This window comes from Epargyreus clarus, unplaced genomic scaffold (genome assembly GCF_041222505.1).
Source record: "Epargyreus clarus isolate Ecla_fem2 unplaced genomic scaffold, WU_Ecla_fem_2.2 ptg000006l, whole genome shotgun sequence".
Lineage (NCBI taxonomy): Eukaryota > Metazoa > Arthropoda > Insecta > Lepidoptera > Hesperiidae > Epargyreus > Epargyreus clarus.
In genome coordinates, this window is record NW_027332214.1 from 4,112,724 (window position 1) to 4,229,806 (window position 117,083).

At 35.2% G+C, this 117,083-nt stretch overlaps 15 protein-coding genes across 19 annotated transcripts in view; 8 read left to right on the forward strand and 7 right to left on the reverse strand.

Annotated features, from left to right (window-relative positions):
- Positions 1 to 1,510, forward strand: part of LOC140742548 (uncharacterized) — a 5,517-nt gene extending 4,007 nt beyond the window's left edge. Inside the window, exons 4-5 of the mRNA XM_073073450.1 lie at positions 1 to 435; positions 514 to 1,510. The exon at positions 1 to 435 is cut by the window's left edge and continues 1,768 nt beyond it. Coding sequence (XP_072929551.1) covers positions 1 to 435; positions 514 to 1,510 — 1,432 coding nt within the window. The remainder of the gene's footprint in view (positions 436 to 513) is intronic.
- An 8,738-nt stretch (positions 1,511 to 10,248) lies between these two features.
- LOC140742493 (uncharacterized) lies at positions 10,249 to 11,848 on the reverse strand. The gene is made up of 2 exons (XM_073073391.1): positions 11,598 to 11,848; positions 10,249 to 11,332 (listed from the first exon to the last, which is right to left on the reverse strand). Coding segments are annotated over exons 1-2 (960 nt in total). The 5' UTR covers positions 11,599 to 11,848; the 3' UTR covers positions 10,249 to 10,373.
- A 581-nt stretch (positions 11,849 to 12,429) lies between these two features.
- mRpL40 (mitochondrial ribosomal protein L40) lies at positions 12,430 to 15,246 on the reverse strand. Its single transcript, XM_073073671.1, has 5 exons — positions 15,079 to 15,246; positions 14,919 to 15,008; positions 14,445 to 14,615; positions 13,563 to 13,761; positions 12,430 to 12,616 (listed from the first exon to the last, which is right to left on the reverse strand). The coding sequence occupies exons 1-5, from the start codon at positions 15,111 to 15,113 to the stop codon at positions 12,500 to 12,502; spliced, it is 612 nt and encodes a 203-aa protein (XP_072929772.1). The 5' UTR covers positions 15,114 to 15,246; the 3' UTR covers positions 12,430 to 12,499.
- Positions 15,247 to 16,767: 1,521 nt separating this feature from the next.
- LOC140742704 (carboxypeptidase B) lies at positions 16,768 to 26,342 on the forward strand. The gene is made up of 10 exons (XM_073073672.1): positions 16,768 to 17,335; positions 18,501 to 18,635; positions 19,046 to 19,195; positions 19,717 to 20,212; positions 21,308 to 21,313; positions 24,406 to 24,615; positions 24,736 to 24,835; positions 25,012 to 25,323; positions 25,420 to 25,690; positions 25,982 to 26,342. Exons 1-10 carry the CDS (start codon positions 17,092 to 17,094, stop codon positions 26,290 to 26,292), a joined length of 2,235 nt encoding a protein of 744 aa, XP_072929773.1. The 5' UTR covers positions 16,768 to 17,091; the 3' UTR covers positions 26,293 to 26,342.
- A 316-nt stretch (positions 26,343 to 26,658) lies between these two features.
- Positions 26,659 to 27,654, forward strand: LOC140742549 (uncharacterized). The gene is made up of 3 exons (XM_073073451.1): positions 26,659 to 26,857; positions 27,228 to 27,311; positions 27,398 to 27,654. Exons 1-3 carry the CDS (start codon positions 26,716 to 26,718, stop codon positions 27,652 to 27,654), a joined length of 483 nt encoding a protein of 160 aa, XP_072929552.1. The 5' UTR covers positions 26,659 to 26,715.
- Positions 27,655 to 27,857: 203 nt separating this feature from the next.
- LOC140742705 (autophagy-related protein 2 homolog A) lies at positions 27,858 to 50,204 on the forward strand. The gene is made up of 38 exons (XM_073073674.1): positions 27,858 to 28,148; positions 29,148 to 29,316; positions 29,654 to 29,794; positions 29,985 to 30,087; positions 30,321 to 30,908; positions 31,197 to 31,348; positions 31,714 to 31,869; positions 32,060 to 32,145; positions 32,490 to 32,662; positions 33,138 to 33,310; positions 33,603 to 33,726; positions 34,068 to 34,235; positions 34,826 to 35,000; positions 35,480 to 35,583; positions 36,121 to 36,326; positions 36,716 to 36,839; positions 37,211 to 37,356; positions 37,625 to 37,809; positions 38,096 to 38,246; positions 38,670 to 38,854; positions 39,203 to 39,387; positions 39,689 to 39,953; positions 40,356 to 40,545; positions 40,879 to 40,986; positions 41,215 to 41,483; positions 41,774 to 41,982; positions 42,250 to 42,390; positions 42,910 to 43,093; positions 43,646 to 43,813; positions 44,233 to 44,392; positions 44,737 to 44,904; positions 45,252 to 45,420; positions 45,911 to 46,057; positions 46,317 to 46,444; positions 46,748 to 46,902; positions 47,232 to 47,396; positions 47,979 to 48,186; positions 49,134 to 50,204. Exons 1-38 carry the CDS (start codon positions 27,981 to 27,983, stop codon positions 49,145 to 49,147), a joined length of 6,510 nt encoding a protein of 2,169 aa, XP_072929775.1. The 5' UTR covers positions 27,858 to 27,980; the 3' UTR covers positions 49,148 to 50,204.
- Positions 50,200 to 54,139, reverse strand: mRpS5 (mitochondrial ribosomal protein S5). Its single transcript, XM_073073675.1, has 7 exons — positions 53,890 to 54,139; positions 53,244 to 53,463; positions 52,692 to 52,825; positions 51,775 to 51,869; positions 51,486 to 51,621; positions 50,877 to 51,076; positions 50,200 to 50,610 (listed from the first exon to the last, which is right to left on the reverse strand). The coding sequence occupies exons 1-7, from the start codon at positions 54,038 to 54,040 to the stop codon at positions 50,254 to 50,256; spliced, it is 1,293 nt and encodes a 430-aa protein (XP_072929776.1). The 5' UTR covers positions 54,041 to 54,139; the 3' UTR covers positions 50,200 to 50,253.
- Positions 54,140 to 55,743: 1,604 nt separating this feature from the next.
- On the forward strand, positions 55,744 to 58,028 carry LOC140742709 (zinc finger protein-like 1 homolog). The gene is made up of 6 exons (XM_073073680.1): positions 55,744 to 55,982; positions 56,055 to 56,166; positions 56,382 to 56,575; positions 56,832 to 57,063; positions 57,359 to 57,482; positions 57,689 to 58,028. The coding sequence occupies exons 1-6, from the start codon at positions 55,881 to 55,883 to the stop codon at positions 57,867 to 57,869; spliced, it is 945 nt and encodes a 314-aa protein (XP_072929781.1). The 5' UTR covers positions 55,744 to 55,880; the 3' UTR covers positions 57,870 to 58,028.
- On the reverse strand, positions 57,874 to 60,136 carry TTLL12 (Tubulin tyrosine ligase-like 12). The gene has a single exon (XM_073073679.1). The coding sequence runs from the start codon at positions 59,956 to 59,958 to the stop codon at positions 58,126 to 58,128; it is 1,833 nt and encodes a 610-aa protein (XP_072929780.1). The 5' UTR covers positions 59,959 to 60,136; the 3' UTR covers positions 57,874 to 58,125.
- A 507-nt stretch (positions 60,137 to 60,643) lies between these two features.
- On the reverse strand, positions 60,644 to 72,956 carry LOC140742707 (uncharacterized). Of its 2 annotated transcripts, none has more exons than XM_073073677.1 (13): positions 72,693 to 72,956; positions 70,332 to 70,489; positions 69,781 to 69,940; positions 69,200 to 69,329; positions 68,227 to 68,513; positions 67,661 to 67,779; positions 66,772 to 66,897; positions 66,130 to 66,313; positions 63,479 to 63,584; positions 62,963 to 63,191; positions 62,519 to 62,615; positions 62,245 to 62,337; positions 60,644 to 62,138 (listed from the first exon to the last, which is right to left on the reverse strand). In XM_073073677.1, the coding sequence occupies exons 1-13, from the start codon at positions 72,880 to 72,882 to the stop codon at positions 61,480 to 61,482; spliced, it is 2,538 nt and encodes an 845-aa protein (XP_072929778.1). In that variant the 5' UTR covers positions 72,883 to 72,956; the 3' UTR covers positions 60,644 to 61,479. The 2 variants fall into 2 exon arrangements, with proteins under 2 accessions (XP_072929778.1, XP_072929777.1); XM_073073676.1 differs by having other exon boundaries at positions 66,130 to 66,340; positions 72,693 to 72,955.
- Positions 72,957 to 73,713: 757 nt separating this feature from the next.
- On the forward strand, positions 73,714 to 76,690 carry LOC140742710 (RRP15-like protein). 2 transcript variants are annotated; one of them, XM_073073682.1, is made up of 4 exons: positions 73,714 to 73,914; positions 75,442 to 75,896; positions 76,000 to 76,313; positions 76,592 to 76,690. In XM_073073682.1, exons 1-4 carry the CDS (start codon positions 73,872 to 73,874, stop codon positions 76,650 to 76,652), a joined length of 873 nt encoding a protein of 290 aa, XP_072929783.1. In that variant the 5' UTR covers positions 73,714 to 73,871; the 3' UTR covers positions 76,653 to 76,690. The 2 variants fall into 2 exon arrangements, with proteins under 2 accessions (XP_072929783.1, XP_072929782.1); XM_073073681.1 differs by lacking the exon at positions 73,714 to 73,914 and adding an exon at positions 73,922 to 74,132.
- Positions 76,691 to 76,866: 176 nt separating this feature from the next.
- Positions 76,867 to 80,714, reverse strand: LOC140742711 (RAB6A-GEF complex partner protein 2). Its single transcript, XM_073073684.1, has 7 exons — positions 80,453 to 80,714; positions 80,099 to 80,304; positions 79,517 to 79,797; positions 79,183 to 79,335; positions 78,790 to 78,976; positions 78,207 to 78,444; positions 76,867 to 77,015 (listed from the first exon to the last, which is right to left on the reverse strand). Exons 1-6 carry the CDS (start codon positions 80,572 to 80,574, stop codon positions 78,236 to 78,238), a joined length of 1,158 nt encoding a protein of 385 aa, XP_072929785.1. The 5' UTR covers positions 80,575 to 80,714; the 3' UTR covers positions 76,867 to 77,015; positions 78,207 to 78,235.
- A 401-nt stretch (positions 80,715 to 81,115) lies between these two features.
- Positions 81,116 to 83,406, forward strand: LOC140742712 (uncharacterized). Its single transcript, XM_073073685.1, has 3 exons — positions 81,116 to 81,543; positions 81,928 to 82,170; positions 82,499 to 83,406. The coding sequence occupies exons 1-3, from the start codon at positions 81,424 to 81,426 to the stop codon at positions 83,048 to 83,050; spliced, it is 915 nt and encodes a 304-aa protein (XP_072929786.1). The 5' UTR covers positions 81,116 to 81,423; the 3' UTR covers positions 83,051 to 83,406.
- Positions 83,407 to 84,173: 767 nt separating this feature from the next.
- On the forward strand, positions 84,174 to 89,004 carry LOC140742713 (uncharacterized). Of its 2 annotated transcripts, none has more exons than XM_073073686.1 (8): positions 84,174 to 84,394; positions 84,478 to 84,660; positions 84,982 to 85,212; positions 85,567 to 85,707; positions 86,593 to 86,713; positions 86,948 to 87,092; positions 87,190 to 87,246; positions 87,344 to 89,004. In XM_073073686.1, the coding sequence occupies exons 1-8, from the start codon at positions 84,281 to 84,283 to the stop codon at positions 88,899 to 88,901; spliced, it is 2,550 nt and encodes an 849-aa protein (XP_072929787.1). In that variant the 5' UTR covers positions 84,174 to 84,280; the 3' UTR covers positions 88,902 to 89,004. The 2 variants fall into 2 exon arrangements, with proteins under 2 accessions (XP_072929787.1, XP_072929788.1); XM_073073687.1 differs by having other exon boundaries at positions 86,593 to 86,698.
- A 970-nt stretch (positions 89,005 to 89,974) lies between these two features.
- FBXO11 (F-box protein 11) lies at positions 89,975 to 107,158 on the reverse strand. Of its 2 annotated transcripts, none has more exons than XM_073073689.1 (14): positions 106,752 to 107,158; positions 102,624 to 102,867; positions 100,604 to 100,771; positions 98,879 to 99,083; positions 97,742 to 98,015; positions 96,527 to 96,751; positions 95,926 to 96,170; positions 94,870 to 95,196; positions 94,244 to 94,438; positions 93,375 to 93,680; positions 92,740 to 92,920; positions 92,241 to 92,388; positions 92,026 to 92,124; positions 89,975 to 91,910 (listed from the first exon to the last, which is right to left on the reverse strand). In XM_073073689.1, the coding sequence occupies exons 1-14, from the start codon at positions 106,846 to 106,848 to the stop codon at positions 91,781 to 91,783; spliced, it is 2,844 nt and encodes a 947-aa protein (XP_072929790.1). In that variant the 5' UTR covers positions 106,849 to 107,158; the 3' UTR covers positions 89,975 to 91,780. The 2 variants fall into 2 exon arrangements, with proteins under 2 accessions (XP_072929790.1, XP_072929789.1); XM_073073688.1 differs by having other exon boundaries at positions 100,604 to 100,774.
- Between the last annotated feature and the right edge of the window lie 9,925 nt (positions 107,159 to 117,083).

The window sequence follows — 117,083 nt, forward strand, 5'->3', positions numbered from 1 at the left end:
CACGGACCGCATGGGCTGCCTGCCGGACATAACGAGGTTCTCCGCCTACAGACGACTCATAAGGGCCACAGCGCTAGTTCAACTCTACGTACAGAAGCTAAGAACAAAGAACAGAAGCCTGCTGTTAGAAGTCTCCCACATACAAGACGCCGAGCTGCGGTGGATACGACAAGCACAACAGGACTCCTTCGGCGAAGATCTACGTAGACTGCGGGCTGGACAGCACTTACACCGGCATAGTAAACTAGCGAAGTTGGACCCCGTCATCGAAGAAGGAACACTGAAGGCCCGAGGCAGAATAGGAGCCTCTAAGACGTCGACGCACTCGAACCGACCTGTAATATTGGATGGTGGTCACCCCTTCACACGCTTACTAGTGATGGACTACCATCGAAACGCCGGACACGCTAACAACGAGAGGGTCGTAAACGAGCTGCGACAAAAATACGTTATATTTCGACTACGACCGACAGTAAGAAAAATGGCTAAGGAATGTCAATTTTGCAAAATAAGGAAAGCAACGCCGCAAACACCGCCACGAGGGGACTTACCAGAAGAGAGGACAAGTCCAGGGCATCGACCGTTCAACTACTGCGGCGTGGATTACTTCGGCCCCCTAACAGTCACTATTGGGCGCCGACATGAGAAGAGATGGTGCGCACTGTTTACCTGCTTAACTACACGAGCAGTGCATTTGGAATTGGTGTCATCGCTGTCGACCGACTCGGCAATTATGGCACTCCGAAGGATGGCCGCCAGAAGAGGATGGCCACAGGTGATCTTCTCAGACAACGCAACGAACTTCAGAGGTGCTGACGTCGAGCTAAGAAACGCGTACCGGGCATGGGGTCCGGAGCTACATAACTTCTGTCTACAGTATGGAACCAGCTGGCGTTTCATCCCACCGGGGGCTCCGCACATGGGCGGGGCATGGGAGCGGCTCGTGCGGTCAGTCAAGACCGCGCTGAGCACCACACTGAACGAGAAGTCACCCAAAGAAGAAGTCCTTCAAACGCTACTAGTGGAGGCCGAGTACTGTGTCAACGCTCGGCCACTCACGCACGTCTCCGTGGATCCCGCCGACTCAGAAGCATTAACCCCCAACCACTTCCTGATTGGGTCGTCGACCGGGCTGCCGCTGACGGGACCCTGCGAGGAAGCCGACCGCAGCGTGTGGAGAAAAGCACAGGCGCTGGCGGACCAGTTCTGGGGGCGGTGGGTCAAGGAGTACCTGCCGACGCTGATACCTCGAGGACAAGAGACAAGGGCATCACGACAACTACGGGTCGGCGACCTGGTCATCGTGGTCGACAACACGCTACCCCGCAACACATGGCCACGCGGCATCGTCGAGCGAGTGCACGAGGGACCCGACGGCATCGTTCGCTCAGCAGACGTGAGGACCAGGGGAGGAGTCTTCAGGAGGCCCGTGGTGAAGCTCGCCGTCCTCCAGATAGGGAGGGCTACGACGGAGCTGCGCCGGGGGGAGGATGTTGCGGACGGCGAATAAATTTAAGAATAGTTGATATATTGTAATTCATATTATTGTTTTTTAGTACGTAAGATTGTTGATTTTATAAGAATATTTAATGTGTATGAAAAATAATGTACAACTATGTTTAAAATAAGGTATTTAATGTAAATAAATAAAGAGAAATAAAAATAAAGTAAAATTAGAAAGAGAGGGACACGAGTGAGCGAGATGCATGATAGAAAGAGAGGGCTATAGGAAGTGAGCGAAACGGGACTGCTGCGTTAGCCCCCCGTCGGTTGTAACACTCACTTTGCCACTTAAGGTGGCTAAAAATAGGGTCCGACACGCTCCGGAAAAAAGAAGAATATTGTGAATAAATGGTCAAGAAAAGAAAATACAGGAAGAAAAATTCAATTGGAGTTTTTATTGCAAACCCGTACTCAACACAAACGTTCCTAAAATCTATGAGTACCTATCTTTAGTTCCGTAATCTATCAACTTACTCTGTTCAAGACTTCCATTTTTAAAGTCCCATCATGATAAATAATATATCTGTCTTGAAATATTAAAAAGTCCATAACTACATAAACCACTCTGGTGTGAACACCGGGCGAAAAACAAACTTGTTCGAACTGCTGAATTGGAACTGTCGGAGCTAACCACTGGCACACAAAGTTAATAATTTTCAAGCTCGAACATTACTCTCCATGTGGGTGTTAACTAGTCCGTATCTGTACGACGTCCACGTAACTGGAATTATCTGGTTTAACGTTTAACTTGGCTGTTAATAGTTATTTTCAAATGGACTTCCACAACGTTGCATGTATGTCGTTTGAGTACAGCTGCAGTTATGTTTAATTGTTCCTATCAAATCATCTTTTTGTTCTATTTAGGGCTAATATAGATTTCTATACAGACTGTCTATGTGTTGTACTATTACCGTTGTAACAAGAAAAAGTACAAATAAAAAATGCGGGCGTCATTCAAAAAGCGTTTTTCATTAAAAAAATAAAGGAGGGTCCCCATACAAGTAACAGGAGAATTCAAATTCGGAACTCTCTGTGTTCGAATGTCACTTGGCCAATTATTTCCTTTACAATTATACAAATAGTATAGAGTCTATTAACGCAAAACGTGAACGTATTTTTGTGGCAAATGAAATAACATCAACCCTTTAAGCCGACGTTAGATTACGTTACCTCCAAAAACATTTTTAATGAAAAAATCGAATTGCCATCCAAATCGCGAGAAGAGCTTTTACACGCGTAACGTTTTTTTTTCAATTCAATGGCCTTATTAATGTCCTTAGCCGGAATAGCGTTACAGTAAATGAAATCATTTTTAGAAAATTCCCAGTATTTGCCACAATTTCCTTATTGCTCGAAGAAAATTGAATTTGTGCTTCTCAGGAATGAAGCGTAAAATTAAGGATTTATTTGCCACTTTCTTGTACAGCTTGTAAATGAATGGTTTGTTTTAATTTACGTTACCGTTAAATATTCTTCTTCGTCTTCATTATACATAATTCTAATAAAGAGAATTTAAAATAAGTCGGTCGAATTTGTCCCTTCTGTAACTACATAAATGTCGTGATTGCTACTTAGCTTTTACATTTAAATGAATTATGTTACTATATTTTAATGTACAGAAAATCTAATAAGTAGTATCTACATATTCATTTGTAATGAAATCCAGTAGCAAAAGTATTAATGTTGCTATATCTAGGTAATCACGCGAACTTGTAATCTATCCGAAATAATTTCTGCTACATAAGCAAAAGTCGCCGATATACTTATATGGACAAAGCAGCCATGAATGTAGAGAAATTTTCCATAGGAAACAACATTTAAGAAGTTAACCATTTTATTGGATCATATGTTTCCAACCCTTCAGGTACTATCCCACTGCTGGACAAGTCTACTGACAAGGACTTTAAGCCATAATCTACTGTGCTGGTCAAGTGCGTATGGCAAAACTTCACACACCCTTGAAAAGTTTTTCAGGAACTCTGATTTTCCTTTTTGACATAACTTGGAAAAATCAGAGGTGCTTGCCTTGGATTCGAACCTCGGACCCCCCGATGCAGGAGCGTAGTTTTTAACCTGTAGGTTAGTAATAATTTTAACCCCAGGTAACTGGTTACTAATTATGTAATTAATAAGTGACTGCTTTCCATCAGGTAGCCCGTCTGCCTTATCGTTAGGTTATAAAAAAAATGTAGGTCTTAACTGAAACTATGTATTACAAACATAGTAAAATAATCAAATTACCCGTTATACAACAACTTAATCAACATCAGAGTTGTCAAAGAATATCAAAAACTTCAGTAACCTGAATCTCTTTATTTATTCCAGTGTCATTCAAGTTTCGCCGGTGAGGTACCATTACCTATTCCAAAGACATTTTGCGGGTAGCTTGGTCGTGTCGACGCCATCAATAGCTCTCTTGACCCGGTAAACCACGGACATTCACATCTCTCCCTGCTTACCGGGATCAACTCAAAGGAAGGTACAAAAAATCAAAAATGGATGAAGGCTACTACTGACATATCTTTTAACCAGTTTTATAAATGAAATTTGCAGTTTGAGACGTTTTTGAGTGTTATTAGAATATTTTTTTTTTGTATATATAATTGACGTAGCAAATGCACATGCAATCCACTTATTGAAAGTGATAATTAGCCGTGGACATCTGTAACCAACTCCATATAGAACAAGGCTTATACCTGAAACCTTATATAGATGTATAGTCACTCCTGTCGACTACAGAATTAAACGGACTGTAATCGATAACTTTTTCCAGTTTATTAACAAATCTTATATTGCAATATTTGCATAGCACCACTCCTCAATCCTCAATATGTCCAAAATCTCGACGTTAAAAACACAAAACTCCACCATAAAGATTTGCGTTGAAATAAAAATCCAGCAGCGGCATTAAAATTAAGAATTTCGTAATTTTCAGATGCAAAATTAAAGCGCTGTGGACATTCAACGCTCTTTTGACGAAAGTCGTGATGCAATCATTTCCAGCAGGATAATTGCAGATGGATCCAGGTTCCGGCGTCCGGGAAACTTACTTGTTCAAATGTAATTATAACAGCGTTTCATTCGCCGAAGCACTCTCGGGAAATTTGCATGGTTGTTTTTAATGAATTGTACAGAAGTGTTTCATTCGGAAGTAAATAAGGTAAAGTCACCTATTTCCGCGGTATTTTCACCAAAACTAGAAAGAAAGATATTAAGCATTTACTACGGCTTAATAATGAATTAGATAATTTTATCAGAAGCTTTATTATCTGTACTCTTGAAATAGACTCGACATTTTACAATTAAATATTGATTTAAATGTGTATTTAAAATAAATATGAACCAAGTCAGAAAACCCTAATTCCGATGTAAAAATCCTAATTCCGATGTATTTGGTTCCTAATTCCGAGTACGCAAAATAAGGGAGTGAAAGAGATAGAACGACAACTACATGGTGTATAAAAATAAAAGTTATTTATTGAATTTAGTTTCAATTTTGATTTAATTTTCTTTTTTTATTATTTAAAGAGTAGCTTTATCAAAAGTATTCTTAGCTATGATTAAGGAAGCTGCCGAAATAAAACTTAGTTACAGTATAGGTTCTTGACTGGTTAATTTTACTAATGTATATCATGTATTTTTTTTTAAATGCAGTAGATTCGTGTATCTGCAATACAATTTTGGACATTCTTCTTCGTGTACTTTATACTAGGGTTTATTATCGTACACCAGAAATAATAATAATATGGAATATCGTCATCAGGTTTATAGAATTATTTTGTTTTGAGTAATTTAATCAAATGAAAATGTTGTAAAATGTTCTAGTTATTATTTAAATAGCTATTATCGTAAATCGTATAACAATGTTAATTCTTCATTAATTAGGATTAAGTGAATTACTGATACAAACGATAGATGTGTTCTTAAAAACCGATGAAAACTTTAAACACCCTGTATAGTATTTTGCGATTATGCCGCGGATTAATGTGCCCATATAACCTAATTCCGATTTATATACATCGGAATCGCGTTTCATAACTAAAAATCACGTTTCCAAATTCCGATTATTAAACAATAACAGACTTTTACACAATTTAGAGGCAGAAAGATGCTTTATTGAAATATGTACATAATAAGATAAAATACTTGTTCAATATTCCATTGATATCTGGATGAACTACATTTTCTCTCCTTAGTTGTTCCATAGAAGAAATTAGGAAAGTACATAAATAGGTCATCTTTGATATTATATAATTAGGCAACGCAGTACAATGCAGTACCTCGGAAAATGATTTCGATATTAATTGAGTATTAAATTTATGAAATTCGAAGCACGACATGCTTATTCATAAAAACAACTACAAAAATTGAAATTAAAAACAAGTCTATGAAATTGCTATTCCGTGGTATACCTCGCTTTAAGGGACAGCCCAAAATATTTGGCACCTAATGCCGCTGTATTTTTAAACTTATTTTTACTATTATCTGTTAAGAAATAAGCACAATATTTAAATGTTATTGATTCCATATATAATCAATATAATGTTTTCATCGAAACATTATCCCACACATGCATATTAATTGAAAAAATCACTATTTGAGAAATCGTATCATTCACGTGCATGAAGCCCAAAATGTATGAAGCATGCGTTTGTTGGAGGCACTAAAGCAAAACTATGCGATTATTTAAAAAACCATACACATAATACTATTACGATAGCCGTATGACAATAGAGTGATAAATTATCTATCAAATAACATACCTTTCAGTAAAAATGAGTTCGTAAATAGTTTATAAAAGCCGTTTTTGTAAATACCACGGAATTTGGTGCCAATTTCAGAACCCCTCGGCATTAGGTGACTTTACCTTACTAATAAGTTCTGATTTCACTAAAAAATATTCTCTGTAAGAACTCTGATTTATTTTAAATAGATATGACCATCTATCGCATTCAAGGTAAAAAGACTAAGTGCTTACTTAAAAGTGTATGTACACGTAAGTGTACACTTAAGAACCTCCACACGTAAGAAGCTCCTTTGACGTAATTATTAAAAAATGTCGTATCGTATTTTATCATATATATAGATATAATATGTATTTATCCATAATAATTAAATATGATAATCATGACGTAACTTTCCAACCGTAAGCGTAAATGTTACAAAAATCTTTACAATACTTTTCCCTCTCATGGCGCGTCCAAAGCAGAAGGTATAACTTCAATAGACAGAAATTCATCTAAAAATTCTAAACTGGAAATATTTTGTACTTGACTACATATTAAAAAATATATAATAACAGAAATTTAGAAAATAATCTTATGTATAAAATTCTCGTGTCACAATATTAGTTACCGTACTCCTCCAAAACGGCTTTACCGATTTTCACCAAATTTTACATGCATATTCAATAGGTCTGAGAATCGGCTACTATTTATTTTTCATACCCCTAAGTGATAAGGGTTGTTGATCCTTATTAATTTATATTTATGTGGCAACACAACGTTTGCCGGGGCAGCTAGTAGGTATATAAATAAAATAAGCCATCTAAAATTGCCGTGTGAAATTGATTATTCATGTAACATAAAACATCGCAATAGATTAAAATAAACAAACGTAAAGAACATCTGTACAGTAAGCACCTTTTTAGAACCAGTGAAGTGACAATCACGACACATCAGCCTTATAGGTATTTATTCAGGGGTGCTATTGGTAAATGTTTTGTTCACGAATTGGCAAGGATTTCGGTACATACTAAGGAAGGCAGGAATCTATTGTTAAATTGGAATCGAGAATCATTTTCTTTCAAATTATCCGACAATTGTACAATGTCAAAAATAATTATAAACACAAATGCTTCCGGTCATAATTGCGCTAAGCAAGTGTTTTATGCAAATGCCCTAATGGAGTTATAATAACTTAATTGCTATCTGTGTCTTGTTTAGTTGTTTACTTCCTGCACTATCTACTACTTGCAACACGGATTATGTAAGGTGGAAGATTAGTACGACTAATTGGTAACACACATTTGTGTTATTGATGACCCTGTAGATCTACACTGTTGATTTATTTTAGTTCTTGAAATTACGAGTGCAACGCTTTCCACGTCCATAGTCCCTAGATATCTGGAATAACGAAGGTTCGACTCCGGCACCACTGGCACACCTATTTCTGCCTAACAACAGTTTTAAGCGCTGCTGTGTTCTGGTTTGAAGGGTGTGGTAAGGGAGACATAATTTTCAAGGCGTTCCAGCCTAGTCCTCAGGAGTAGCGGCGCATCTGTGGCCGACCTCAGGTAGAAATATATAATCCTATCTGGGGTCGATTACAGATGTCCCTAGGCGGCGCCAGCCACTTACCATCCGGTGGACTGCATGCTCATCTACATCTCCTATATTATAAAAAAACAATAGATATACGTGATGTAGGAATCAGTAAAAATAGAATCCCTTAAACCACATACAAAATACGCGATAACTCCACGTCTATAGTCAAATGTCATCGCAACTCAATGATCGGAACACATGGAAATCAACCAACATCGTTACCGTAAACACTTTCGCGTCAGTTAGTGACATGACAACGTCGCATCGTAACGTAACAACGCCATCAATGTTTGTCATGTGCCGATAAATAAACGCTAAGTGCTTACCTATCGTTCCCGAATAACGAATTTCTTCCATTCGATCACGCGCAAACAATCGAATCGTTAAGGAACACGTCGTTTCTTTTTCGTAGATGGATGATATCAATCGCCGATAGATGTATCAGTTCATTATAGCGCTGAAATTGCGCAAGGTATTTTTACACCTAGCAGAATGTGTGTATCGAGAATATGTCTTAATACTATCTTATATTTAGGGACATTGATTTCATATATATTTTCTATTTACCTAGTACCTCTACATACATACATTTTTATTGAAGTTAACATGGGCGTAATTTGGTATTTCAGATTTATCTATATTCCTGTAATATTTTTACATTTTTCTCAGGTAAGGTTTCTAAGGTTAGGTCTCACTTTTATATAAGAATACAAACATTTAAAAACATTTTCAAATAAAAGACAGTTTATACCTTTCACAAGATAAACATGTCCAGAAGCGTTTTCTATGGCACCTGTCATATTCGTACAATATGGCAAAAGCGATTAACTCCTATAGCGACAGGCTGTCATTCTTTAATATGCAATCGCTAGCGGACCGAAGACGCATGCTTGATATCATGTTTCTCGCCAAACTTACAAATGGTTCACTAGATGCAAGCGAATTATTGTCAACATTGACTTTTCCCGCTCCTTCTAAGCTGCCTAGATACTCTAGATTTAACATTTTACATAACCCGATGTGCTACTCTAACTTAGGTCGTAAGTAACGCTCCGATAAATAGATTTATAAGAGAATACAATTCGCTAGAGAAAAGCAAAAATTTAGACCTTTTCTCCGATAGTAGTGAGAAGTTGAAGAAAAAGATCTTAATTAGAAAATTATTTAATTAATTCATTTTGTCTGTTTTGTAATCTCATCATTTTTTTTCTTAATTAAAATATTGTCTTATTTTAATATTATTGAATTATGATTGTAGATTTATTATCATATTTTTACTTACGATGTTTGGCATGATGTCGTCACTAATAATTGTACTGCCACTTAGCAAGTAGAGATTATTCGATAATGTATATAATTATGTAAAAGTGATAATGTGTATGTTAGTGACCATTAAATAATAAATAAATAAATAAATAACAAGCGCGATAAGATGAACCTGCTTAAAACTCTTATGCATTTAAGGGTAAAAACTTAGGGTACATATTAGTAAAACCCCAGCACCGCTTATAGGAATATGTTGAAATCCAGTGAGAGTTCCTACTCTCATTGAAATCAATTGAATTTTTAAGCAATACGGTACGAAACCTAAACTATGTTACTCTCAGAACGTAGAAATAGATTCACGAATACAGTTTGCTCAGTACACAAAATCGAATGAAATTAGGTATTTATTTGCTAGCAATTTCGCTCAACGTTTACATTGACCTGAATACGAATAGAAATTCGCAATATGAGTGTTCTGTTAATATTAAACGAAGAATTGAGCTTCATACTAAAATTCCCTGTCATGGGTATACCACTACCACATACACACGAAAGCTGTGTGCATTATTTCGGCAGAAGAACAATATCTAAACTAGTTTTTTTTATTTTTTATATTATTTATTTCTCTTTCTCCTTTACATAGTTTGACTGATTATTATTAGAATTTATACTTATCAGTTAAAGTTAGGTAGGTACATCAAATTCCAAATTATGCAAGCTACACTGTAACTAAGAATAAAAATACATAAAGAATCGTACAGGGCCTTATGAGTGTGAAGGTGGTAGAACCCTTTGTGTTCTGGTTTGAAGGGTGTGGTAAGGGAGACATACTTTTCTGAGCCGTTCCAGCTTAGTCCTCAAGGGTAACGGCGCATCTGTGGCCGACCTCAGGTAGGAATATCTAATCCTATCTGGGTTTGATTACAGATGTACATGGGCGGCAGTAGGCTAGGTGGACTGCTTGCTCGTCTGCTACTATTATAAATAAAAAAATATAGTTTAAAAACTAAAAACCACGCTAAACAAAGAAATTCGTTAATCTTGATTCCTGACGATCCTGATGAGAATGGGATAAATTTATTAAAATGGTGAATTGTCATCGGTTCTTGATAATTGTTCAAAACTAATTAATCGGACCGTTCAAAGTGGGTAAAAATCGAGTTCAAAAATTCCGTTACATACATCCATACATAGATACAACCCAAGCTAATAAAAGCGTGGTAAAAATGCAAACTTCGTGAATTAAAAATATCTAAATTTATTCGCTCTGAGTGATGTTTAATAAAATGGATTTCCAGTATCCGTTGTTGTTATTGTTGTTGAATCAGTAGTTGAAGTAACAGTTACAGTTGTAGTGAGTAAAGGTGTTGTTGTTGGAATTATTAATTTTGTTGTCATAGTAGTTGGAGATGTTGTTGTAGAAGTAGATGTTAAAGGTGTTGTAGAAGTAACTGTTGTTGGTGTAGGCGTAGCAGTTGTCGTAGATGTGGAAGTCACAGGTGTAGGTGTAGTTGATGGAGAAGTCAAAAGCGATGTTGTTATACTTGAAGGTTCTGTTAACGGAATGGTTTTTGCGGAACTAATATACGTTGTAGGTGTGTCTATTGTAGACATTGTTGTCGTCATTTCCAGAGGTGTTGTTATTGTTGTCGGCATAAATGTAGGTGAAGTTGTCGATATAGTAGTTGTTGATAGTGATGGTGACTCCGCAGTGGTTGTCGAATCCGCAATGATAGATAAGGCTGTAGTGTCCTTTGTTATAGTAGTTTCTGTATGATCCCAATTAACTTTACTTGATGCATCAGAATGTTTATTAATCTCATGTACATCTGGCACTGAACTTTTCTGTTCTTCCCTCGCAGTTTCTTCTTCTTCAGTATAACCAGTTGTTTTTATTACATTTTTAGTTGTTTGTGTATTTATACTGGATGTCATCTTTTTAGTAGTTGACTCTCGATTTGTATGTTTACCTTGTGACAAAGTTAACTTCAGTTTTTTAGTTCCATCTTTTGTTTTCTTTGGAAATATGTCGTTGTAATTCTTCTGTGGTTGTGGTGTTGATATAGTCTGTACCCTCATCTCCACTATGCGTTTAACAATACTAACTGGGATCCAGTGGCTGGGTAGTCCTGCTTCTATAGGATTATTTATAAATGCCACTTCGTCTTTTAAAACATCTGACCATTTAGAACATGAGACAAATTTACTTAAAACCATCATGCCTAATAATAAGATCACTGAAACAATAAATATTTTCATACATAGTATTATGATAATGAATCCTTTCTTAACTCAGTTCTACTCTACTGTTCTCGTGTTTTAGATGTCGTGACACCGAAAACCGAAAATTTCCAAATATCTTATTTAGGTGTGTTCGGGGTCGTGGATCAAATCCAGTACCCCTTAACAGATTATCATGATGACAGCCATTTGATTCCTCAAATATCAGATATGAATTAAAAAAAGGTTTATAATTCTGAATTAAACAACTTTGGAACTCACTTTCAAGTAATTATTGGCGTATTTTTCATTGTAATCAATCTTCATTTCACCGTCACATAATGACTACGACTTTCCCATAAAGTAAAAATTCCATAAGAAGAAAAACAACAAAATTGCATCGTGTTAGTAAAAAAGTAATAAAACGAGATATTTGATGAAGTATTTTTTGAGTAGATCACGCATGAAATTGAATTTTACTCTCGATTGACTTTATGTCTAGGTTTATAAAGCTTATCGTCATTATAAGCTCTTTATTATCTACACAGATTCAGATGTCTACTAAAATAACTCGAATAAAATCAAAATACCTTTTTATGTTTTAACATTTCAGAGATAGGATAACTGTTAATTGATTTTATAATATGGGTGCAGCCATGGGATGCAGCCCTTGTTATGGCCCATTAATAAGCAAGGGTTTCTACCACAAGTGAGGAAGGCTAGAGCAGACTTTACTATTTACATACTTTATTATTTTACTCTCATTCTCCAATGTGCTAGCAACAAAGGATTATTGGTTAAAAAAGGACGATGGGGTTCAGAGTTAACTACTGTAAAAAATGCATGTCATATCTCATAATTTTTCATCTTATTTCATTTCAATCGATTATCCATGTTACCGAGCAAGCGATTGCCGTGCCCTCCGAAGTAGAAAACGAGCATGAGATTCAGGCGCTAATGATCTTTGAACTCATTATTTAACTTTTAAAATAAAACACTGCTAGCGGATTTCGTTGCTGCAACTTTTGGAGAAATGACACAAGTTACTTTTACCCTGAAAAAATTTAGTTTAGTTAGAAAGTTTTTACTGAGATCACTAAAAATAAAACTACAATTGCTTTAAAACTGACTTTTAATAAAACTAACAACACATACTCAAATCTCTTAAATATTAACTAATGTTTCTAGTTCTGCCATTTCTTGGAAATATCAATGTATTCTCCATCTGGTGAGTCGTAGTTCTTGATGGGTGGTGTCGCTACTGGTCCCGTGATCGTGTAAGGTATCAACTGCAAATCCGGCTGTGAACAAACAAAATTCAATTACTAAAATTATAAATATGGAAAATAATCATAAAATATAATTTTGGGATCACAATTTTTTGGAAGAAAATTGTATCATATCTATTTAAAAAATCTCTATGAATGAAAAACAGCACGCTGTTACGTAGTAACTATTTATTAATCTGTGACACTGTTCAATTGATATGTTTATAACAATGGTTCTTAACTTATTCATTAAAATATTCAATACATTTTGTATCCTGCCAAGGTTATTTACTATTTGATGGTATACTTAAAAAATCTATTATTAATATTTTACCAACCATGGGTCCCTGTTCTACATAAATGTGATTTTGTACACAAATTCCTTTTACAACATATGCAAATAATAGTATATTTCAAATTCAGTGCATTAAGAGAACTAAATGATGTCTTTAGATTTCCAGAGTCCAGAGTCCAGTCCAACGATTTCCATGGTCGTTTGTCTACCGCACCGTCACCGAGCTGATACCGAGAACGAGATTATTTTGGGGCCGATTTTAATATGTCGTGACGGCGATAGTTTGTCCACCGCGACCAATATCAACCGTTTATTTTGTTCCTGCTGTCACGCATGTGACGGAAGTGTATGGATAAGTTCAAATGTGTTTTATATTGCCGGTACATTGGCCCGTCAAAATCTCTGTGCCGATCTAGCGGTCACGCCGATCTACGCGAAATATCGGCGGCCGGGATGACGGTGCTTGAGTGACGGACGTGCGGTGGACACGCGGCTATAGTAAATGTATGTACGCTACTTCGCCGCCATCATTAATTATCGGTATCGGCTCGGTGACGGTGGCGGTGCACAAACAGCATATGGATGTATAAACATATATAAATTCTGTCGGTGAAAATTCATGGGATCTATGACACAGGCAATTCTAGTATGTGGCTATGAATGTTAATTATATTTATAACTCACCATAACAGCTTCATCATATAGCTCTTCAGACTCTTCATACAGCTGATCCAGAGCCCGCTTCTGTGCTGACATTATTCTATCTATCTGAGCTATATTGGCCATAAACTCCTTCCTCTTGTACCTAGCCCAGTCCTTTTCTAAAAGGGCCCGTGCTTCCACTTGCTCTGCTGTTAATTGTACTGGAGGCCTCTTACGTTTGCTGGTATAACATTAATAATTAAGTTAATAAATATTAGTCATAGTATATAGTATTGATAGCCTAGTGGTTAAGAAACGTGGCCTCTTGATCGAGAAGCATGTTCAAATCCCAGGCACACACCTCTGATTCTTCAAAGTTATGTACGTATTAGAAGTTAATTATCACTTGCTTAAATGGTGAAGGAAAGCATCGTGAGGAAACCTGCATACCTGAGAATTCTTAAAAAAGTTTTCAAAGGTATGTGAAGTCTACCAATTCGCACTTGGCCAGCGTGTTGGACTAAGGCCTAATCCTTCTCATTCTAAGAGGAGACCCTTATAGGTGCCCAGCAGTGGGACAGTAAAGGGTTGATGATGATGAGCCATCGTATAGAAATGAGCTGATCTTAAGACACCTAATCACATCTTAAGTATATTTTGTGCAATCTATTAAGAAATTAACAAATATCAATATTGAGCCAACCCCTCCCTACCCTGATGACATCTACAAGTTGGACAAGTACCAAAAGCCTGTAGAACTTTTGAGTTTTAATTGATAGCTACCTTTTTATGATTCATTGTTGAACATTAAATATTCCATACATACTTAGGAGACCTGCGAAATCCCCATAGTGTTTCAGTGTCTGTGGGTTTATAAAGAACAGAGAATAAAACACAAAGCTTAAATAAACAATTAATATAAACCTCATTTGATCTATCAGATGCAATGGAACTTCCAACTCATCAATAGGTTTTAACTGCTGCGCATTCTTCTCTAGTCTTCTGATTTGCTTCTCCAACTTCTTACGTCTGCGATCCTCTCGGGCCTTGATGATGGCAGGATCAATCTTCTTCTTTTTCTTCAAAGGCTCAGCCCTGGAAATACAAAGGATGGGTGATTAGTGAAAAGTATCAAAATTATCAATATTACAATATCACTTATCTTACTAGTTGCTTTCAAAATGATTTGTTACATTATAATGTCAGTAGTTCTTCTCAAATCATATATCTAGAGAGTAATTCAATTAGTTTCTTAAAGTTAAAAAGAAGAAAAGGAAAAGTGTTACACTTAATTTACATGTTTAACGGCCTCTAAAATTATTTTGACAAGGATTTCTATCGTACTAAAGGAGTACTAACTCTATATTAATTGAACAATTATTAAATATGTTTTCTTACCATAGTTGGTCTGTTATCCTAAATTGTAACGCTGCAGACGTGCATATATTTCGTGTACTCAAGACTGAAGATGCTGCACTTATCGACAGTCTGTAAAAAAGTATTTTGTATAATTATTACACACTTTTGAGGTTACATCAATAACTAGTGATTTACTTACTTTGAGAACTGCCTAAGAACTGAAACATTCAACATTATAGAAATATGTTGCGTATTATTTGATGTTCTTGTAATAATGTTATGATAATTATAAGTTTTATTTATGAAACGACATTAAATAACATCTTATATCTAAACTCTATTCGATGTTGACATGAGTGAATGACTGTTGACTGACAGTCTGGTATCAAAGTCAGTGTCAGTGGACAACTGGACAGTGTCTTGCGTGACAATGAAGACGTTCTTTTCCACTCAAAATGTTTTCTTTTATTGGTGTCAAAGTTTAAAATATGGAATGATTAAGTTTCTTCCATTACAATTTATTGAAAGTTAGTTAAAATACCATAATATTAAAAACCTCCTGATAGTACCTTATTAGCTGTTATTATTTTAAGAATTATTTATCTAAACTTTTTTGCTTTAACCAAATGCAAAGACTTCAAACGGGACGTTAAGATATAACGTTCCTTTACAAGTTGCAACACACACACCTTTAATAAATAATAATAATATTTTATTCAAACGCCAAGAAAAATATTCTTAAGGTCGTTCAATGTAAAAAAAAATATAATATTAGTAACTTTGGCAAAGTTAATAATAGTCTCCACATCTTTTCTAAAACTCAATTTACAAAAATATATACCGGTACCGTACCGGTACTTTATATCAAGACATAACGATGTGGCTCCTCTGACCAAAAAAAAAACATTAATAACCTACATAATAAAATGACGACTGACGAGTATGACATATTATCTGCTTAAGAAGCTTCTCACACCAATTGATCGATCGTCGACCAAGATGTGGCTACAGATCGACGATCAATCAATAGGACAGACGGGCTACCGGGATGGAGAGTTGTCATCGTCGCCTATGGACATTTGAAACACTAGAGAAGTCGCTAATGCATCGCTGGCTTTAAATTTTGGCATTTTCTTGAAAATGCAAAAGGTGTTCTTCTTCAAATCTCTACTATTTCTACGCCCACCTCTGAATACGAACTGAATTCAGAGGTGGACGTAGACAGGGACAACCGTTGCCGACTCATCCGTATTTGTCGTCGATTTATTGTCGATTGGTGTGGCAACAACGATTGACGTTGAATTATCGATTATACGATATATTAATGGCATCAATCGTGATCCATCGATTGATGGCCTTGTGATGTGGGCACCCTAATTGTCCCTGTCTGATTCGTTATATACCTACCACAGACCTGTATTTATTTCTGTGATACCTACCAAACTGCAGGCGCTATCTACTTACAGGTACCCTGATTTACTGCTGCCTACTCTATTCACTTCTTAGATCTTTCGGTTTTATGAGTCAAAGATGAACCGGATATCGTAAAAATTTAACTTTAACTTAACTTTAACAATAACCACTTTAATTTTTATTCAAGAAATACCTAAAAACTGAACATTTATCTGATGTGTCATTAAGTAGGTTCTTTACCATATACGTGTACTATATAAGAGTAGTTGTATTCATATGCGAAGGGACATTCATATTCTAAGCACAATCACGACCAATCGGTCTAATAAATTATTTATAGTATAAACACAGAAAACCCATTTTTGTTTGGCGATCTTAGTCATTTAAAACGAAGAAAAAATGAACCGATTATGTCAGAACTTTACAAAACGGTAGAGGAGCTCACGAGGAGCAACTTGACTACTTTCTACACTTGAAAGATCTCACGCCTGCGTTTTGATTGAAAAACTGTACAAACCTGTACGACCATCTAAAGCCCAATGGGAAGACTTAAATGACTAAGAATGTGCTGTCTTTTTTTATTGTACACCGACATCCATAAAAATGTAAAGCATCTCATTATAGTAAACAAAACTCGCCGCTTCACATTATCCTCAAGATGCGCGTGTTTAACTTTATCTCATTCTTTGTTAAGGATCCATGGTATTGACATGTGCTGATATTAACGTACACAACATACAAACTTATTTTTTACTTTAAACTACTAATTGAGTATGTGTCACTTTGTTTAACATCGATCATGGATTTCGACGCTTATGCTCAATCTAATCAAACATTGCCAAAAGTGACCAGTGATTTATATATCTCAAATCTGACATCCAAAAGTGTGGTGACCGAAGTGTTTAATGATTTTTACGAAATGTACAAAAGTGCGGAATCGTCACAACTTATGGCATACAAAACGGTTTCTTATATCTTCGGAATAGTAATTTTCTTGAGTAACCTAACTGTTGTTATATCTAGTGGGCTCATATTAACAAAAGGTACGTACTTGTCTCTTTTTAAAGGGTTTTATTAAATTAAATCGTATTAAACGGACTTCACTTATTAAATTGCAAAAGACTAAAATTTTAACAGAAATAAAATAAATGAATACACACACTACAAATCACTTAAATAATTAAATTTGTCGACTAATATTTACATTTAGTAAATAGATACTACTTATTTCATTCGAATTACTGCTGTAAATAAAGACTATCCATAAAATTATGTTACTCCATAAAATATCAAAAAGTACTGTACCCGACTGTACTTCACTTGCGTCCATAATTTTTGTGCAATTCAAATATTATCCAAGAACAAATGCTCCAAAAAATATTCACATCGAATAAATAACCTCTTTCCTTTCGGAATCAGTTATAATGCTTAATACATCACTTAGCCTTGACCTCTCTTTTTTACAATGTATCGTCAACTTAAATAACGAATACGAAAGATTTAAGTTCGTAGGTAATACCTTTCACAATTTAAAAAGAATATTCTGCAATCCAACAACAAAATTTCTGTGCGGAATTTCCACTGACACAAATACTTGGGACTACTTAGAAGAAGCTAATTTGAAAGCAAACATTTCATCACTGTGTAGTATGAGAGTTCATTTGATTCTGATGTGTGATATAATCAATATACCATATGTTACTTAAGTAATGTAAGACTGAGGAATTTATGGCAACTTTTATATACACTTATAATATTGTTAAGTAGGTACATTTGTCTATACCGGTTCGCAGTTCAGGTGACCAGGATGTATTATTGAAAATTATCTTATTTTCTTAGAAAACAAGTAATTATACAGTTGTGAGGTGGTGATTGCAGCACGTTAACAATTCCAAACCGGAAACAATAACTTTAAAACGATTACACATGCATTACACCCGAGGACAAAATTAACTATAGGTACTAGAAAAAAATCTCGGTGTGTCCGATGACACAAATTTAAGCCAAAAGCCTATCACACCTACAAATTTATTTAAAATGGTTTACCATAGCATTCCACACTCGATCTCAGACAGATATTTTTGGGACAAAGTTGCGCACGCCAATGTACAAGTTCATTATTTTTAATTATGTAAAATATTCTAACCTCTTACAGACATACGTAAGTAAACAACATTATGAATAATTATTTACTTAATTTACCCGCAGGTCAACAACCGAAAAGCACATACCTTTTACTTGGCAATGTGTCCTTGGCTGATATGATAGCTGGAGTCTCTATCATCTTTAACGTCAGCATGGAGAACCCGATGAGTTCGAATCTACTGTGTATATTTCAAATTGGTAAGTATATTTCACAACAAGACCCACAACAAACATTCAAATTCAAGTCTCAAACCAACTCCAGCACGTGTTGAGTGAGTCCTACATTCAAATTGAAATTGAATACTTTTGAAGGTGGTAGGACCCTTTGTAGTTCGACTCCGGCGGCACTACCGCCACACCTATTTCTGCCTAATAACAACAGTGTTCTAAAGAGTGTATTGAAGAGTTTTGTAACGGAGACATTCTTTTCCGAGACGCTCCAGCTTAGTCCTCAGGGGTAGCGGCGCATCTGTGGCCAATCTCAGGTAGGAATGTCTAAACCTATCTGGGGTTGATTACATATGTCCATGGGTGGCTGTAGCCACTTACCATCAGGTGGACTGCATGCTCGTCTGCTATCCTATATTATACACCTTTTTTATATACAGGGATGTTGGTGTGTCCAGCCATGGTGTCCATATTCAGCGTCGGACTGATCGCAGTGGACCGGTACATCTACATTCTTCACGGGATTTATTACCAACGCTGGTTCAACACCACCAAAGTCAGGATCAGCATTTTATTTATATGGATGATCAGTAAGACAATTTCCATTATTTTTTAACATTATCTAAATCGTTTCTGAAGGTGAAAAACCCTTAATGCATTGTTTTTAATATAATTGCCGACATCGCATTTCCAAAAATAATATCCAAGTAAGTAACTTTGCTTTCTAAAATATATAATATCTTATATGTTAAGGACACCCATCGACATTGTACAACGTTAATGTGAAATACCTATAGTAAGCCTGTGAATTTAATATAACTTATTTCGTAAATAAAAATCATCTAGAATGTCCTAAATATAGATTTTATCAGATTAAATATTTTTTGCATAAAAATACGATAAATACACCAACAACAATTTGTAAATTCTATAGAAATGGTTGTTAAAACTGTTAACGTGTTAAAATGTGTTGTTACACTGTTCTTTCAATCTTTGTCCTAATACTTGATTACCTACTTTACTTACACTGAGTAATTACATAGTCATAAAATGAAAAATGCTAAGTCATTTAGCAAGATTTAATGACTTATGATTTAATGCTTTGTTACAGGTATAGTCTTAGGTTTTCTACCCGCAAGTGGATGGGTTAACAAAGAGCTAATGTTCAGTCGGTGCTACTACGTATCCCTATTTCCTGGTGGACTAATTTTACTGAACTCCCTGCTAAGTATTGTACCAATAATTGTCGTGGCTGTACTGTATTCTATCATCTTACTACGAGCTCTTAGAAATGTTGAAGAAATAAAAGCCTCAATAAAAACAGTCAGCGCGAAAACGCCCGAAAAACCTGAAATGAGAATTTATCGGGGTAATGGTAATTTAGCAAAGAATGCTCAATCAGTCAAGTCGCCCCAGAAAAGCACCCCCATTAAAATTAAAAGGAGTTTCTCGTTCAACGCCGGCTACGATAATAAAGACGTAACACCAAATTGTGCGAAATTTACCCAAAAATCCAAAAGTAATGACGACTTCATTAATACTAATGAGCTTGAATCTCGTCTTGATTATAATGGAATTGAAAAGGTTAAAAGTAAAAATGGCGTTCAGTTTGACTCAAAAATCAGTGTCTCGACACTGAGTACAACTTTCTCCGATCAGACCATTTCTGTTGTAGATCTAAACGAAAGTGACGTGAAAAGAAAGATGAGTTTAAAAGCCATAAAAAATAATTCAAAGAATAAACCGAAAGAACCTAATAAGTGGAGAGCGATAATAATAGTAATGCTTACATCTGGTAGTTTCATAGTAACCTGGATGCCCTTCTTTATAACTGTGATTTTCTATGTATTTTGCGAGGAAAAGATAACAAACCCAAAATGTATGCAAATTCGTATGTTATTGGGTGGACCTTTAGCTGTATTAGCCTTTTTGAATAGTATCTTGAATCCTTTAATTTACGCTTGGTGGCATAAAGGTTTTAAAAGAAGCCTCAAGTTATATATTCGACGACACATATGTAGGTACTTCTTAAAAAATACAAACAGATGAGTTTAAGAATATTCGGTAACCACAATGTGATTTATTAAATTGTAGTATATAAAGCAATGTAGATATGTCTTCCTATATATCGTTGCTTATGCTAAAAGCTGCATGCTAGGGTCATTAATGTAAAATTTATGAAATACATAATAAAATTATTTTGTCTTCGGCTGTCTTTTTAAAAGCTGGTGATTAAGATTAATGCTACATGGCTCTCTATACTAAATAATAGTGCTGTTTTTCAATTCCTTCCTAGTCATACTTTCATAGTTCTTTATGACTGAACTAATCATAATATTTCAGAAATAAATAGTTTGATCTCTTATTTCGTGTTTATTTTTTATATTACCACCAAAATTGGATGTTTCCTATTAAATAGATAGTACCCGTTGGTAACATAGATTAGTAAAGATACTTCGCCGCCTTGAAATTGAATGAAGCCACAAACGGCTTATTATAGTAAGTTCTTTTTTTGAATTCTTGACAAATAAAAACATTTTTAGAGAAAATTTACGAATAAATAACTAATACTGCGTAATTTACAATTACAATGTATAATTTACATAAATAAATAATTATTTCAAATATTTTAGGGACATTTTAGCACGGAGACGTGGCAAAACTTATTTCAATTCTCAAAACTGGGTACATTTTCTTGTTAGGAGTGAGTAATCTTTACTAATCTATGGTTGGTAATAAGCAATCTTAACCAATTTATGCCGTCCACGACTCGAAATGTGACAATTTAAGTACCAAAAACTGTCAAACTTTGAACTAGGGTGTGCAAAAATTGATTAAGCCTGATTATGATTTACGGGCGTAGATATTGTTAAACCATTTTCATTTCGCCTTAACACTTAAACCATAAAAGTGCATTTACAAAGGCGTAAGAAACCATCGAATAGAATCGTAAATATACTCGTAGTTGTAGTTAAGTACTTAACGAGATTTTCTTTAACATGTAAGTACTTAGGTCATAGATCAACAATATTATGATCTAAGTCAGTAAACATTGACTAAGGTAGATAAAATTTACCAGGAACTGCATACAAAGTAAATATAGGTACATTTCTAGATGAATATTTACTAAAATATGCAACTTGATGTAGATAATGGTTGATCAGTACTCCCCATAAATACATATATAACATTATGTAGAGATCGTTAAGAATTCTAATACGAAAGCAATTACTGTGAAAAAAACGTGCGAAAATAAAATTCCACCTTTTTTGCGTTTACTTTTACACTTTTTGGGTTCGACTTCGGAGGCCTCCGAATTGCCGAATTGCCGAATTGCCGACACTCCGAATTACCACATTATTATGCAGAACTAGGGTTCTGCCTAATAATAGCGGTATGCTGTGTTCTGATTTTAAGGGCGTGGTAAGGGGGGCATACTTTTTCTAGGCATTCCAGTTTATTATTCAGGGGTAGCGATGCATATGTGGCCTATCTCAGGGAGGAATCTAATCTTTCCTGGTATTAATTATATATGTCCATGCGCGGCGTTTCTATATGATACTCTCAGCACCTCATTTAGTTATCAATTAGTAAACTGAAACGTAATATAATAATAGTAGTAAATATGCGAAATGGCAAAGTTGCGAAACTTATCATTACCAAATTACATTTTATGATTCTATGCATACATTTTACGGCCCTTTCGTATCTATCTATCATACCAACGGAAATTGGTAGATATACCTAATAGATAAATATTATATGATCTGGATAAAGATATCTTAATGATAATAAAAACATAAAGTATATAGCGAATCTATCGTCGGCAGCGCAATAATATCTAAAAATCCATTTTTTTATGACACACACCACAAACTGAATATCTTAGTTAAGAATTAGGAAAATAAGTTGTAGAATTCTTATATCAAAAAGGATAGTGCCCAGCCCTTCTGTACCTTGAAAAAACAGTAAACAATGGATGAGTTAACAAATTGCCGTCCTTTACTCCTAACAAGATCAAATGTTATCGTTTAGATCAGCAATTACGTAGATCTGTTAGTATCGTAACATACCAACCTCGGATATTTAGGTAAGGACTTAGTTTCCATGGCCTGAAATATGAGTTTATTGAGCGCAAAATAACATTTGACCTTCACAATATAGCACAGGTATCCATATCCGACGAAGACATTGTAAATTCGCATTCAGCTTCTATTCTCCGTTATGACTTTTAAATGATGATGATGGGCATCAGTAATTATAGCATCAGATTTAAAGATCCTGAAATGTTTCAAGAATACTCGTCTCTTATTAATATATATGTATTTAATTGAGGAAAATGTCGAGTTTTTTAAACATCAAAACATTCTCGTTACTCAGGAACTTTACCTGTTTATCCAATTACCAAGTTCACTTCAACGAAATTATTGAAGATCTAATCTAAGTCATCGCACAGGATATATGTGTATTTAAGGAAAAAATCTGATAAATATTTCTGGGATTTCAAGATAACTTTTGTGCTTTGTCTCCACAAATTACCTTTTTGCTACGTGCGTGCACGCATTGCACGTAATAGGTGCTTTACCCACCGATGTCATAAAATGTTATTTACTGGGCGCCATGACAATGCATTATTCAGTTTTGTTCTGTTTGTTCTTTTTTATAATATAAGGGTAGCAGACGAGCATGCAGTCCACCTGATGGTAAGTGGCTACTGTCGCCCATGGACATCTGTAATCAACCCCAGATAGGATTAGATAGTGCTACCTGAGGTCGGCCACAGATGCGCCGCTACCACTGAGGACTAAGCTGGTACGCCTCGGAAAAGTCTGTCTCCCTTACCACACCCTTCGAACCGGAACTCAGCATCGCCTAACATTGCTGTTATTAGGTAGACATAGGTGTGGCGGTGGTTTCGCCAGAGTCGAACCACAAAGGGTTCTACTACCTTCTAAAAATCGTATTGTTATTACTGTATCTACCCGATACTCGCTATTAATTTAACGCTTCTTACTATAGACCTGTATTGTATTGTACCTATGGTCTATATTTCCACCGCCCACCTGGGATTCACCTAGTATTACGTGAGTAGATACCTGAGCACCCAACTTCAAAATATAAATCTAACTACATCATTTACTTATATCTCAAGTAGTACCTGCCCGGGTATCGCTTTACACAATCGCACATTATACCTGCCGTCCAGCACTTACGCGCTATTGTGTTCTGTGTCAAAGGATTATGGTAAACCACACATATATAATTACTTAAGTACTTGACACATTCTATCATATTATACTAATTAACACAAAATCAATTTATTTGCATCGAATTGATAATTACCAGAAACATTCCATGGATGTCTATACTTTAAACATATCAATATCATAATAAACGCTACTGATTACAGCAACCATAAAGATATAGGGATTACAATTTGATGAGGATAAAGTCTAAAACAGTAGCGCGAAGAGTTGCTGGTTTATTACGCAAAATGGCTTGGTTGGGGATATGTCTTCTTCTCGTGGTCTCTGTGGTTCAGGGACACCATGAGAAATATGAAGGGTAATTTGCACACTATTACGTTTTTCATCCAAATCTATTTATTGACTTACTCCACGCATCAATCGGCGATTATAAGCAAATTTGTCCACAAATTCGAAATTTGTCATTTTTTGCCAAACATGATTGTCAAATTTTCAATTGAGAATTGGTTAAAACTGATTATTTATAACTGTGGTGGTGTTAGCCGTCTACTTATTTTTAAGTGTGCTCTTTAATTCTTAACTTTGTTTTATAGACATCAACTATATCGTGTGGCGGGTTCATCCCTAGACATTCAGGAGTTGGAAGCGAGCTTGGATATCCTATCAGCAAAGCCACTAACGAAATCTGATTCTCGCCAGCTCGAAGCTTTAATCAGATTATCTCCAGAAGTTAAAGCAAAATGGCTGCAATATTTCGATGAAAAAAATATGGCATATACAAAAATTGCTGACAATCTTGCAGAGTAAGTACTCGTGAATAAACCTACACCTAAATTATTATTATTATTTAAATTTTACTGAAATAGCCTTTAAATTTTGATTTATGTATAATCAGTGTAATCAGATACCATATTAAAATTTAGCATACTTCGAGATGAAGAGGCCAAAAGCGAAGCGTCTAAAATGGCTGCCTCAAGAAGTGGTCGTTCCATGACCTGGAGCACGTATTACAGACATCAAGAGGTAATATTGTGTTAAAAGTATATTATTCGCTGTTGAAATTATTATTGTTGCCTTTACACCTTAGCAGTTTTCGAGGTAAATCCGCTCATACAAATAGGCAGACATATTTTTTTCTTCAATTTATTTTAATAATTTAATTTACTAGTAGTACTTAATTAATACAAAATATTTCACAGATGAACGACTATTTGGACGAACTAGGTGAAAAATATCCAGATCTGGTAACAGTTATAAACGCAGGAATGAGTTATGAGGGCCGTCAAATCAAATACGTGAGGATATCTACCACCCGTTTCGAGGACCTGCGTAAACCTGTTATCATCATGGATGCCGCAGTACACGCCAGAGAATGGGTCACGCCACCAGTAGCGTTCTACATCATCAACAACTTAGTGGTTGATATCGTTGACCGAAAATTGACTGAAAGCCTCGACTGGATCATCATTCCTATGGCCAATCCTGATGGTTACGAATACTCTATGGATGAGGTAAGAATGTAATTAGCTAGGAATGTCCTACGGGACAAACACCAATTTATCTAATTTATAAATTCAGCAACGATATTATACAAAATAATTTTGCAGGACCGTCTGTGGCGAAAGACACGTTCAAAGTCGCATGAAGGTGCTGAGGAGTGTCCTGGTGTAGACGGCAATCGAAACTTTGACCACTACTGGGGTACACGGGAAGCAAGCGCGAACCCATGTTCTATTATTTACGAAGGTCCTTCTCCCTTCTCTGAACCTGAGATCCGGATCATTAGGGATGCTGTATTGCAAAATCTCGATAGAACTTCCCTTTACATATCCATACACAGCTATGGCAACATGTTCCTGTATGCTTGGGGTCACAATGGTACGTATAGCAATACGTTTTGGAATATAAATATCCTTTACAGGTCATTTTTCAAACGTTTAATACATTAAAAAATCGGTAAAATTGAGTTTAAATTTTGTCAACGGCAAAAACGCCGGCGATATAAATTGTGCTAATTTCTGTGATAAAATGTTGTGATTTTTCTTTTTTTCGTCTATGCAAAGGCGGAACGCTTAACCTCATGTCATATTTTAGGTTGTAACGTATTAAATTAATATAGATGTAGTGTGGTGTAAAGTGGTTTTGTCTAATAAACGTTGTTTGTTTAAGCTACGCTTCCACCGAACGGTCTTTCGTTGCACCTTGCTGGTGTGAGAATGGCGACAGAAATCGATAAGCTGAAACTCGATAAAGCACCGAATTATATCGTTGGTAACGCAGCCCTCGTGTTATACTTTACTAGTGGCACGTCAAGAGACTGGACCCGAGCTGTAGGTATACCTCTAACGTATACCTTGGAGCTCCCCGGATATGAATACGAGTTCGTTGTACCCCCAGAGTATATTGAGCAAATTGTTACGGAAACGTGGGCGGGCATTGCTGCGGGCGCTCATTATGTACTTTCTATGTATAACTACTAACTGATATCAAGTAGATAATAAAATTATATTATGTGCAGAAGCAATAATAAAACATGCAAGTTATTGTTTGTTTAATTTACGCATAAAATAACAACTCTATAATTTACTTCACTACACACCAATTTCAAGTGTTATTTTTTTTGTTATTTATTCTGATATTTTCACAATAGATTCATTGAAAATATTTGTTGTTAAATTGGTAAATGCGATAAACATAAAGGGACAGGTAATGTTGCCAATATTATGATATTATGGCAAATTTTCCCCGTATTACAAGTTGTTTAGGCTATCGGCATAGATTCTATCGGCTATAAACTAAACGTACCTGGACTATTGTCTCGTTGAATTTATTTCTTGTTCAGTCTTATACAGCCACACACTTAAAACGTGATTTTATTAGTGAAGTATATTACGATAGTTCAAATGGCTTATCATCTTTTGTACATTCAAGTTATTGTTTACTGTATATTTGTCCAAAACTCAGAGCATGTTACATTTGAGCGAACTATACAAGCAACATCGCTTCCATATTACAAAATATTGATGACATTGGGATATTGTAAAGGTATTAATTATAAAAATATGTATTTCCTTGCCTATATATCTGTTACGCTACCATAGATTTTTTTAAGCTATTTTTACTGTAAACCTATACGATACCTTATTTAAGATTGCATAACGTGAGCACATTTATGAACCGCTGTGCATTCATAGTTACACTCCACGTCACTTTCTATAATATTAGATTATTACAAAGTAAGAACCTACTTAAGTACCTATAATTTACAGATTTTACACGAAAGAAAATAAACATTTAAATTCAATGTTTTGGAGAGTATTATATATGAAGAACTTGTTGAAATAATTTTATTTTTATAACTGCTATAGATATTTTAGGTACACTTATATAGATCCTGTATTGTTTATTTCTACAGAAAATGTTATTTTCAAGGAATATAAAAGATGGCCAACCACGAAGTTAAACAGAATAATGGACATATACTATAATAGTAATAATGGTAAATAATTGTGCCAATATTCACTAGAAATCATAGCTAAATTAAATGATTATCATAGTTTTTTTTTAATATTATGCTTGTTTTAGATCAGATAAGGGTTTCAAGAGTAGAAGTTGTTATAATAATAAATAATACAAATTGTTTGGCATTGTCTGCTTTTGGAGTTGGTCGAAGAGATTTTGCGGCAACAATATATTTCGCTACAAATATGGTTTTAATATCTTATGTTCTGACTATTTACTCTTGCGATAAAATTAATGAAGACATAATTTCAAATTCAACAGAAGATAAGTCTAAAATACCTTTTTACATATACAAAGTATTTAATGATACAGTGTTTTAATTAATTTGATACTATAATTTACCCTATTTAATGTATTGCCATAATGCCTCGGTGTAATAATATATTTTGAAATATATAGTTATTAAAAAAAACATTATATATTTATGTTGTAAATGTGTTTTAACCTTTACAAAACTATAGACGTATTATAGATTACAGATTAAAAATTATATGTCAAAAAATATCATCTGTGACCGAAGACACAGCAAACGTAATACGGAACGTTATGTTTATTTACGTGCATAAGTCAATCACACGCAAATCACAATAGTCATTACGCACAAAAGTAAAAATTCAAGTGTGATGAACTTTCAACATTTCTGAAGATGTTGTGGTATCTGCCATGGTCTGAGAGCATCAAAAAGAGAGCTTGTAGGTACCTTCTCCAGCGTTACTTGGGCAACTTTCTCGAGGAGAAGCTAACACTTAATCAGCTGAGTGTTGATCTGTACAATGGAACAGGGACGGTATCAGATGTTAGCCTTGACTGCGAGGTAAATATTTATTTAATTATTATTCCCGGAGCTTATCAGTTACATTTTTTCGTCCGAAACTTTAATTTCAATGCCATTCGTACGTCCTTGCCAATTTTAAATGCGCATAATATTTATTCAAAGCAACACGTGTTTCTAATACAATCCGGAACAAAGAAATCTTCGATTACAATGTCTTTACTTATGATTTCATTTGCCGAGATATATCTTGAGTAATAAATTACGTCAAATAACAGGTAACTGGTTACTTAAGAAATCTGTCTCAGTTAACAATATAACAATGATATCTATTGTTATAGGGGGCGAGGTCAATTAGATAATGTAGACATATGGATTTGATCCAAATTGATACTATTTTTATACTACAGTATAATATTTATAACAAACGACATGTTAGTAACTTACAATACTGTAAAAAAAATATTAATATAAAAAAATATTGTTTACTTTAGAGGGACCTAGCAATAAGACCCGCATGTAACCTTGAAATAATTGAATAAATTATCTCTCTTCCTGGTTTTATAACTATGATTTATGTTACAATATTGAGTACTCATGAGTACTCAAGATTACTAATGAGTACTGACTTACATACGTGACATACCCTAGTTTTTAGTCTTTTTGTGTGAATGGTAGCAAAAAGGGTCCCTACTAATGTGCATCAATCAACTTGAATAACAACATAGTTGCAAGATCATGTCAAATAAAGAAAAGTAAAATACAGAATTATTATAAAAATAACTAATCTGTGGTCTGTGGACCACCAGTGCTCCGCATGGGCAAAAATGTGGTCCACAACTCAGTAAAGGCCAAGGTAGCTCAAAATGCATATGATGTTAACAGTCTTGTATTGAATGATAAGAGAACAAAGGGAATGTCTAGGATTGATTAATACACAAAAATCTATCGAGAGAACAGATGCCAAATTTTGCACTTAAAGTCATCAATGTATTATTATATTTTCATAATTCCCTCTTATGTTTTACCAAAATATTTTAGGCACTCAATGAACTCGGCGATGCGCAAAGCTGGCCACTGGAGATAGTGGATGGTCACATGCAAGAGATCACAGTCACCATACCCTGGTCTACATTATTCAAAGATGATTCGAAGGTGGAAATCAATGGGCTATCCCTTACAGTGCAGCCTAAGGTGCGGGTTGAACAAGGTGTGTAAAGAATAAAATATTTAATTCCAATGAAAAAGGAAATTAAATTTACTATATTTTAAACCCAATATAAAATTTACTTCAGAAAATGGCTTTACTGCTTTTTAAAAAGAGAAGATGTTTTTATAGCATATTCAATAATCTACAACTTATAGAATCTACAAGACAATCTTACTACATAATGTATTTATTTAATTCCTAACAAAGACATACTTTAACATTGTAACAAGTACATTTCAAATAAAAAATATAATTGATTACATGTTGTACTTGTCTAGAGTGTTTTACTCTTATTTACAATAGTAAGTTATAAATGATATATTGAGTAAATTTCTAGTTTCTTCAATGTTGGAATCGATGTGGTCTTCAATGTCTTCATCAATGCAGCTAGCAGCAGAATGCCTCCGTGAAGAGGCTGGCCCTCAAGAGTCCAATCCTGTGGAGGGTATTGAGATGTTTGCCCATGCAATTGATTCAAGTAGGTAGCATTCATATTTTCTATGTAGTATCCTCTTAAAATATTTAAAGAAGTTTTTTTAGTTGATAATAATTTTATTATGTTATGACAAAAAATAAACCAAGAACACTATAAGTAATTTAATGAAATTTATTTCCAAAATAGGCAATAGCATGTAATGCAATTTCCTAATGTTCTTGTGTTTTTTCAGTTCTAAGCAGAGTAAAAGTAAAATTTGTGAACACAAAAATAAGAATAGAACATGTTCCTAAAAATGGAGATAGAGGTATCGCCTTAGAAATTCACATTCAAAAGTAAGTCTTAATCTAAGTCACTTAAAATTGCAAAAAGAGAAAGGTTGGTGTATTATATTGGTATTGTATTTAATAAAAACTTTAAAAGACAATCAGAAGTATGGCTGGCTACAAAATAATTCGCTTTTTAGTGTTACTACAAATATTATTTTTTTATTTTACTTAATAAATGATTTATATCAATATAGTGTAACTATTTCACAATATTTTTATTGATTAACTTTTCATTTTAGCATTGATTACTTTGATGAGGCTGGCTCAGAGCCAATGCCAGAAACAACAGATCCAGAAAAGTCCAAAACCTACATAGTTGCTACATACACAAACAAGAAAATCAAATTTACGGGTGTAACCCTATATGTAGATGAATTCCCGTCAAAATTGCGTACGATGGCACCTAGTCTTGCGATGGAGAAGTCAGTTTCTTCCCAAGCAGACAAGTCAGACGGTACCTCAGTTGAGACTCCAGATGCCAACTACCAAAGTACTCTATCAGATGTGTTTTATGAAACTAGAAGTGTTATCTCAACTATAGAATCAGATCCAATAAAGGATATAATAGAAGAAAGGAGTCAGTCTGAACAACCACGGGAAGCGACACCCGAAGAGAAGGCGAATCAACCAGATCCCATACTATTTGCTAAGCTAACAGGCCAACAGGAATTGTCCTTGAAACTGAAACACTCGGAAGAAGTGGAGGGACCGAAAGTGGAAGTGAAAATCTTACTAGGATCATTTGTGTTGTTGTTAACGCCGAGACAATTGCACACGTTGATTGAATTAGTAAATGCGTTGAACCAACCTGATTTAGAAGATACCAGGTCAGTATTAATAAAAATCATACAACATTTTGTAAGTTTTTCTATAAATACCTTCACTCCACTTTAGAACAATTTAGTACGGCTTTAATCTGTATTACTGGATACAATCATCTTGTGAATATCTGGCTTTAGAAAAATCCAAAAGCTAGGTGAGTATTCGGGGAATCAGAAATATAACCTGGGTGATGTCATTTCTGACTTCCGTTTTCATGAGTAAGTTGGCATAGTGATGGATTCCCTGGTGTAACTAATAACACGCAGATGATCAATGTTCAATTTATTTTTCAGTAACATTCCTCTCAGATCAAGTGGTATAAATATGCAGTGCAAACCAATGAAGCAGGCTGACTTCCAACTAATAGAGGCTCAGCTTCTTGGCAACTTGGAACAACAGAGCACCAAACTAACTGGAATGTATGGCTGGTCTGGACCTAGTCTTGGTATGTTATAGCAGTTTTTTTATACAACTAAGTTACATATGTGGTTATCATAATAATCATTGACAGCAAGATGTTTCCAATGTCTTATACTACTTAATGATTATTTAATACAAAAATGCAACACTATTAATGCAATTTTAACATGAATACTAGAAATGTGTCATTAATCGTTCAATAATGACGCCAGTCTACATAACTGGAAAACTAGCATGGAGTCCAGTTCTTATAAAGTAGTAATAACAGCCCATGGATATTTATAACTAACTTTATTGTATGTATTTGTAATACTGCAAGAGTTTGAAGTAGATGAAAGATTACATTGCTGTTGATACTTTGTACCAATCATTTGAAAATAAATCTTGCAGAAGACAGTGAGATGGAAAGCGAAAAGTTCCACCCAATGACGTCAGGTAGTCAAATGGCTGAAAGCTTCACTTCATCCGTTAGCTCGATGAGCACCAGCATGACTTCCAGTATGAACATACCGACGGCGCAGCCACGCATCAAGAGAAACAAGAAAGGTATTAATATATAGTTTTTGCTAAAATGAAGTACTAAATAAAACAAAAGTCCTTTTTCAGAAATTCGTTTCAAAATTTGTTCAGATATCAAAAACACTTCTCTAAAAATATTGTTATATAAGCAAAATGTTCGTATAGTACATAGATTACTTAGTTAAAGGTATCTCTTTATTTTTGTTATATTTTCCAGTTCCCCATATTGATGGAGACCCTACAGCTGAAGTTTCTCATGTGAGCCTCAGAATAGCCTCATTTTCTTGTGTGCTTCTTCATAAGGTGAGAAAAATATTGTCAGTTTATTCATTATTTAGTTGTCATACATCGATAACAGTTAATTTACTAAATAAGATGATGGAGCCAGTGTGATTCGACCAGGGAGGTACCAAAGCGACAGCAATCTCTAGCGTGAAGCTATTCTGAGTTTCGATGCAGGGTGTGAATGCCAGCTAACTTACAATGATGCAACCATCTTAATCTCTCAGGAGTGACAACGTATTTGTGATCGGCTCCACATCAATCACATATTTCTATAGGCGACAGCGCGCTCCTTCTTCAAGTCGTCTGAAAACTTGTTTGCTCCTTAAGTCTTATAAGAAACAAGGAAATACTTTTTTTTTTAGGATATCCTGGTTACTTCCCCAATAAACGCTGATACGATACTGCCGACATCAGCGATCAAAATGCAGGAAGTGTCCCACGATTTCTTTGAGCACATATCGCCTGCTATTCGATTGGACGACATTCCTGCTGTGAACGCTATGTTAGACACGGCCACAGAGAGGAATCATTTGAGGTTTGTGAACAGACATTCGTTGGAATATTTGCCAAATATTTGGCATTAGTGTCATACTTTAGTATAAGTAATATATGCTATTTATTGTTACACGCACATACAATCCCATACTCACAACCACATACATATAAAAAAAAGTAAGTAAGTGTAGTAAAATTAAATCCATCTTTCACTAAGTTGGAGTTAATTTTCGTTGGCATAACCCACTTAATATTAATGTGACATTCATTTCAGTACACTAATACCCCTAAAATTCGTACTTTTACTATAAAAAATAACTGTTTAAAGTTCCATTAAAATATCCCTTTCACGAAATCACGATTTGAAATTACGAATTTTTAAATTACCATGACCAGATAATTTATTTTTATTTTTTAGTTTTATATCAGTAAAGACTGGAATGTACGACCTGACGTCTAATAAAACAAATGATTTTTGTATGTATTTGTTAAAGATATTTAAATATTGTTTGTAGAGTATTAACATCAGATATGAGTCTCGACGGTAGTGAGAAAGTGACGTCACACGGCAGTCAGACCATGTGTGAAGCAGCCATCCGCCATCTATTGGTGCGAGAATGTTTGTACCACCAAGGCGAGGACTCGAGCAATCCACAACATTTCGACTTGATACGTTTTGAGAGTAGAGGTAATATGTAATACAATGAAATTGGAAGAGGTGTTAAACATTTGGTAATGTAAAACTATAAGTAACGTGCCCCGCGGCATATTTTAATCGTAAACTTTTTACAAAGATAAACATCATCTAACACAGCTAAGAGTCAAATGAATTAATAATTGGTTTGACATTGTCAATTGAGGTGTAATTTCATTCACTGGATAATCAAGAAATATGTTTTTTTAACTTAATATTTATTACCTAACTACAAAACAAAATGAACATATCTTTTTTTTTTAAATAAAAATACATTTTTCTACAGAAGATGATGATGCTGCGAGCGGAGGATCATCAAGGTCAAACATAAGAGTGAATTTCAAACAAACATCGAAGTACATGAGAGTATCTGGAGAAAAGAAGCTCGTATACCCTACAACTGACATTGTGTAAGTCAAATTTTACTTAAATATAGACCCGACCCAAGGGGTTATATTACGATAGAGAAATTTTCTAGTTAAAAAAGTTGAAAAAAAAAGATAGTAAATTTACACAATTTAAAAATATGTTTGATGGTGTTTATTCATGTTATTCAGATTTTTCTGACAAAGGGAGAAAGATCATTTTTATATTTATTTATTTTAAAATGTGATTTACTATATTGTTTGTAACGAAACCTGTTTAATACCTGTTAATTAATAAACATGTTCGGTTATTCTTCAACAAAACGTTATAGTAGCAAATGCAAATATAACAATAAAATAAAATAGCAAAAATGTTTTCTTTTTAGACTAAAATGCACACCGTTCTATGTGGATATAGAACTGACAGTACTGGAACGTATGTCGGCAACGTTCTTCGGCGGTCCATCAGCCCCGTCCACGCCCACGTCACCGTCAACGCCCCAAAACCAAGTCAACTTCTCCTTACAGTGCCCAAATCTGAACGCTATTCTCAGGTACCCCTTCCATTATTTTTATGTCATTGTAATGTCTGTCATATATTGAATTGCTTCATTATTACATCTTGTTTCTATTTCACAATGTTATATTTATAATTTTTGCACAACTGTTTCCGTCTTGGCTTATCACACGTTTAGCGCGTAATTTATTATTTATTATAGCACGCGAATTAATGCAATTTTTACCCAATATTTTATAGCCTATATAGAGTTAGCCAATATTTCGTAAAGCCGTTAATACACACACACATATATTGCTAAATTTAAATTAACAGTACGTTTAACATGTATTTGTATTGTACTTAAAACATAGATTTCATAAATATATATTTTTAAAATTAGTAAGGTTTTTTGTAGTACACTGACTTAGGATTTATTTAAACTATGTTTGTACATATTTTAAGTTAACATTTGAGAAATGTAAAACGCTTAGAAAATAACTTATAGAATGACGTTAAAAATAAAACCGATAGGTGGCGCTTTAATAGCAACAAATATATTAAATAAAATTTGACCCACTAAATTCAGAAGTTACATACAATGATAATAATCTATTATTAATGACAATGTTATCAAAAATCTCACAGGTTCCCAATAGCAGACTTGCGGCCGGGTATCAACCGTGAGTTGCGTCGCGTGAGACCGGATTACCTGATGTTCAAGTTCCAGAACGCGACGCTGAGCTGCCAGCAGATACCGAGTGTAAGGCCCCTGCCCACTACCGTCGCGGTGAAGTCCACCACGTTAGACCTTTATTATCATGTGAGTAATCTCAAAGACAATGATTTTTAATTGTATGTCGTTGTCCCCTTAGGGGCTTCACTCTGTTAAATTTGTATGACTTTATTAGGGGGCTACTGAATAGTCATTTTTACAAATAAAAATTTCTGTAATATTTGTAGCTAATTAATTATGTATTTAACCGTTAATTAGTTATAAAAATAAGGAATATTTAAAATTAAATAACATAATAAAATACAGCTTACAAATAACGGAGGTTAGAGATTTGGGAAGTATTTTTAAACACCAAGGGGTCGTGCCACGAATAAGCATGACAACCACTGCTCTAATTATTATAAGTATTATTTCTGCAAAAGCGATTTATTTAGATATTTAATAAAAAACAGACTAGACTAAACAGGTCTTAGGTTTCATTGCTTTGTTTGATGAACACGTAGCCTTGCACTTTTACTTTTATGTTAAACGCCGTACAGTAAATATTTTTCATTATATATTCTCAGGAAAATGACACGTTACCCGGAACACATATCGCTCAAACAACGATGGACGACACGTCGTTTGAGGGTAATATTCTACGCGGAAACACAACCACACCCCTACCAATGTTAGTATGTAGACAAATATTGCTTTCGATTTTGGTTATTTCTTTGTTTGTTATCTATATGATAATTCTCCTTACATAATTGTGCAATGACGATCCGCGTGGCGGAGCGGTCACCATGCCGGTCTGACGCGCAGAGGGTCCCGGGTTCGATCCCCGGCCAGACAGATTTCTAAATGATGAATTTAGATTTCTGTGTCTGGGTCTGGGTGTTTGTGTATTTGTCTCTTTGTGTGTCCATAGCACCCACGATACAGGGAATCCTAGTGTGGGGCTGTGAGTGTAGAAAGCGCTTTTTTTTTAAATTTTTATATATATTTGCCACATTCTACAAATACATATTTATAATGAAGAAAATATTTCTCTTTTGCATAATATTCACATAATAATCTGTGCATTTATAGAACTACATATAAGGAAAGATAGAATTAACATTGTATTGTTCATTTACTTTAATTTAAAGGCTTTAAGAACTTTAACGCTCATTATTCCATCTCCACGGTAACAATGAATAGAATATGACGAAATTTATTGTGTCAGGATATCGGTAACATTCAAACCTAAAGAGAATAACAAGGGCCCATTCGACTCGCTCACCGACGATATGAATTTCGAGCCCAAGAATATGAACCCGATGACAACTTCCATGTACATCATGAACAACTTGAAGAGCACGCTGCCGAGCCCCTTCAGCGGCAAGAAGATGGCTCATCAGAGTATAACCAAACATGAAACTGATACGCAGGGTGAGATCTACATGTGGTTTAATTTAATTAAATTGTGGTTCAACTTAAGTCAACATATCCTAATAAGGCACCTAAGAACCAAATTTAATTTAGTATTGTTAGTATAACATTTATAAATTATACTTTTCGAAATTTCTAATGAATAATCTACTCTAAGCTTCCTCAGATTAAAAATAATTTACCTAGAGATGTTCTGTTTATGTTATTAATATTTATGTCCCACATATGATAAAGACTTTTTGATGTCATACAAAGACTACAGTTCAAACGTTCCCAGTAATTTCGGCATAGGAAAGAGGTTGAAAGACATGCTCGGAAAAGTTAAAACACAGAAATAATTAATATCAATATGCATGTTGTCATTCATATAACGTGTAACTTTATTTCAGGTCAAGAAGAAGAGCTAGTAGTGCCGGGTACGGATGAAGAGATGGCGGAGTTTTCCAGCAGCTCCGTAGAACATGCCGCCATTCATCTGGACTTTAACCTGCCCATACTTAGCTTGCAACTCGAGTATGTAAAATTTTCTGTGATATATTGTGCTCGAAGCAAAATTATAAATAAATTGCTATATAGGGTGTCCCGTAATGCGTATATGTTACAATATGGCCTATCAGAATATTGGCTTTAACAGAAAGTCATTTTTCGGAATCACTTGCATTATTGCATAATTAGACAACTTTCACATCTATGTTCGAAAATGCTTCGCAATTTTTTCAGTTATACCCACACATGATTAAATAGTTTACCATTTCTTTAGGACAACCAGTATACTAATAATATGTAGGGTAGAATATTTTTGACATGAAACATTTTCATCAAGTTGACTAAGAACAAAGCTCGTTCCCAATAAAACCAATAATTTTATAGCGACAATATTCCAGATCTAAGCAGCTGTACGAGATCATATACAACCGCATCAACTCCGACCTCCTGCTGTGGGAGCCTCAGATCGCGGACCAGTACGAGATATCGCCGCCGTGTGGCACCATATACCCCGCCTTTGGCATGTGCAAAGGCACGGGCTATGGTAAGGAAATTTTGAATATGGTTTCGTCTTCAAAACCAATTATTGGGATATTTACGCAGGGCATTTAAATACAGAATATACACAATATTATCATGTTTTTAGTAACTATAAATATTATTAATTTTTTCAATATGGTTAAGAATGACATTCATTAATTCTATTGCATATAATTATTCAAATTGATTATCAGTGTTACCGCTTATCACTTATGAGTTAGGTTTAAAAGGTAAATAGGTCTTACAATTAAATTTAAGAAAAATGTCTACAGATTCTGACTCGGACAGTTCATCTTCGGAAGAAGAAAATCTCTACTACTCTACGTACGACAGTAAATTAAAGAAAGGTCTAAACGCGTCTAAATCCCTGCCCGAAAACAAAGAGAGCGAAACTCATAATTTCTGCCTGACTCTCAAAGTCAATAAAGGCCTACTTACAATCTATGCTCCAGTGAGGGTAAGTCCATAATTATAATAGTAATTATAGAAAAAAGGGTATTTCACAAACTTCATGAATGAATTTTGTGGATAGTTAACTGACACTTGTCTAAAAAAATGGAGTAGACTTTTACGTCGCTACTTTCTATTGACTTCTAATTAATCCGTTACCTAATTCTAAATATTACAGGAGTTCTAATAAGTCAACTCTGAATTTTAAATCAGAATGATGTTAGCTTCCAAATATTAATTTAAATTCATTCACGCCAATCCTTCAACAAATAATTAATGTTATGTACTTTCAGGATAGCAACAAACGCGTGGTGCCAGGTCAAATGGGCGAATTAGTGTTGGAAGCGCACAAGCTGTCCATGTGCCAAGTGAGTGGCCTCAACGGACGTGCTAAGACCGCGCAACTGTGCTTGCGAGCGGGGAAGACTACACTATATCATGAACGTGAGTTGATATGTCCTTATAATATGATAATTAATTAATGTTATATTATGACTAATGTTATTGATAACCAAGAAGAAAAAACAAAAGGTTTTAATATAACTAAGATTAGCTTATTTGGCTTTGTTTTAACGCTAACCATAAAGAAGGGGAAAATATTTGTAAAAATATTTTGTTACAAAAACAAAGCAACAAATAGGAGTGACCCTAATTTATTAAAATGTTGCAGTAATAATAATCGTAATCAAATAACAATAATTAGTTAAATTGATTAAAACAATGATTATTTATTCTCGAAGTTAAGTAATACATTAATATTAATCAACATACGTTATTTAAAGTAGATTCTTTATAGGATCATTTTTAATACATTTTTCAAAAACATTTATAATATGCGTTTAAAAATATAAAAATGTATATCTTTAGCACTACTTACAATCCCTACGGAAAAACCGAACTTGCGTCTGTACGGAATGTCGTTACCATCTCACTTGAAGAGCACCATCTACCCATCCAACAAAGGAGTTATAATAAAGGAAAACTTGCAGCCCAAAGACATGTTCTCTCTCGCACTCAAGACTGAACCAGACAACGAAACTCCATCTTTGAAGGTACGTATATAGTAGGAATAAAAAGTAAAAATAAGAATAAATAATACTTTCGATAAATCATAGTTTCTATAAGAGTTCCAGCTCCAAGAATTATAACAGACTTTAGATAGAGATTGCTATTTGCGGTGTAATTTTGTACTATATTATGCTACATAAAATATATATCTTATATTTTTTTATGAATATATTCAACAGAAACAAAAAAAAGTCCATTTGTATGTGTAAATAAAATTGTTCGCCATACGGCACAAAGAACGATTTTTATTTGCCATAAGACATTCTATAGAGTAGCTTCAAACAATAATTAAGTAAATCTATGTGAAATGAAACATCATTGACCTTATGCAGACAATCTGCATAGCTCTGGGCATAGAGCAGGCCACGCTGCGGCACCGCGGCGACAAGGGCATCGCGTGGCTGACGCAGCTGATGGACGTGCTGGACGTGCTGGACTACCCCGTGCCCGGCTACGCGCCCTCCACCGTACTCTCCGAGCTGCACGTGCACGTGTGGGACTGCGCCGTGGACTACAGGTAGGCCGGCGCTGGGCACCGCGGCGACAAGGGCATAATACCCACTATAACTGATCGCAAAACAGAGAAGCCCGGAAATTACTCCAGGAAATGCAGATTAGTGGAAGAAGGTTCGGGTGGCTATCCTGTATGGGATATTTGCAAAATACCCATGGGGCAACCTAGGAAAGTCGGATATATAATAGTCTATGACAGCTACTATGTGCCTGCAGAGGCGCATTTTCTACTCCTTTATACAATAATACATGATAATAAATGGACACAATATAACATAAAGTCAACTTTTACATATCTTTTCCAGACCTCTATACCTGCCAATCCGAACAGTCTTGACTCTCGGCAACTTCAGTGTATCGAGCAACTTAATACCCGAGACCAACACCTCGTACCTCCGCTTCCTAGCTCAAGAGTGCACGCTACTCCTATCGTACATAACGGGTACCAAGTCGAGCGTGCCCGTGCCGCAAGACGACGAGAAGCCGCCCGACGTGCACAAGGATTATGTGTGTGTTGTGGAGTTGGGACTCTTTGAGCTTTCGCTGCGGATGGAGGATAAGGGGACAGGGGTATGTTAAATATTTTAAGATTAATGCAAACTTTTTCTTTTATTTACATTTTTATAGACGATAGCCCATGCGTGCCGAAACATGTCTGCTTATTTTTATTTATAGTGGTTATTATGGCTATATGCAGTAATATTAAAGATCATATTTATGACGCTAAAACAAATCAGTTCTTTTTTTTATGGCAATCGTTTCCAACTTTTTTACTTAGTTTGGTAGCTATTGATGAGCGTAAAACTTTAGCTACTTTCTGAGCAACTTAATAAAGATGAAGTCATATTTTTAGTCACAATGATTATGATCGAATTATACAATTTTATAAGTAGGGCGATTACTTTGTTTAAAATAAAAAATTAGCTCTTTCCAATGCGAATTATATCTAATTTGCAATACAATTTTTCGCAGTCAAACGACCAGCCGCAAGTGGATCTGAGCGCGTCGAACAACATGGTCAATTTATACACCTGCTGGGACTCCGCGTCGGCGCTGTGCCGCCTGCTCACGTACGCCGCGTCCGACGGCGACTCGCAGCCGCCCTTCGACCGCTCGCGGCACACCAGCATCTGCTCGGACCAGCCGCTGGAGCAGCTCGTGGGTACGGATACTATAGGAGTTTTAGAAGAAATGACCTATTAAAATGTATTTTATATTAAAACATTTCGGTGCTATTCAAGTAAGATTGGTGACGTCTGTTTTCATATACATGTCGGAATCTCGATATGTGCAAAAGTTTTAATTGCAAATAAAATTTGACACAAAAGTAAGAATGTGTAATTTAATTATCCCTGTTGAACACTAAGGCGCCCAATGCCCATATATCTCCAATATTTCCTTACTACGATACGTTACGTTACGTTTTAGGCAATTTTACATGAGAGTTGTAAAGAACAATGAAATAAGTGTACATATACATACATTACCATTTCAGGTCTTGAAGACAGGCCAATAGAAGAAATCAGAGAATTGTCGCCAAGTGAAAAACAACAACTTAACGATCTCATGGCTGAGGCTATGAAAGAAAGCCCCAATACTACAAGTAAGTTATTTTTACTTGCGTCTAATTAATTTCTACACCCATTTCACAAGTATACCAGTATTATTTTTTTCTAATAAATATTCTTATAATTAATCTGACGCATGTATTTCAATTTGTTTAAACCAGTCAATGAACTATAACATAGTAGTAACTTTATACCGATGGGCATTATGCTCCTCTCTTCTTTTTTTTAACTCCCTTCTAACGACACTCGTTGTTCTTCAACAGTGGAAGAAGACGAGTTGCACAGCTCAACAGAGAAGGAAGGCGTTGAAGTATTCTTCTTCCCCGATGAGACCATGAAACAGAGGCTGCCGTCATCGGAAACCATAGACGTGGATACCGGCCCCAAGAGTACAGAGTATGAAGACTTCCAACCAAACACGACGTTAGAAGACAGTCAGGAATCAAAGCCGCCCATAGCTCAAGTTGCGAAGGATCTTGGCGACCCGACGTCCACGCCAAAATCTACGCCTCGGAAGAGTAAACGTAAAAAGGTAAGCCTCTTTACTTAAGAACATGAAATCGAGACTCGACATTCAATTTCAATTTTAGAAGCCTCGTGTTATATCTTTGTCACCATAATAATATAGGTATGCCGAACTTCAATCCGCAACCCCGCATCCTTTGTTCACCCTCAAACAAAATAATGGGTGTATAATATTATAATTTTACAAGGACGAAATTAAAGTAAGTTGAAGGTAAAGTCAAGCGGCAAAAAAAGCTACATTAGATTATAATCTCAACTTTTTTTAAGCAGTTTTTATTGGCATTGTGTAAATTTCAGGTAAAGTCAGGAGGCGATGGCAGTAATACAGACGACGAGTACTGTATAGTGGAACAAACGCCTTACGGGCAGGACAATGAGATGGACGAGCCCGTGGTGAACTGGATCGGGCCCGGCCCAGTCTTCATGACTGACAACCACTTCACTGTGCCTGCAGCAAGGACTGATGTATTGAAGGCACCGAAGAGTTTCCCCATGCCGGTTCTAAGGTGAGTTGATGTCGAGCCTACATATTACGGACAGAACAACGAGATTGTCCAGTTTGATTGTTAAAATAAATAAATGTTTAAATTAAAAAGAAACAGTAATTAGGAATTTATTATAACTTATTTTAACACTGAATAAATCTCCAAGCTTGAGAGTTCTAAACCAAGAAGGATGTAGTTAGCTTTCTACTCTCAGAGGAGACCCGTGGTCAAAATTGGGACAATGACGGATCGATGATGATATCAATTAATTATGTTATTCTGTTTCAGATATACATTATGTGAAATGAGTCTCACATGGCATATGTATGGCGGGACCGACTTTCGACCGGCGGGTGAAGTGGTGCCACCCAAGAAAACCGTAACTATAGAAGAGGACCCGAGGAAGCAAGGTTCACCAACAGCTATCAAGTAAGTAGGAACAGAATATATGTAACTAATCATACAGACATGTGAAATAGAATTTTCTAAGTTTTATTTCATTGGGTACCTATTTTTCTTCCAATCTTTTTAATGTTTTGCAAATTACAATATTGTACATATATATAGGTATTCTATAATCACTACTATATCAGTTCCCATTTCAGAGAGTAAAAATATTGTATGTATGACACATATGTATTTTGAAACCAACATATTTTAATAACAGTCCTTTAATATTAATAACCATAATGTGGCTTATTTTGTACACCTTGAGTACGGATCACTCTTAACTCAATCATATAGTTCCAATGCGGATTTGTAAATCGCATGGGTGCTTCCTATACTATTCAGACATAAAGCGGTCAAATGTGGAAGGCTTTCGAATATTCCACTATATTCCGCATAGTCCTAACACCATGACCGACGTAAATCAGCGGTGGAGTTAAGGCTACAATACGCCCAAATGTATGTGTCAAATAAACAACTAAAGTTGCACCAACTCCCCAGCCGCAGCAAGGAGTACGAGCCGTACGAGGCGGGTCGCGCGGCGGCCGCTGCGTACCGACGCTCGGGCGTGTCCTGGGCGCCCGGCGCCGACCGCGTGCGGCCCCGCGCTCCCCCGCCGCGCTCGCGACCCCGGGGCGGAGCGCTGCGGGACCACCACACCTGTGTCAAGCTGTGCCTCACTAAGGTAATCTTACTAAATGTATAGTACTAATCCCAGCCGCAGCGTGGAGTACTCCCTCATTAGTGAAATTAAGGGACAAGTGGCCTAATTGTCCTGCGATGCTGTCATCAATACTTCCTATGCGCTGTGTACAAACTGTGGGAATTGACTGGGTAAGGAAATCCTCGAAGACTATACTTACACCAAGCGATGAGGTCCCGCTGAGACTGAGGACGCCCTATATTGACTTAAGAGAAGTACTAAGCGGGTGGCGCGGCGGCCGCGGCGTACCGCGCGCTGCGGGACCATCACAGCTGTGTCAAGCTGTGTCTCACTAAGGTAATCCTTCTAAATGTTTACCACCAACCCCAACCGCAGCGTGAGGTACCACCTCTTTAGTCAAATTAAGGGACGAGTGTCCTCATTGTCCTGCGACGCTGTCATCAATAACTAGTGAACTGTGTACCAAATGTGGGAATTGACTGACAAAACACACGGTGGCGTATCGGCACTCGGATCTATCCCAGACAGATATTTTATTAAAGAAGTATATCTAAATATTTTTTTCACTCCCAGGTAAAATTCCAACACGAAGTGTACCCACCCGGCGGTACTCAGGCCTCCCGGCAAACCCTGGCGATCACGAAGATAGAGGTGTTGGACCGCCTGGTCTGCAGCGACATCAACAAACTGCTCAGCCAGTACAAGCTCAAGGACGAGCCGGAACGCAAGAACGCGCATATGGTGAGATGACATTTTGTGAAGTGTTTAATATTGGTGCGTTCACAGGGTGCGTTCATGCAATGTTTATTAAAGTTTATTCGAATGTTCATATTGAGGGTAGTTTCTTAATAAAATTCTTTATGATTTACTAAATGAATAAGAATGACTTTATCTATGAAAAAGCACATTTGCACAAAGCGTAATTGTATTATTTTAATGTAATTAAAATTGTATTGTAAAAGTTATTTACTTTTAAAAAATGCCCTACAATCCCAACGAAATTATTTTAACTTCTGAGGCGTCATTGGATTAGTCTAAATTGTGGGATTAACATAGGTTATATTTTTCAGCAAAAAGGTTTATTTATATTAAAACAATTCTCTATTTAATATTGTAAAGTTTGTTTAAAATAAATAAATTTATTAAAATGCTATTTTCAGCTTATAGTAAAAGCCGTACATCTGCGTACGGACGCGGCGCTCTCAGCACAGGAGTGCTGTTTGAAGGTGTCCTTATTACCGCTGCGTTTCAACCTGGATCAGGACACGCTGGCCTTCCTCGTCGGTTTCTTCTCCAAGCTGGGAACTGATGAGGCTAATGGTGAGATCGCTACTTCAAACGTTGCTTTACGTTGAAAACCATGGTAATCGACCCAATTATCCATAAAGTAATAGGGCTTTTTTGGCAAGCGGTTCAGGTCTAAAAGAAAATACTTAAAGCCAAATTTACCTAAACGGGCCAAATGTAAATTAATTCACTGTTTCACAATATATATTTTTTTTTTTAGGAAATTTTAAAGAATGATATGACACGCGGAATATGATTGATTATACCGTGTAATATCCCGTGCGATATCCCTGCAAAGGGTTCTAAGCTCATCCCAGGTAGTCAGGCAACATATCTATTTATAAAATAATTAGAATGAATGCAACTTGTATTTGTAGATGACGATACAAAAAGCGTGAGCGGCCTATCGACGGACTCGAGTGGTTCCCGGCAGACGACTCCGACGCACCGGCCGCCAGTGATGAGCATCGCCAGCCATTTGCGAGATCCGCCGCCCACACCTACATCACTCAGTGATGCTGACGCCTTGTCGCTCAATGAAACTAGTAAGTGATGATTCAAATTCAAGGCATTCAACAAAATAAAAAAAATATATAAGTAGAGTCCGCGCCTAACTGCTAGTCCACTCCGAACATAGAAACGAGTCGCGTCGCAATAGCAAATAGTAGATATTAGCGGTGAGAGACGGACGTGTCGCAAGTGCACATATTACAAGTAGATAGTTTCCTTGAGTTCCAACCCCTTGCAGTCAAATCAAGACATAAATAAAATACTATGTTACTTTTTAATTTTTTTCATTATTTTAAAATTACATTGAAAATTAAATGATCAAGATTTTATTGATTATAAACGAATCAACTTTAATTCTAACAATATTTTCGTCATCATTTAGTGATCCGCAACGACGAACCACTAATGGAGACGTACGAAGCGGAACGCCTCGTATCTGAGAACCTGATACAGCTGGAGGAAGACTTCCAGAAGCTCGGCATCCAAGAGAAGCCGGCCACTAAGCAAACGGTAGACACTGATCCGGTTGACGACTCACCGATATATTTCAGGTTGGTTCTATCTGGCTATTAACAAAATATCCACACTTATCCGACATATCCGAGAACGATCCCTGACTAAGCTGATATCTAAATAATTCGGTTTCTGTTGCCGAGTGTAGGTCTTAGTGTATTAGATTTTGTGTCTATGTTACGATTCTGCAAAGTTTTGCGTGGAGCTTTACATGTAGGAGATTTTCAGATATTAATTTAACTCGGTTATGGATTAGTGATAAGGTTAAGTAAGTTATACTAATACTAAAATGGCGAATTAAATGACTAATTATTTTTTTATCCCACTACGCAGGGTAATGTTTTTGAGCGTTTATGTATGTATGTCTCATACTTTGACATGCCTTACAGCTCGAATGACGTGACGGATTTTAACATATGAGATGTTGGATTCGTGTAAATTGTGGAAGTGACCATAGATAATATTTTTAAGTAGTCTGATTTTTATTTTTATAATAATAGCTAGTAAAATAATACACTTCATTTCCAGACGCGTAGTATTCTCCCCCGAAGTGCCAATCCGGCTGGACTACGTGGGCAAGCGCGTAGACCTGTCCGCTGGGCCCGTGGCCGGCTTGCTCATGGGTTTGGGACAGCTCAACTGCTCCGAACTAACGCTGAAGAGGCTCGATTATAAGTGAGTATATGTAGTTTGTATTTATTATTTTCAGAGGTAAATTACTCAAGTGTAGTATATTGGTAACCAGTAATGTTTGTGTTAAAAAGAATCTGGTTTATTTTATCAACTTACTTATAGTAAAGTGGACTCCTTTCATTAAAGTTAAAGTAAAAAGTACATTTTATTACTTTTAATATACCATCCCGATTTTTATTAAAACATGGCTTGATTTATTTAATAAAAGTAAACATATTAATTGTGTTGGTATGAATTACAGATTAGGACTGCTAGGATTAGAGAAATTAGTGCAGTGGGCTCTGCACGAATGGTTGTCGGACATCAAAAGACATCAGTTACCCGGACTGCTTAGTGGAATTGGACCCATGCATTCCTTGCTTCAATTAAGTAAGTTAATAATTTTATGTTATAATTAATAAAATTGTACTCTATGAATAATATTGAATCTTGATAGAACTCATTTATTCCATTATGATACAAGTACGGCCTCCTTTTAGCATTTGACTGCCAAAATCCGTATCTCAAGATAATTATAGATATTTTTTACTCTGATTAATAACAGTAGTATGTGGAAGAATGTGGAGTTGCAATGCAACGTTGCAACAGTAGAACCGTTGTTCTATACGTAGTTGAAAACAGAAGTCCATGCATGGCTGTGGCAATGTTATGAAAAATCTAATTGTATTACAGTAACGGGCATCCGCGACCTGGTATGGCTCCCTGTGGAGCAGTGGCGGCGTGACGGGCGGCTGGTGCACGGGCTGCGGCGCGGCGCCGCCTCCTTCACCGCGCGCACCGCCGTCGCCGCGCTCGACATCACCGCGCGCCTGCTGCACCTCATACAGGCAAGTGTCGCACTGCACCGCGCTAGTGACGTCACGCCGGTGAACAACGGCGCGTGACGAGAGGCTGTGGAGAAGGACGTGTGACCTGGGACTTTCCGTAGGCGATATGTAGTGGTGGCACTTGACGAGTGCTTCTGTTTCGAGCGCACGCCGCCGCGCGCGTAAATAATTATCATATGCGCGAGGACCTATAGCAAAACATATAAATAATTTCAAATTAAATGCTTAATTGTTATGTTTATGGTGAAACCCGAAACATTACACATTAGATTGAACTGTACATTTAATAATATTTTATTTGTGTAATTTTATAAATCTTTATTCTCCAGGCGACAGCAGAAACCGCGTTCGACATGTTAACTCCCAGTCCGGCGCTACAGCTGCCAGAGATGTACGACCGTCGAGAACGACGCCGCCGACGTCGCCGCGACCCCGCCAGGCACCCCAACGATATCCGCGAGGGCGTGGCCAGCGCGTTGATTACTGTGCGAGAGGTTAGTAGTATTAAGTTTGTTTGATATTTTTATAGATTATTGATTGAGATTTTTTTTGTACATGTTAAATGTTAAATTATTATTGTGTATTTTAGTAATCGACAAATATCTTAAATTTATTTTTTATATTATTAACATACTCCATTTAATCATTTGCGGCCACGAGTTCGTTATACCGATCTGTCACGCAGAGGGTTCCGGTCCGATTCTAGCTACAGAAATATTTCAGTTATAATTAAGTTTTACTCTGAATTGAATTATTATTTGAATAACTTAAATTCTATTATAATTTCATTCTAAGCCAATTCATCATGATTGATTGTTTAATCTTCTACTACTGTAATATTAAGATCTTTGTTATTAAAAATATTTTCTAATTGTTACTTTGATTAGCAATAAAAGCGTGTTTTTTTTTAGTTTGTTTAAGACTATTTATTACAGATTATTTTTGGGTATTGTGTTAACATGTTTTATTAAAAAAATCTATAAAGGAAATCTTTAAATTTCTTAGATCTCACTATTTCTAGTATAATTGGAATAAAAAAAAATGAATTGTATTTATAAAAATATTTTGTGTGTCAGGGCATAGCGGAGCAGGCGGCGTCGATGGCGTGGGCGTGCCGGCGCGGGCACGGCGCGGGCGTGCTGCGCGCGCTGCCCGGCGCGGCCGTGGCGCCGCTCGCGCTGGCGGCGGCGGGCGCGGCCGACGTGCTCGGCGGCGTGCGCGCCGCGCTCGCGCCCCACGCCGCGCGCGACCACGCTGACAAGTGGCGCGCTAACACACACGCTGGTATGCTCACGTGTTATTAATAGAAGTATATAAAATACTAGCTGACCCGGCAAACGTTGTTGCCATATAAATAAAAAATGTTAAGGGTGAACAACCCTTATCACTTGGGGGTATGAAAATAGATAGCCGATTCTCAGACGTACTGAATACGCATATAAAATTTGGTGAAAATCGGTAAAGCCGTTTCGGAGGAGTACGGTAACTACTTTTTGAAGGTGGTAGAACCCTTTGTGGTTCGACTCCGGCGGTTGGTTCGACACCGCCACACCTATGTCTACCTAATAACAGCAGTGTTAGGCTCTGCTGTGTTCCGTTTTAAAGGGTGTGGTAAGGGAGACATACTTTTCCGAGGCGTCCCAGCTTACTCCTCAGGGGTAGCGGCGCATCTGTGGCCGATCTCAGGTAGGAATATCTAATACCATCTGGGGTTGATTACAGATGTCCATGGGCGGCAGTAGCAACTTACCATCAGGTGGACTGCAAACTCGTCTGAAACTCCTATATTATAAAAAAATATATATGAACATCTCTTATGACAACAGGGTTATGATATATATATATACGGAATATGTTCACACATCGTACGTGTCAGACATGGGCCGAAACAGACAACATATCATTCTAAACAATGCGCACATACTTATTGATATCGTAACACGACCGCGCAGATATGGGCCATGTCGATGTAGATGAGCCTCAAGGCCTGAGGTGTTTTATTTTGAAAGAAGTGATAAAGATGCGATGCTTGTATGAGGAGCTCTGACTTAGATTCTTAAAAGTAGAAAAGCATCAACTATACCCTCAGGTAGGTCTTTATCCCTACCGGATGTTGATTACGGATGGCTATAAAACCATATTTGATACATCAATCACACATTCATCATGCTACAAAAGTTCATCACAGTATTCTACATACTTAAATTTACTATACTGTATATTTATTTCAGATTCAACAGAATAGCTCCCTCTACCCGATCTCTGGACAACAACGTACATACTCAGCGGTGTTGGTTCATTTAGGTTATAATTCATTGCTCAGTTCAACTGAACGAAACTATTATTAATTTTTGTAACACCAATAATGTATGTAATTAGGAGTTACATTTTACATAGCCTTTAAATTATTTGTATTTATTTTACAATATACTGTAATGTAAATGAGTCAGCCAAAACAATACAGATCAGGTAAGTTTTATTTAAGAAAAATACAAAAATGGCAATATTATGAGTACAATTCTGTATTCATGAGAAAATTATATGTGATATATTTTTTATAAAAAGGTACAAATCTTCCATCGTGCGTCTATTAATTACTCTTTTGGGCACATTATAAAGATTTTGAGGGCGCAGCATTGCCCCACCAATTTGATAATGCTTGCTGCAATAAGAGAATTATCACGATTTTAAAATATTCTTCTAAAAATATGAATGGTGCTTGTTTTAAAATATTGGTATTGCATTTTAGAGCATTTAGCGGCTTTATAAATAAGTTCGAAAGAAAAAAAATGTAAATATTTTTACTACTTAATTTTTAAAAAATTGGAATGATAATTGGGTGCCATGACAAGAATGTGGTTTGTTTTTTCATTAGATGTTTATTACGAATACCAAGTGTGATCAGTCTATTCATCTTTATATAAAATATTGTTGATTTTTGACTCACGGAGAGTATCAGACTTATGGGTTGGATTGGGAGTACTATTAAATGATTATTGTAGTAATCATAGAAGACCAACCTCAGACAGCAATATATTTTATATATTTAAAGCTATGTACCTATACCTTCGATTTTAAATCACCCTAGGAATCTGATATTCTCTGTTTAAATCGCAATTTTGAAGAATTTAGTTACATATGTATATGTTTATTCTTTAATGTTCCAGTATAAGTAATTCCTATGGTAGAGAACAATTATTATTAAATAAAGGCTTTCAATTTTAGTAGGTTATCAAATTGAATTTGTAATCAAAGCAGACATTCTTTTTATAGTACTAAGTAAATAAAAGCTACCAATCTTACTTCAAAGTTTTATTTCGGTTAATACTAAATCTATACAAACTGTTTAACTTAAGCTTCCTTCTCAACTGTCTCCTCGGGATACTTATCATTGAGGAAACTCTTTACTTCTCCATACTCTGCTTTTAGATTGAGTCTGATGCTTTCATGATTTCTATATTTTTCATACTTCTTAAGGAATATGGTGTAATGGGGCATCTTTTCGTAGAATCTAGGCCACTTCTTTTTCTTCAAAATGACCCTGTCATTCATGACATACTGAACAAAATCTAAGGTTTCATCTTTTGGGATCTCACCCTTAGCTCTCACTTCAGATGGACTTGCAACAACCTTAGGATAGAATTCGTTTTCAGTTCTGTATTCAACAAGATGAAGTTTCTTTTCTTCTGCTAGTTGTTGGTGAGTTCTCTGCGAATTTTATGGTAAAATAAGTTTAGTAAATAAAAAGTTCTGGCAGAAAACCCTATAATTGAGAACTCAATATTCTACCTATGTATATTAAATATGCTACTTAAAATAAAATGAAAATTCCTCGAAAACAAGAGTATAATCAATAAAGTAAAGATTCCATCAATAAAAGTACTTTAACACCTCATATATTCGTGAATCCAGATTTTAACATGTTGTATTTGTTGCATGTATGCAACCTTGTAAAGTTATAATGCAACACATACCTGCTGTAAGAGTCCAATGAAGAATGCTTTGACAATATGCTGCACATTATTAGAACCTTCCAATTTGGCATAAAGATCTTTGATGCCAATAGCTTGGCAAATTTCCTTTATAGCTCTGTGGACCTGAAGCCCATGTCCTTGATTTTTCGGTTGCACATATATTTTCGTTTTTCCAAAGGCAGTAAAGAAGTCGTGGAAAACTGAAATAAATGTATTTTTTGTCTAGTTTTATAAGTGTCAAAATGTGTAAATATTAATTGACGTGTAACCATTGCAGCTAATAGCAAAAATCAATCCTTAACTTATGAAAAAGCTGCCAGAATTATGTTTATTGCAACCTCTCAAGACAAAAAGTAAAAGGTAATATGAGTTATATCCACAGAATTTTAGTCAATCCCTGGCTTTTGGTGGAATCTGACCAATAACACCTTACTCATTGATTCCATTCATTGTTTTATTAACTTCTGGCATAATTCATATTTTTAGAGCCATTTACGATGCTGGCAGTATCAACATAATTCTCCTGTGTATAGCCTATTATTTCTAACCAGAGTCTCTATGTACAAAAATAACTAACTTAATCTCTTTTACACAGTATAACCAACTTACTTGTGTGTCCATTATAAATCTCAAAATGCATCAACTTCTTGCCGGCTCTGTTCTTAGCTTTCCTGAGGGCTGCGCTAGCCTCCTTTGCTGTTCCTAAACCAAATCCAGCCAAACCTTGCCCATTACCAGTCACAACCTGGTAAAAATAAAGTGCACAAAGTAAGAAAATTTGCAAAAAAATAAAAGAACTGTTATTGAATGAGAGCTTCTAAACTTGCGATTGTAGCCTCTTGAAATGTGTACAGTGCGAGTTGCTTTACCTAAAATGTGTAAATAAAAGGTGTTTTACCATAGCCTGATAATTCCTAGTGCGCCCAAGAGTTCCTTTCATTAAAAGTAAAGATCGTAGTTGAAGAACTTTTGTATCAAACCCAGTAAACTCTTCTGCAAAAGTAAAAAATATTGTAAGAAATAACTGAGAGGTAATGTTCAAATAAATTATTGACACTTATTTTTAATAAATAGTAAGAGAGATCTACCAAATTTTATATGCCATGGAATATATCGACGGTCCCTACGTATAAAGCGACATGTCAAAAACGTAGGTTTACAGGAGAGCGTAATTAATGTTCAAACCACTCTAGAAATAATTCTCTATACAATTCTAAAAATATTTTTTTTATAATGTTGCTAGCTTTCGAAAGTTTGTACTAGTATTTTTAAATATTGATTTTTTTATATTTACCAGAAAAACTGACAGATGACTGTTTCTACGTGAAAAGGCAAATAAAAGTATGCCAGATAAGTCTGAGATACAACTTTATACGTAGGAAACATGAAAACGGTATTGATATGTTACTCAGATTTTACATTGATATCTTAATTTTGTAGCTTAGAATAACGTTTTTTTTTGTGTTTTTATTTATTATTTATAGCGGAAAATATGCTTTTATGCATCGTACAAAGCGATAAGTATAGATGTCCGCATTTACGACACCTATTTCCTGTAAATTTTATACTTGTTCTCTTATACGAATGGTAAATCTAGTAAAATACATCATATTTAAAGAAAAATATTATATAGGCATACACGTATGGACAATCCAAAGCCATATATGCAATAAAAAACTGCAATTTTTGACATGTCGCTTTATACGTAAGGACCGTCGATATATGCCATCATGAAGCAAAAGATAGAGCATATTAAATAGATTTCAATTCCCATAACCTAATAAATAATGAAACTATAAAAAGAACTAATATTACCTTCTCCAAATGAATCTGGAGGTCCAATACTGCGTCCGGGCATTTTGCCACCTGACCATCCTCTCTCAATAGGATTTAATCTAAGACGTCTGAATCTTGTCATAGAATCTCTTAGCTTTATCAATTTCTCCATTCTGAAAGTACATTGAAGAACCTTAAAAATAGTGTTTTTTAACTGAGTTTAATCCTTAGGTTTAAGTTCTTAAGTTTTATTACATACAATATCTAAAATAAAAAGATTAACAGAACACATGCATGTAAGACACATTTACTTATAACTACACACTTTGATTTTATTAAGCATTCAATTAATTTTTTCAACTTTAAAAACAGGATTCCATGGACTCACGATGACAAGTACACTTACACCCAGACTAAGAACAAATACATAATTTAGACCTTGTCCAGCCAACTCTTGAACCCTCTGCATACTTGTAATGCACAAGTTTCATATATCATAATATATTCTTCCTATTTAGATGTGAGAACTAAGCTAGTCCTTGATGACAAAGATAATAAATAAATCTAATGAATATATTCATGTAATGTTACCTTTCCGGGTCATCTGGCAAGCGTTGCTGCTTCAACAGCTCTCTTCCTTTGATAACGGGAGCAGACAAGCCTGGCCACAGCATGTTGATGCGACCCACACCAATCATTTGCCCCCGATTCAAATCACGGATCCGAATCCGACCAGCTCCCTTACCACGTCCCTTCTTCGCACCGGCATTACTTACTGATGTAACTGACTTCCATAGCTTTTCCGCTGGCACTGACGAAATAATAAAAAGTTATTATTAAAGACAGTAGTAGGAATCATACAGTGATAGTATAGTGGTTAAGAAACTCGGCCTCTCTATCGAGGGATCTGAGGTACAAATCCCAGCCACGCATCTCAGATTTTTCAAAATTATGTGCCTATTAGAAATTAATTATCACTTGCTTAAACGATGGAAAACATCGTGAGGAAACCTGCATACGTGAGAGATTTATAAAAAAAAATCTTAAAGGTATGTAAAGTCTACCAATACGTACTTGGCCAGCGCGATGGACTATGGCCTAATCCTTCTCATTCTGATAGGAAACCTGTTCCCAGCAGTGGGACAGTAAGGGGATGCTGATGAGTAAGAATCATTGGGAGTAAATAAATAAATTATACGTTTAAATATATAGAGATATTATTCAAATGTTTACTTACGTTTATTAAAGAAATTCACACAAGCAACTGCAGAAGTGTTGAAGTTTTTTAGGTTATAAGTAACATTGTTTTGATACAGCGGTGTCTGGTTGAGAATAGTTATAAGAGGTTTGTTTACCAGATGTTTTAGTGTTAATAATTTTGTCGTCATTTTATAGACGTAAATAGAATATTGCTTAAATTCAATTTAAATTCTCATTATTATCAAGTGAAGTTCCAGCTGACAGTTTTGTATCCTATTATTTTGACGTTTGGCAAGAGACAGATAACTTATATTGTAGAGTTTGCAACAAAATAAATATGTACTCTGAGATTTTATTTAAACATCATACCAATTTACATTTAAAATACCGATTTTAAATAGGGAATATGCATGTGATTTAGATTTGCTTGTTATTTTTTTCCTCGGTACATTACGGTCCTGAAATTACATCTAAGCCATTATTTTTTCTTTATTCCGTGTTAAATTGTTTAAAACTTTAATCGAAAATCGTAAATTATGCGCGCGAAATTCAAATTTGCAAAAAGCATTCCCATTGGTCGAATCGAAAAATGACGTCACATAGCGTGTTACGATGTTTATCGGCGTCGATATTCAAACTGTTTGAGAGAAAAATTGTTTTTGTCTATATTCCTACAGTGTTATTTATTACCTAGTGCGATTTTTCTACATAGTATTATTAGGAATAATCAAGAACAATGATTGAAGTTAGTTTTGTCAAAGCACAATCGGACTATTTACCTAAAATATGCAAAATGAATAAACTGGTTTTTATGCATAGGTCAATTTGGAAATATTTAACTGATCATAACTTATTATGTTAATATTCTTTTTTTTATAATATAGGAGTAGCAGACGAGCATACAGTCCGCCCATGGACATATGTAATCAACCCCAGATAGGATTAGATATTCCCACCTAAGGTCGGCCACAGATGTGCCGCTACCCCTGAGAACTAAGCTGGAACGCCTCGGAAAAGTCTATCTCCTACCACACCCCAAACCAACCTCCAAACCGGAACACAGCATCACCTAACACTGCTGTTATTAGGTAGAAATAGGTGTGGCGGTAGTGCCTCCGGAGTCGAACCACAAAGGGTTCTACCACCTTCAACCAATCACCTATCTTCACCTATCTTTATAATATTATAATAGATTATAATGCATTTTGTGTGTTTCAAATGATAGTATTTGTTGTAGAAGTCGATAAGTACCTAACGAAGTAGATGATCAATGCAATGTTTTAAAATCATTCACCTAAAATTATTGTTTGTTCCAGTAAATACAAATGTTAATGCGATTTTGGAGATACTATATCTGTTTTCTATAATCTTGCACCACATTTTTCGTATTTTCGCATCTTTTGCAAAAGAAAAAACACTATATAATGTATTTATAGTTTATAATAATGGTTTTGCACAATAAGTGCAGGAAATATTTATAAAATGGTTATTTAGCCTTTCCCATGATGTGAATAGCGATGAAACCTGAAAATGTTTAATAATACCTTTATGTGCATACAGTTATCATCAATATTATTACAAATCACGCTACGTGACGTCATTCAAAGAGCGCGTAAAATGGCGGCGTTCAAATGTGTCAAATTTTATTGAAACTTTAAATAATTTTTAAAAAAATATTTCAATCACTAATAAAATTGTTTATATTTTTTACTATGTTAAAACGATGTGATAAGTGGTTTAAAATAATAAAATAAAAATGTGCATATTCCCTATTATTAACGAAACAAAAAATATTTGTTATTATTGTAATAGATATTTATGGTAGAAAACTAAATTATAGCATTATTGATTGCTGAACGTAACCATCGTCGCCATTAACAACAATTTTTGACAACTTTCTTTACGTGGCTGACAGTCTGACAGATCGAATCATCACATATCTCCATAACATCAAATAAATAATTTTTAGTTTGCTTAAAATCCTGGATTTACCAAGTTTTATGTAATAGGCACACAAAAACTGTAAACATGGGACTTTGTAAGTGCCCTAAAAGAAGGGTTACCAACCAGTTTTGTTTCGAACATAGAGTAAATGTTTGTGAATATTGTATGGTGACCAATCATCCTAAGGTTTGTGTTTCGGTCAATCTGGTATTGTAATACTTAATATTATACATTATTATCATTTATGTCTTTTTTCAGTGCATCATTCAGTCATATCTTCAATGGTTGCAAGATAGCGACTACAATCCCATTTGCGAAATTTGCACGAAAAGTTTGACAGAGGGTGAATGTATCCGGCTTACATGCTACCGCAAGTATTCACATATTAATAGGTTCATCGCCTACAGAAATAATTATAGATAACATTAATGTGCCTTTTATGTAGTAATATATGGATAACAGAATATTGTACTTATTTATAGAAGAAACAGTCAATAATTTCTATACATATGGATAGAACTTGAGTATATTTTCAAGATTTTAGATTTTACTTTGACTATAACTATTTATTGTATATATTTTCAGATGTATTCCACTGGGAGTGTGCTGAATCACGGTACCGAGCCTTGCCTCGAACAACAGCACCTGCTGGCTACCAATGCCCTTCATGTGCCACTCCGGTGTTCCCACCACCTAACCTGGTGTCCCCTGTCGCAGATGTGCTTAGAGAGAAGCTGGCTGGAGTCAACTGGGCCAGAGCTGGTCTTGGATTACCTTTGGTTAGTACCATAGAAGCTTGATAAAAGTAGAAAATATGAAATAAAATTCTGGTGTTTGAAATCTGCTTAAGTGTACATTGTCAATATCCTGCAATCCTAATAACATAAATTTAAAACTTTTTTTAAGGTTTGTCTATGGAGTTAACTTTATTTATTATAAAACAGTTTCTTGCCTGCAATCTGGCTATATAGTATATATTTAATTAGTAAAATATGTGTAGTATTTAGCTCATAACCTTTATATTATTTGTTTCAGCTGTCTGAAGATCAAGACCTAAAAGGTGCAGCCAGTAGACGAAGCCAGTCACCTATGGAGCAATCCCCATTCTTCCAAAGCACTGTTGACAGCCATCGAGGCACACCAGTCGGTGCAAGTGATGATGAAGCAACAAACAGATCAGCTGCTAGCACACCACATTCCATTGTACAGATTCCTGATGAGCCAGTAAACATTTATGATCATACTGTTAAGCGAGATAATTTACAAGGTAAATGACTGAAAATGTGTATCATGTTTTGTGTTGAATGGATTCAAATAGCTGTATAGTCTGTATGAATTCAACTGCTCACTGTTGCTACATAAATCTTACATAACTACTAATAAGATTTAGTCCTGACTGAAGCCAATTATGATTTTTTTGTTAGACTAAAATAGCATGCTAATCCTAATATAAGATCCAATATCTTTTATTAGGATTGCCTAAAGATGTCCTTTTGGGGAATGTACAATTTTGAAAATAATAACATTGTTAATAAAGAATCTTTATTTTTATACATTTCTAGGTGGTCAAGCTTCAAGGAAAGGTTTTAAGCCCACTGAACATTCCAGGATTCAATCGCCTTATGATCATGATGAGAATAAATACAAGCAGAAGTCAACATTTGCTTGGATCAGTCGTTGGTGGAAGTGAGTATAATACTCCCTATACCTTTTGTAGTCCTCCGATACTATATTGTGATATAACATTTATTTATGATATAGACAGTATGTAAACAATCTATATTATTTTACTTAACTCAATGATATTATTCTATATAAAATAGGTAGAATTTCTTTCTTCAAGCAATATTTTTAATTGCTTATGAAATAATAAATTATTTGTCTTTTACCAGAAATTCTCTGCCATCATCAAGAGTAAGGCGAGGGGGCATTTATCACCGCTATTGCATCATGTTACTGGTGGTACTGTTAATTATTATTCTATTACTAATATTAAGTTATAGAGATGTTGATCAAGATAATCCTTTTGGAGCAATCCAGGATGACGATAGAAGGATACTTCAGAAAAACTAAATCATTTATCTTGTACACTAATTAATGTATTTATGAAATCAAGCAATGTTTAATTAAAGTGATATGAATACTTTAGGTATGTATTTAATTGTTCAATAATAACTTTTAAACCTCTGAAATGCTGTACAATTTTAAGATAATAAAAGTATTAAATAGATACATTCCGTGTATATCATTGGAAAGGTACTGAAAACAAGCACTGATAACATGTTACAAGTTTTGGGTAAATACAATAAACTTAGTAAATAGAATACATTTACAAAATTTGAACACAAGTATTGACATCCTTATCTAAGAACATAGCAGAAAATATGTCATTATAAAAATCGGGATAATATTCACAAGCACGTTGACAATCAGGCATCCAATTGATTTCCAAAAGTTTAGGTTGGATTACACTTTCTATTTTTTGGCCCTGCCAGCTAAGCATTATGTCTGCAGCATATAAAGCTCTGGATTGTGGGCTTTTTCCAATACCACGAGGAGGATCTTTCGATGTTGCAGCTGAGAATAGCTCAGATAACATGGAAAATATAGATTTTTCAACATCTACCCAATCATGATTGGGATATTGCTTACTCCAGGCTTCTTTGAAGTCCGCACATAATAATCTAAATAATGGTGCACCATCATTATAATTCATAACAGTAAAATGCTTTTCATAGTCCTCAAAATCATTTAAAGCAAAAGGTTTATTTGAAAATCTTAGAAAGAAATTGCTATACACATAAACTTCAGTGGGATTCACTGACTTCAAAAGGATTACATAACGTATATCAAATTTAACAAGACCAATATCTGGTCTATCAAATAGCACCGGGTTAGAAATGTACTTTTGAGCAATTTTTGGCCCAGTCAAAGGCAACCTACACAAAAAGAACACATTATCGGTTATGTAAGTATCTAAACCCCTGGCTAGATTATAAGGCTTACAGATCCAGTGGTTATCCAAACCAGCTTGTTCTCTACGCATGTAGTTTGTGACTAGGTGGTACAGCTCAGTCTTCATATTGAATGTGGTTGGGAACCAAACTGGTTGGTCCTCATGTTCATCTTCAGGCGGACTACGTTCATTTGAGCACCGTCTTGCTACCAGAGCCAACAAATCCTTAATTGTGACAACATATTCAAATGGAAATTGATTAACAAATTTATGCGGTGAATTTTCACTTAGTTCCTTGTAATCTTTGAAGTGATTTATATACCATAAGATATCCGCATCAGTCTCATTATCAACTATTTCAAATTCAGGGTGTGTCAGATACTGATTTACATATTCATATTCAGAATAAACCTTTAGTTTCCCTGAAATTGACTTTTCTTTTGTAAAATCTGCTGCTGGAACCGATTCAACAATATGCCCTTCCAAAAAGTATTTTGAGGATGGTTCTTTAATTTCAACTTCATATTCACAATAACCTTCCCAAGGTAGTAGCATTGCCTCCCTTTGAAGGCCTGTATAATCTCCTTCTACAAAGTTCCTAGTAATAGGACAGCCCTCAGCGACGTCTTTTACTGGGAATAGTAGAGTATAAGTGAGTTGTTCTGGTATATGAATAAAAGGCACAGCACGGAAATTGTAATTATCGGAATGAATGATTCCAGAACCCAGTTCGTCCATGACATACCACATGGGTATTCTTTCCTCAACCGAGAATTCACTGCCTCCTATTGTGTAAGTGTGAGCATACTTCCACATGCTTTTACAAACCTCCTCTATTTGCTCCTCTACACTATTAGCAGTGATTTGCATTAAATTGCACATTCTTCCTAGAAGACCTGGCACGTTTCTTAGATTACTTCTGATACTGTTGGCTTTAAAGGTCCACGCGTGGTCTATGAGGTAAACGTGACTGGGATCCGATGGCTGGATGTCTCTTGTAGCGAAAACGCTCCAGAGAGGATCGTAAGGTGTTTGATCGCCATCTTCATACTCGATTGCAGCTAGTTGAAAAGATAAACCGGCGTCGAATATTTGGTCGGTCAGCTTTTTACATATCGTCGGCCAAAAATGTTCAGGCACCCCAGAGAGAACGAGTTGGGGCTTATGCTCTGCTAAGAATGTGTTATATTTCAATAAGCCATCCATCGTAGAACGGTGATGGAAGATTACAGAAAATCGATAGGTCTACGAACCTTCTTTTGATGCCCCTCCCTGTAGTCTGCCTCGAGTGAATAGGAAATTCTAAATGGACTGAATGAAGACAATATTTCTGAAATCCTAATCGTTTTTTAGTCACCGGCTGATTCTGACATCTGACAGTTTCCATGACGTAACGATTTATACATTTTTAAAGTGGCTATGGCATGGATAAATAGCATACACAGTCGTAGTTTACAAAATATCAAATCTTGTTTACAGAAAATTAACGTGGAAAATAAAATTTCTTTATAAATGTCCAAATTTCATATTATGTAACTAAAACTTTTTTAGATAACACTATTGTTAGTTTTTCTTGTTCCGTGGTGTATGCACACTAAGCAAGTCGTTAAATTGGTCAAGCAACTGCCAGAATACATGTAGAGGGGCTTTGCCAATATTGACGATACGGCACTCCAGTGATTGAATTATATTTGTCGACCCTTAACCGCATTGACGCGTACATAATTTTATTATAATATCGTTAAGATTAGGAACAAATATAATACTGCCCGCTCGAAATGTTGTAATCGCCGCACTGTATATGCTTTTACTATTTCAGTGTATAAATTCAACGAATTCGAAAGTTCCTATTATAATATTTGAACGAAACAAGAAAAATAAAAGCCGAGAGCAATATTTTGAGTCAATTTATTTATCAGCATTGATTACATGCTAACAACCTTATCAGGGAACATTGATGTTTCTTACTGTCTAATTATAAGTTAAGTATTTGATAATAATATAAGAAATCACATACATATAGATATTCTAAAATAAAAATTAACTATACAAAGTTAAAAAGCCAAACTAAGGCCACCACATTGGTTCTTGTCTGAGAGATCGAGGTGCCTGCACATAAGAAAAAATATCTTTTACACATCTTTTACAGAAATAATATATTTAATTTCATAATAATATGTTCTTTGTAAACATTACAGGTATTGTATGCATATAAAGACGTAACCACAGCATATGAAAAATGGCACATCACATAAAATGCAAGCATTTAATACTAAAAAGACTATACCTTATTATTATATAGTATTATATAAGTAACAAGTGAGGGATGCAATGTTAATATGATTTAAAAGAGACGTAACACATTTAACAATGAATACATTATATTTCAATGTGATGTGATATTATATTATACAACATTTAGAATAATATAGTTCATTTTTTAAGAACATCGCAACATAAGAAGCTGAATCTAAAGATATAATTATGTACGTCATTACAGAAATACAAGATAAATAAATCCATTACATTGACCCCTACAATTGTCTCCAAATAAAATTATCCATAGTGTGCGTGGGTCCGCATTAAAGATACCTGAGTCACGAGACTTAACAATCGTAACAAAATCTAGGATAGAAGAAGCAGTCGTTGGATAGTCGTCACTTAATGCAAACAACTTTAATCAAAATTAGAACACATTTCAAAATTATCAATGACCCTATAACTAGTTCAGTTCGAATCAGAGTCCATGTGATTTCTGTAGTTGCGTCGTGCTTTTTTCACGCGTTGCCGGAACTTGAGCGCTTGGTATTCGGGATCGTCGGAGACGTCATCAGCTGGTTGTGTATTCCTGGTGCTACTGCCCGCCGCAGTTCCTACGCCGCTGTCGGGTGTTCCCACGATGCTGGGAGCGGGCCAGGCGCTGCTCTCCGTGCTACAACTGCTTTCTAGTTCACTCTCATTGGTTTCATTCATGAGCCTGGCTACGGTTCTGTTGTAGCTCGTGTTTGGCGACACTTGGTTCATCGCCGAGGTGCTTGCGCGTTCTGATATTTTTTCTTTCGATGGAGGGGACTCGCTGGAGTCTGAGCGATGGAAACTAAGCCGGCCGTTCCTCCGCACTCGTCGCAAGTTGTACCGCATTCGGTTTTCTGGCGGTGGCGATGAGTTGTTACTCCCCGACTCTGGAGGTTCCACTCGAAGGGAATCACCCAGCGAATCCCGTGAACCATTAATCGGCGTGGGGATAATACTAATTAGATTGTTAGGAATGTTCTGATTGCCGTTTTGGTTTCGTGGTGATATCGGCCGACTGCTGACTGACTGGTCGTCATCTGAATCCACCTCAGCGATGCGGAAAAGACCTGAAGAACTTTGACCCCTATAGCCTATAACCAAATGTTTATATGAAAGGTTTTTTTTATTTTTCAATTAAATTTTGTACATTTGGTGATCAGATTACGAAGTGTATAGTGTAAATGAAACAAAACCCACCTGAGCTAGTACTTGGTAACGCTAAATTATTGTCGAAGTCTTCCAAATTGTTATAGTTATTATTGTCGCTACTGTCCCGTGCCATAGAATTTCCTGCAAGAAACAATGTTGATAAGTCGCAAAGAAAATAAATTGTCATAATTATGCTTTAAATAAGCTTTTTTTCGTAATCTAATATCTAGAAATGAAAATCAGTACTTCGACTTTTATAAAACGCAATAGTGATAATAAGATTTACTAGCTAACTTGACGAATTATCGTCTTGGATGCTTACCGTTATTTCCTAAACTTATAACTTCTATTCGAAAGCTGTTGTTTTTCCTTTTAGCCGTTCTTGTCATGTTTATACGCCTGCGTAGCGGCCGTGCTGTCTGTAAAAACAAGAAATGATTAAAATAATATGGGATTTGTAGAACCTAAGGTAATTTTCGTAATTTGATCGGTGAGAAAAGATAAGTAAGCCAAAACAAAAATTTTCGACTGTGTCTTCTGTACAACAACAATTCATTTTAGATCGTCCTTAAAGAGAAGTTAAGTAAAGTCCTTAAGTGTCGTTTTTGAGTGTGGTTACAAATATCTGTGACCTTTAGATGGACATCATATCTGTTATTACTTCTATTACGTTTGTTACTCATCCGTTTGTTAGTTCATTTTTACAATATTTTTTTATAATATACCACCAATGTTTGCACCAAGATATAGACAGAAATTAACTTACCCTGCCAGTATTCCTGTACAAACAATGCGCAGGTTCATCCGAGTCAGTTCTCTCGCTAGAGGGCGCTGAGCGCCTCGAGCGGGTATTGGGTAACGTCAGCGGAGCCCTGAGCGCGGGACGACGTTGGCCGCGCGAGCGACGCGGGGCGGAGCGCTTGCCCTTGTTACTGGACGTCGAAGCGTTCTTACCAGAAGACTTGCTTGTGGACGTGCGGGATTGTTTACTTCGCCTGTAATGAGTGATAAGATTAAAATTGTTTTATTATTTTAGTTCCAATAACTTTATTTCAGTATTTTGTCTTTTAAAAACAGCTGTTCCTTCAGGTAACCTCTCAAAAAAGTTTACGGTTTTAAAATCTAAGGAAAGTGTTTTAGCCCAATCATAACCCTATTGGTCAGATGAGTCGTGAATCATGATGATGATGAATATTACTGGCAAATATTATTTACGGTTAACAAATTGCTAAACCAGGTGCGTGATAATAATTAACGAGTTGGTTTTTAAGCTGAAATTTACCTCAGAGAGCCTCTTTTCTGCGACCGCACGTTCTTGGGATAGCGTGATGCAACCAAACGCGCGACTCTATTAGGGCATCTTTGACTTCGTGTTGCATTTGAATTGGCTAAAATAAAATAAGAATATTTATGACAGAATAAAAAGGCAGCAAACATTATCAGTATTGCAAACTTTTTGTTTTTGTAATCAAACCGATTTCCTACAAAAGAATAACTAATAATAATTTGCATTACATAAATAAGAATACCGATTAATTTATGTGTTGCCCGCACACTTTAAGGAAATACAATCTTACTAGACCAGGGGTTCCCAACCTATGGCCCGCAGAAGCCAAATTATGGTCTACAAACAATTGTAAAGGAGATGTTTCATTTTCGGCCATCTAATGTACCTACACTGGATGTGAAAATATAATCGATTATTTAAAAAATCGATTTTTTTTTAGAATAATCTATTTATTGACCAAGAATAATCGATTTTTCATTTCGCTATTTCACACCATACTTTCGATTTTTTTTTCAATAGTCGCAGCTTTAAATTACTAAATAGATGATTTATTTCGTGGTGATTATACTTTCGATATTTTAACAGCAGCTCTATAATAGTATTACTTGCAACGCCACCTAGTGTCTAACAAACATAACGTATTTTTTTATTATGGCAGCACTCGAAAAGTCGGTTGATAAAACAGTAGTCATTTGATATTTTGCATAGACGGTGGATTTAAAAGTTTCTTCCCCGTTTAACTTCAAACTTTGTTTTTAATAAATTTTACAATATAGCCCGTTGATTAAGTGTGCAAGTGAGTTTGCGGTTTATAACTTGAGGTGTTTTGCATAAAAATGTCAACTAAACGACCAAAAAGTGGTTGGAGGGCTTACTTTATAATAAAAAACAATGATACAACTACTACAACTGTGAAGTGTTAATATTGCTCAAAAGAACTTAAAACGTGCAGCAATACAACAAAATTAAAGCAGCATATTGAAAGTCGTGAAAAAAAAAATCGTTTTTTTTTAAATCGATTATTATTTGGTAAAAAAAATCGATTAATATAAAAATCGATTTCTCCCCAGCCAAGTCACATCCCTAACCTACAGTATATCTAAAAAACGAGAAAATATTGTAGAATTAAAAAAAATACACATATATGATTATAATCTAAGGCAGGGGTTCCCAATCTTTTGTAACCCGCGGCGCAGTTACAAGTTCGATATTTTTTCACGGCGCCCTGTTCTAGCTAACTATTAGAAGAAGACAGTCGAAAGAAATAGGTACCCACAATAATAGTAGTTACGTTAGGTTGATCGAAACGAAAATTAAAACACCACAATATAAAATTGTACCATACTTATGTTATTTTAAAAGACTTTAAACGGAAAGCAACAAGAAATACTTGAGAAAAAACAAAAATTAAATACGATATTTATTCAGTCAAATCAATGTGAATCAAAACGTCAATATTTGTGGTGTCAAATAATAATTAGCGGATCGACTCACGGCGCCCCTCTTTACTTTCTACGGCGCACCAGGGCGCCACGGCGCACACTTTGGGAACCCCTGATCTAAGGTATTCCCGTTTAAAATTACATATTTAAAATAAGCATTCCTCATTGATATATTCAATATGGCGGAATACCAAAGAGTATAGTAACCTATAGTCAGTGTCAATTAAAGATTGTCACGACGTATCTACTGACATTATTTGTAGACCCTAGCTATCAAGTAAATAACTACATGATCACGTACTGAATTCAATCCGTTTTTTACTTCCTCAGTTCTTTTTAATTCGGTTACAATGTATTCTAAGTAGTTAAGCGTAGGTACACAATCACATAAACCTACTTATGAAAGTGAATATTATTAATGCTTATCAAATTCTTATACAGGTATTGTTTCTCATGATGATATCGTGGAGCAATTACTATATATTACAATATTAATTACATCTGCGCTCTTTCGCGTAAAAATATGTAAGAAACTATAAAACATATATAGTAAGTTTTAAACATAATGACAGATGACATTATTACGGTAGTCACTGCCGCCATGATATGTTTCCAGTGTTGTGTTGCAAGTTTAAGTGTAAATGATTGCTTTAAACGATTAAACCAAGATGATTTGAAGAAAATGAACCCCAACGAATTGTTTTTTGCATGGTGGAAAGATGGCCGGTAGCCCATACATTTTGGAACATCTTCTTTATTGGGCCTTTTATTAAATTTAGCCGTTTGAAAGTAAGTTATGATTTGCGTGTAACTTTGAGTAACAATGTTAGTCTTAGGATAGCTGAACTTGTAAAGATGATGCAAGTACCTACAGAAATTACATTAATATAAAACTACAAAAGTTTTTCCAATAATATTATTATTTCTTATTATGTTTGTATTGAGTTTTCATTAAAACTTTACTTTAGTTAGATAGTTTATTTTTATTGTACCTATATAGTGGTCCCTGCTAACAAGATTGTCATAAAAGTGGTCCCTGACCAAGAAAAGGTTGGGAACCTCTGTCACAGTATAAGTATCTATAAGATCCTTATACTGTGCCTCTGTACTAGAACCACTGATTGAAGTAATGCGTTATCTATAAATCAATTAATATTTAATTAATTGACATGAATAATTTAATGACGACATAGCAAAACCTACCTCGCTTCGGCGGCAGTGGCAAGAAGTCCACAGCGATCTGATCGCTGTCGCTATCGCTTGAGTCGCGACGCACCGAGGCGGAGCTGGAGCCGTCCGCGGAGTCCGACTCCTCCGCGAGGCACTCCAGCTCGCGCTGCACCAGCGAGTCGAAGAACGCCATCATGCGCGGGTCCTCGCTTGTGGACTGCTCCGCATAGTTGTGCGATATATACTAGAATGTATTTTTTATTATGGAAATAAAGAGCATGCAGCTAAACATCTCGACTGCCTGACATGCCCGAGTGTGGACATCTATAATCTAAATATATAGATCATGTAGTTTTTTTTGCAAATTTGAGTTGTTACATTAAATAAACTAATCCGTAAACATGGGTATATATATTAAAATATATACATACATAAATATTTAAATACACGATCACTCTATTTTTTATGAAGCGAACTTGTGTCTCAGCGGCCACTATTTGTTTGGAAAAGAACTCTAGTCTCCATCCTCGGTCATGTAATTATCTAAGTGACGTCTTACACCTCTTATTAGTCTGGTTGTGTGTAAATATTCACACTACATTAGATAGAAAATCCTACTGAGACTGTAATGCAGAACGAGTTTTTAATTTTTACATATTTATACAAGACACCAACCTGTCCACTAAGATGTACAAGCGAGACATAGTCCTCGTGGCTGTACACCTCACGAGGGTTGTCGGAACCTTGAGCCTCCTCCAGCAGCGTGCCCCTCATTTGTGGGTACTCCACCGCTGACCATACCTATAATTAAAAACGATTCTTAATTTATATGCAATAAATAAGGGTATGGCAGTAATCAAAAATGATGACAAGCTAGTTATGGGAGCTGGGCGTCGAGGAAATAATTGCAGTCTATTTCACGAATGAATTAAATTTTTATTTAAATTTTAACACAACTTGTAACAATAAGGAATAAAAATAAAATATATGAGATAGGTAGAGTCACTTTCCGCGATGGAGGTGAACTGTTCCCATGGCGAATGGCCACCTGCACGTGGGACGCGCCTCGTCAGCGTTGGCCGTTCCGCGAAGACACGATGCAGCGTGAGCACGGTGTAGGGCTGCGCAATGCATCCTTAACGTGTAGGGCTGTCCCTTACACGTAACTAGCTTAGTAATCTTGTCACTAAGCTTGTCAAAATATTTATTTATCTATGAGCACATTTTTTTTTTATTTTTTTTTTTAAGAACGCTTTCTACACTCACAACCCCATACACAAACACCCAGACCCAGAAATCTAAATTCATCATTTAGATATCTGTCTGGCCGGGGATCGAACCCGGGACCCTTTGCGCGTCAGACCGGCATGGTGACCGCTCCGCCACGTGGGTCGTCAAAATGAAATTAAAGAATGGTGACATTTAATGAAATGCAAGTAGTATAAACTATTAAATTTTTTGGTGGTGTTTGTTAATAGTTTGACAGTTTTAGGGATCCTTTTAAATTTTTGGTCTAGATTAGAGTGTCGTACATGCAACTAACATTTATTCATTTATTTATTACCTTGATAATTTTCTCAACGCCAGACGATGCGAACGCGCAGTAGTGTGGATTGTACCGCACTTGGTTCACGATCGACCTGTGTCCGTACAACACTATTTGCGGCGGCTCCACGACCATATCTGAAAATAAATAATAGTTTTTTTTAATATTTTTTATAACTTCTATATTTTGTAAACGGTGAAAATAGGCAGTTTGACTGATAGGAAATGATAATTAAATCCTTATGAATGTCCTTTATATAGATCCAACACACTGATCTTTAGCAAATTTCAGGTAACTATTGTAGTCGGACGCTCCCATCGCGGGATAAAGATAAAAATATGTTGCAGATTAAGGAATACGAAACTTACCAAAACCACCTCCAATATCAGGTATCTTCCACAAGTACACATTGAAGTCATCCGACCCGGAGAGCACATACTCATCTCCCTTGCCAGCAAAGCAGCAATTCTTCATCGTGCAGGAGTTGTAATAGTCCTGGCGGTAGAACTCCGCGACGGGGTCCGGCGCGCCCAGCACGGGTTAAAGACAACTATATGTTGCAGATTAAGGAATACGAAACTTACCAAAACCACCTCCAATATCGGGTATCTTCCACATGTACACGTTGAAATCATCGGACCCGGAGAGCACATATTCATCGCCTTTGCCCGCAAAGCAGCAACTCTTCATAGTACACGAGTTATAGTAGTCCTGGTGGTAAAACTCCGCGACGGGCTCCGGGGCACCGACTGCGAAGAGCACGGGCGCGAGGCGGCGGCGCAGCGCCAGCACGTGCGTGCCGGCCGCGTTGAACCGCGCGCTCATGCTGTTCTGACAGGTGCCGTTGCTGCCCACGTAGCGGATTGCCGGACTGTTGGCAAAAGTTTCATATATCCAGTGGCGGAGTAACGTCGTCGGAGGCCCGGGGCGGAATATAATAATATGTGTCATAGACTTATTCGCCGAAAAACACGTATTACACCAGTGACCTTTTTTTTATACACATTTCACAGATTGTTTGGTTCTGACGACCTTTTCTTAGCTGCTGTTTGGGGGCCCCTTTACAATCGAAGATGATAAGGGGGGGCCGCCCTTATCATCTTCTAACAGTAGCCTTAACCTACATCAGCATAGCGTTACGAAGAAATCTACCAACCTCATGGTCTCATGGTGTCATGGGAACCTCGAAATTCTAAGTTTGCACTTTTCATCAAAGCATGTATTTTGAGCATCTGGGCTTGGTCTGAGTAGTTACATTGTTCTAGTAATTTCATAATTGTAACTATAATTTCGCCTTTTCTGTATCTTCATAGCATTAGTTGGACACAAGTGGTCATTGATCCCCATATTCATAGTTATAATAAGGAATATGCTGATTTAATTTGTCTATTACATCCCAATTTACAGAAGATGCAAAAGATAAAAACAAGATCGGTACATATCTGCTTGCAACTCTTCATTTACATTCCAAGCAAACAATGCAAATAAACTACTATGTGTAGAACATCACACTAACAATATCTCCCGAAGTATGAACTTAAGAGCGCCAGAACTCACTTTTTAGGCAGCCGAAGGTCCCAGAGGGCGACACCATCCCTCGCGTTCGCCGACACCAGAAAGCCGGAATGCTGCGGATTGTACATCACGCCGTGAAACGCCTTCCTGCTGCGACTCACCACCATCGACTCTGCGGGATACGCGCTATTTACATGCAGTTTATTATTGTATACATTATATTTTTGCTATTTTCGTAGGCTACAACTTAAGGCATTATTACAAACCATAAGTAGGTCTGGCGATGAGGGATGTAGTCCACCCGTCATCATAAAAAAGCCAGGGAATTAAACTTTAAACCTAAAACTATCCAAATGATGATACATGATCAAATCAAATAAAAAATTTATTAAAAGTAATCAACAAGTCTTTTCGAGAATCAATAACTGTCTTACTATTTTTTAAGATATTTCATTTAAGAAGAAGCGGCGAAAGAAATAAAACACGCAAATTTGCCATAACAGTATCTTTTACAATTAACTTATGCTACGCTTTCCAGTAATCACTTATTTCGCTTTTTAAAATAGCGTTTAACGTGTACATGTTTTTTTAAAGATTTTTAAACAAATGAACATTAAACTCACCATTTACAGATTGTCTGGTATCAAAGATCAGCAGGCGGCCGTCGTTGCCGGCGGTGGCGACCACGCGCTCGTTGAACGGGTCTATGCTGAGACTGCACACCGCACGTTGGTGTTGCAACACCTCTACAGGACATTTTGACTCTATGTCGTGGACAATCACCTTTATGAAAAGAAAAATCAAACATTTGAAATTGTAGGTAAGAGTAGCTAGGTTTAAAATCGACTATGTTAAACTAGTGCTCTAAAAAGAAAGAAAAAATATAGCAGTAGATAGCTGTGGTTGTGGACTACATGTTATTTAAAAGGCACTACCTATATTTAATTTCATGTGACATCACAGTCTATAAACAGCAGATGATGAAGACTCTTCCAATAAAACCTCAATTGTCATTTTGTTATATTGATTGATGATCAAAATGTCCTACTACTAATAAGGTCAGTGTACGAGCCAAAGACTATGCTTTTATAAAAGTTTCCAACAAAACTTAGACCCTTTGTAACTAAGTAATACTTCTATGATTACAGTAAAAACTCAATAGCATGTTATTCACCATATCATCATTGCCTCCAGAGTAAATCTGGCGAATATCATTAGTGATTCCTAAGCAGAATATATTTGACTGATGCAAAGCTTTCATAGGTTCAGGCGTGCCATGGTTCATGAGCGTCTGCCCAAACTGCCACACCATCACCCTCCTGTCATCCCCACCTGAAAAAATAGCAAGAAAGTTATATTTTAATTATCTAAAATGCCTCATAATCAGTTTCTTGTTTCTATAGAATGATTGTTATCACCAATAGAGAATAAGTTCATACAATAATATAATTGTATAGTATAGCAGAGGTAGTAGTTAATAGTATAAATTTCCTTAATGAAAGATAAGCTCTTATTGACCTAAAATAATAACAAACAAATGTCCAAATACACCATTTATAAAAGTTTTTTTTTAAGTAGTTTTTATTTCCTATGCAAATAGAAGGGTGTTATAATTTCAATGTGTATGTATGTGTGTTTGTGTATGTATCTTTCTATTATATTTTATATTGGGTGGACAGATTCGAATGCTTTAGTTTTTTTTTTAAAGTTAATGATATGTAAAAAAAAACTGCTATAGAAAGAACGCACAAGGTATATTTATATAATATATAAAAATGTATATATTAACAAATTGAAAATACTTAACAGGTAAATAGTGCAGTTTTATATCTCCACTGGATGAAATTAATATACAGTGTAAACTCCATGTAACGTAACTCGATGTAACGACAAACTCTCTAAAGCGTCGAAAACAATTGGCTTAGTTGGTTTAGCTTGTATTCCATACAATGATACACTCTACATAGCATTACACCCACTCTCAATAACGACCACAATTGAGTAATAAAAAGTACCCTTTAAGTTGCTAAAATTAGTAAAAACTGCGCACCTGTGTACGTTCTTTTGTCGCTTTATTATCCTAGCCCGCAATAAACTCGACTGTCGGCAAGATGCATACGAAACTTTCTAAGAAATTCGCAAAATTAATGGAAACTTACTTCCTTTGTCACCAAGATGCCTCAATATCAGAAGATATGAATAAAATAATTAAAAAAATACAACAAAATTACTGGTGCAGCAAAAGACGTCAGACTACACGCAATAGCGTTCAAATAAGATTCTTTTTTATGTACATAACTACTAACACTAGACTGAAATAAACTTTTTTTTTTCCTAATTCTGATTTTTCTTCTCTCCATTTAACGACCACTCTCTATAACGCCATACAATGCACAGTCCCTTCAGTGCCGTTATATAGAGTTTACACTGTATGTATAGTGCATCATTTACCAAAATGTCTTAGACATATGTACATCTGTATCTGTATATCTGTGTATTTTATATTATTTTACTTTTGTATGGAGGAGCATGCTGTGGTTGAGGTTGAAGGACAAAGAAAAGAGTGTGGAAATTAGGCAACAAACAGAAGTGACAGACATTCTCCTAGTAGTTTATAGTAGTACACTTAATATGATATTAAATCATATGAAGAGTATGAATTATGATGAAGGGCATCAGGACAACAAAGATTCAGGACAAGAGATTACAAAAAGAAGAGATGCGAGGACATCCTAAAATAAACATTAGGTCTCCTCTGGCTTAGAACTAGAATAGCAAATGACAGAAAGCAATGGAAGGAGCTGGAGGACTCCTATGCTGCAAGGCACACCAAATTAACAGATATTTTATGAAAATAAAGTAAATAAAGTACTATTTATTTATAAGCTAGCTTATTTTTGTGTTAGGAATTTTAATATGTCAATCCCGGATTAACTAATAAAATCTATTTATAATAATAACATGGTAAAATCCATAGTCATGTTCCTAAAATAAATATTTAAGTACTCTTAATTCTTTCAATTTTTAACAGATTCATTAATGTACAAATATAAGACTTCCAGGTATTTTTAATTTCAAGTGAAAATGAGAATTTGTGAGTAAATAGGAAATAATTCCATAGGAAAATACAAATTTTGAAAAATTGTTGAATTGATGAATTAGAGTATGAAGAAAAATACAACTAAATGCATTAATATAGCCGAGATAAGATTAACAGGTATAATACTATCATAATCTGTTTCATAATATCTCATAACATTGAGAAGTTGACAAAGTTACATTATATTTTATACATTATTTACTTAGATGGTCTTTTAAACAAGGTAATAATAGTTAGGCATGTTTATATTTACACGATACCTACACATTCAGAATTTGTTATCACGCCCCGGCTGATAATAATAATATGCCACTTGTTAAAATAAAAAACTAGTGTTTCTAAAAAAAGTTTCATTAATCCTTGCACGGCATTCATTTGTATATGAACATTGCTAACAAAAGAAAATAAGCCGACAGGATTCAGTATTTTTGTTACCTGAGACAAGTAATTCGCCATTGCTGGAAAACTCGATCGCATTAACACATCCAAAATGACACACTAAATCACGACGATACAAATTTTTTGCAGCATTCAGCCGATTATTGAAAAACTGCGACTTAATATTAGGTACAAGCCCATATTCTCTTTTTCCAATATATGGTACAGGATTTGCAATATTCGCCATGTTTAGACCAAAACCACCATTTTCCAAAGAATGAAACAAACTTCACTCCCCTAGACGATCAGCTGTATTTTATTTTTAATAACATAAATACTACGTTCCACTTCACGAAGAAACGTTAAAAGGCAATGGACAAACATAACATTAGTCAACAAATAATGTCCTAAAAATATGATTTCAAAACCAAAGTAGATGGAGTTTTTATTTTATTATAAACAATATATTTAGTGACTTTTTCCTTTTTTTATTATACTTTCAATACATAGAGTCGATGCACATAATATTTTTTTTGCCTTTCCGGATCTCACTTAGAAAAATAAGTAAATACAGTGCTGCCAACTTTATAATTATCCCCTAAATTGGTAAAAAATATTAATTATTTTGAGGATCTAAGTAGAACGAAGTGATTTTTTGAATTTTTGAAAAGAAATTTATTTCATAAGATTTCATAAAAACAATTCTGTGTTGAAATTTATAATAATTAATCCTTTAGGATAGTTTCTAAATAATTCTGGTGGATGCCATGTAATAAATCCTTATACATTTCAGAAGATAATACTGTTTATCTTGAGCTTCTTGAGTTCTGCTTTCAAAATAGTAAATAGCCCTTTCTACGCATTATATTTATGAAAAGGAAATATGATTCAGAAGGACCACGTATCCTGCTGTTGAAAGACTCTGAGATTATCCTGGTAGAGTAGGCTACTTGCCAATCGTCATGTATAAATAATAATACTCTATGGCAATCATCCTAGAGAGTTATTTGACCGATTGAAAATTGATGATACCAATTGTCAATGTCATTGTCAATTGTTCGCACATGCTGACTGCTGTATTGTATTGATTTTTAAGTAATATTTTGCAGTACGGAATATTTTACATGAAGCTGCGTTAAACACACTGTCGTTGTGAATAAAACGCTTTATTTTAAAATCGTTTGTTTAACGTGAACGTTTACGTAATATTATTCTGGTGTTAGTTTTTTACGAAACATGGTGGTTGCGGAAGTAATGAAGCCCTCTGTAAAAGTGTCAGGTATTTTACTGGCTATATACGATCGTGGCACCTAAATCCGATCTTTTAACTAAACCTAGACAATCTAATAACCCCCTAACCCTAACCGATTTAAAATAAAGAGAGAACTAACACAGCCATGACGGACGCCGAGGTGATCGCTACGGCCTCGTTATATCTCACCTACGCCTACAATTATTACATACAAGCATACAGACGACTGAAACTTAAAAAGAAACGTAAGCCGCGTTAAGCTATGGTGTTGTTGTTTTGTTTTAGATTTTAGATCAAGCACTGTAGATACACTGTTAATTTTTTTTTATATCAGCATCATCTTCAGCCCACGTTAGTCCACTGTTGGACATAGGCCTCTCCCAAGGTACGCCACTGAGCCCGGTCTTTGGCTCTCCTCATCCAACTAGTTCCCGCCGCCCGGCGCAGATTGTCGCGCCACCTTGCAGGAGAGCGTCCCACACTATGTTTACCTTTTTTATATCATTGTAGATTTATTTATAGTTTTTGTTTTCATACACATACAAATTTAATATGACAATTTTTCACAGACTTGATTAATAAACTACTAAAATAAATTAGCCATTTTAAAGTAATTTAAACTTAAACGAGAATAAGCCTTGTATTGACGGTTGGAAATATGAATACTGTATGTAAATAAATAAATAAATGAAGTACTTTTTAAATTATTACCACCTTAAATAGTCTTATGAACATACATAGGATAGTCTTATCAATCACTGTTTTATCTTAGCTGCAAAATTTTGCTTTGAATGGCACATGTCATATATCTAAAGGTTTACATAACACCTAACTTCTTTGCACGTCTCCGTTGTTAATTTTTTATTATGACCACCTCACATAGTAAGCATGCTTTTTTTATATATAATACTAGCGCACCCGGCAAACTTTGTACCGCCTCAAAATCTATTTATCAAATATATTTCATATAAAATATTGCCTATGTTACTCGTAGATAATGTAGCTTTCGAATGGTGAAAGAATTTTTAAAATCGGTCCAGTAGTTTTTGAGCCTAATCATTACAACCAAACAAACAAACAAAGTTTTCCTCTTTATAATATTAGTGTAGATTAGAGTAGCAGATGAGCATGCTGTAAAGATGGTAAATAGCTACTGCTGCCCATGAGGTGGTGCTGCCAGACCCAAACCCCAGAGGATTCTACAACCTTCAAATTTACGTTTTACATTTTACTGCGTCTAATTTGCACTTCCTGTTCACCCCTTTGCTTTTTTTGATCAGATAACTTTATTATTCTTATCAATATATTGTCTGTATAATATAATAAATTATATGTTTTAGCTTCAGTGATTAATCTTGTTATATTTACTAAGTTATGCCGGGAATTGATATTACTAGTTTATATGGATCCCGGCATGAAATATTGAGAGTAAAGCACTGTACTGTATCAACAATTTGCAATATATATTTTAAAAGAGTTAAGGATCTACCTTTTGGATGGAAATCCTGCACTATACTTCATCAATACAGAATTTTACAATGTGTTATGCTATAGTTTCAGAATCAGAATCGTCTGATGTAGATGATGGTGCTGAATCGGAACACAACAGTGAATCTGATGCAAGTGCCCAAGGCAGTAATGATGAAAGTGCCCAAGGCACTGATGATGAAAGTGCCCAAGGCAGTGATGATGAAAGTGCCCAAGGTAGTGCTGATGGAAGTGCCCAAGGTAGTGCTGATGAAAGTGACCAAGGTAGTGATGTTGAAAATGAGTCCGGTGATGATTTGGTGGGTAACGAGGGTTGGGCGGACTCTGTCGCCAAAATTCTTGGTTCTAGCAAACCAAAGAACAAAAAAACATTAGTGTTATCAAGAGCCAAAAAGTTCTCAGAAATTAAAAAGGAAACAGATGAGAAACCAACCTTTGAGGTGATTGGTGAAGAGGTTAAGGAAGAGAAACCAAAGGTTAAGAAAGATGAACTTACAACAGAACCACCAGTTAAGAAAAGGGTAAGAATTTTTTACTGACTTTAAACACATTTTGAGATAAGTAAGATGTATATTTTGTTATTCTTTTATTATGCTGAATATTATAATTTTTATTATATTACAGAAGATAGATAAGCCTTCAATAAGAGTGAAGCCAAATATTTTACAAAAAGACAGAGAGAGGTTACTATCCAAAGTAGCCACAAAAGGTGTAGTACAATTATTTAATGCAGTGAGAAACCAACAGAAGACTATGGACAAAGAGATGGACAACAGTGTAACTGAAACTAAAAAGGAGAAAGTTCTGAAGAGGTTTGACAAGAGAATGTTCTTGGATTCACTCATGGGGAACACAAAGTCAGTTATAGTTGATAAAGAAACAAAATCAACGAAAGATGAAGTCAAGGCGGAGGAGAAACCAAAATGGAATGCTTTAAGGTATTTACATATGTATTTAATTATTGGTTCAAACGGACACATTTATATCCTATGTTTGTGCACAGGTGTACATCTATATTTATTTATGTATATTACCTTAGGTAGAACTCTGCCCCATTTTGCAGTAAAGTTTTAGATCTGCATGCTGCAATTAGTCAACTTTGGAGGATAGAGCCTTAGCACATTTGCATCTTCCATAACATAAACAAATTAAAATATCCTGTCAAATATGAACTTATGTAAGTTTATGTACATGCTAATCAAATTTCTATTTTCAGGGATGACTTCATGATGGGAGCTAAGATGAAGGACTGGGATAAGGAATCAGTTGATGAATAAAATAAGTACTCAGTAAATAAATTATTTTATTACTCTTACATTCTAATTTACATAGAATCTCTAGTCATTATAATAAATGTGTGTAAAATCAGTAAATAAATTATTTTATTACTCTTACATTCTAATTTACATAGAATCTCTAGTCATTATAATAAATGCAATCTTTCTATTCATATTTACATTGTAATTTTTTCAATCGTATTAAGTTATCAACTTTTAGATATATTAAGATGTTATAGATGGAGTAGATAATTTAATAGTTCAGTATATTGCTGATTGCATAAAACATATTTACATCAGATTTATTTGACTGATGTAATACCAGATACTATGTATGTTATGTCTAGAGGTCTATATTTGTTATACAGGGTGAATCTTCATAAAGTGCACATATTGAAACAGGTAAAATTAAACCGCATTTTGTCGACAAAAAAAAATATAAAAAAAATTAAAAAAATTTTTTTTCGGGTTTTACGACCTTTTGAATTTTTTTTTGGGAATTGTGCACCTGAAGTAAATAAATCGCTATAACTTTTAAACTAAGAGGGTTATCAGATTCAAACAAAAATAACAATGATTGCCAATGATAGGCCGTACTGATCCATGAAAAAAAAAACAAAAAAAATCATCTTCCCAGGAAAAAAATGTCTGATTAGTGCAAAAAAGCACTTTTTTTAGGTAAAATTTTCAGTAATCATCAATTTCCTCAAAATAATCTAGGCATTTTATTTTTTTATTATTATTTAATGCAATTCTACGTCGTATTAGCTTTCAAACACTAAAAAAACCACGCCTCTAACTCAAGTATAAAGTTTGCTAGGAACGTTTCAAAAAAGATACTCATGACGCGACGCACGTGCGCCCTAATAAAACTGGTATAGTCCGACTCATAATTAGATGTCCAAAATATAAACAAAGGAAACTATCAAAAATATGTTTCAATGGTAAATTCATGGTACTTTCTTATTTTTGACAATATTAAAGTAATAAAACAGTAATAAAATAAATCTTTAATAATTAAAAAAATAAACCCTAGTTTGTATTAAAAATGTTATTTATTACCAACAGCCTTAAAAACTGCCTTTGTTTAAGCGTTCGTAGGAAACTTTATACTTAAGTTAGAGGCATGCTTTTTTTAGTGTTTGAAAGCTAATACGACGTAGAATTACATTAAATAATAAAAATAAAATAAAAAGCCTAGATTATTTTGAGGAAATTCACGATTACTGAAATTTAACCTAAAAAAATTGCTTTCTTCACACTAATCTGACTATTTTTTTCTGGGAAGATAAACTTTTTTGTTTTTTTTTTTCATGGATCAGTACGGCCTATAATTGGCATTCATTGTAATTTTTGTTTGAACATGATAACTCTTTTAGTTCAAAAGTTATAGCGATTTATTTACTTTAGGTGCACAATTCCAAAAAAAAAACTTCAAAAGGTCGTAAAACCCAAAAAAAAATTTTTCATTAATTTTTTTATTTTTTTTTTGTCGACAAAATGCGGTTTTATTTTACCTGTTTCAATATGTGCACTTTATGGAGATTCACCCTGTATAATATTTATTACTATTGTATTATATTTTATTTTATGTGCAAAGTGTATGCATCATTCCCTACAGGATATTGAGTGATTTGCTTGGGCAATGTTGAATATATCTTGACTGGGAGATTCCAGACCATAGTCTCAATAGGTACGTTTAGAGGAGCATTCCAGTCTTTGTCATCCTGTGTAGGCAGTAACCTTTCATTAGTGGTGACAAACTCGAAGTGCAGACGCCATTGTAATGATACTGTAAGAATAAGAAAAAATAATTGACCATGTGTGAAGTGAACTCATACATTGAGGGTTCCTTAACACTAAATTCCCATTTCTTTTTTATTTTTAGCATTTATTGTCATAGCAGCCATAGAAATAAATGCATTGTGAAAATTTGAACTATTTACCTGTAAGGGTTCAATAGAGAAAGGTAAAAACTCAGAAAAATAGCATGTGTTTAAAGTCTTTCTATTATGGTTCACAAGATAGGGCCCTCTGACAGATGGACAGACAGCAGAAGTTTACTAGGGAACCCTAATTAACCTACACTCACACAGGATTAGCTTAAAAACATAGTTGATATTAATTTAAAATATACCTTCATCTACTTCAAAAGCTGGTGTAATATGAAGAGGAATTGGCAGTATGAGTTGTGAATGTGTCAATCCCAATGTCACTTCATGGTATCTGGCAACTGTCATTGATCTGCTACTTGTGTCTTTGTTACTGCTTTTCGTAGGTGACTTAGTTTTAAATGTCTCTTCAGGTTGTAGTGATACTGATACCTAAAATAAATACTTAATTAAATTAAAGATAAACATTGTATGACCTATGCTTAGAGTAGAAATGTTGCAGTGGACCCCTCTATTTGGGTATTTTAGGTAGAAAAAAAACAATTTGAACTATCTTATTCTGTCATAATTTAGGGTAGTCCAAAACAGTTTCTCAATCTAGCTATTTTATTCTGTAAGTTCTTGTATTTCAATCATACCTGCATACATGTAACTGTGCCTACAGAGAAGTCAAAAGTTCCAACAATGTCTTCTCCTAACTTGTAAGCAGATTTAAATAAACAAAACCGACCAACTTTTCCTCTGGTGTTAGTTATCATATAAGAATTAGGACTTCTTCTTGCAGTGAGATTCTGAAATGAAAATTATATTCAATTTTGTTAATAATAAATAAAATTAAATGAAGTGATACTTGTATTTTTCTCATATTTGTCAATTTTTTTTTCATTATTTTTATTTTGCCCATAATATTAGACACTGCCCTTAATTTTATTCCTTCAAAAAGAAGATACTATGAATATACCATAAAATTACCTGTAAAACTTGTAAGGCCATAGTTAAGGGAGTTTCCACTTTCCGTTCCTCTGAAAATGGGTTAGTTGGTTGCAGTTCTTCAGTGGTTTCATTACCACATAAAGCAGCAAGATCTTGCATGTTTATGATAGGACTGATAGGTAGCACTCTGAATGGTATCCTCACCATCTTAATATGGGATCCCACTTTCTGGGTGGCTATAGTGATTTTGTAGGAATATTTTACTGAGGTACCCCTGTATGAAGGTGGTGCTTCTATGGGCAAAGATTCTCTATACCAAACTGTTAAGAAAAAAATACAAAAATATTTGAAATGTAATATTGATTATAATAATATTTAGAACAATATTTGAACCCCTGAAAACTAGCCAACATTTGTACAACACACAAAGCAATAGTAAAAGTACTATTACTAACCTGAAACACAATGATACAAATAGGAATGTAAAGACCTAGTGTCTCAGAAATCAAGAACAGACCATTACATACATCAATTACATTTTGTCTGAAAATCAAACCCCACAAGACATATAATTTATATTGACATTGTTATTGAATATGTAATTTAAAAATGATCACTCACATGTTTTTGATTCTCCAAGAGGTATAGTCAAGTCACAAAACAATATTTTAGGTTTTGTATGAAACACCACATGTCCAATGTCACATAAAGTGACTTCTAAGGCGGTAGTTTTTTCCACTGTAGGAGTCTTTTCTGCCGTGTTCCCCGACGTCGAATAGAAACAGTGAATCTGAGCTGATGCCCAAGCTAGATTTTCTAAAATGTCGCTGTAATTTTAAATATAACATTAACTCTATATAAAAAAAATTAATGTTTAAAATATTGTTTTCATCACAACAAACTTTAGCTTTAACAAGCTTTAGTACGTATACTTTTGTAATCATTGTAAACATTTACGAATTGAACCAGAATTACCTGTGGCTTTGGGAGTTCCTGTGTTCAGGTTGAGTGGTATGGCAAAATGTTATGCAGCATTCTAGAGCTTCACCAGCCAAGTACACAGTACCTGTGGTTAACTTTGCTGAGAGTTCGATCATCGTTACTGACGTGTATTCATTTAAAACATGGACACTTAAAAAGTTTACTTATAACCAAGAACTTGCAGTATTATAGTATATTATAATAAGTTTTATGTTTTACTTAATACATACAATTTTATTTACATGTTTTTGTATGACATTGACATTTTTCGTCAACGTTTGACATATTATTTTTGACAAAGGATGAATGCCTTTCATCCTTTGATCCAATATTATCGATATTTGTTATATCGAGTAATCATTATCTTAATCTTAAAACGTTGCTGTTAATCGATTTGCTTACTATTAAATAATAACAGCTTTGGCAACTTTACATCTTAAACATGACTAGTTTTCTATAAGTAATATATATTTTGCTTTCGAGATCTTTTCACAATATGCTTGCAGTTCAATATTTTTTAACCTGAAACGACAAAAATACATTAACAAAAAATCATCACTATCAGTAACAAATAATCGATATTTGTATTTATATTCGATTCAAATAAAATCTATTATTTTTGAACATCCCTACTATAAAATGCAAACGTCAAATAAATTATCAAACATGAAACAAGGGTTGTTGTTTTGCCAACTCTCAACATCAACAAAATAGGAGTTAACACAAGTTTTTCATAAATATAAGCTTCTTAATCGTGATATTTAATAGTACAGAAGCTTAAGTGCGTACTGGTTTATCCTGGGATTCAGTTTATTACCGGTGTACACCATATTGATTGTTTTGTGGACAGGCTAAGGACTATAATCATTAGCTCCAATTATTAGGTTAAAGGAATAGTCAAAACTTAGTTTCTTAATCAGTTTGGTACATTATTTCATAGTTGTCTATTAATTCACGCCTTCATAATGCATTGTCAACCGAATATGGCGTGGACGAACGAAGATACGTTCAAGTTTATAGAACTATACCAAAGTAAACCCATTATTTGGAACCCAAGAAATAAAAAGCACACAGACAGGAATTTGGTGAGATGTTATCTTTTTATAACGCGTTACTTCACAATACTTAAATCATTCTAGATGTCTAGGTCACTAAATATAAGGAAGTTAGTGTCCTAGGTAAATATCATCGTGTTTGTGCATTATAATTACAATTTTACAATAATTGAATTTCATAAGGTATAAAAGTATTTGGTCCTTTGAGCCGGATTTATAGTTTTTACTCTAATTTGTTTGTTGATTACATGACAACTTAAATCTAAACATCATAAAATGTGTGGGTACACTGTATACTTACTTAATTGATATACCTACATAAACACAAGTGTGTTGCTTTAAAAACTATAAAGTTTACACTAACTTCTAATAGCTGATATGTGATTTTGATATTTGTGCATGCATATATTTCAGGTTGATGAAGCATGGGGTCGCATATCAGATGCATTGGATATTCCAGTTTCAGTTTTAAAAAGAAAGAAAAAAACACTTATGACAACATTCCGTTTTCATTATAAGAAAAAACAGCAGACCCTAAGAAGATACAAAGTAGGCAGTAAACACATTTACACTCCAATGTGGGCTTTCTATGAACCCTTAGAGAGCTTTCTGAAAGGAGTATATGAACATAAAAGTGGGAAAAAACTAAAAGTCAAAGTAAGTTATAGCTTCATAGTAATTAATATTAATGTTGGCTTATAGTCTTCTCAGAGTGAGAGTTGTCTAAGCCCTTCTTTACATCTATTAGTCATTTTAATTTGATTTTATTTAATGTAGTTAAGATAATTACATAGATGTATTTATAATTTTTCAATTAATACAAAATAATTGTAGGTAAACCTTTTTTTACTGCAAAATCATACTCAATATATTTCCTGAACGGTTTACTTCTAAGTCTTGCTATGTATTTTACATCACCATCAATTTTTTTAAAACTTAAAAAGAATTAAACACTAAGTTAAATACTTACTTAAATTCATTCCAGAAATCCAAAATTAAGAAAGAGGTAGAGCCAGATGATTCATCTGAACTACAAAAACCTCTAGAAGAAATAAGGAAACAGAAACTGAAAATGCTGCAGCGCCGATCAAACTATTCGTTAGAAGTTAAAGAAGCTAGTAGAGAAGTGTCATCAGCATTTCATATATTAAATCGTATTTTTAAGGATAAGCAAAAACATTGTGAAGAAAAAAAACAAGATGAATGTGCATTATACGGAAGACTTCTCGCGAAAAAACTTCGTCAGTTTTCAGAAACAGAGAGACAAGATATTATGTATGAACTTGACGGATTGTTAATAAATCGTTGTTTGCGGCGTTCACCTTCATCACCACATTTACAAGTTATAATTAGGGAAAATGGAAATTCAGCCAGCGATTCACTTCAGTCTTCTGTACATTCCCCAACACACCCCAGTCAAGAAACACCTGGACATTCAAATACACCTAGGGAATTACCTGAATCACTACAGACACAAGTGGACCCCCTACAATCATCATCACATAATTCACCAGATATGAAGTCTGAAGTAGTTTAAGCAAAGTGTTAACATATTAATGTATTGAACAATGAAAAAAGCTTGTAAAAAGAAAGATTCTCAATAACAGTTATATATTTATTTGAATAGAGTAACCCTGGTAATTAGGAACCATCAAATTTTATATCTCTAAAGGATGTAACGTCACTGTGATTACTGTGATCTTGTACCATATGGTAAAGTTACAGGAAATTATCATTTTTTATACTTTTAGATTGTTGACAATTGTTTTATTGTTAAGATTGGTGCTTTATCTTCACACGAACAAAGTTGTAATAAAATTAGTCTCATTATATAGATTCTAATTTAAAGTTCTGTTGTCATTATAAATTACAGTTGATACCTAATTAGAATAAGAGTTTTATTTACAAAGATTGTCTTAGAAAGTGTATTCCAAAATGACAGATTTTGTATAGGCTGCATACACATAGAGCATGAGCAGTAGCCCAATTCAAATGCTGCCATTTTGGATTACAATCATTATAGAGACATGTCACACATACATCCTAAATGGTATGGAAAAAAACTTCGATTAATATAAAATTGGTAAAAACACATTACATTATAAAACAAAACCGAAATAAAAGTATGATACGAAATCATCACCATCACTCTCCGTGGTCCTCAGCTATCCGTATGTGTAACCACCTTAAGGGGAGCCTTAAGTTTAAGGTCAGCCTACTGCCAGCAGTGTCAGCACTAAACGGAATGGTACAGGGATAAAAGATATAGGAATATCTATCAATACATACTTTATTAGCTTTATTGCCTATATTAATTTATAATTAAAATATATATGCCACGATTTTGCCTGTCCTCACTCCTTTCTTAGATTTCAAACTAAAAAACTTAACTCTATAGGTAAGTAAAGAACTTTACTACTCAACCGGGCAGTACTCGGTAGTCAATACTTACACCTTATAAATCATATAATATAAATAGGCCCGCCTGGACTAACAGCGTGTCTGGATTCTTTTAAAGTTTCGCGCTAAAATCCTCACTGGAAGAGATTCACAGATAATCAAAATAGCATAGACCAATGTATTTTTTTAAAGCAATATATACTCTGTTACCAGTCTCGTTGACAAGAAGTCAGAATCAGAAAAGAGCACTGAGCCACTGAGTGAAATGGAACGTTACCTAACGAATTAAAGTGATTTGAAAAGCAAGTGCCAAAGGGACTTACAATAAAATAAAATTAAAACATAGATGAATGTTTATTGAAACGAAATGTTGATATCGGACGGTATAAATCACGGCAAATTGCAATCTATAATCGTAGGTGAACTAAAGAAAGCGGGATTAAAACATCGTTTAAAAAAGATTATATTGAAGAATGTCAAAGTGAGTAAAAGTGACATAAAAAGTTCTCATAAGGTTTCAGTAATATAGTTCTTTTTTAATTAAATCTTAATTGTATTATTTAGGATCATAAAACAGTGTTCGGAGCGCCCTTAGTGAAGGTTCCAACATGCAGCGTTATTTGTTGCGGCAGTACTCTAAGTGTGCCTATCGTCGTGAGTGAGATGTCTTCGGTTCTGCGCGCCAATGCTCATGTCGAGGGCCTGTTCCGTAAAGCTGGGTCACAGACCCGACAAAAAGATATCAAGGTATGTATAATTTATTGTGGTAAAAAAATTATTCTTTGCTTAATATTCTCTTTATAATAGTCTTTTTCATCTTTACCCTAAGGGCACACAGGCCAACAATTCACTTGTACGACACGTAGATACGTGTCGTACTAATAATTACAGTTAAAATTTCAGAATTGTAATGTTGACACCAATTTTTTTTGGGTCTTTGCTTGAAATTTATAAATAGCTTTAATATGGTTGGGTTTTTTTTATATTTTCCACCACTTTCCATAGGCCCCTAATTCTTGTATGATAGTTAATTGAATTGGAATAATAATATAATCTATTTTATTTTAGCGATTATTGGATGCAGGTGGGTGCGTATCAGAGGGGCATCACCCGATAGATGTAGCAAGTGTGCTAAAGTTATATCTCCGATGTCTACCGGAACCACTTATCAGTGCTGAGGTCCAGGATTTACTTCTCCGCTGTAGAGTGACTGCCAGTGATGATGGGCTGAAGCCGATACTTCACACTCTGCTATTACTACCAGTATTACATGTTCACCTTTTACATTACATAATGGAGGTAACTGATGTTTTTTCTTTGTTTGTTTCATGGAAAGCAGTGTGCAAACACTACATTAAACATGTTAAGCTGTCTGTGATTGGAGTTAAATCATACTAGAGAAGATAAAAACACAAATTTTGACGAACCAACTTATAAGATTTATTTCAAACAGTATTAAGTTGTTTTTCCATTATTTTATTTGCTGGCAGTATATTTTTGAAAGATTTGACAGAAAAAATAGTTTTATTTGGATAGTAATGAGGATCTCGAGAGCTCTACATGTAGCCCTTACCTAATTATTAGGAATTCTCTGAATACACAATTATAACTTCAAAATTTGATTATCAATTAGCCAATTTTCTTATTTTTCAGTTGCTCAATTTCATAGCTTCAAGACACAAAGACAACTTAATGGATTCTTCTAACCTAGCTATAGTATTAGCTCCCAGCATCATGCCCCTGCCAGCCACATCTACTGCGCAGAGGTTGGAACATCATGTAGCTCTTGTTAAGGTAAATTGAAGAGAAACCTCAAAATAAGTTTATACCTTGAATTATTTTAGGTGTGTTATTAGGTATGATTTTCCTGGTGTGGTATGTTATTGTAGGTATTTATTCAGTAAAAGTATTTTACTAATTTATTTACAAGTGTGTTTTCTAGTGAATATGGTTGATAATTTGTTCATACAGGAAACCTTCATAATAAAATATCGTCCATCATGTCTAATTATCCATGCTTATAGGCATATGGTGTTATTGTTATTCTATCTATTAGAACTATCATCATCATCATCATCATCAACCCATTACTGTCCCACTGCTGGGCACGGGTCTCCTTTCAGAATGAGAAGGATTAGCCCATAGTCCACCGCGCTGGCCAAGTGCGTATTGGTAGACTTCACATACCTTTGAGATTTTTTTTTTTTATAAATCTCTCAGGTATGCAGGTTTCCTCACAATGTTTTCCTTCACTGTTTAGCAAGTGATAATTAATTAGAACTATACATCTCTTATATCACAATATTTCTCTGTTCCATCATGTCATATCATGCTGATAAAATTTTTCACACTCATAAAAAGAATAACATTTATTTTACTGGCCATTTCATCGGTTAGGAGTTTATCTATATTGTACTTTGTTAGAAATAATTACATCCTGATATTCAATATCTATTTCCTTTCACTAAATATCTCAGGCCCTTTTTTAGTTCTAAGGATAACAACTGTACATTGAACTTGTTTATATCAGTTTCCTGTTTTTAATATTTTTAATATATTATTATGTAAAATGTCATTTTTATGGGCAGAATGAACTTAATATGTAAGTAATATGAGGTCTTTGTACAGGATTAATGTAACATGTTATAATTATATCCAGATGATTTTATTGTATTTCAGATATTCATCGAAAACTCGCAGCACATAGGACTGCTCACAGAAGATCTCATGACTCAGTTGGACGATGATTCCGATGTTTATCTATCAAGAAGGAAAAAAAGACGAAGTGGGTCTCTTAATCGTAAGTTTACAAAGTGACTGACCACTTTGTTAAGTGTAAAAATAAGCATAAATTTGGTTAACATAAAGATAAATTATTATCTTTACTGAATAAGTATCCTTACTTTAGAATTATTAACTTAACATTTTATGTGCTTTATAAAATAGACATAATAGGCTTTTGCAGTTACAGGCATAGCAAAATTTCTACATTTGTACTGTATGAAACAAATGAATATAATTTATCTTATTTCAGGCATGTTAAGCGGTTTACGTAAAATGGTCTCAGGGAATGTAAACACACCAGCGACAGTGAGAGAAAATGCTAAAACACCTGTATTGAGTAAATCTGCCGCCAAACGGAAATTTGACTCTTATGAAGGCCTTTCTACGAAAACAAAGTAAGATAAATAGAACTCTAATTTTCATTCAACTTTATCATAAAATTCTTCTACAAGTCATTTTGGAATAATATTTTTACTAAAATTATGATTTCAGGAAAGAAATTACCAAGGGTCTTCCTCAAAAAGAATTGTCTTTCACACCTATGAAAATGTAAGTTTTTGTCTATATTATTATGTATCTTGAATTATATACAATATATCTTTATAAATAAAAGTTTAACATATTATCATACTTCTTTCTATTTCAGGGGTATAACAGAAAGGAAAAGATTACGTTTAAGCATGATGGATGCCAGAAGCACTCCCATTATAAACTCCGACTTTAGTTCTCACAAAAACTCAGAAACAAGTGTAAGTAGTGAGGATTTGCTAACTTCCTCTGAAAATTTGTTCAGTGCTCATGACACAATAGACCTTTCCCCAGATATGAAGCAGGTAGACAAGGAATACGTAAGAATCTCAAAACAAGAATACGAAGAAATCAAAAGTAGAGTTTCAGCTATTGAAAATAGACTGTCTCGAGAATTTACAGATGTCATTCCTCGTGTTCAACCATTACAACAAGTTCAAAATGTTTACGAACAAACATTGGAAGAAGTTGCAATGTTAAATTGCCCCAATTCTGAACACTTAGCAAGACGACTAAGTAAGGAACTGAAAATAAGGCCAAAAGAAGAAGCAAAGATAATACGATCTCCAAGCGCCAGGAAAATAGGATCTATACGGCGGCGGTCAAAAGAAAATATAACTAAAATAGTGCGTCATAAATCTTGGAATGCATCGACGCACTCGCAAGCTAGTCACAATGCAGACCGATTTTATCCATACGTAGGACCGAGTCATAGAGACAGAACCAGAACTGCAAATCCAGATATTCGAGTTACAAAACCTCAGCCACCAACAGAAGATGCTTGGGATAGATCTGATTCAAGTAATAATGTATTAGATACGAGCCAAAAGTATCATTCTCGAAAGCGAATTAGTCTTACGCCCAACTACAACCTTGATAAAACTATAGGTCACCCTCAGTCACGACGATCGTTAAACGTCACAATGAACAACAGTTGGGACGCTACGGCGTCAGACAATTCGACTTTAAATTCCAGCGAGAAATCCAAAAATTCCGCGCAATTCCATCGTTATCAAAATATATCAAGTAAAAATACTGCCATTCCGAAGCCTTCGCAGCAAAAATGGAGAAATGCTGCTACTTTCTTCATGGACAAAACAGGAGATTTAGAAAGTAGCGGTCAAACTGGGAGGCCCTCAGTAAATAAATTACGAAAACAGAATGCAGGGGCTGTGCTTGCGAAGACAAAGCTTTTCGAATCCAGCTCTGACAGATCTTCAGAACGTAACGACAAAAATAATCACACGGGATTTGCGAGAAAGCCAAGGCTCAGCTTACAACATCAAAATATCAAGGCTCAAAAAATTGTAGGAAATAGTAAACCTAAAACTCAGTATGAAACAAATGAGGATAAAAATATGAATCTGAACAGAAATACTGAATTCTCCTCAACTGGCTTCAGGTCTTATCGGTCACCACATAGCAAGGAGGACTTAAATAACTCGCGAACAAATAGAAAAACTACTCCGCCAGTTAAAAAGGTACTTTCACCGCAATCTAACACACTATTAAAGACTCCACAAGTGCCTACTATGAAGAAGCCACTTTGTACTTCTAGAATTTTACGCACGCCTGGAAACGCTAGTGATGTCAAAAAAGCGAATATACCCATGAAAGCAGTACACATATCTCCAAGAAGGCGATCACCACGTCAAAAGCAACATAGAGCTAATTAGTTTTTATCTACCTAGTATAAATGAAAACTGAATAAGAATACTGTAATCTAATCAATAGGTACTAAATATTTCATTAATAATTGTAAATAAAAATTTACCTTTATATTAAAGGTTTTTTTTTAGCTTTATAGTTGGGGAACCCAAGAGGGGATTTCGGGAGTGTCTCTAGCGCGGCAGGCTAAGATATAGGACATACCTTACACACTGTAGAGTATCCTAAACCATTAACGAGTTTTCTGTCCATCAAAAAAATAGTTTACTGCTCGAGCGCAGTCAATTTTCTTTTTAATATAATGGAAATAATGCTAGAAAACGGGAAACATAATCCACCGATAACCACACGTCAAAGTAGTGAAAAAAATAGTCTTTTTGAAGAAAAAAAAAAATAATAAAGGAAAAGGCAATTTTTTAGGAAAATACATTATTCTTCATACATTATATTTTTTTCAATCTTCAGAATAAGAAAACCCCCCGCTAAATCGAAAAATATATAATATAGGTAACCTTTTCTTGTTCTCATAATATAACCGTTTCTTCTTTCTAATCATCAACACAATCGTATAGGTCTCAATGAAGCTCGAGTTTGTACACATTTAGCATCGTGGGCTCCCTTACTTGTATATAACTGATATAGTGTTCCATCTGTTACATAAGGATGCATGAGCTGTTCCATGGTAGTATGATAATCAAAACATCTAAAATTCTTTGAGTTTCTGAAAGGGTTTAAGCATCCCAAAGTTAAGCCTAAGGGCGGTCCGCTTGAGGTACCGGTACACGATCGTTTTTGTATTGAAAACATGAGCAGCGTCATTAACGCGCGCGCATGCGACGTGTTTGCACGGTGATGCATACTTTTTTTCTAAGTTGAGCGAATGCTGGATCCCAGGCTGTCCAGAACGGACGCCCGTACACCTGTGCAAGCTTTAGCGTTCTCCCTAAAATGGCACTACAAAAGAGTGTTGTTCATGTTTTTCATTAATGTTTTTGTTGATAAACTGCAAAATATTCTATTTATTTTTTCATGAGTAAGGAAACTTGCAAGGATAGGATAAGGTTGCAAATAAAATGCTGAATTATAATATTATACGATGTATATCACGGCTTTTACAGTGGTATTCTCAGGTATAAACAAAATATTCCAGATTTCAATTCAATAAATAAAGATCATACTGACAATTCAATAAATAACAATTTCACAATCAATTATATAAAGCATCGGCGCCACAATAATTTTGCTGTTACAATAATAAGTCTTATTATTTCTGTTTGTGGGATCAACTAAAATATTCTTCTTACACATTTAGCGATGATCACAGATTTGAGGATTATAAAAAAAGCAGATTCAGAACATACCGTGCTGCCATGGAGACGATTTAACAATTCGAAATTTGCAATAGTGATTACTGAGTAATTTAGATTTTCATTATAGCTTATCTGCTAACTTATCACTATCAGCACTCCGGCCGCCGACGCGCGGCTCTTTCCGGTTCCTAACATTGCTTCTCGATCGATATCAATACCACATTTAAATTAACAATATAATAAAATATCAATTGTACCTAAGATCTTTTCCAATTAAATACGCACATTCGTTCTCAATTTGCATTTTAATATACACTAACGGGATAACGATATCCGAACTATCTACGGCCCGGGGCGCGGCGGCCCCGGCGACAACCGACGCGACTTCCTTCCTCTGAGCATAACGTACGTAATTCATAATAATTAAACATACACGTTGTGATCAATAATAAAAATATAATGATACAAATACATTAATTACTACATTTTCGATTATTGTGTGACATAAATATTTACAAAGCGCGCTAGGAGCGCCACGGTAGGCGAGGTCCGCTGCGGCCGGCACTGCGCTTGCACATCTTTATTAACTAAAACGAACAACAAACCCCGGCGTCAGGAGAGCTAACAATAAATGCTCCAAAATAAAATGATATTGTCATATAGTTAAAAAATACTTATAGGATATTATATTACAACGAGCTATCCTGACTCTCGCAGTCGCTGGATCGAGTGAATTATAAACTAAACGATGGACCTTTTGCAATATTATAAACGAAACTAAATACGTTTTCCATGATTATGGCATTATAGTAAATATTATATTATGATAAACGTCGCTACCGGTACATCTTATTTAACGAAACAATATAATTCTAAATATCAATGTGATCTCACGAGATTATGGTACGATTATAATTTTGGGAATGCATGATGATTCTACACGACGAAATACATAATTATTATTAAGTACTGATGATAAAATAAAATGCCCCTACATATACAAGTAGCGTAACAACGTCCGAAACGTTTCCCCCCGTCATCTAGAAAGTACAAAGATACAATACATAAATATCGAACCGATCGCACGCGGAGGATCAGTAGCTCGACACTATAATCAGCGACTCCCGTAGAACGTCCGATACGTAGTTTTAGGTAATAAAAATAATTGCTAAACTAGTGTAAGGCGTGTCGCCGGTGGGTGGCAGCATATACTACATTACAACAACCGCAGTCGGGCGACACTTATACATAAAGACACGAATTAATTAACCAATGGCCTCGAAAATGGCGTTCAACGTCGAGAACGGATTGCAAAACCTGTATATATCACAATAAGACAACATTTGAAAACATCGTCTCGCACAGTCCGGCACTACTATTCGATCGCCACCATATATAGTGTTACGGAGATATAAATATAACATTTAAACAAACTATATGAGGACAAAGACATTACGCCACTTCCAAGGCCACCGTTTATATATCGTGTCGGAAGAGTGTAGAGTTTTAGAATACTGTTGGCGCGAGATGGCGATACGGAGATGGCGAGATGGCGAGTGCGGGCGCTAGCGGCGGGCTCAGTTGACCATGAGCGTGTGCGACTCCATGGGCGCGGCCGAGTCGTACAGCGTGTCCGTGTCCTGCGTGGGCTCGCCCTGCAGCTGGCACTGGTTCGACAACGTCCCCGCTCCGCAGTCGCAGAAAAATCTGTACGACAAACCATGTAGTTTTATCCTTGCGTCGAAATTATTGTTATGCATACAAAACACATTTCACAAAAAAATTATGTAATAAATAAGTGATTAACTTCATAATACAATACCTGTCATGGCGGATGAATTCGACGTCGTGTCCCGAATGGCACGTTTTGATGCAATTGACACAAATAGCATTGCGGTCTGTCGTATTGCAGGTCTGGCATCTGAAAAAATAGATAATATTAAATTAAATACAGAATATGTAAATGTTTTAACAGACAAACTTCAACATTTAAAATACATAAAAAATATATAAAGATTTTTATGTAAAAGTAGTTACCTATAAAAATCATGCATAGGAAAAGAAGTATAGGAAGATATTTTATAGAGGCACTGCCCGCCGCCGACTGCCTTTTCTACTGCGTCTTGATTGCTGAATATCTTGTTGCCCCGCACTAGCGGCGACACTCCAGACGCTAAACATAGACCTGCAAAATAAAAATAATATTATGTCATCATTGCCTTCCATCAATTGGAAAAGAAATTGATTCTGACTTGTATGTGGAATATATAAAATGGAGGGTGATATAAATATTACAGATCCATTGAAATATTTCATAACTTTTTTTTTAATGTTTGAATATTCTGTTCCTGAGTAACTCAACACTTAATCCAAATTCATGGCAGATTAGAATTAAGGTAAATTGTAAATAAACACAACTTTAAATTCTGGCTTTGGCTTCGTATCCTAGATCTCCCACCTAATTGACGACTACTGGCTACAAACTGCCTGATATCATAAGCGACAGTAATTACTATTATAAAATTCTTGTACATACCACCAAATCTATTGTTGAATATCTGGTTGTGCTCGAGCGTGGCGGTCGCGTTGTTAGTGATCTCCACGCCGGCCGCGAGCCCGTCGAAGATGCGGTTGCGGCGCAGCACGGGGTGGCTCTGCGTCGAGATCAGCACGCCGGCTTGCGCGTTGCGGAATATGTCGTTCTCCTCCAACACGCCCTGTGATAAAATCATATTTATTATTATTGCTTGTGCCGTGTATATGGTTTTTAAAGGGGATTTAGATATTATTTAGTTATGCCTCGTAAAGTCTTCGCATGCAAACGTGCATATTGATCTAGTGGTACCCATGGCTAATGCGAGTATGTATTTTATAAGTAGTAAACAACTATGCAGTCTGCCTGATTCCTTAGGTTGCCTACAGATGCGCCGCTGCCCTTGAGAGCTCAAAGCTTTAATGCCTCGAAAAAGTATGTCATCTCTATCGCTTGTAAACATCTTTTCCCCATCAACAGACACCATAATTATGTTCCTAATATGATTACTTGAATGCTTGTCCATTGGCGTATCCATAGAACCCACTAGGTGATTAGACAATAAGTCCTTGTCTACATATAAATGATAATGAAACAAAGAATAATAAATAAAATTAAAATGGCGACAGAAACCTCACCTTGCCCCCGTTAAAAATGCAGATGCCGCCGTCACGTCCATCGAAAATCTTATTCCTCTTAAGCGTTGGGTTGGAGTCAGTCTTGATCCACACGCCGGCCATCGCGTTATCGAATATCTCATTCTGCTCTAGCAGCCCCAGGCCTCCGTTGTATACAAGGACGCCGCCGTTCTGTCCGCCCCATATCTTATTGCCCCGTATCACTGGATTGCTACCCGTTCTTATCTGTACCCCTGAGTATAAGTGGTTAAATATATCATTATCTTCTAACTTCCCGTGGCCGTTGTCGTAAAAATAAACGCCAACCTGCAAAAACATTTTTGGTTAGAACTGGGTTGAATTTGGTCCTTGTAGTGAAATAGATTTCCTTTTCTTATTTATTTTTTTGGGCAATTTGGTGTGATAGATATTTTACATAATTAGGATATTATATTAAAAAATGTCTTTAATGTTTAATAAAGGCGAAGGAGTCAAGTAATTACAAAATTAATATGTATATTAAGTGTAGTTGCTGACATACGTTAGCAACGGTAAATCAGTGTCGTGTCTGCAAGAGAAAAAGCGTTATTGTCAAATCACACCTTTCAGGACTCCAAATTCGTATTGTCTCGGAATGGATACATCGTACCCGTCACCTGCGTCGCATACTAATGAAGAAAAAATATGGTAGAAGTCCGCGCCAAACTGCTAGTCTGCTCCGAAAATAGGAACGAGTCGCGTCGCATTAGCAAATTGCAGATATGAGCGGGACGAAGACAGCGTGGGACTCGGGCACCCCCACTGCCCGCTCTCGCCCACGGCTACATTACAGCACACAGCTGCGTTAGTGTATCTTGGAGCGGATTAGAACTATAAAGTGAGAAACACACCTGCTTCCCCGAATGTATGCGGTTGCGCCGCAACACGGGCGTGGAGCCGGTCGTGATCCACACGCCGGCGAGCGTGTTGGCGTACACCTCGTTCTCCTCGATCAACCCTTGCCCCTTCTCGTGTACGTAGATGCCACCGTGCTGGCCGTGGTGGATCTTGTTGTGCCTCACTATTGGATCGCTGTTCGTGCGGATCTGTAAATAATTATTTTTATTAATGAGAATTTTGGTCGCTATATTATTGCATGTTATGTATTTGTATATTTGTATATATATGATGCTATTTGTATATTCAGACTACTTGTATGTACAAAATGTAAGAAATGCTAAAGATTTCTACAATATCACATAATCATTAGCCAAAATGATTAAGTATTTATATAATTGTACATACCTACATAATTGTACATACCATACACAATTGTATGTATAGCCAAAAACAAGCAAGTATTATGTTTGCGTATTATATTTACATAATAATGATGCCTATTATGAAAGTCATTTTAAGAAATACTACAATATGAGTTATGACCTGTTAGAGACTATGTATAATATTTTCAATGACTAAATAAATGAATAATACATTATCAAAAATAGTTATCTCTAACAAAATCTTACAAACTCACTTGTATGCCAGCTAACGCGTTCCCATAGATATTATTGTGCTCAATCAGTCCGCGGCCCTCGCCGAATATGTAGACGCCGCCCTGGTGGCCGTTGTATATCTCATTGCGGCGTATGGTGGGATTGCTGTTGGACGTGATCCATACGCCCGCGAAGTTGTTCGAGTGGATCTTGTTGTCTATGAACTGTCCGAGGCCGGACTCGTGCACGTAGATGCCGCCGGTCTGACCGTGGTGGATCTCGCAGTGCACTACGGTGGGATTAGCGCCGGCCTTCACTTCAAAACCGGCGATTCTGTTGTTGTGGATGTCGTTCGCCTCGAAATATCCCTGCGCAAATGAAAAATGCATTTTTTTATATAATATAAGAGTAGCAGACGAGCATGAAGTCCTCCTGATGGTAAGTGGCTACTGCCGCCCATGGACATGTGTAATCAACCCCAGACAGGATTAGATATTCCTACCTGAGGTCGGCCACAGACGCGCCGCTACCCCTGAGGACTAAGCTGGAACGCCTTGGAAAAGTCTGTCTCCCTTACCAAACGCTTCAAACCGGAACACAGCAGCGCCTAACACTACTGTTATTAGGTAGAAATAGGTGTGGCGATGGTGCCGCCGGAGTCGAACCACAAAGGGTTCTACCACCTTGATATTGTCAGGCCTACCAATTTAATAATAAATCACTTTCCATGTACGTTTTTTTTTATTTGTAAGCTACGTAAAACGAGTTGATTAGTCATACAAATGATGTGTACCAAAGCATACTGTATTAACAATTATTTGCAAACATGAATAAATCACGAGTAGCAAATTTTAGTAGTACTAAATTCCAAGAAGGACGTCAATTAGAAAGTCTTGTGTGCTTACTCTAGTTTCTTTAATCTGGAATTCAATAGTGCTTTTGGTAAAAATACAAAACATTCATAATTCACACACAATATTTTCTACCTGCTTCCTTTTCAGGTATTAATATTTTTTTCAGAATTGTATTAAATGAGAGCTATTAGTATAAATTTTCGTCACACTTTAAATGAAAGGGTGCAAGTAGCGGCAACTCACCAGTCCATTTTCAAACGTGAATATGCCGACATCGCGACCATGATGTATATGGTTGCGGCGCATGATCGGATTGGCGAAGTTCTTCACCCAGATGCCGGCGAGCGCGTTGCGTGAGATCTCGTTGTCTTGGTACGCGCCCTGGGCGTAGTCGGTGACGTACAGGCCGACGTTCTCGCAGTCGCTAATGTCGCAGTGCTTTATCACCGGGTTCGCACCTGAGCCGCTTACGCACACCGCGGCTCCGACTGTGGAACGACATTGCGAGATTAGTTTTAAGATTTTGTGTGCGTTGTGTATGGTAAGTTCATACAAATGATGCGATTTATACTGTTATAATGTTCTCTGACCAGAAATTGGAGACAGACGAGCTGCTGAAGACATATTAATTTTTTTGTAGTACAACAAAAATAAGCAGCCACAAATGAGAAGATTGATCTCCCATGTTTATTTACAGTGTGCCTCTTAATAAATTTTCACTATGCCCTTTGTTACCTCATGCACTTAAAGAAGAAAAAATTGAGTGATCAAACGAGTTAATTATTACACAATATATAAAAATCTGTTAAAAATTAAAGAATAGAAGAATACAACACAAACTCACCAACACTGGCGCTGCGTATAATACAGTGATCAACGGTGGGTGAGCAGTTGTCGGAGACCTCGAGGCAATAGTGCTTGTGGTGTTGCATCGTGCTTGTTGCGTCCGGCGAGAACTTGAGCGTCATGTGGCCGGCGTACGCGCGACTGGCGCCTTCGGCGAACGTCAGCGTAGACTCCGCCTCGCGCTCCAACACGACAGACTCGGCCACGTTGCCCGCCGCGCAACCTGACACAACCAGTGCGATTGGAGACCACTCGTCTAATGCCATGTGCCGAATTTTCTTATTGTTAGCGTAAAAATACCAATGCGTTTTGACATCACTTATATAATGCAATGTAAGAGATTTTGTTAAATGTCTAGGTTAGAACATAAAGTGGGAATTAATAAGTAAGTTTGATAGTAATGTGCGTCATTTCGTGGATGGTATAATACTTGAATTTCAATTTAGAATTGGCGAGGATATTTTGTCACTTTTTATTTACATTAATATTTTAAGTCCTCATATCATCATGGTATCCAATGTACAAAGTCCCCATAAGTAACAATCTGGAAAAAAATCATTAACAAGTTGCACATTGTTATTTTTCTGAGGAAAGCATATTGTTTAAATAAAGGAGTGTTTTAAACCGTCGCTAAATAGACATTTATGTCAATAAGGTATTAGGAATGTCTATGTCTCCTATGCATGTATGTATTGATAACAGAACACAATATTATGTATGAATGAAAGTAATTCATACAAAAAGTATTTCAACAATGTTTCCTTATTGTCAATTATATACTGAGTCAATGGTTAGTCACTTTAACCTCAGCGATGAGGACTACTTAATAAAACAATACTTCATTGCGTCTGCTCCTAGATCGGGAAGAAACATAATCCCTGCAAAGGCTAAAGGTGCTGCTCTGCGTGTAAAGCCCGCTCCACATTCTCGCGAGAATCTCTCGAGAACGCGAGAAAAGCACGAGCAATGTGGAGCCGACGAATCGGGATTTTCTCGCGTTCTCGAAAGATTCTAGCGAGAATGTGGAGCAGGCGTTTCACTTTTAGCCTATTCAGTGACAATATAACAAACAATACCAGTTCTTAACAACTTCTTCTCCATAACGAAACACCTTGTGACGTTGTGGTAGTTGTATTGACATTCAAAAAGTGCTATGTAAAGAACCTATTTTGAATTTAAAAAAATGACTTGATTTGAAGAGTATAAGACTCACCAATGAGCTGCACATCCGTGTCGATAGCGAGGCACTCCTCCTGGTAGAGGCCGGCGTGCACGAACACGAGCGCGGGCGCTGGGGCGGGCGCGGCGCGGCGGCACGAGCACGCGGGCGCGCCGCACGAGCAGGCCGCCGCGCCCGCGCCCGCCGCGCCGCCGCCGCCGCCGCCCGCGCCGCCGCTCGTGCTCGCGCCCAGGCCGCTGCCAACACTGCTGCTGCTGCCGCCGCCGCTGCTCGTGCCGCCCCGCTCCTCCACGTACTCGAGAGCCGCCTACACAATTACGTATAAGTCACCACGTTTGAAGGTGGTAGAACCCTTTGTGGTTCTACTCCGGCGGCACCACCGCCACACCTTTCTGCCTTGTAACAGCAGTATTAAACGCTGCTGTGTTCTAGTTTGAAGGGTGTGGTAAAAGAGATATACTGTTCCGAGGCGTTCCAGCTTAGTCCTCAGGAGTAGCGGCGCATCTGTGGCCGACCTCCGGTACCAATAACTAATCCTATCTAGAGTCGATTACAGATATCCGTGGGCGGCAGTAGCCACTTACTATCCGTTGGACTGCATGCTCGTCCGTTACTCCATGTTATAAATAAAAAAAGTTAAAAGCTTTTTCCTATTGTTTCTCAACCTATATATCCTTCGGCAACTATTGGAGACTTTAAATATTATCAATGAAATATGTATTTCTCAAGGATTCTCTATAATCATTGTGTTTAAAATTCGACCGCTAGACGAAAATAAGTAAATATTATTGGCACAAATTTCTTCTAATTGATTTTGTTTACAATACTTGTCAAATGTAATTCATAAAACTACATCCAACAAACATAATTTCCTACCATAGCGATAAGATCACATATTAGTCACCAATGTTATTATTATCTTCATATTATCGTTTTTTTGTGGCGTATAAATGTTTGGATTAACGATGATGAATATAGTTGGATATTTACTTCGTAAATATCGCCGGAAGTGGTTAAATAAATAACATTTTAGTTGGTGAGGCTTTAATTGTGAGTAACATATAGCATGATGTAAAGCTCATGAAAACACATCAAAAACGTAAAATTGAGAGTCATGTTTTTAAAGGTATTCGTATTAAGTGAAAGTATATCTATTTAATGTAGACTCACCCTTATAGTGTTAAAATGTTTGATACGCGAATCCTTCTTGGGGCGGTAGTTGGGCCGCACGTGGATCCCGTAGTAAAGCTGCCTGAAGCTGTCCTTCCAAGGATTCTCCGCTTCACACTCGTCCGGCGTCACGAACTCGAACTGGCACGGCGCGTGGTGCAACAGCGGCGAGTCGTACTCGAACACTGATTGGTAGAGGCTCTTCCTGCACATACAATAGGTTTCTTTTTAGTAAAATTGTATAGCTTTGTCCGTTTTTGAAGTTTTTACCGCTTCCTTGAGATATCTCTGGGTAACTCCGATTAAAACAGGAAGTCTAACTTAAATTGATATATTGCTGAATAGCTAACAATGGTATCTTATATCTCTGCCTAATCACAGACAATTTCTTTCTAATTGTAGTTAGTAGTCACTTGAACACATTTTATATACATAAATATGCATGGCAAAACACTTTACTGATTAACAAAATTGAACAGCCAAACATTCGGTAAAATAATTAACCTAATAAGATAGGCTTCTTATACATATTTATTATTATTTATCTACTATGTCCAACAAAATCAAATCTTGATCTCAATAAAGTATTATGTTACAGAAATATTTCTATATGAAATAATAACTGATAGAAAGCATTTTGTAGTAAAAAGGTATAATACAATGTTATTTTTACAAATGTGAGTACTAACTTTACTTATAATCATTGCCACAAAATGCAGTGAAAAATTTTCTTACACAAACTTCTAAGAGTTGCACTTCTGACCAAAAGTGTTTGAATACTCACAAGTACAAGTGGCTTAACTTGAGAATTTGTGCACACTCTTGCATACCAACCCCAAACAGCACTGGAGCCTTACCTGAGGTCATGCACAGGTGTGTCGCTACAACTGAGGGCGATTCCTAGAATGTTTAGTTTGGAACAGTTCAATAGCTCGTATTCAGCTGCCAAAATAGACGTGTCAATAGGGACTTTCTCTGTCAAAACCGGCACTCTACAAATTAATAAAACATGAGCAATATATCTCAATTTTTGTGTTCATTACTCTATGATAATCCTCGCTAAAAAAGAAACGACACATATTGCACACATCAGTTAATACATACCCAAGCCACCCACTGTTAGTGTATTTTGCAATTTACACACATCAAGTCCAGTCAAAATACTTGTATTGTAATTGATTGAAGCGTTTGATTATAGTCATAAACGAAGTAATCAAATAGAGTAAAATAATATACATAATTATTTTTCTTAATATGCATAAGTTTCCGAACTTGATGCTGAGTAAGGCACAATGAAATCAACAAAATTATTGAAGTTGTGTTTATGACAAGTATGTAATACAAACAAAAAGTATTAGGACTCTCTTTGATTAGTCACTATGACTCACAGTATACTGTGTCAGAATTTGTTTTATAGGTAACAGCCATAGATTAGTAAAGATTACTCACTCCTAACAAGAAAATGTACCCAGTTTTGACAGTTGAAATTGTCACTGTCATCTGTTTTCGTGTTTGAAAAATATTAACAAAATGTAATTTGTAGATAATTTACGAATGAAACGATATTACTCCGCACTTTTTCTTCGATTTCGTGTTTTTTCACCACTAAACTCCGCATGTCGGCATAGTTCCGCGTAAATTACACCATGACAGCCATTAAATGGCTGACAAAATTACAAGGTGGTGAGATATCTATACTTATCTATGGTAACAGCAACAATTTACCATAGCTCAGTGTCATTGGCGATGGTGTTGAACCTCTTGCAGACCTGCGCCACCCGGCAGAGGTCCCGCTCGGTGAGATGCGACAGGATGCACAGGAGCACCTCGTCCGGCAGCTCGTATTGAAGGTACTGCGACACGTTGCACACGTCCACGCCCTGAGACAGCGATCTGCTTGCAAGGGATAACAAAAATACTTTCATTTTTGGAGGACCAATGTTCGTCCTTATTGTGGGACCAGTGGGTTTTTCCTAATTGGCGACATTTCGGGTATCTTTTTCAGATGGTCAGTCCACTTGATAAGGTGGTGACCTAAATTAATTACCTCAACACGACTTGGATAATTTACACAATATAGTTATATTTCAATTATACAGGTAGCAAAGTTAAAGAATAAGAAAATTCAAGAAGAGGTAATATTCATTATGTTGTTGTGTTGTTTCTTTCTGTATGGAGCCAATATTTTATCCAAGTATAAAGTCATGCATTTCAGTTCCTACTAATGATACATTTAATTCTGAGTCCTATTACTTTCAGACATTAAAGGTATTCCATCAATCCCTAAGCCATGTTTATGATATCATTATAGAGATTTTCATGTAGAAGTGGTCATCAGTCTGCGGACCTGCTCAAACAAATCACTAAATGACGAAATGTGTTCATAACACTAAATACAAGTCAGGAAATACTAACCTGGGGCAATGAGTGCAGAAAGCTTTTAATTTGCATACCACAACCTTTGTTTCTCCTTCATTTAATTATTCATACACTCAAGAAAAGTGCATTAGGCGAGTGCAAACTAGTTATGCACCTATATTTTTAATATGACGAATCATATAATAACCAGTTTTACGATTATAAATGACCCGATAACGTAATATTTTTGTCGTAACTAATAGTAAATAGAAAATGTACAAACAATAAACAGATATTAATCTATTTACTATTATGCACTAAAGTATTGTTATATCAAAAGTATAGTATACATGCATTAGATGCATTTAGACATCAAATAATACAAATTATATTAAAAGTGTGAATATTGTCAATTGAATTTATTTATCTGTACGGAGATAGAGAAAACACTTGTAAGTGAAAGCGCCTAAACCGCTCGCGCAGTCTAGGAATACCTGGATTTAAATAGTAATGTTCAACTGTACATTCATTGCTGCACATGGTAAACAAACAATAACTCCTTGTAAGGATATGCCATGTTTTCATGTTGTTATGCCCACTGTGATATACAATTATCCAGGAATTGTGCCTTATATCTAGTAGATAATAATTATTGTGAGTTACAATTATTATTGTTATTCAATTTTTCATCTAAATGTATTAGGATTCTTCCAAATAAAGTAAGTGTCCACATTTCACTCAAAACAAATAAACAGTCCCACAAGTAAAACTTGTGACATTAAAAGCAAGTTTTTGTGCCATATGATTTGAATTTAATCTTGTTTTAGTTTACCATTTCAAGTACCACAAGACAATGTCCTGTATTGATTAGTGTTCTAAATATCAAATAGGTTCCAGTTATGTTAAGCAGCAAATTTATAATCCGATTGTTATATTGTTCTACTAATAACTGTAACAATGTTTATTAATTGAACAAAATTAACTGAATTCAGCTTAGTTGAAATGTAAATTAATATTGTAATTGACATACACCCATAGTTGGCAGAAATTTAATGACATTTCATTTAATATTCCATTATAATTATCAATACTAATTACAAATACGTGTTAATTACAGTTTATTTTGCAGCAAAACAGGCAGCGAAAGATTGACGAAAATGATTTTGCATTGAGCAGTAAATTTAATGACATTTTTCATATCTCCAGGTGTTTTATTTTTATTAATCACGTTCATATGTGTATTATATAAAAATCAATTTTCCGCGAAAAAGCCCTATAAAAGCAGCCTTCATTCCAAGCCAAAAACGCGTTTGCGAATGGCGCAGTCTATCATTGGTTACTTGACCCAACTGCTGATTGCTAGATAAATCCAGAAGAATCAACTTACGTCCTGGGCCTCTTCCTGGCCGGTAGAGAGCAAGTGCCCGAGGGGCCGGGCTCGTGGTACGCCGGCGGCGACTTGCGGCGCAGGTCGTAGGGGCTGTGGTGGCCGGCGGTGCTGGCGGCCGCGGCGGCCGGCACCGGCGGGGAGCCGCCGCCGCCGCCGCTGCCGCTGGGGCCCGCACACGCCGTCGCAGCCATCGCGCTGCCCGCCACGTTGTTAGGGCAGGGGACCGACTCACATGGTTCGGCTGGAAATTAAATCAGATAACATTAATACAACAACAATTTGAATAAAATTACAATATGGCATTATTTCTAGTTTTTTCTGAAGTTTTACCTTTTAATAACCTTCATCATTAATGTAACGAAACAAAAAATGTGTTACTTCACTTTATTTTCACTTAAGAACACAGAAGATGCTAAGTAAGGCAGGTATTTTATACCCCTGTTCATGATTAAAGCTTTGTTTGTATGTAGGAGTAATGCATGTAATTGTACCAGGTGTAAGTTCAGACTTTGAATATCCAAAAAGGTCTAAGTGATTACATTAGGTCCAGCCTTATACTTGGCTATAAAAATGATATGATTTATCAATATGTAATTTTGTTTATGTCAACAGCTAATGCATGTATCTCCATCAATAAAATGGATTACATTATACATATTTTATTTTCGGGATGCTGTAGCATAATGCTGCACAATTTTGGAGTAGCAAAAATTACTTTTATACAGGGTCTGGTTATGTTTGAAAGCATTATTTTGAAAGCAGTATTTTTTTCTAATTGCACCTGTAATGATTATCATCATCAATCTGAGAAAGATTCTGAGATAAACTGAAGATAAATTATAGCATGTTATAATACGTATCATACGTTTTTTTGAGAGTATAATGTCTAATATCCACATGTAGCAGCTGCCTATATTCTGTTCAGGTAAGATAAAAACCCATCAATCATCATGTAGTACTCAATGGGTTAAGTATTAGGCACCCAATGTGATTATAGTTTAATACTGACCTTACTTATCTTAAATATGTTCTAGATCTAATGTAATGCATTTTAGAATTTCAAAAACATTTAAGAGGGCGACAAATTTATATACATTATTGTATTTCTTATTTCTGTAATTTCCATACTTTCATTTTAGAGAAAATTATACATATCTTTGCTGACCATCTTTCACTATGGCATCAAAAACATGCAAATATATCTAAAGTATCTTTATATTAATTTTTTAGGCCTAATGCACATCAATTTGTTTCCATTTCGAATTTCACTATGGTTTTAATATCAAGTACTCAACAATTTATAATTATCAATGTTTCTATCCTCCAGTGATACATTTGCTTTCTACATACAAACTAAACAAGTATTATTTTAAATTTTGATTTGTTGCCAAAGTCATGACCTATTTGAGGGGTAAATAGAATGTTGTAGTATGAATTTGGGTTGCTTCTAAAACATTAAAACATTGACAGACAAGAGACTTAAATTATATGAACATTTAACCAAATTTGTTTTTACTACATAATATCATTAAAAATTGCTATAATGATAAACTTCATATTAAGGCACTTTATAGTAATTTATGTAAGTGTACATTTGTGTTTTTTTGAAGTAAAATAGCAAAAGAAATTAGTAAACAACTGGCCAAATGTGAGTAGAACCCACACATGAAGGCTTTCATTTATTTTCTATTTATAGTATTTGTTATTATGGCAACTGTAGAAGTTAATGCACTGTGAAAATTTAAATTGACAACCTATTACAGTTCAATATATATGAATTTTTTAACCTTTCTTATTTATTGGTATTTGATGTTACAGTAATAAATATTTTCTAAAAAATTCAAGTGTATATTACCGACAGACTGACAAAGGAGACTGAGCAATAGGGTTCCATTTTTACCCTTTGAGTATTGAATTCTAAGTAGCAGCATGATCCGACTTTTGGTACATTCACCACAATAAAAAGGTCCACCACAATATAAGGTGCTTGTCATTAATAACAGATCTATAATGTTTAGCTTTCGAAAGATAATCATTTGACAATTCTGAATTGACCTATAGTATTATACCAAATTTTGATCTAAGGTAAGTTAATATGAGATAGTTTGATTATTAAGACATTGCTGCATAAGTGATCCAATAGCTTTCATAACATGTGAAATAAATTTATTATTTATGCATAAATGTGGTGAAAATATTGATTCATGAAGTTTATTACATAATGTATCATCTATTTAAACATAAATATAACAAAGTTTACACTTGTGTTACATTATAATGTAGGTCATATAAATAACTGGAACAAATCATTAGGTGCATACTTAAACATAAATAGGCTTTTTGGCCTAAATTATGAAATCATTAATAAAATCGCAATTAGTTTAACAAAAATCTGTTTTATGTGCTAAAGTAGCAATGTATGCAGTTTTTACGCATCTAATTAAATTCCTATATGATTTCCATATTGTTTTTATGTATTTAATGAATTCACTTAATATATTTTTATATGGAATCCAATAAAAAAGTATTTATTTATGACTTTACTTGTTCTTTTACCTCCATAGTTTATATCAGATGTAAATATTAAAATAAGAGTTTATCATAATATAGTAGGTAGTGTAGTCTCTCAGTGAGAGATAGACCATCATCCACCGTTTTAACCAAGTGCGGTAGACTTGGCTTGACTAGATTGGTAGACTTCACATACCATTGAGTTTTCTTTATACTAAGACAGTACAGATTATCAAAATACTAATGTGAAATGTAAAAACTTTGAAGCTTTACTGTATAACAATAGTTTCATGAACAATTTCTGAAAATTGTTTACTCTTAAGTATTAATAGATAAAATGTAAATATATAATATAATTACTTAATTTTTCTTTGTATTTTTTATAAAGTTAATTTAACTCATGGTCACCCTTCACATTTATAACTATTAACTTTATAAAAACAATATAATGTGTGTACTTATTTGCGAAATTGACTAATTGTCAATGATTATTCTCAAAATTATAATTGTTGTTTTAAATCATATTGTTTTGAATATTGTGAACACTTATTGCTGTAAAAACATATCTGAAATATTAAATTGCAAATATAATAAGTAGGACGTTAATTTCTGCTAACTCACATATTTAATTATGAATTTTCACATAGTTTGAAAATTTTATGGATTATTCAGTTATCTTATATATAAAATTTTAGTGTCACAGTGTTAGTTACCGTACTCCTCTGAAACAGCTTTACCAATTTTCACCAAATTTTATATGCATATTCAGTTGTTCTGGGAATCGGCTACTATCGATTCATATTCCTAAGTGATATTTATATTATTCATTTACCACACAAGTGTTTACTAAAGACAATTTTCCTTTCAATTTAATTATTTAAAATGATAAATCACATAAACTAATTCAGATCCATTTTTTATTGAATATCAATGTTTTCTAATTAAAAAGTATTTTATAAAGCCCTTATTTGTTTATTATTGTAATGGCATACATAAAATAATATGTATAAGGCCATAACAGTATATCACTAAATTGAATAGTATGCAATGTAAACATAAATTTAGAGAGCACAGTCATAAGTTATGAATGAATGTGGGTAATGGATACACATAAATTGAAATTGACATATGATATTTACCGCTGCACGATGTATACCGCGTTAGGAATTACAACTTTAATGAAAAAGAAAATATGTTTCGTAACTAGACGCATACAAAATATTTTTACAACTTGATGTTCCGAACAGCTGTTTCGTCATGCCGTATAGAATACCTTTTCATCCACCAAATCAATACTCTTATTGCGCAAAATGTCACTGAAATGCGCTATACAACTTCGTTGTCAAATAAGAATTGAGATAATGGGAAAAATCTGCATGTCAATCATTGCGAGGAACAATGATCACCCAGATATAAAATTTGTAATGGCTTTGAAGTTTCACGCCCGAAAAATGGTCAAAGTTAATGAAAGTCGTCAATATTATATGAAGCTATGACGTCGTGGTTATGACGAATTAACATAAAATGTATGAACATCATTATACACTTATGGAAATGTCGATAATGAGCCATTTGTAATACTTGGTACGACATCAGCCGACCCGGATAACTTACTCGATTGTGTCCTGGAAGGTAGTGGTATTCGATGTCCGCCTTTTCTTCGCGATCTTCGGACGTAAGAACGCGAAGAGGAAAACGAGGCACTAGGCATTATTTCTTTTACTCCTTATTTTCACTTCAATTCAGCCTAAACAAAGGAGACACCCGCACCAACACCGTCGGCCATTTTCTGTTTAGAATAGATTGGGGAACCGAAACAGGAAATTAATATTTATCCACATTAGTCGATGCTTGGCAAGAGTTTTAACGTTTAACAAATATTGCACTAAACACTGATACTAATATTATAATTGTTAACTCATAAAAACCATTATTTTAAATTATTACGCTAAAAATCCACACTACCCTAAAAACCAAAGGGCGACTCTCAATAAAACATGGCGGATTTTAGAGTAACATGGCGGTTGTGATACCAGCGCCATCTACCAAAAAAAAACAAATATCGAACATTTTTAAGATGCGTTCAATACATTTAAATATTTTTTTTAAAATAATCCAATGATTAATGGGAAGCAGTAGATAACGGCACTAAGCTTATCTAAATGTTTAGGTATTTTTTTACTTACCTAATATGCGAGACAATATTTGTAGATTCATAACGAAGAATTCGATATATTTCTCGATTTCAAAGTTTTAGTACTTGTTTGATAGGAACTTCCTATATAGAACATTTGTGATTTTAATTGTGATTACCTATTACTGCTATTTATTTTATTTATAATTTTCTTGTATATATTTTGTAAATAAGTCCATTTTTAGTTTATATTTAACATTTAATGTATGTTAGTAATTAAAAATGTATCAATAAAGTGCACCTATTACATGTTGGTGAACTTAGCACAGCATTTGCCAGCAGAGCACTAAAAAATGAGAGTTCTATTCGCATGCACATGAGTTCTATAGTTCCTGATAGTTTTCAGGAATAGTTCTGGCGATTTCACGGAGATAAAGCAGAATGAACTAATGCTCTGCTAACTTCACACAGCAGAGCATTTTCTACAAAATTGAAAAAAAAAGCTACTGATTAGTGTAATTAGCTAATACTTGGAGTTCCTAATAGTTTTCAGTGATAGTTCTCGCGAAATAAACTTAAAAAATAATTTATTGATAAAATAAATTGACAAAAATTTAACAAAAAAAAATCTGCAAAAAGGTTATTTAAGAGTGGAAACTCGTCGATTTTGCAAAGCCTAGTAATAAAATGATACATTTGTACAATAACTGACCCAGGAACTCACACTAAAGTGCCAGCACAGCATACTAGAATAGTAGAAATCGGAAAGATTTTCGACAAAACTTTTTTTAATATTATTTTCACGTACCCAGGGGGAAGGAAATCAGCGGTTTTACATAGGCTAGTAATATGGCTACAATTTAAAAATATAACCAATCCCAGAACTCACAATAAAGTGCCAGCAGAGCATACTAGAATAACAAAAATCGGATGGAGTTTCGACAAATATTTTTTTTTAATCATGTCCACGTAACCAGATGGCGGGAACTCATCGGTTTTATATAGACTAGTAACAAAGCTACAATTTAAAAATATAACCAATCCCAGAAATCACACTAAAGTGCCAGCAGAGCATACTAGAATAACAAAAATCGGATGGATTTTCGACATATATTTTTTTTTCAATCATGTCCACGTAACCTGATGGCGGGAACTCATCGGCTTTATGTAGACTAGTAACAAAGCTACAATTTAAAAATATAACCAATCCCAGAACTCACACTAAAGTGCCAGCAGAGCATGCTAGAATAGCAAAAATCGGATGGATTTTCGACAAATATTTTATTTAAATTATTTACACGTAACCAGATGACGGGAACTCATCGGTTTTATGTAAACTAGTAACAAAGCTACAATATAAAAATATAACCAATCCTAGATCTCACACTAAAGTGCCAGCAGAGCATACTAGAATAGCAAAAATCGGATGGAATTTCGACAAATATTTTTTTTTAATTATTTCCACATAACCAGATAGCAGGAACTCATCGGTTTTATATAGAATAGTAACATAGCTACAATTTAAAAATATAACAAATCCCAGAACTCTCACTAAAGTGCCAGCAGAGCATACTAGAATAACAAAAATCGGATGGATTTTCGACAAATATTTTTTTTTCAATCATGTCCGCGTAACCAGATGGCGGGAACTCATCGGTTTTATGTAGACTAGTAAAAAAGCTACAATTTAAAAATATAACCAATCCCAGAACTCACACTAAAGTGCCAGCAGAGCATGCTAGAATAACAAAAATCAGATGGATTTTCAACAAATATTTTATTTAAATTATTTACACGTAACCAGATGACGGGAACTCATCGGTTTTATGTAGACTAGTAACAAAGCTACAATAAAAAAATATAACCAATCCCGGAACTCACACTAAAGTGCCAGCAGAGCATACTAGAATAGCAAAAATCGGATGGAATTTCGATAAATTTTTTTTTTTAATTATTTCCACATAATCAGATAGCGGGAACTCATCGGTTTTATATAGACTAGTAACATAGCTACAATTTAAAAATATAATCAATCCCAGAACTCTCAATAAAGTGCCAGCAGAGCATACTAGAATAACAAAAATCGGATGGATTTTCGACAATTTTTTTTTTCAATCATGTCCACGTAACCAAATGGCGGGAACTCATCGGTTTTATGTAGAATAGTAACATAGCTACAATTTAAAAATATAACCAATCCCAGAACTCACACTAAAGTGCCAGCAGAGCATGCTAGAATAGCAAAAATCGGATAGATTTTTGACAAATATTTTTTTTTCAATCATGTCTACGTAACCAGATAGCAGGAACTCATCGATTTTATGTAGATTAGTAACATAGCTACAATTCAAAAACATAACTAATCCCAGAACTCACACTAAAGTGCCAGCAGAGCATGCTAGAATAACAAAAATCGGATGGATTTTCGACAATTTATTTTTTCAATCATGTCCTCGTAACCAGATGGCGAGAACTCATCGGTTTTATGTAGGCTAGAAACATAGCTACAATTTAAAAATACAACCAATCCCAGAACCCACACTAAAGTGCCAGCAGAGCATACTAGAATAGCAAAAATCGGATGGAATTTCGACAAATTTTTTTTTTCAATCATGTCTACGTAACCAGATGGCGGGAACTCATCGGTTTTATGTATACTAGTAACATATCTACAATTTAAAAATATAACCTATACCAGAACTTACACTAAAGTGCCAGCAGAGCATACTAGAATAGCCAAAATCGGATGGAATTTCGACAAATATTTTTTTTTAATTATTTCCACATAACCAGATAGCGGGAACTCATCGGTTTTATATAGACTAGTAACATAGCTACAATTTAAAAATATAACCAATCCCAGAACTCACACTAAAGTGCCGGCAGAGCATACTAGAATAGCAAAAATCGGATGGAATTTTGACAAATATATTTTTTTTATTATTTCCACATAACCAGATGGCGGGACCTCATCGGTTTTATGTAGAATAGTAACATAGCTACAATTTAAAAATATAACCAATCCCAGAACTCTCACTAAAGATCCAGCAGAGCATACTAGAATAACAAAAATCGGATGGATTTTCGACAATTTTTTTTTTCAATCATGTCCACGTAACGAGATGGCGGGAACTCATCGGTTTTATGTAGAATAGTAACATAGCTACAATTTAAAAATATAACCAATCCCAGAACTCACACTAAAGTGCCAGCAGAGCATGCTAGAATAACAAAAATCGGATGGATTTTCGACAAATATTTTATTTAAATTACTTACACGTAACCAGATGACAGAAACTCATCGGCTTTATGTAGACTAAAAACATAGCTACAATTTAAAAATATAACCAATCCCAGAACTCACACTAAAGTGCCAGAAGAGCATACTAGAATAGTAGAAATCGGAAAGATTTTCGACAAAACTTTTTTTAATATTATTTTCACGTACCCAGGGGGAAGGAAATCAGCGGTTTTACATAGGCTAGTAATATGGCTACAATTTAAAAATATAAACAATCCCAGAACTCACACTAAAGTGCCAGCAGAGCATACTAGAATAACAAAAATCGGATGGAGTTTCGACAATTTTTTTTTTTCAATCATGTCCACGTAACCAGATGGCAAGAACTCATCGGTTTTATATAGACTAGTAATATAACTACAATTTGAAAATATAACCAATCCCAGAACTCACACTAAAGTGCCCGCAGAGCATACTAGAATAGGAAAAATTGGATGGATTTTCGACAAATATATTTTTTTCAATCATGTGTACGTAACCAGATAGCGGGAACTCATCGGTTTTATATAGACTAGTAACATAGCTACAATTTAAAAATATAAACAATCCCAGAACTCTCACTAAAGTGCCAGCAGAGCATACTAGAATAACAAACATCGGATGGATTTTCGACAATTTATTTTTTCAATCATGTCCTCGTAACCAGATGGCGAGAACTCATCGGTTTTATGTAGGCTAGAAACAAAGCTACAATTTAAAAATACAACCAATCCCAGAACCCACACTAAAGTACCAGCAGAGCATACTAGAATAGCAAAAATCGGATGGAATTTCGACAAATATTTTTTTTCAATCATGTCTACGTAACCAGATGGCGGGAACTCATCGGTTTTATGTATACTAGTAACATATCTACAATTTAAAAATATAACCAATACCAGAACTCACACTAAAGTGCCAGCAGAGCATACTAGAATAGCCAAAATCGGATGGAATTTCGACAAATATTTTTTTTTAATTATTTCCACATAACCAGATAGCGGGAACTCATCGGTTTTATATAGACTAGTAACATAGCTACAATTTAAAAATATAACCAATCCCAGAACTCACACTAAAGTGCCAGCAGAGCATACTAGAATAACAAAAATCGGATGGAGTTTCGACAAATTTTTTTTTTTCAATCATGTCCACGTAACCAGATGGCAAGAACTCATCGGTTTTATATAGACTAGTAATATAACTATAATTTGAAAATATAACCAATCCCAGAACTCACACTAAAGTGCCAGCAGAGCATACTAGAATAACAAAAATCGGATGGATTTTCGACAAATTTTTTTTTTTTCATCATGTCCTCGTAACCAGATACAATTATTGTTGGCTACTGGCTACAATTATTTGTTGAAAATCCATCCTATTTTTGCTATTTTAGTATGCTCCGCCGGCACTTTAGTGTGAGTTCTGTGATATGTTATATTTTTAAATTGTAGCTATGTTACTAGTGTATACAAAACCGATGAGTTCCCGTCATCTGGTTACGTGGAAATAATTTAAATAAATTATTTTTTGAAACTCCATCTGATTTTTGCCATTCTAGTATGCTCTGCTGGCACTTTAGTGTGAGTTCTGGGATTGGTTATATTTTTAATTTGTAGTTATATTACTACTCTATATAAAACCGATGAGTTCTTTCGTCTGGTTACGTGAACATGATTAAAAAAAATATTTGTCGAAAATCCATCCAATTTTTCCTATTCTAGTATGCTCTGCGGGCACTTTAGTGTGAGTTCTGGGATTGGTTATATTTTTAAATTGTAGCAATGTTTTTAGTCTACATAAAGCCGAAGAGTTCCCGTCCTCTGGTTACGTGTAAATAATTTAAATAAAATATTTGTCGAAAATCCATCCGATTTTTGTTATTCTAGTATGCTCTGCTGGCACTTTAGTGTGAGTTCTGGGATTAGTTATATTTTTAAATTGTAGCTATGTTACTAATATACATAAAACCGATGAGTTCCCGCTATCTGGTTACGTAGACATGATTGAAAAAAAAATATTTGTCGAAAATCCATCCGATTTTTGCTATTCTAGCATGCTCTGCTGGCACTTTAGTGTGAGTTCTGGGATTGGTTATATTTTTAAATTGTAGCTATGTTACTATTCTACATAAAACCGATGAGTTCCCGCCATTTGGTTACGTGGACATGATTGAAAAAAAAAAATTGTCGAAAATCCATCCGATTTTTCCTATTCTAGTATGCTCTGCGGGCACATTAGTGAGAGTTCTGGGATTGGTTATATTTATAAATTGTAGCTATGTTACTAGTCTATATAAAACCGATGAGTTCCCGCTATCTGGTTATGTGGAAATAATTAAAAAAAAATATTTGTCGAAATTCCATCCGATTTTTGCTATTCTAGTATGCTCTGCTGGCACTTTAGTGTGAGTTCTGGGATTGGTTATATTTTTTTATTGTAGCTTTGTTACTAATCTACATAAAACCGATGAGTTCCCGCCATCTGGTTACGTGGACATGATTGAAAAAAAAATATTTGTCGAAAATCCATCCGATTTTTGTTATTCTAGTATGCTCTGCTGGCACTTTAGTGAGAGTTCTGGGATTGGTTATATTTTTAAATTGTAGCTATGTTACTATTCTATATAAAACCGATGAGTTCCCGCTATCTGGTTATGTGGAAATAATTAAAAAAAAATATTTGTCGAAATTCCATCCGATTTTTGCTATTCTAGTATGCTCTGCTGGCACTTTAGTGTGAGATCTAGGATTGGTTATATTTTTATATTGTAGCTTTGTTACTAGTTTACATAAAACCAATGAGTTCCCGTCATCTGGTTACGTGTAAATAATTAAAAAAAAATATTTGTCGAAATTCCATCCGATTTTTGCTATTCTAGCATGCTCTGCTGGCACTTTAGTGTGAGATCTAGGATTGGTTATATTTTTATATTGTAGCTTTGTTACTAGTTTACATAAAACCGATGAGTTCCCGTCATTTGGTTACGTGTAAATAATTTAAATAAAATATTTGTCGAAAATCCATCTGATTTTTGCTATTCTAGCATGCTCTGCTAGCACTTTAGTGTGAGTTCTGGGATTGGTTATATTTTTAACTTGTAGTTATATTACTACTCTATATAAAACCGATGAGTTCTTTCATCTGGTTATGTGAACATGATTAAAAAAAATATTTGTCGAAAATCCATCCAATTTTTCCTATTCTAGTATGCTCTGCGGGCACTTTAGTTTGAGTTCTGGGATTGGTTATATTTTTAAATTGTAGTTATATTACTAGTCTACATAAAGCCGATGAGTTCCCGTCATCTGGTTACGTGTAAATAATTTAAATAAAATATTTGTCGAAAATCCATCCGATTTTTGTTATTCTAGCATGCTCTGCTGGCACTTTAGTGTGAATTCTGGGATTAGTTATATTTTTAAATTGTAGCTATGTTACTAATCTACATAAAACCGATGAGTTCCCGCTATCTGGTTACGTAGACATGATTGAAAAAAAAATATTTGTCGAAAATCCATCCTATTTTTGCTATTCTAGCATGCTCTGCTGGCACTTTAGTGTGAGTTCTGGGATTGGTTATATTTTTAAATTGTAGCTATGTTACTATTCTATATAAAACCGATGAGTTCCCGCTATCTGGTTATGTGGAAATAATAAAAAAAAAAATATTTGTCAAAATTCCATCCGATTTTTGCTATTCTAGTATGCTCTGCTGGCACTTTAGTGTGAGTTCTGGGATTGGTTATATTTTTTTATTGTAGCTTTGTTACTAGTCTACATAAAACCGATGAGTTCCCGCCATCTGGTTACGTGGACATGATTGAAAAAAAAATATTTGTCGAAAATCCATCCGATTTTTGTTATTCTAGTATGCTCTGCTGGCACTTTAGTGAGAGTTCTGGGATTGGTTATATTTTTAAATTGTAGCTATGTTACTATTCTATATAAAATCGATGAGTTCCCGCTATCTGGTTATGTGGAAATAATTAAAAAAAAATATTTGTCGAAATTCCATCCGATTTTTGCTATTCTAGTATGCTCTGCTGGCACTTTAGTGTGAGATCTAGGATTGGTTATATTTTTATATTGTAGCTTTGTTACTAGTTTACATAAAACCAATGAGTTCCCGTCATCTGGTTACGTGTAAATAATTTAAATAAAATATTTGTCGAAAATCCATCTGATTTTTGCTATTCTAGCATGCTCTGCTGGCACTTTAGTGTGAGTTCTGGGATTGGTTATATTTTTAAATTGTAGCTTTGTTACTAGTCTACATAAAACCGATGAGTTCCCGTCATCTGGTTACGTGGAAATAATTTAAATAAAATATTTTTTGAAACTCCATCCGATTTTTGCCATTCTAGTATGCTCTGCTGGCACTTTAGTGTGAGTTCTGGGATTGATTATATTTTTAATTTGTAGTTATATTACTACTCTATATAAAACCGGTGAGTTCTTTCATCTGGTTATGTGAACATGATTAAAAAAAATATTTGTCGGAAATCCATCCAATTTTTCCTATTCTAGTATGCTCTGCGGGCACTTTAGTGCGAGTTCTGGGATTGGTTATATTTTTAAATTGTAGTTATATTACTAGTCTACATAAAGCCGATGAGTTCCCGTCATCTGGTTACGTGTAAATAATTTAAATAAAATATTTGTCGAAAATCCATCCGATTTTTGTTATTCTAGCATGCTCTGCTGGCACTTTAGTGTGAATTCTGGCATTAGTTATATTTTTAAATTGTAGCTATGTTACTAATCTACATAAAACCGATGAGTTCCCGCTATCTGGTTACGTAGACATGATTGAAAAAATATTTGTCGAAAATCCATCCTATTTTTGCTATTCTAGCATGCTCTGCTGGCACTTTAGTGTGAGTTCTGGGATTGGTTATATTTTTAAATTGTAGCTATGTTACTATTCTACATAAAACCGATGAGTTCCCGCTATCTGGTTATGTGGAAATAATAAAAAAAAAATATTTGTCAAAATTCCATCCGATTTTTGCTATTCTAGTATGCTCTGCTGGCACTTTAGTGTGAGTTCTGGGATTGGTTATATCTGGTTACGTGGACATGATTGAAAAAAAAATATTTGTCGAAAATCCATCCGATTTTTGTTATTCTAGTATGCTCTGCTGGCACTTTAGTGAGAGTTCTGGGATTGGTTATATTTTTAAATTGTAGCTATGTTACTATTCTATATAAAACCGATGAGTTCCCGCTATCTGGTTATGTGGAAATAATTAAAAAAAATATTTGTCGAAATTCCATCCGATTTTTGCTATTCTAGTATGCTCTGCTGGCACTTTAGTGTGAGATCTAGGATTGGTTATATTTTTATATTGTAGCTTTGTTACTAGTTTACATAAAACCGATGCGTTCCCGTCATTTGGTTACGTGTAAATAATTTAAATAAAATATTTGTCGAAAATCCATCTGATTTTTGCTATTCTAGCATGCTCTGCTGGCACTTTAGTGTGAGTTCTGGGATTGGTTATATTTTTAAATTGTAGCTTTGTTACTAGTCTATATTATACTGATGAGTTCCCGCCATCTGGTTACGTGGACATGATTGAAAAAAAATATTTGTCGAAAATCCATCCGATTTTTGTTATTCTAGTATGCTCTGCTGGCACTTTAGTGTGAGTTCTGGGATTGGTTATATTTTTAAATTGTAGCTTTGTTACTAGTTTATATAAAACCGATGAATTCCCGTCATCTGGTTACGTGTAAATAATTTAAATAAAATATTTGTCGAAAATCCATCCGATTTTTGTTATTCTAGCATGCTCTGCTGGCACTTTAGTGTGAGTTCTGGGATTAGTTATATTTTTAAATTGTAGCTATGTTACTAATCTACATAAAACCGATGAGTTCCCGCTATCTGGTTACGTAGACATGATTGAAAAAAAAATATTTGTCGAAAATCCATCCTATTTTTGCTATTCTAGCATGCTCTGCTGGCACTTTAGTGTGAGTTCTGGGATTGGTTATATTTATAAATTGTAGCTATGTTACTAGTCTATATAAAACCGATGAGTTCCCGCTATCTGGTTATGTGGAAATAATTAAAAAAAAATATTTGTCGAAATTCCATCCGATTTTTGCTATTCTAGTATGCTCTGCTGGCACTTTAGTGTGAGTTCTGGGATTGGTTATATTTTTTTATTGTAGCTTTGTTACTAGTCTACATAAAACCGATGAGTTCCCGCCATCTGGTTACGTGGACATGATTGAAAAAAAAATATTTGTCGAAAATCCATCCGATTTTTGTTATTCCAGTATGCTCTGCTGGCACTTTAGTGAGAGTTCTGGGATTGGTTATATTTTTAAATTGTAGCTATGTTACTATTCTATATAAAACCGATGAGTTCCCGCTATCTGGTTATGTGGAAATAATTTAAAAAAAATATTTGTCGAAATACCATCCGATTTTTGCTATTCTAGTATGCTCTGCTGGCACTTTAGTGTGAGATCTAGGATTGGTTATATTTTTATATTGTAGCTTTGTTACTAGTTTACA

Bases quoted from the DNA above. Each gene is read 5' to 3' on its own strand.
- LOC140742707 (XM_073073676.1), bottom strand. From the start codon at position 72,882: ATGGCGAATATTGCAAATCCTGTACCATATATTGGAAAAAGAGAATAT. The intron at 62,616-62,962 runs GTAAGTTAATTT...TTGTTTTTACAG, and splicing joins TGTACAGGAATACTGGCAGG to ACAGCACGGCCGCTACGCAG. The intron at 62,139-62,244 runs GTGGGTTTTGTT...ATTTGGTTATAG, and splicing joins GTTACCAAGTACTAGCTCAG to GCTATAGGGGTCAAAGTTCT.
- mRpS5 (XM_073073675.1), bottom strand. From the start codon at position 54,040: ATGACGACAAAATTATTAACACTAAAACATCTGGTAAACAAACCTCTT. The intron at 53,464-53,889 runs GTAAGTAAACAT...TTATTTCGTCAG, and splicing joins TGTGAATTTCTTTAATAAAC to TGCCAGCGGAAAAGCTATGG. The intron at 52,826-53,243 runs GTAACATTACAT...ATGTACTTTCAG, and splicing joins TTGCCAGATGACCCGGAAAG to AATGGAGAAATTGATAAAGC.
- LOC140742704 (XM_073073672.1), top strand. From the start codon at position 17,092: ATGGATTTCGACGCTTATGCTCAATCTAATCAAACATTGCCAAAAGTG. The intron at 24,836-25,011 runs GTAATATTGTGT...AATATTTCACAG, and splicing joins CGTATTACAGACATCAAGAG to ATGAACGACTATTTGGACGA. The intron at 25,324-25,419 runs GTAAGAATGTAA...ATAATTTTGCAG, and splicing joins ACGAATACTCTATGGATGAG to GACCGTCTGTGGCGAAAGAC.
- LOC140742549 (XM_073073451.1), top strand. From the start codon at position 26,716: ATGGCTTATCATCTTTTGTACATTCAAGTTATTGTTTACTGTATATTT. The intron at 26,858-27,227 runs GTATTAATTATA...TTATTTCTACAG, and splicing joins GACATTGGGATATTGTAAAG to AAAATGTTATTTTCAAGGAA. The intron at 27,312-27,397 runs GTAAATAATTGT...TGCTTGTTTTAG, and splicing joins ATACTATAATAGTAATAATG to ATCAGATAAGGGTTTCAAGA.
- LOC140742705 (XM_073073674.1), top strand. From the start codon at position 27,981: ATGTTGTGGTATCTGCCATGGTCTGAGAGCATCAAAAAGAGAGCTTGT. The intron at 43,094-43,645 runs GTAATCTTACTA...TTTCACTCCCAG, and splicing joins TCAAGCTGTGCCTCACTAAG to GTAAAATTCCAACACGAAGT. The intron at 43,814-44,232 runs GTGAGATGACAT...TGCTATTTTCAG, and splicing joins AACGCAAGAACGCGCATATG to CTTATAGTAAAAGCCGTACA.
- LOC140742709 (XM_073073680.1), top strand. From the start codon at position 55,881: ATGGGACTTTGTAAGTGCCCTAAAAGAAGGGTTACCAACCAGTTTTGT. The intron at 55,983-56,054 runs GTTTGTGTTTCG...GTCTTTTTTCAG, and splicing joins TGGTGACCAATCATCCTAAG to TGCATCATTCAGTCATATCT. The intron at 57,064-57,358 runs GTAAATGACTGA...ATACATTTCTAG, and splicing joins TAAGCGAGATAATTTACAAG to GTGGTCAAGCTTCAAGGAAA.
- TTLL12 (XM_073073679.1), bottom strand. From the start codon at position 59,958: ATGGATGGCTTATTGAAATATAACACATTCTTAGCAGAGCATAAGCCC.
- FBXO11 (XM_073073688.1), bottom strand. From the start codon at position 106,848: ATGCCTAGTGCCTCGTTTTCCTCTTCGCGTTCTTACGTCCGAAGATCG. The intron at 92,389-92,739 runs GTATGTACAAGA...TTTATTTTGCAG, and splicing joins ATTCAACAATAGATTTGGTG to GTCTATGTTTAGCGTCTGGA. The intron at 92,125-92,240 runs GTAACTACTTTT...CTATTTTTTCAG, and splicing joins CCTATGCATGATTTTTATAG to ATGCCAGACCTGCAATACGA.
- LOC140742711 (XM_073073684.1), bottom strand. From the start codon at position 80,574: ATGATCGAACTCTCAGCAAAGTTAACCACAGGTACTGTGTACTTGGCT. The intron at 80,305-80,452 runs GTAATTCTGGTT...TTAAAATTACAG, and splicing joins AGGAACTCCCAAAGCCACAG to CGACATTTTAGAAAATCTAG. The intron at 78,445-78,789 runs GTATATTTTAAA...TTATTCTTACAG, and splicing joins AGCTTTTGAAGTAGATGAAG to TATCATTACAATGGCGTCTG.
- LOC140742713 (XM_073073686.1), top strand. From the start codon at position 84,281: ATGTTGATATCGGACGGTATAAATCACGGCAAATTGCAATCTATAATC. The intron at 85,708-86,592 runs GTAAATTGAAGA...ATTGTATTTCAG, and splicing joins ATCATGTAGCTCTTGTTAAG to ATATTCATCGAAAACTCGCA. The intron at 86,714-86,947 runs GTAAGTTTACAA...ATCTTATTTCAG, and splicing joins ACGAAGTGGGTCTCTTAATC to GCATGTTAAGCGGTTTACGT.
- mRpL40 (XM_073073671.1), bottom strand. From the start codon at position 15,113: ATGTTGAATGTTTCAGTTCTTAGGCAGTTCTCAAA. The intron at 15,009-15,078 runs GTAAGTAAATCA...ACTTTTTTACAG, and splicing joins GTTCTTAGGCAGTTCTCAAA to ACTGTCGATAAGTGCAGCAT. The intron at 12,617-13,562 runs GTGAGTTATAAA...GTTTGTTCACAG, and splicing joins TATATGATGAAGCTGTTATG to CCGGATTTGCAGTTGATACC.
- LOC140742712 (XM_073073685.1), top strand. From the start codon at position 81,424: ATGCATTGTCAACCGAATATGGCGTGGACGAACGAAGATACGTTCAAG. The intron at 81,544-81,927 runs GTGAGATGTTAT...CATATATTTCAG, and splicing joins AGCACACAGACAGGAATTTG to GTTGATGAAGCATGGGGTCG. The intron at 82,171-82,498 runs GTAAGTTATAGC...AATTCATTCCAG, and splicing joins GGAAAAAACTAAAAGTCAAA to AAATCCAAAATTAAGAAAGA.
- LOC140742710 (XM_073073681.1), top strand. From the start codon at position 74,033: ATGACGGACGCCGAGGTGATCGCTACGGCCTCGTTATATCTCACCTAC. The intron at 75,897-75,999 runs GTAAGAATTTTT...ATTATATTACAG, and splicing joins AACCACCAGTTAAGAAAAGG to AAGATAGATAAGCCTTCAAT. The intron at 76,314-76,591 runs GTATTTACATAT...TTCTATTTTCAG, and splicing joins CCAAAATGGAATGCTTTAAG to GGATGACTTCATGATGGGAG.